A 143,479-nucleotide genomic window follows, 5' to 3' on the forward strand; every position below is an offset into this window, starting at 1 on the left:
TACCAGCCCATAATAATCCAACAGTTGATGCTAGAAGTGAAGTCCTTCATCTGTTCCTATTTCTTTGCATTCCTGCACAACCAACTTCCTGTTTTCCCCCAACAACGACCCTACAGTAGCTGGGTAGCCTCTCTATATACAGTATATATGTGAGACTTGTTTTATAACGTTTGCTAATGTTCTTTTTTTAGACTTTCATTTCCTTAAGGGGGGGGGGGGGGGGCTGCAAACACGTTCTAATAAAAGTGCAAATAAACTGCTGAACAGATTTCCTCAGTGGTCGTGCATGGCTTTTTGTATTGCTCTTTTTACTCAAGATCAACAACAGGACTGGACAGCAGATGGCAGCAGAATCACTTCTTATGGAAGGCAGTATGAATGTGAGAGAGATTTTAGGGACAGAAAAGGCTCTCTACATAAGAAGTTACATTCCAATAAAGTATCAAATAAAATATAATTAAAATACTTCAATATTTATAAGAGGTTAAAGTAATCCTGTGGATAAAACATAAAATAAAGCATTAATATAAAAGTTAAAAATGAAAATTGTCCAATTAAAGATAAAATCAAATATTTATAAAGACATAAAAAGTTCAAATTGATCTGTGAAATTATGAGATGAAATACAATTAAAGGAATAAGGAATAATATATCCAATAAAAGATAGAATAAATAAAATATAGTTTAAATAATAAGAGGTTAAAGTAAGACAGTGAAATAAATGGATAAAATATATTTTATTAAAACAAGTTAAAGTAAAATGTCCAATAAAAAAAGGCAATCAAATCTAATGAAATAATATAAATAATGTAATGTGTATAATAACAATAATAATATATCCAATAAAAGATAGAATTTAGTACAGTAAAATATTCATATAAACATAAGAAGTTTAAGTAAAATGTCCAATAAAACATTTAAGGACAAAGAATTTGAATAAAAGAAGTGGTGGAAGTAAGAGAGTGAAATCAACAGATAAATTAGAAAGAAATTGTATATAAAAATGTAATATATATCAAATATAATATAAATAACATAAGTGAGACTGTGAAATAAAAAAATGTATTTATACAAAAGTAAGATGTCAAATAAAATAGAATAAAAATATTGATATAGAAACTTAATATGAAGTGCAAGTACCTTTACATCGTCCTTAAGTTCTCTACTTCAGTAAATATACTTTCCACTAGAAGACATATAGCCTGAGAATAAGGAATACTAAAATAAAGATTACTCTGACTGTGGTTGGTATAAAATCTGATCATTTTCCACATGTCAATTATTAATCCTGCTTTTTACGAGGACCTGGATTTTACATTTCCCATGCACGCTCACCACTTTAATACCTAATATTAGTTTCCTGTATACAGTGCACCTGTGTGTTCATACACAAAGGGAAAGAGAGTGAGGAGGAAGAGGAAGAAGAAGAAGAGGAGGCATTTATAGTCTCAGTTCAGATATGAGCTCTTAAGTCCTGCTGCCACTAAAAATAACATCGCTGCGAGCCCATGCTCTCCTAAAGCTGCTTCCTTCTGTTCATATCAGCTCAGAAATAAAGAAATATCAGTGCAGTAATAACTCCACATTCAGCCGCACTCACACACAGCCAGGAGATTCAATCAGTGCATCTAAACTATTCAAGCGTGGGGAGGATAAATATAAAATACAGGGGATTGTTAAACAGGGTGGAACGCTGGTGTGCAGGAGGTGCTTTTGCAGGATAGTTTTCCACATGTGAGGGTCCCTGAAGTGTGCATGGTAGCAAACAAATCTGCAAGATGACACCATGACTGTCCCTTCAAAATAAAATGCCATCTGTGAGTACAATTGAGCTTAAATGCTTTATGTAATGAGCCACTTATACCCAAATAATTCAAGTGGGAATGGCCTTTGTTGCATCCCTTAGTTGGTGTGTAACCTGCAATAATGAGGATAGTCTTTACCAAGGGGGACATGGATGACATTATGTCTGAAAAAAAGCAGTAACATCAGTCCAAAATAAGACAAATGATGTCTGAAATCATGCATAACAGGGTCATCAATCCAAGCTATGACGAGGAAAGATAAGTTGGCATATTTGTAAAAGAAAAACAACAACAAAAAGCATCAAATTGATGATAGTTTAAATGTAATCCACTTATCCTTCTGCAATCACTTGAATCTGAATCAAACGTACAATATGTACATATGACAAATACTATATACTGTATTCAAAGTGGAGAGCTGTGCTGATTTTAACGAGGGAGTGTGGAGAAGGAATGTGTAACCTGTGCAGGATTTAAAAAATAACGAGATGATGTGATGCATGATGTTTTTCCGGGGTGGATAAAAGTCAGTGTCAGTGGGGGTCCCGGGCCTTGTTGATGAGGCTGGTAGCAGAGGGGAAGATAGAGATAGCTAACCCACGATAAATCATGAGGAAAAAAAAGTACAATATGTCAGAAAATACACGTTACATTTCCATGAATCCAACATATTATCAGCACGTCATACCATCACAGAAAAGAGGTGCAGCATCAAGCAAGAGCTAACCCATGCTAAATCATTGTGCAAAACCAGTTGCTTGATATTTAAAAAGCTTAGTATAGCAAGCATCATCAAGCTATATGCCACTTTATGCCGTCTGTCACTTCATTGTCGGCCCAGTTTAATATGCAACCCCATTTTATAAACATATGTAGCATGCTAAAGGGTGCATGGCCTGAAACATGATGAAGAGCGCTGCTTTAGAGAGTCATTTATGGAAATATGAAATACTGTGACTCATGCTGTCTGAAGGGCAAAACATAGAATAAAAAGGCCATCAGTGCATGCGGAGTTTCTACCACTGAAGTGCATCACATGTTCCTGCAGCAGTGACCTGTAATGCTGTTTCTACATTTTTAGACACACTCAAACCCTCATGTATAAATCCCTCTTTTGATATACTTCCATTGTGATAATAAATTGTGTTTAACAAGCACTTTGTCCGGCGCACACAGAGGCTTTACAGAGGCAAAAAAAAAATCAAGATACGATATGAAGTCTGATTGAAATCGAGAAATAAAACCACATGACAATCACATGGTAAAAGCTATAGCCTAAAAAGCTGAGTTCCGCTCAGTGTTTTCTGTACAGTCTCTTATTTGTGGGAGTGAGTTCCAGAGGGCGGGGGCAGTGATGGAGAAGGCCCTGTCACCCCAGGTTCGGTTTAATTATGTATATAAAAAGGAAAAGCTACAAGTAGAAGGAGAAGTAATTGTAATGTAAATGTGGTCCACGTTTGGACAGTTTAAGAGATGTTACACTTTAAAATACCTCATACTTTAATCCATTTTCTGTTTAAAAAGCTCCACCTCTCAAGTGATTCCTCAAATGTAGAAACTGCACGTTTGATAACTCAAAGGGATAAATAAAATAAAACACATGCCCGTCGAGCTAGCTTAGCTCAACCCCCGTGGCTTTGACTAACTGTGTGTGTTCTGCTCCTCTGGTTTCCTCCTCGGTGGTCCACGGTGAAATCGATATCGAAGGGCAACAAACGAACAAACGCAAGTTTTGAAGTTTTTGGTTGTTTTTGACCTGACATTTGAAACCCCCTCACACACACACTCATTCATACACACCCCAGTGTGGCTTACCTGGGGCAGGTGGTGTAGATCTAGGTTGGTGGCTTATCGTTCTCCGCCACTGGACCGTCTTGGACGCTCACAACTCAAAGAAAGAGAGAGACGAAGAAGATGAAACTGAAGAACTTTATATTTATCAACCTGTGGAGAAGTTTACTGTTGAACCTTTGAAACCTCAGAGGACTGTTTCTTTAAACAGCCTCTTAACAGATCCTAAAACACACTGTCACTGAGAATTATAGAAAGGTTTTATTAGTTGTGTGTAAAACTGGTCGTGGTTTGGTGGGTAGAGAAGCTGTGTTCAAGGAGAATTGGTTATGGGTTCAAATGTTTCCCTTCTTTTAAAACCTATTGGCTAAAATGAAGTCAATGGTGCATTTCACCTTCATCAACCTGCAGCGAAAGAAAGTTTACTGACAAAGATTAAACAGGAGCCAATTTATGACTGGCTCGTGGGTACAGAGGGAGTTTAATAACTTGAAGGTTGTGAGTTCAAGTCCCACCTGAACATCTTGTGTTTCTCTTCTTTAAAACCTCAGAGGAGTCTTTCTTTAAAGGGTCTCTTATTGTGAACAGTCAAGAATGAGCCTGGGAAACTTATGCATTCAAATGCTTGATCTTTACTTACTTGCAGAGAAGCAAAGAAACAACAACAACAACATACTAACAAACTGCAATGGTTAGTCTAGTGGCATGGTGGGTAGAGAAGCTGTTTAAACATATTGAGGGTTGTTGGTTCAAATCCCACTGGACCATCTTGTGTATTCCTTTAAATCCCCAGAGGTCTGTTTTTTTAAAGAGTGTCTTATTGTAAAAAGTCGAGATTAAGCCAAACAAATGTAGCTATTAAAATACTTTCTATAGGACAGGTCATATTGTCTCAAATTGAAATCCATGCTCCTGACATGTCGAGAAAAATAACCCAATCCAGTAAATATTTTTGTGTGTTTACCTTTTCTAAATGAAGGTATTTTTTCCTGATTACTTCCATTTCTTGTGTATGTTTTGCAGTAGCTTTTATGGATTACTTATCACTTTTAACTTAGCCCAGATATTAATTTACATTTACGTGAAAATCACCATTTGTTTGTGTTTACTGTTCTGTTTGTTTAACCTCTCAGACAATAGTTATTGTAAATATATATATTCATCCTTCCATTATTTTTTGTGTGCATCAGTCCCCCCCACCAACTGCATCAATCTCTTATTTTGAAATTCCTGTCTCAACCGGATGTTAGACATCACTGTGTGCATTTACAGTTTCATCAGCGTGCGTTCAAGAGGGAGAAAAGCCTCGCGCATCTCCGCAGTTCAGCCGCTCGAGCAGCGAAAAAACCTGCGCGTGTTTCACCGCAAAGACGACCCTCTGCTGCACAGCAACCGGATTACCGCACACCCGCAAACACCCCTCAGATAAGTAGGAAAAACTCTCCTTTCAAAGGCGCTTCTACATCTGGCTCTGCTTGTTAACACTTTGCGTTAATTAACCGGATAGTTGTTGATCATAAGGAGTTTTTTTTTGAGTGTAAAGTGCATTATTCTTGGATGAAAAAAGCGCACACTATTGGGAACTATAATAAGAAATTAAAGCGCTGTAGGATGTAGTTCTTTTTGGGTTTTTTTTGGAGGATCTGGACCTGCAGAATGAACTCAGAGAGCCTCTGCTTACTTTCTGTGCCGTAAGGACACACCGAGCCATGGGTTGAAAAAGCGACCATGATAGACTGCGGGGATGTTCACCGTGGGAGGGAGCAGGATTTTCTGTGTTATGTAATGATTGACAGTGCCTGATAATTAGAGGTAGATCAGAAAAATCACCCCCCCCCCACCCCCCCTATCCCCCCTTCCCTTGTATGTCAACGAGTGCGTTTGGCATGTAAGGTGTTTTTAATGAATACAACTTAAAGTTAATTAACAGGAGACCAGTCAGAGGATAAATTGGTGTTCTGCTTGATATTGACATTTTCTTTTGACTAGAGAGCCAGTTAAGCATTTTTGATTAACCTCATTTAGATCATACTTACCTTTGTCACCTCCTCCCCCATCCGATCTGTTTTTGTTTATTTTAATTATATTTTGAGTTAATCACCACCATGAAGCCCCTCACTCTTGATCTGCTCCATGCTGTTTTGGCATCGTCCTCTAAAATGACTTCAGGAAAGCGGTTTCTTTTTGATTCTCGGTGTTGCATAATTCCTAACTGCTTCTAAAATGCTGTGATGTTAATTCTCGCCCTCAGATTTGGGGATATGTAGTCATTCTTCTCAACCTCTGTGTGACTTCCTGTTTCTTAACACCTGTAGCGATTTAGTCAATCTTCACTCGAGCCTTCGTCGGTCCCTCCCTCCCCCCCACTCATTAGGGCTGGTGGGGGGGGTAGGATCTCGGGCCTCTCAGGGGGTTTCGAACCTGTGGTGGTCATAGGCAGGACTCCACAACCATGGAGACCAGCCCGGAGAGCCCCAACCGGGCCGTGGAGTATCTCCTGGAGCTCAACAACATCATCGAGAGCCAGGCCAAGCTCCTGGAGACGCAGCGGCGCCGCATCGAGGAGCTGGAGGGCCAACTGGACCGGGTCAGCCAGGAGAACCAGGGCCTGAGGCAGGACCGCACTCCGGAGCAGAACCACAACCACAGCCAGCCCCCGGCACTCCCCGGACATCATGGCGGCGGCGGCGGCGGCGGCGGCGGCGGCGGCGGCGGGAACGTTAGCACGGCGACGGCTCAGGTCTCAGCTGCTTCCTCTTCTTCCGCGACCCCCGCGCCCGGCAGGGAGAGGAGGAGCCACACCAGGCTGACCCGAGGCGTCTCATGCGGATCCTCCAGCGGGCTCGAACGCACAGACAGCACCGACACCAACACCAGCTCCACCATGCGCCGAAAGTAAGTCCTCACACACACACACACACACACACACACACACACACACACACACACACACACACACACACACACACACACACACACACACACACACACACACACACACACACACACACACACAGGAACATCTGGGGTATATAGTGGTGCGGAATGAGTCCTAAACCTGGATATGAGTTAGCATGTTTTGTTCTACGACATAAAATAAGTCAGTAACTAAACAGGGGAATTGAAAAACAGCGGTTGATAACAAGTGTCTGAATGAGACGACTAAACGTCATCACGCCCAACATTAGCCTTTAGCTTAGCAGTGGTGACGTGAAGTCATGTGACCGTGCTGTAGTTCCTTTATAGCCCAACATTAGCCACCTTTAGTTTAGCGGTGGTGACGTGAAGTCATGTGACCGTGCTGTAGTTCCTTTATAGCCCAACATTAGCCGCCTTTAGTTTAGCGGTGGTGACGTGAAGTCATGTGACCGTGCTGTAGTTCCTTTATAGCCCAACATTAGCCGCCTTTAGTTTAGCGGTGGTGACGTGAAGTCATGTGACCGTGCTGTAGTTCCTTTATAGCCCAACATTAGCCGCCTTTAGCTTAGCGGTGGTGACGTGAAGTCATGTGACCGTGCTGTAGTTCCTTTATAGCCCAACATTAGCCACCTTTAGTTTAGCGGTGGTGCCGTGAAGTCATGTGACCGTGCTGTAGTTCCTTTATAGCCCAACATTAGCCACCTTTAGCTTAGCGGTGGTGCCGTGAAGTCATGTGACCGTGCTGTAGTTCCTTTATAGCCCAACATTAGCCGCCTTTAGCTTAGCGGTGGTGCCGTGAAGTCATGTGACCGTGCTGTAGTTCCTTTATAGCCCAACATTAGCCACCTTTAGTTTAGCGGTGGTGACGTGAAGTCATGTGACCATGCTGTAGTTCCTTTATAGCCCAACATTAGCCACCTTTAGCTTAGCGATGGTGACGTGAAGTCATGTGACCGTGCTGTAGTTCCATTATAGCCCAACATTAGCCACCTTTAGCTTAGCGGTGGTGACATGAAGTCATGTGACCGTGCTGTAGTTCCTTTATAGCCAAACATTAGCCGCGTTTAGCTTAGCGGTGGAAACATCCCATTGGCTTCTTTGTTTGAGGGAACCAGCGACATGCTAACTTCCAGGTCGGCCTACAAACATCCCTGCACCACTTTATTGTCGATGCTTCGCTCATTCAGAGTGATTTGGGTTGCACGATTTTTATCAACCTTCCCACTCACATGCGGTATATGCTGATCGATAGATGGCAGTTTGTTCTGTTTCTCTGTGTTCAATGTTGTAAAACAGCTTTAAAGCTGCAAAGAGAGGCAAAGTCCCGCCATAGGACCTGATTTCGGAACGGAAATAATGGTCGAATTTTGCTTTGGTCAAGAAATGAGCAATTTGTTGTTGTAAGATTAAGTTTTGGATTTATAGCTTTTTTGAAACTTCGCGAACAAAGGTAACATTATCTTCGTTGATGCTTCTATTGTCTAGCTCTCCAACACAATGTACGTGATAGGCTAAGGGGCGGGAGTTCTCTAAGCAGATGACCAATCACAACAGAGCTGGACAGCTAACCAATCAGAGCAGACTGGGCTCTGGTTCCAGACAGAGGGTGAAAAGAGGTGCTGCAGCACAGGCAGTCTGAGGAATAAAGAGCTTTTTGAACATTAAAGCATGGAGACATGTCCCAGGAGAGACACTAAATACAAATTTGAACCTGAAAATTAGCATAATATTTTGTCTTTAATTGACAAACGTCATATTTTATTCTCTTGCCATTGACTACTGTGCATATTTCTCCCTAATAAAGCTGGACCTTGCCTCTCTTTGCACCTTTCTTAGTTGGTTTGCTTTCCATTACTAAACACAGAGAAGAAGAAAAGGCGCAGGCCATTGACTGGAGTGCAAAACATGACCCTTTTTTTCTTCTTGCTTCTCAGTAACATTTGGATAGTTCAGAGGTATGAATTATTAAACGCTTCATCTTCGCTCGCTACGTCTTCGTCTTTTTTTTTGCCCTCAGGGGTGCCTGAACTGCGGGTTACGCACTTTTTTCCCAAAAACTTTTTTAAATGATTGGGTTTTTGTTGCTTTTGGCAGAGAGAAATCCACATGGTGCATCCTCTAGTGCTTCCCCTACATATTTATATGCTTCCTCTGTAGTCATTATCCTCACAGCGATGGGGATGTATAAACACCAATATGAAGGAGTATGCAGAGCGCTGAAGGATTATGGGTAGACTTATAAGTGCTCAAGGTGTCATTTCCTCGTGCTGTGATGATGTGTCCCCGCGGAGGATTTGATTTGTGTTGTGATCAGTCTATTATGTGATGTGTGTGGGACCAGAACTGGCAGGAGGGGCTTGGTCTTTCTCCTGATGATCTGAACTCTCTGGACTTTCTCAAAAAAACCGTCCCACTGTTTTGCTAAAAGTGTGTTTTTAACTCCTTTTCTCCACTGCATGGTTTAGTAGATTTTCTCCTCCTCCTCCCCCCTCCTCCCTAACTAAACTCAAGGCCGACCTGAAGTTAGAGTGCTGCAAACACAGCTTTGGCAAACTGCAAGTGCATCTGTCCTCGCTTTCACTTTAACCACGCACGCACACGGCAGATAGCTTTTGTACGGGAAGCTTTGTGAGTAGGCAGCGGCTCATGTGGAAAAGCACACAGTGAAATATATTGTTGCTGTGATAACATTTCTCTACATGCAATTATCACCGGATCCAGTCTCCTCATCATCCCAATCCTCTCCGACCAAATCCCTTATCGATTATCCTCTCCTGCCATCATCCCCGGGGCTCACTTAGTCCTCACGCAGAAGCACATATTAGTTATTTATGTAGGTGTTAGAGCGGTGATGAATTGTAAATGCAGATCTGGCTGATCCTCCCTTGTTAATTGCCTGTAGCCGAGTGTGGACTCAGACTCAGACGAGCGTATTATATGAAGTGTCACATTTAATAAAGAGTCGCCCGCACGGCACAGCAGATTGTCCCCGTCTGGCTGTGACTCACCCTCGCCCAAAACTGGCCTATTATCTGAGGTCAGCCGCAAAATCTGCTCCTCTGATAACGGCTCAGATCCGAGCGTCGTGAGGCGGCTCTAAATATGGCCGGGATCAGAGGGAGAGGCAGAAGGGAGAGGAGGGAGAGGAGACACATGTCAGGGGGGAGGAAAGTTACAGAGTGACCGGGACTCAGTCTGCAAGAGGAAAGGTGGAACACTCACACTGATTCGCCATCTGTCAACTCTGTGTGTGTGTGTGTGTGTGTGTGTGTGTGTGTGTGTGTGTGTGTGTGTGTGTGTGTGTGTGTGTGTGTGTGTGTGTGTGTGTGTGTGTGTGTGTGTGTGTGTGTGTGTGTGTGTGTGTGTGTGTGTGTGTGTGTGTGTGTGTGTGTGTGTGTGTGTGTGTGTGTGTGTGTGTGTGTGTGTGTGTGTGTGTGTGTGTGTGTGTGTGTGTGTGTGTGTGTGTGTGTGTGTGTGTGTGAGAGGAGTGTAGTCCAGAGAAGGCATGGCTCTAAAGGCTGACTTTTGAGCTTTTGTCCTTTATCCGCTGTATGTCCCTCGACTCGAGAAACTCCTCATTTTTTTCGGACAAATACTTTTTCAAAATATTTTTCTAACACACAAATTTAAACCCCCTGTAAAAAATGATAACAAATAAAAAGAAATATACAAATATAGGTTGTAAATAACAATAATACCATTTTTGATTAAAGTTCCTTCTATAGTGAAGGTTCAATAACTGTCCCTTTATTTGTGTTGTCATATTTTTATCAAAGAAAGTTAGAATAAAAATATTAGTAGTTAGTAATTCTAATTTGTATTCAAATCTTTGCTGCTGTGTTTTATATTAACATCAAAACAAGAGATGATTTAATAAAGTTCATCATCCTATTTTTGTTATTTTTTAATAATGAATATTTTTGCACAAATGTATAGAATATAAAATCATGCAAAAACAAAAACGTGTTTGTAGTAAATAATCATTGAAAAACAAATCACAAATATGTAAATGGCCATGCAACATTTAAAAATGGATGAAACATTGAAATCTGGAAAACAACAAGCTATCCAATCATATCTTTTATGCTGATAAGACATTTAGTTTCTTTCCAAAAGATGCCGGAGTTGCTCCCATTTTCTGCAGAAGCCATCCTGCCTTTCCTGTACAGCTGACGTTCATTTACTGTCCCCATTTTTTGTTATTCTCTGAAGCCATGCGTGCAGCAAATGCATCCAAACAGAGTGGCTCCTCTCTCCTCTCTCCCCCAGCGGCACGCCATTAACAGCTGTCCCAAATTCCTCTCCTCCCGTTAATGGTGGTGTGAACAATGTGAGGCCTTCAGGTGCCGAAACCATTTCTGAGTTCTCTCCTCCAAGAAGAAGCAGCAGCAGCAGCAGCAGCAGCAGCAGCGGGGCGGAGGGCATCGCTGCAGATGTTTCCCTGTTGTTGTTGATGTTGTTATTTTGGGAGAGGTCATGCTGAGTGTGTGTGTCTTTATATAATGTGCAAAAAAGTGTGAAAGAGGGTAGGAGTGCATGAGAGATTAATTAGTGTGGCCGGAGTATAATTACGCCTGGCCCAAGGGTGATAATTACTGCGGTACCCATATGTATTTATATAGAATGAGTGCGTGTTTGTGCGGGGTGCGCTATGAGACGTGACCCTGCAGGGCAGGCCGTCATGAGGCAGGGACGTGACGGTCCTCGCTGTGAAGCAGAGGTCTACCCTTCATTATGAGCAGCTGTCCTCACTAGATGAGAGAGGGGGGGTCAGATAGAGATCTGTGATGGCCCCTCTGGTGAGGATACTCAGAGTGTATTATATAACGGTAAAAAAAGAAAGGAAAGTAAGACTCAAGCTTTCTTTTGCTCCTTCTTCTCACTGTTATACTCAGAGATCAGCAGAAGCAGGGCTGGGCAGTACATCAGCATTATACACCTGTAATCCTCAAATCACATAGGTTTAATACTGTAATATAGTCCATTTCAAACAGTAATCTGCGTAATCTTTATCACTACTAATACACCACTCTGTATATTGTAATATGCACATCTTAACGTGTTTCTATTGTTGTTTTGTGCCTATTTTAAACTTCTTTAGTTTACAAACACATTTTATTTGATCTTTTTAATTGCACTTTTTATTTGGATATTTTTAGTTGTATTTATGATTTTTCTCCACGTTGTATAAGATATTTTCACTTCAAATAAATTTATAAATATTTCTTTCTTTTTATTTCATGTTTTTAATGCATTTTTTACTCCTTTTGTTGACATACATATATGTATTATAGTCTGTATTTATTTATTGCACATCTTTGTTAATATACATATTTTTATATTATTTAATCTTTAATGGCACATTTTTTAAACATTTATTTGTGTTTAATTTAATTCATATTTTGATTGCCCCTTTTTATTTTACCTTATGTTAATATACATATTTTAATGCATTTTTTAATTTGATGTTTTTCTGTTTATATTGTCGTTTATTTTAGTTTATTTTAATTTATTTTCTCTTCTTTTTTTTGTTTTTTATTTTCTATATATTATACTGACAGCGATGAGACTCCAAATCGTCCTTGATCTTGGGTATTGAAATATGGCAAAATAGTTTGAAAGGCTGCACTTAGTCATTATATCCACATTTCTAATAATTATGAGTCAAAATCTCATTGTGTGAATATTTAAAGAAGCTTCAAAACCACGATATTGAGATATTTGCTCAAAAATATTGTAAAATTTGATATGTTGCAAAGCCCTACTTAACCAAGCTTAACCACGCCATCCCCTTTACATCCCCCACCCCAGACACACACACACACTCCCATCCACTTCTTCTCCTCTGTCTTTATAACTCTCTCTCTCACACACACACACACACACGCTCACTCTCTCCCCCTCGCTGTTTCTGTTTCCCACTGCTGCAGATATGACTCAGAGAGAAGCTGCAGAAAATTACTTTTGTGGCGTTCTCTTCGGCTCTCTCTGATTCCCGCCTCATCGGAAGCTCTTGATTTATCTGAATATTCTTTCCTCACGCTAACGTTACAGCTCATTACGCGTGTTGATTTCCACCAGTATTGCACGTCCTTGAGCCGCTCAGGTATAGTGCAAGGTGCAACTTCTCGAAATGATGCAGCCTCGGGCGAATGTGTGGGCACTGACCTGTGAGATGTGATGGGAGGAAATCAATCTAAACTCAGCTTCACTTTCCAGAAGATTCACAGCCATTTTCTCAAGAACCCAATCCCCTTCTCCTCCTCTATACATCGTCTATTTCTGGATGAAACAATGTTTAATTTGAGCCAGAATTAGAGTATCGCTAACACTGAGTGATAGCTGTGATGCGGGGAGGCTTGACGTATATTTAAATGATGGATGTGTGTGTGTGTGTGTGTGTGGGAGGCACGTGTGTGTGGGTGGTGTTTTTTTGCCTTCTCCTCGCCTCGGTGCAGTGAGTGTTTCGAACAGTGCGTGCACATGAAAATACATTTTCCCTTTATGTGGAGTCATATGTTTCTCAGGGTACAGAAGTGTCAGAGGTTCATTGAAGAGTAGAGGATCAAACAACTCTGCTTTTATTTACACGGCTTTACACGTGGATCTGATATGTCATGGTGGTGTCACATTATATATTCGCATACTTTAAATACACACTGTCACACCACCTACTGCACCTCATGCATATTAATACACCTGTTGCAGTCCTCACTTCACTTGTATTCAAGATAACTAACTCCACATACTGTGTATCATCATATATAATTCAATACAGATTATATGTGGCAAGGGAACTCACATTGACTTACCTTTTTACTAACGAGAGCTCATCTTGAATGCTGCGTTGTGGGACATCTGGGTCATTATTTATATGTACAGCTTCAGATGGGTTTTCTTTTGTTTGGCTCTGCAACAACACAGGGAAGCAAGGAGAAAGCAGGATAAATATTTAGAGAGAAAGAGATTTAAGGTGTTGCATTATTTAATATCTCTGACCGTTGTTTGGCCGACCGATATCATGTTGAACTATCATTTTGTCGTTCATTTATATCTTGTTTTTGTGCAAAGCAGTTAATGTTTTACACTTGTGTAGTTTGTTGTTTAGCTTAAAGAGGCCTTATTATCCTCATGGGGTTTTTTCCTTTCCTGTAGTGTGTTATACAGGTTTTAGTGCATGTAAATGGTCTGCAAAGTCTAAAATCACAAATTCCGGAACAGAATGACATCACTTTGTAACACCTAGTGCTTCTATTATCTAGCACTCCAACACATTGTACATGATAGGTTAAGGGGCGGGACATCCCTAAGCGTTTGACCAATCACAACAGAGCCGGCCAGCTAACCAATCAGAGCAGACTGGGCTCTGGTTTCAGACAGAGGGTGAAAAGAGGAGCTGCAGCACAGGCAGTATGAGAAACATAAAGAGCTTTTCGAACATTAAAGCATGGAGACATGTCCCAGGAGAGACAAACACTAACTTAGGGCCCCTTTAAGGTCCGCCCCTGTGTATGTACATTGAGAGCGATAGAAACCGGAGTTCGATGTCTTGCATGTGAACTCATAAGCTGATTATGATCTATTTTTAACCGTTTTCTTGGCAGCTTATTCTGCCTTCTTCAGTGTAATTGCACACAAAGTACTGGTGGTACATGATATCTTTTCTAGACACATTGCCCGGACTCTGTGATCCATTTTTCCACTCTTTTATTTCTCCTCACCCTCCATCTGTAACATCCATACCATCACTGTGTCTCTCTGGAAACATGAGGGACACTCATAAATAGCTGTGATGTAAAGTTGTTTCACAGGAAGTGAAATGTTCTCGGATCAGGCGGCGAGAGATATAGTTGCTGTGGAAACTGTAAAGCTGTCCTCAAGGCAGTTACAGTGTTTTATTTCCGTCCACCCTGCTTTTGAGTCATAGAAGAGACATAAAAAGGAATCAATCTGCAACACAATAAGGAAATGTATGTGGAAATATATAGAAGATGGACGGCGGGACTAGTTAAAATACAATAACTTGATTTAAACAGTCATAGTACATGCGTCATGTCCACGTTCTGTTTTCCGCCTTGAAACGCTCAAGCTAAATATACTTTAATACAATAAGTACTAATATAGGACAAGAAGGCTGAGCTGTCAATCAAAGCCAGTTGGTTGACAGCTTGGTCCTACAAGGAGTAAGTAAAATAATGAGAGAAATATGGATAAAATCAGGGATATAAATACTTAAATTGTATTATTTAGAAATGATAAAACCATACAAAACAATTTGAATGCAGAAAATGAATAAAACTATATACAGTGTATATATATATGTTCTTTTTAATACTTTCTTTGAAATATGTATTATATGTGGAAATAAATGAACATGTTGTTTTGTTTGTTTGTTTTTGTTCCTCATTATATTTCAAATTTATTTTCATCACTTATTTTTATTTATTCATATTTTAATTGTTTCACTTTCATTTCTTATAATATGTTTAAGGCACTCATATGACTATATACAAAGCCAGTTATAAAGGAATAAATGTGAGCATAATCAAAATGATTGAGTGTTGGTTTTTTTTTCCATATTTTCTTTATTTTTTCTCTTAATATTAATATTTTAAGTTTTAAATTATGTCCTTTTTTGACGTTATACAAAGCCAAATATAGAGAAATTAAACAACAAATAGATTTTTAAAAGCGTATTATTATTCTTTCATTCACGTTTAAATGTTTGCATTTATTTCTCTTTATCTGTTCCTCTTAATATTCAAATGTTCCATATTTCATTTATTTTCAATTTTTTAAAATAATTAAACGAATACATAAAAATGTGTCCATAAATATGATTTATTTCCTTATTCCTCTATATATTTATATCCCTGCACCTTTTAGCCACACATCTCTCTCTGTGTATAATGGCAGCTGTGCAGAGTCCACACAGCCGTGGGGAATTAGCGCTCTCGCTTTGTTATTAGCAGTGATTGCAGTTTGCCGAGCCTTTTGTCCAATCATCAGCGGGTTAAACACTATCTACAATCTACCATCAAACCTCACTGTGCTTCTGTTCTCTCCCCCCCACCCCGGTGTGTGTGTAGAGCATTATCATACCCCTCTCCATACGTCAGCATTTCCACATCACAGGTACATTTTTCCACTCTTGTCTTCCGGTTCAAAAGATAAGTGGCACTTTTTCTTTTTTAAAGGCGGGATGTTAGTCAAACACACGGTGCAGAGCAGGGAGACTGGTTACCGTGGGAACGCTGTGAGCTCTTGTGTGAAGAAGTCTGTGGGCGAAAGACGGAGAGAGAGAATGGAGAGGAGTGAGGATGAAGAGGATGAAGAGGAGGAGAGAGGAGTGGGAGCTGGGTGAAAGACAGAGGCAGGAGTGAATTGACGGCCGTGCACGGAGACGGATGAGTGCCGTGGCGTTTGATTTATTCATGCCATGCTGCAGGTTGTTTTATTGAACACTGAGGGATGTGACCATGCTTTATGATGGGGATCTGCTGCAGACTCTCCCCATGGTGATGTGCAGGGAAATATCAGCTCCTCTTTGAGTCTCCCACGCAGAGAGGGGTGAGGAGGGTTACTGGTTACTGTACTTACCATTACTACTGAAATGCAAATAAAAAACAAGAAGGCTTTTACTTGTTACTCAACACTTATGAATTATATAAGACAAGAGAAGTAACCAAAATATTTTGCTTAAAAAATGTCCCATCTGATCATTTCTTTGGGGGCTATTTTTCCCTTTCCTGTAGTGTGTTGTTTAGGTTTTAGTGCATGTAAATGGTCTGCAAAGGCTAAAATCCTTGTGTTGACTCCATAGGGAGTATCTCTCCTACACACCCCCCCCCCACCCTGCCTGAAACGCCTCCTTTGTTTACTTCTGAAACTTCTAGCGCTCCAACACATTGTAGTACGTGATAGGTCAAGGGGCGGGACATCTCTTAGCGGTTGACCAATCACAACAGAGCTGGCCAGCAAAACCAATCAGAGCAGACTGGGCTCTGTTTTCAGACAGAGGGTGAAACATAAAGAGCTTTTTGAACATTAAAGCATGGAGACTGGTCCCACTAGAGACACTACACACTAATGTAAACCTGAAGAAGAGCAGAAAAGGCCCTTTAAGATCACTTATTCCACTTCTTTAAAGAATGAGGTATTTTGAGACTTGTAGTTTTTGAGTGTAATCCCCTAAACTGTACTAGTAATCTGATTACATCTTTATAGTACAGTTGTCTTTTTTTTAACGTGATGCCTTTACGTGTAATCCCCAGGCCTGCTCTCACGTCACCAGTCTAATTGCATGAATCGTATCCAGCTGAAATCAAACACACCCCTAAACACACACTCGACTCAGCAGGTGTGTGTTACTGTAAGCGTGCTCCTCCTCCTCCTGCTCTTCGGCGGCACTCATCGCCAAACGCCCACACAGGCAGTCCGCTCTGTTGCCAAGCAGCAGGAGACTCAAGCTCACACTGGAAACAGGAGGGAGAAAGAAAGAGGGGATGGAGGGTGGGGGGGGTACATATAAAAAGTTAAGTGTGTATTTTTTTCCACTTGAGGCTACAACAGCGCAGCGTGTGGTTATCAAACGTCTCTGTTTGTCAGCAGGAGTCGGGCGGGTCAGTGATGGAGGTGTGATGACGCAGTGCGCTCCCACACTCCGCTTCATAGACAGAAAACACACACACACACACACACACACACACACACACACACACACACACACACACACACACACACACACACACACACACACACACACACACACACACACACATAAAAAGCACAATTTGAAGTGGGTCGTACCCAGATTGGATTCAAAGGGTTGATTTTCGAATGACACCCCCTCAGATAAAGTCCCATAGATGTGAATGGAAGTGCTTTGAATTTTTATTTTTATCCGACAAACCTTGAGAATATCAACCCTAAACATAAAGTATTTAAAATATATCTTAATATGTTTAGATTTGGAGAGAGTTGATGTATTATACAGAAACATTTATAGGCTTAAAACACCTTACACTAAAGAAATACCCTAAAAAATAAACTCATCCAACCGTTAAACACAATTTGAAGTGGGTCGTACCAACAATGGACCTGAGGGGTAAGTTTCCAAATGATAACCCTTCAAAGAATAGTTAGAATGTGCAATGGGACACCCTAAATAGCTTACCACAGCTTAAGAATAGAGGCACTATCATACATTACAATATGTACAGATGTGTAACCTAAAAAACGTTGACAGTAGAATTTGAAGTGGGTTGTACCATTACTGAATTTGATTTTCAAATTATACCTCTCTGTAACTGAATGGAAGTGCTTTACAAAACATGTGTTGTGTGTAATCAAACTCATCCAATCACATTTTGTTTGTATTCCACAAGATCACAAATTACACAAGTGTTCTCCGGGGGGTTTCACAGTCCGTACAGCGGACTGACCTCTGTCCTGAGGTCCTCTCAGCAATCAAGGAAAACTCAACAAAATCATTGAGAAAATGCAGGCTAGTGTGTACAAAATAAACAACGTATTGAATTACAATCAGTGTGCAGGAACAAAACTCACCAGTGTGGAGTTTCTGTTTTTCATAGATTCCAAAATGATGCAAAACGTTTCCTGTGTTGTGTGTGATGTGTTTGTCTATAGCCCAATATCAAACATGACACATTAATCTCAGTCCTTTTAGCATTTAATACTGCATATAATATAATGTACTGAACATATAAAGTATTTTTAAAAACATGTACAAATAAATAAATAATATTATAAACATGTAAATAAATGTACAAATATATAAATAAATAACTTTATTTAAAAATGAAAAATAATAATACGAAATCATAAAGATTACTCTGTATAAAATATAAAAAACAAATACAAATAAAAATCATATAAATATATAAATAAAATGTAAAAAATAATAACTAATACAATAAATAAATACTATTATTTAAAAATGAAACAAATATTATAATATTACCCAATAATATTTTAAAAACAACGGTTGCTTTTCTTCGCTGCTCAATGCCTTAAACATATCCTCATTTTCTATACAATGCATGATTGAATCCTAGAAGTGTTTAAAAGCCTCCTCTTTTCCTTAAGAATTGAAGTCTATTCCACCAAAGAAAGGCAGGAAGACATCTCAATAAAGCTAAAGCAAATATCAATTAAAACTAAGTGATATTTCCCACTTATCAAAAGGAGCCATGTTTGTAAGCAACTAAGATCTTGAATAGGATTATTCTTGTGCATGTATTGCCTCATCCTCTGAAGGCAGATCTGAAGTCAGCGACAGATGTGAGAGGATGAAATAAAACGAGGAGCTTTCTGGATGAATGTGTGAGGTGTATTTAAAGCGGAGAGTTTGCCAGCGGCAGGAGGAAGAGTGGGAGGAGAGCGAGATACTCGAGAGTGGGAGAGCTGGAATACGGAGGAGGGCAAGGGTGAAAATAATCAAGAGAGGAGGAAAGGAAAGGAAGGAAGGGATGGAGGGAGGGTGGTTGTTTCCTCAAAACCTGCGGGGGGGGCGTGGGGGAGTCGGAGCGTAGGTGAGGCTATGTTTAGATGTGCGAGGAGAGCAGGGCTGCGATCACAGGAAGTAATCACCTGCTCACTAACACACATTACAACTAATGTTCAGTAAATATGGAGGGAGCATCGGGGATGTGGGAGGAAGATGAAAAAACATTCGGCACAAAAAATAATTGAATTAAATGATTTTGCAAAATCTGAAAACGGATCTGCAGTTATACGAATTCAATAAATACATTATTTAAAATAATCTGAATCTACTGTTTTAAAAAGCATTTTTAGTATCTTCAATTAGACATTCGTGAATTCAGTTTTGATTTGCATTTTATTATTTAGCTTTATGATAAACTTTCCGGCGAAGATATGTCTGAAGTATTGAACAGCGAGACAGAAGTAGTCTTTATTTTTAAATATTATTATTATTATTATTATTATTATTATTATTTTTCATTTTAAAATAAATGTTATTTATTTTATATTTATTTTAGTTATTATTTTTCATATTTTATTACAGATTTATTTGTATATATATTTTAATATTTCGTATTAATTAATATTATTATCTGAATCGGACCATTCTGCACCATTAGTGTGTGTGTGTGTGTGTGTGTGTGTGTGTGTGTGTGTGTGTGTGTGTGTGTGTGTGTGTGTGTGTGTGTGTGTGTGTGTGTGTGTGTGTGTGTGTGTGTGTGTGTGTGTGTGTGTGTGTGTGTGTGTGTGTGTGTGTGTGTGTGTGTGTGTGTGTGTGTGTGTGTGTGTGTGTGTGTGTGTGTGTGTGTGTGTGTGTGTGTGTGTGTGTGTGTGTGTGTGTGTGTGTGTGGTATTTTCCATGCAGGAGTAGAAGGAGGAGGATTATTATGGGATATTGTGTCAGGTTTTTTTCTCGCTGTTTTGGGATTCAGGCATAACTGCTCCTGATGCAGAAATCAGATCCTGTCGACTGCAGGCTTTCGTTCCGGCTGGTGAAACACACACAGGTCTTTATCTCGACAGGAGACTCAGCAACACAGAAACTGTGCTCGTGCACGGAGTCTAACTCTCCTCCACCCGCTGACTTCACCTCGGTGTAATCCCTAGGGGTGAACAAAGAGCTCTTGACATCTTATTCTCATTTAATTGGAACTGTTTTTAACATTTGCACTGAGCAAACGAGCGCTCCTCCTACATGATTACCCTCTCATTTTTGCCACCATCGCTCCTCTCAGGCTAGAAATCCTTGTCTCCTGCTACCAGCGCTGTTTAGACTTCTTTAGCCCTGCAGACATTCAGAAGGCAAATCCTGTCCAACCTGAATTGTACGTGTGTTTATGTAATCATAAGGATTAAAGGATAAGGCTGATGATGCTCCCATGAAAAGGTCCAGACCAACATTGGGATTGTCTTCTTGTCTGGGACTCTGAGGCCCATTGTTACAGATTTAAACCTTAAAGCAATATCTTTTTGGCCACTTGGGGGCAGCAGAAACGCATGATTAACCCAACGTTAACATACCAACACATTTAAAGTTATAGAAATGAGTGTTTAATACTTAAAGAGGCCCCTATTGTGCCTTTGGGGGGTTTTCTCTTTCCTGGAGTGTGTTAGAGCTTTTTGAGCATGGAAACATTTCAGAGTAGAGACACTAAATGCTAATATGAACCTGAACATGACCTTTATATCTCCTCTTTAATATGATTATCATGGATATAGCCACTTTAAGAAGGGATTCATTTCGACTGCGGCTGTGAGGGAGTGTGGTCGTCCTTCCACCCGAAGTCAACATGTGGATGTTTCTTTGGGCGAGATACTGAACCCTGAGTTGCTCCAGGTGAGCAAAGGTGTGTGAGTGTTAGCTTCCCTACAGCAAGTGGTGCTGCTCTGTATGAATGAGGTGTGAATGACTTGTAATTTGCGAAGTGCTTTGAGGGCTCCAGAAGACCTGATAAAGAGCTGTGTGAATACAGAACATTACCATTTCAATTCCCCAGAAATCTTGGAAGGGAAGTTTTTTGCAGATATTTTCAGCTACAAATGTGGTGTGTTAGCAGTGTGTGTTCATAGTAATAACATGTGACTCAGTGTTGAAGTGTTGCTCATTGATGTGCTTTTAATAGTCTTTAGTTCTTGGAGCACGAAAGCTAAAACTAGACTTTGGCAACACTTGTTCCTCCTTCGTTTTTCTTTTTATAGACCATCTGAACATATTCTCCGACAGATTTACATTTCTCTGACGCAACTGCTGTATTTTTAAGTGGATAACAAATCCTGAAATTCAATTTACTCGCCTTGTCTTAAACAGCTGGCCATAAAAGGGGCTCAAGTGTCGCCGCGTCTCACTTCCTCTCTCGCTCTCGTCATCGTGTCTCTTCTCTGAGAGCTTCCATGTTAAAATGAGGGGGACTGCGTGTCCTTGACAGCAGCTGGCCCCAGTAAAAAAAAAAACAGCCATTTACATGCTAATCTGCACCGCTGCTGCCTCTTCAGCTGCGCAGGGAACATCTCTAACTCCTGCCAGAGGAGGAGAGAGGCTTTTGTGTGTCATATATGCACTTTTGCATGCATTACAGGAGGAGATGAGCCACACCGTAGAGCTTTACATAATCCATCACAGGGGTGGGAAGTTTCTCCCACAAACTATTGTTTTACTTCTCTTTCTTAAAGTTATAACATTTCCTCATTAAAATGCTCAGACCTCAGGGTTTTTCTCTACTAGTACCAGGCGTAGGTGCAGCACCGCAGGCGTTTCAGGCATCATGTAAGTCAAATCGATGTGAAGAGCACAACTGAATTAATGTGTTATTTTGCACTAGCTTTTTCTGCACTTTTACATGCATAACAGAAATAGGTTTCACATTTTCATACAGGAAGAACCACAGAAGAAGACCTTTATATAATCTGTCAGAGTGGTGGGAAGTGTCTTGCACAAAACCCTTGTTCAACTACTTTTTCTTAGAGGACATACTGTATCCTGCTCATTGTCAGGTTCATATTAGTCATGTCTCCCTGCTTTAATGTTCAAAAAGCTCTTTATTTCTCTCATACTGCCTGTGCTGCAGCTCCTCTTTTCACCCTCTGTCTGAAACCAGAGCCCAGTCTGATTGATTAGCCAGCTCTGTTGTGATTGGTCAACCGCTTAGAGATGTCCCGCCCCCTTAGCCTATCACGTGCAATGTGTTTGAGTGCTAGGCTTCAATAGTGATGGCACTATGTTCCAGAAGAGGGCAATGGAGTCGTTTCAGGGAGGTGTGTGTGGGAGAGAAACTCCCTCTGGAAGGAACACAGAGATTTTAGCCTTTGCAGACCATTTACATGCACTAAAACCTATAGAACACATTACAAGTGAGTCAATCATAGGGCCCTTTTTAGTCTTAAGTGATTGTAATGGTTTGTTCAATGTCTTCTCTTGTTCCTTGTCTTTATATCTGTCCTGGTTGATGTGGCAAACGGAGCTTCTGTGATGCATCTCGTACTCGATCAGAGAAAGTATAATCATGTAGCTCCTTGTTCTCGTATCGTATGATCCCACGCTGCTTTAAAACACCCTGAAGTTCTTCTTGTTTAAAATGAGAGTTCCCCAGTGGCATAAAAAAATCACTTTCTGTTTTTAAAACCTTGAACTCTCAGCTGTCTGTCTGGAGTATTTTCAACACACTCTGTGGTATTTGTGACGGTGTTGGTCCCCTCAGAGTCTGTCACACATCTACCTCTCTTTCTTCTAAATGTGTCATCCATTGTGCTACCATGGACACTTTCAATGTGCAGCTTTGAATCAATGCTTGCTACCTCTCTCTATCTCTGTCTTTCTGCTTCGCCGCTGACTGTATGTGTGTGTGTGTCTCTGCTTTCTCCACGTCTCTATGTGTGTGTCATCCGTCTCTGGTCCTTCCAAGTGTCCGGTCGCTGTCTATCTCAGGGCCGCCGTCTACAGCTCCCAGCTCTCCCACTGCAGCTCGGAGCTTTAAGTTCCCCAGCAGTGCGACCGTGCACAGCTTCGTCAGCCTGCATCAGTACTGCTGCCCCTCCACTGACCAAAGCTTACAGCAGGAGGACAGGTAAGGGCCAGCAGGGCCTGAGGACAGTGAGTACAGCACGATAAGGATAAAAAAATAACCCAAGCTCCCTGCAACAACCCCCCCCCCCCACCACCACCATCCTCTCCTGCTTTACCTTTCTACCACCACCCCTCCTAATCCCAAAATAAACTGGGCATACACTTTACGATTTGAGCCAGATCTGAGAGAATTGATGGAGCTGCGCGACTCATTTTAGAGTCAGATTTCATCTTCAGGAGTGTTCGTTAGCCGTGCAATTTACAGGAGGAGCAAGGACAGATTAAATGATCTCGACCCACAAATGTTCAGATGAATTTCAGAATTTTGGTCAGTTTTGACAAAATCCCAAATCCTTCTATGCCCTGTTTACAATTCAGCAATCTATTTAGTACAATTTAGCTAACTTAGCTTCAATACAGTGCTGCAGGGATGACGTAGCATAGAAGTTAGCATCTCCCTGGTTCCCTCCACAAAAAGCCAATGACATCCCTCCATTGGACTTTAGATTACTGCAGTAAATAATCTCTATTGAGGAGCTACAGCACGGTCACATGACTTCACGTCACCACCGCTAAGCTAAAGGCAGCTAATGTTCGGCCCTTATTTCAGGCTAACTCATTAAAAAAAACATTGACTTCCAACCGAGGGAACAGGTTTTAGGAGTCACTCCTGCAGAACTTGTACTTTTTCTTCATCATTTACAAGCCTTGTTGTCCAAGCCTTTATACAGCCGCCTTAGAGTCTGCGTTTTAGCCCAAAGGATGCATTTGGCACAGATGATTGTTAGCATTCTTAGCAGCTAAAAGCATATTGATCTTCGGCTTTAAATTTTGGACAATTCACACAAACAGTACGAGTTTGAATTAAACTCAATTTCTCAAATCTTACAGCGTATCCCCATCTCAAAGAGACCCCTAAATCAAAGACGCACATCGGCACTACAGGTGAGAGGAAACCTGTGTGTTTTGAGGTGAGCTGTCCCTTTAAGAGCCTGAACTTCTCTCTCCCACACCACTCCCAGGTGTGATACAGTAGAAGCTGCAGTTAAGCCTTCGGAAAAAAAATCACCTCTGAGAGGATCTTCATCTCCAATAAGCTGTGGCAGTGAGGAGGGCTGAGTCACAAGCGAACCTGCTGAATTCTCACCCTCTTTCCTTCTCCTTCCCCTCATCCATCCTCCACCTGATGCTGGTCCTCAGACACATCAGTGCATGCTGCTGCAACACTGCCCTCTAATGGTCTAATTCTAGTCACCCTCCTGTTGTGTCCCCCCTTACTTAACTCAGATTGTTTTGCTCAGGATGGTTAAAGGTGCACGCTTAGCTCCGAATGCATGCATGCTTTCTGCTTTTCTTTCCTATGTGTCTCATGCTCACTCTCTCTGTCTTGTCTGTGTGCTTTCTTTCTGTTTTCACTTTCCAAGAGAGGGGGGTGAGGAAGAGGGGTCCCATCAGTTCTGTTGCCCCGCCTCAGGCTGCAGCAGCCCCTCCTCTCGCTGACTTTACCGACTTTATGGTGCCAGAAAACGGAGACCTCACTGTGTACCAAATGTCTCGCTGCAGGACTAAAGAGAAAAGCGTGCATCTTGTGACTGTACCATTTATCTTTCCGTCTCGTGTGTATGCTGTGTGCTATAACGTCCATGCTGATGAATCTCGATGTTGTCTTCTTTGCGATTCCCTTGAAGCCGTAACGAGCTGTCGGGCCTCATCAGTGTCGCCTGCTTGTTACTGTCGCTCTCAGACTCGTGCACTAGTTGAGTCACGTCAGAGAAGATGTATTCACCGAAATATAAAGTCCCATCAACCCCCCCCCCCATTACACAATGTCACATGACCAGCTTCCTATGTGATGCAAAGACATTAAGTGTGTGCAGTTTGTGTGAAATGTTAATTCACGTCTCATAATTAGTGTTTATTCATGTGGAGATTAATCTTGGTAGTTTAGCTCTGAACTAAATAAAGATCCGTAGCTTCTTTCATTTCTCTCTTTTAAAATATCTGAAGGTGACGTGTGTGTTGCTGTAATTGCTCTGTGTTCTTTCAGTCATTCAGGAATGTTGTTCACACACACCCTCCAGCACAACGCACTGCTCCACAGGCAAAAAGCCCCATAATAAAATGCATTAATATTCAGATTTCTTTGTCCACAAAACCCTTGAATGTTATGCTTTGCCCATTCCTCCATTGTTGTTCGTATCCTGATTAGCATTCGACAAAAAGTAGTAGTATTTTCTGGAGTGTGTGTTCAGCCTTTCATTCTAAGGTGGTGATTGTTTCTCAGGACATTTATAATCTGTATATCAGTATACATTAAATTGAGAGATATGAAAACGGAAATATGCAAAAGCCCCGCTTGTTCATCGGGGATGTGCTCATACGTTTCTTAGTAATAAGTGATTCAGCATGACAACAGCGTAAACAATGAGTAATGTGTGTTGCGTTATACTGAAACAGCCTAATAAGCGACTGAAAGGGGGCAGCCGTAGTGTATTCTGCACTGCTGAACCAACAAGAGCTTTAATTAATGCATATAAAGTTCAAGATATGTATTTATTATATTTAATATTACAGAAAATGTAGATTTTGTTTAAAGAAAGACACATTTCCACCACTTCAAACATGTCTAAGTTTTGAAAGATTTAGAAAATACTGATTGGACTTTATTTAATGCTCTATATATTGCATTTATTTGTTAAAGAATACACATTTCCTCCTCTTACAATACGTCTAATTAAAAAAAAGAAAACTGAAAATACATATTTGATAATACTTGTTTTATATATTGCATTTTTACTGAAAAAAACAAGAATATGTTTTCTTAATTTGATATTTGCATGCGTTATATATTTCATTTTTATTTAAAAAAGGACAAATGAATCCTCTAACAACACGTTTAAGTTTTGGAAAATTCTTATTTTGAGATATTTTCATGTATTATTTATTGCATTTTGTAAAGAAAGACAAATGTTCTCCTCCTAGAATTTGTCTTCTTTTCAGAAAACACTTGTATGCATTATCTATTGCAACTTCTAAAGAAAAACCCATTTCCTCTTTTTAGAATATGTGTCATTTTCCAACTAAAGCCTGTTTTTCACTTCAGCTGTGTGTGTGTGTGTGTGTGTGTGTGTGTGTGTGTGTGTGTGTGTGTGTGTGTGTGTGTGTGTGTGTGTGTGTGTGTGTGTGTGTGTGTGTGTGTGTGTGTGTGTGTGTGTGTGTGTGTGTGTGTGTGTGTGTGTGTGTGTGTGTGTGTGTGTGTGTGTGCTCGATCTCCCACATCAGCACAGACTTTAAGGTTAACCCGTCAGGCACTTTATCTCTCAAGCTGGATATAAAAGCTCCTTCTTTTCAATAAATGAATGCACTTCCTGTGTGTCTCCTGGTGTTTTTGCAAGTGTTATGTCATAAAGTGACTGTGCATGTGGCGCAGGGAGGGAGGGTGGGAGGGAGGCAGGGATGAATCAGCCGGGCAGGGTGAGGGAACTTCATCGCTGTCAAAAGACTGTCAAGAATGTAGCCTGTACAGCTCAACAGGGCGAGAGCCAGTGTGTGTGTGAGAGAGAGAGCGAGGGAGGGTGTGTGTGTGTGTGAGAGAGCGAGGGAGGGTGTGTGTGTGTGTGTGTGTGTGTGTGTTGTTGCGTCTCCGGTTAATGTGGGACCTCTCAGTGACAGCAGCAGCCTGGTAAGAGCGCGGCTTCTTCTACACTTATATTTCACTTTAAAGCTGTCAGAAAAGAGCATTTAGTCTGGCAGCGGGACAGATGACTGTACTGGTTACACTGGTGTGTGTGTGTGTGTGTGTGTGTGTGTGTGAGTGACATGTGGGACCATGATGTGTGTTAGTGCTGTAGATCAGCAGTGTGTGTGTGTGTGTGTGCTGTGTTAGTGGTGAGTGACAGCTTATGGCACTAACAGTTAAACTTGTTTTTGGAGTATCCTGCAGGTTTCATATGAGAAGTGATTTTAAGTTCATGAATGAAACTTAAAACCATTTAGGGCCACAAAAGACTTTCATTCTCACTCTGTTGCTGCTGTAACTCCTGGATTTCCCTGGGGATCAATGAAGATCTATCTTATCTTAGCTTCTCTGATTGTCCTTTGAACATGTAAAATGTTCAGCATGTTGTTTATTAAGACCAGTGTAAAAAAACCTGCCAGATAAATAACTTCTACGCTCTTCAAATTGTCGAAATTCAGACGTTTCAAGACACGTTGTTACTGTGGTGTTCAGGTCTGTTCAAACAGTCTCAAATCTTTAAAGTAAATATTATTTTGTGGGGGATTTAACTTTGGTGTATTACAATTTGATGTCATTTGGCATTTTGCAGAAAGTAGTTTTTCATGTTGTTTACTTCCAGAACATGGTGACATCACAATGGAACACTCTCGCTCCTATTTGCTATAGCGCTCCAACAAATTGTACATGATAGGCCATAAGGGGTGGGACATCTTTAGGCAGTTGACCAATCACAACCGAGCCGGCCAGCTAACCAATCAGAGCAGACTGGGCTCTGGTTTCAGGTGAAAAGAGGAGCTGCAGCACAGGCAGTCTGAGAAACATAAAGAGCTTTCTGAACATTAAAGCAGGGAGACATGTCCCAGGAGAGAACTCCTTAAAGTAGAGACTCTAAATACTAATGTGAAACCTGAAGATGAACATAATATGGCCCCTTTAACTTCTTCCCGTGTCAAGTCGTAGCGTCCAGAGAGCTTCCCAGACTCCGGCTGAGTGAAATGAAACTGAAGTGACAGCTGGAGACAGGTGAACGGATTACAGACGATATATAGTTCCCTTTGAAGGCTGGTAATTAATAGAGGTTGTGTGTGTGTGTGTGTGTGTGTGTGTGTGTGTGTGTGTGTGTGTGTGTGTGTGTGTGTGTGTGTGTGTGTGTGTGTGTGTGTGTGTGTGTGTGTGTGTGTGTGTGTGTGTGTGTGTGTGTGTGTGTGTGTGTGTGTGTGTGTGTGTGTGTGTGTGTGTGTGTGTGTGTGTGACAGCACATACCTTTTTAAATGCTGGATTGTCTTCCCGACTGTCATGGGTTCGGCCTGTCATGATTGTCATGTCATAAAATGATCACAAGTTTTATGGCATGACCTCGATGCTTCATGTCGTTCATCACTTATCGTGCATATATCTGTCTATTACCTCTTCTTCTTCATCTTCTTCTTCTGTTTCTATAGGTATTTTAACACCTAAGAGTCCATTTTATTTATCACTTTGGTTTTGTGTTTTTTAGGTAAGATTTATTTGTTTAGGTTGCAGTTTTTTTCACATTCCAATTCCATTCTCTGTATCATCAAAGAGTCCATAGCTCCTTGATAGGCGGCACAAAGGTTGAGATTGCACATTTATTCATTCATTATTTGAGAAATACACTTTTTGCTTTCCCAAGATAGGACCACAATTATTTCTGGGACCATAAATCGTCCAACAAAAGTAGTTATCGGGCCCGAAGGTCCATTTTAATTATAATTTTGGTTTTATTGTTTAGGTTATTTAGTTGTTTTTAAAGGTACAAATCCTGGGACATTATTCCATTTATTTGAGAAGATAATATTAGTTTTTTTATTATTAAAAAATAATTACATTTAAAGCGTATTATCACAGGTTAACCGAGATTGTGTCCTTTAAGGGCTTCCGTAGCTGTAGGATATTTGCATTAGTATGCTTTATAAATGATCATTATGTCAGTGTCTTGAGAATGACAATAATAACGTCAATCTCAATTATTCTGAGACAAAGGTGGTCATTGTGATTGGCCTATTGGGGGTGTCACTTAAATTAATATACAGAAATAAATAAAAACCACAGAATAATAACTAAATCTGGAAGTGAATCGGTCAAAATGATCCACTAAGAAATGTCTAAAATACATCAAATTCAGACGGACTTACAGCGCGCTGATAAAGGAAAATCATTTTCTAATGAGAGTTTATATAACGCCGTGTCCTCCCCGCCTGTGTGTACAAGACAGGACTTATCTGAGCCCTCTGTCTCGCTTCATGCGCTCCGATTATCTGATGAATTAGTGCTTACAAAACACGGACATTTTCCAGCTCTGTCTCCCTGCAAACAATGCAGTCCTGCGGGGCTTCATATCTCAGATCCACTGCACAGATAGAGTGTGTGTGTGTGTGTGTGTGTGTGTGTGTGTGTGTGTGTGTGTGTGTGTGTGTGTGTGTGTGTGTGTGTGTGTGTGTGTGTGTGTGTGGCAGTAAAGTGTTGGCGGTGCAGGAATGCTTCGTTCTGACCAATGAATGTTTTGATTGTTTCTTTCTTCAGTTTGTATATTTGGAAGAATGGGATCACATCATGTGACGGAGAGAATACAGATTGTTGTCAGAAGTTAATTTATTTTATGGGAAACATTACGAAAAATGTGTCGATATTTATGCTTTAAAGAGTCCTCTCCTGCTGATGTTCAGGTGTATATCAGTATGTAGTGTCTCTACTTTAAAGAGTCCTCTCCTGCTGATGTTCAGGTGTATATCAGTATGTAGAGTCTCTACTTTAAAGAGTCCTCTCCTGCTGATGTTCAGGTGTATATCAGTATGTAGAGTCTCTACTTTAAAGAGTCCTCTCCTGCTGATGTTCAGGTGTATATCAGTATGTAGTGTCTCTACTTTAAAGAGTCCTCTCCTGCTGATGTTCAGGTGTATATCAGTATGTAGAGTCTCTACTTTAAAGAGTCCTCTCCTGCTGATGTTCAGGTGTATATCAGTATGTAGTCTCTACTTTAAAGAGTCCTCTCCTGCTGATGTTCAGGTGTATATCAGTATGTAGTGTCTCTACTTTAAAGAGTCCTCTCCTGCTGATGTTCAGGTGTATATCAGTATGTAGTGTCTCTACTTTAAAGAGTCCTCTCCTGCTGATGTTCAGGTGTATATCAGTATGTAGTGTCTCTACTTTAAAGAGTCCTCTCCTGCTGATGTTCAGGTGTATATCAGTATGTAGCGTCTCTCCTGGGACTGAAACTCTATTCACTGTTTTTCCAACATCATATCAGAGCAGAGGAGGAGGAGGATTTGGCTGTATATTAGCCCTGTAGAAACCTCCTAATCAATTGTGTTTGCAGATCAATATAAGACTGCAATATCTATTACTAGTGTTGTATTCCAGGGATTGTTTCTACTCAGGTGATCTAAGCATTTCTAAATAACTCCAGAGTGTCCAAAGCAAACAATAATCAAAGAAAGATCCGACAGTCTTTTCAGCACTTGAATTACTTCAACTCAAGTTGGGATGTACTTATTAAAGCTCTCCAGGTTTGCTGAAGTATAAGTAGTAAAGGTCCTCCTCTCCTGTGTGCATGCATTAAACAAGAAGGCTATCATTTAATGATAATCCATGGTGTGAGACGAGGTGAAGAGCGAGAAAGATGGCTGTATAAAACACGAGTGTGGTCATATCGCAGCTGGCGCCTCATTACTAATGTAGGGAAGCCTGTGTTCCCGAGAGGTTCTCCCCTGAGGATCCCTCATGGAGAACCTCCAGACGATTCATTGGAGCGCCAACAGATGGAGGACAGGGATAAACAGGACAGGGATAAACAGATCAAAACTGACTCCGGAGAGAGAAAGGGAAGTACACTCCTGTCCCTCACTCTTATATTATTGATGTGCTGACTGTGTGTGTGTGTGTGTGTGTGTGTGTGTGTGCGCAGCAGGACGAGGGATTAACCTCACGCCTCCTGCTATAGAGGAGCTAATAACTGCATGGAGCTGTGTGTTGACTCACATCCTGTCTGGTGTCTTCATGAAGAACTCTTGTGTCAGTTTCGCCGGATTTCTCCAAAGGTTATCGGAGAATATAAGTAACCCCGACCTCAGGAGATGTGGACAGTGAATGACTTAAGGAACAGAGAGGCTTACAGAAAGATCCCAGCTAACTGTTCTAGTACATTACATTCCCTGGAGCTGTGTTTTATCCTGAGCGACGTACAGCGTCAAGACACAGACAAGCCATATCATTGTAAGTGCTTCAGCTTCGAATGGAGTGAACTCGTTAAGTGCTAATCATTATTATTTTGGGTTTAATAGCAGAGTAGTTGAAACAGGTGGGTTTTCAGAAGATATGTACACTTCCTGCTGGCCTGATATCAGTGGGGAGCTTGCTCCACCATGTAGGAACCAGGATGTTTCAGTTAAGGGATACCTGGTCCAACTGGTGGAGTAGTGTGCCAGTTGGCTGATGCACCTGCTGGAGTGTATAGGAAGGGGCTGGATCCTTTCACAGCACAGTAGGCCAGTACCAGTGTCTTAAAGCGGATCATGGCAACAACTGGCAGTCAGTGAAGGAAGCAGAGGAGCGGTGCATTGTGGGAGAACTTTGTGAGGTTGAAAACCAGTCGAGCCGCTGCATTCTGAGTTAAATGCAGCGGTTGGATGGATAACCAAAGACAGCAGGTTATGGTGTCGTGAAATAAACGTGGGGTCATGGTAATGTGTCTCCTCCTCCTCCTCTCGGCAGATAAACCTGCCGATAAAAACCAGTGAAAACACTGAATAAAGCAGGCTGACATTAGAAATCAGTGTTTCCCCGTGCTGTTTGGCAGATATAGGATGAAGGCTGTAATGTTTGCTCAGCTTCCGATCCAGACATCCTAAGACTGAAATCAGTAATCCTGAAGAGTGAGCTCCGAGATATAAATGTGGATTAAGAAAGTAAATGTATGGGTTCATGAATATAATGTATGAGCTATAGTGATGCTGCCTGTTGGCACTGTAAAGAGACATGCTAGTCTTATTTCCATAACAACACTGTAGAAACTTGAAATCTTGCCAGGTATGTTCGTCTAATTTCTAGTCAGAATAAGCCGATACACTTCATATAAGACATAAGAACTTCAGAAGAAACAATACAGTGAGATATAGGGTGTAGTTTTGAGACGATGCATCAGAGACTCTCAAAAAGATCTTATTCTGAGCTTTATCTCCTCAGGCCACAACCAAAGAGAGGAAGACGTACAACAAGTTCAGCGAGAACAGCCTCACCTTTATTAAAATAACTCTCAAAAGTCCTGCAGTGGAGTTGGATCGACACCTGGTTAACTTCAAATGACCCAGGCCGGGTGAGGGGCAGGGAAGAGTGTCCGAGTGAGAGCCAGGGAGAGAGCCAGGGAGCGACTGTGACCCCGGGCAGCTGGGCTTCAGTAGGTCCTGGGATATGATCAGGTGTCCCCAGTTAGGCTGGCTCTGGCCCTGGCCCTGGCCGTGGTTCTTGCTCTGGCTCTGGCTCTGGCTCTGGCTCTGGCTCTGGCTCTGGCTCTGGCTCTGGCTCTGGCTCTGGCTCTGGCTCTGGCTCTGGCTCTGGTTTTTGCTCTGGCTCTGGCCCTGGCTCTGGCCCTGGTTCTTGCTCTGGCTCTGGCCCTGGCCCTGGCCCTGGCTCTGGCTCTGGCTCTGGCTCTGGCTCTGGCTTTGGCTCTGGCTCTGGCTCTGGCTCTGGCTCTTGCTCTGGTTCTGGTTCTGGCTCTGGCTCTGGCTCTGGCGCTGGCGCTGGCTCTGGCTCTTGCTCTGGCTCTGGTTCTGGTTTTTGCTCTGGCTCTTGCTCTGGTTCTGGCTCTGGCTCTGGCGCTGGTTCTGGCTCTGGCTCTGGCTCTGGCTCTGGCTCTGGCTCTGGCTCTGGCGCTGGCGCTGGCTCTGGCTCTGGCCCTGGTTCTTGCTCTGGCCCTGGCTCTGGCTCTGGCTCTGGCTCTGGCTCTGGCTCTGGCTCTGGCTCTGGTTCTGGCGCTGGCGCTGGCGCTGGCGCTGGCTCTGGCTCTGGCCCTGGCGCTGGCTCTGGTTTTTGCTCTGGCTCTGGCTCTGGGGCTACGGCACATGTCATGTTTGTAAAAGATGGATCGTCTTGCAACAACATCTTTACTTGATTTGAACAAACATCAGAACACTTTGGAGCATTTGTGGCTTATTTCGTAACACAACAGCTAGTTACAAGATGTTGTTCATCTAAATATTCCATATTATTTATAAGAGATCTTACCAGGCACATTTTCACTTGTTCTACTTCCCGATTCTTTAACTTATTACCCGCGGAAACACCTTCTCTATAGTCTTGTTTTACTTGATTTTGATTTTACTTGTTGCAGCTCCCTCTCCACTCTATAAACCGTTTGTGTTTTTACATCTCATTTACCATTCCTCCTCCTCCTCTGCTCCTTAAATAGAGAGGAGCCGAGGAGCGGAAGGAGGGAGGGAGGGGGTTGCTTAGTGACGGTTGCTTAGTGACCTCTGTGGGCGGTGAGGCAGTTGTTGGGACCAGAAGCGTAGTTGCCATGGCGACTGTTATCGACTGTTACGGAGGTGGGTGTTTCCGAAAAAAGACGCTCCACAGGTTGTGAATGACACTCTGCAGAATGTGAAACAACACGAGAGATCCGTCTCTCAAACACGTGTTGCTTATTTAATATGGAAGACCGGGTTGTTGTCTGCGCTCGGTTCCTGTTGACACTTTGTTTTCACTGTGAGAAAAGAAGACTCTGGGTCCAAAAGCTGCTTAATTCCCTGCAAATAGTACATGTTTTTGGAGATTTGCAATCCAAAAATAAGCAGTATGTAACAGAAGAAAGAAAACCACTTGTGGGGATGAGTTTTTATTTAGTTTTAAACGTCTAAAAACAAAGTAAATGTTAAAAAGTAGAATTTGTTGTTGTTTTGATCTTGTGTGTTTTATCATTTTTCATAAATGTTCTAATAAGTACAAAAACAAATCAGTGTTTAAAAAACCTGTACGTAAAACTCTAAATAAACAAGATAATTAGGTATTCAATGACCTTAAAAAAGGTGAACATCTTGTCCTACACCTTTTATAATACATATTTTAAATAATCTGTATTTTAAAAGCACGTATTATAACTACCTGCCACTGTTCACACCTCCACCAAATCAAATGAACACAAATCAATGTTAATTGGACCAAAACAAGCGAGCAGGACCAATTAAAGTAGAATACTAATCTGAACGCTAAGGTTACGCAATCAACAAAAATACCCATCAAATAAATCAATAGTAACAAATCAAACTAAATGAGTATGAGTGACAGCAGAGTTCTAACCAGATATATCAACATGTGAAGCTGCTGCAGAACACATCTCTGAGCTGTGGTGATGTGTGTGTTCCTGCAGAGGTCAGGAGTGTGTCATGTGTCTCTCTGTGTGTTTGTGGGACGCGCTGCAGCTTTCCTCTGTGCTGCCGTTAGACTCAACAAACACTCAGCCGGTCATGAGCTGCACAGGATGTCCGGCTGCATTGTGCTGAGTTTCCCCCCCCCCCCCCGACCCAGTCCAAAGACCCTGAGGCTTTGTTTGAATTTCAGCATCAACTTCTAACGAACCCTGACTGAGTGACATATTCACGGATGTTTTATAAGATAAGATTAAATGCGTAACAAAGAGAGACATTTTGATTATTTCTGGGCAGACTATTTCCTGTGAATTTTGCGTATTAGATCATTTTTAATGCAACTCTTTCATCATGTTTTTATTTATTTTTATTTTACACAACAATACATACGTTTTTTTGTGTGTTTTAAAGCTTTTTTTCAGACATTTTTCTGTATTTATTGTCATTGTCATCAGATGATACACTGTCTTTGCAGATGCATACTTCTATAGGTTTATTCATTAGGATGGCAAGCTTCTGTGAATAAAACTGGGGTCAGATGATGTGCCTTTATCGTGTAAAATAAAAACATTAAAAATAATAATCAAACTGTTAAAAATAATATTATAATTTAATTTAAATTCTTCACATTAAAGAATGAAATCCCCAAAAAAAGGATCTTTCTTTTCTTTTTTTACACTAATAATAAACAATAACCCAATAATTTAATCTGAATTAATTTAATATTATTTAATAAAAATGAGAAACTATATTTTGTTCTTTTTTTGAATAATAATCCAGACTTTTAAAATAGAATATAATAAAATAGAATATAAAAATACAAATTTGATTCAGGTTTCTTCAAAGGAATAAAAGAAAGTCCTGAGGAATAAGCAAACTCATATTGTCTTACACCCTTAAACCCAAGGCCTCTAACAGGCTGGGGTCAATCCTTCAATATCCAAACTAACAAATTAAAATACCATCAAGTTATTTCCTGCCTCCCTGAGGAGCTTTTTCCTACTTGTCCTGTTTTTAGAACAGGAAGTCTCTCAATCCAAAACAAAGAGGCAGGCAGGGAGGGGCCGGCACTCGAAAAAAGTTTGTCCCCATAAACAGAGCTCCACTTCTCTTCTTTTATTGCCATCTGCATACATGTTTGAGACTATGCAAACGCAAGAAACCACACCACCAACTCATCAAATTTGCATTTCTCCCATGTGCAGAATGCTTCGCTCCCACACATCTGACCCTGGATCTGCAGCAGCTCCGGTTTATTGCACAGCTGACAGAAAAGGGGGCGTGGCTAAATAAAAAAAGGGGGAGGAAACAGGCAGGGGAGGAAACAGGCAGGAGCATGACACTGATCTCCCAACAACACCCACTGACTCAGGGACTTGTGGTGGGATTTGTCTGGGAAACATGAGCAGCAGGAGGATCTCTGGACTTTAATCTGGCTGAGTTTTTATGGTTTTGCTGTTTGGATTCAAATCCAGCTAAAGTTTGTTGGGTGATTTTGCTGCAAACCTTAGCTGCTAGCTTTGAGTGGAAGTGAATCTGGAAGGAGATGTATTTTGTCTCACTATTTACACTTGCTTCTTACATTACTTAGTCTGTCCTGTCAGTGTAGTGTTGGAGTTGTGTGTTGTTTAGCTTGTAACAGTGTGTGTGTCATAGAAGTACACACTACTAAGTCTTTATTGTTTTGCATTTGATTTCAGCTAAAGTGTGTTGGTGATTTGGTTGCAAGTCTTCGCTGCTAGCTTTTAAAGAGAGTTATTCTAAGAGCCTCTCTATATTTTGCTTGCTTGTTTAAACTCGCTCCTAACAGAACCTGGGCTTTCCTGTTGGAAGTGTTAGTGTTTTAGTGGTGTTTTGCTCCTTTTAAAGTCAGCTGCAACAAGGGTATCATAGAGTACAGACTGCTAAGTCTTTATTGTTTTGCATTTGAATCCAGCTAAAGTGTTTTGTGGATGTGGTTGCAAATCTTAGCTGCTAGCTTTCACTTCTGAGTGAATCTGGGGTGTTTTTTTGTCACAAGATAAAGTTAGTTTTACATGCCGCAAACATAACCTGCACTGTGTGTGTGTGTGTGTGTGTGTGTGTGTGTGTGTGTGTGTGTGTGTGTGTGTGTGTGTGTGTGTGTGTGTGTGTGTGTGTGTTTAAACACTCCTTCAAATCAGCTTGTCAGATAAAGCCACACTGAGTGGGACTGAGGGACAGTGAATAACCTCTAGTAGTGTATTAACTCATATTCTGACTCTAAACGAAGGAGGTATAAGGAACACGGGGCATGTGTTTGGATCTTTAGCACTACTTTGAGTCAAAAGTTCACCATGAATCCCCGCAGGAGAAAGTTAACTACTCGCCGCACTAAACTTTACCAGTAAGTACTCTTTTCTGATTCCAGCTCTGAAGACGAGACTCTGCATGCACTAACATGTCTTCCATGCACTGGTCAATTTGGAGAATCTGTGGTATTTAACTTCTGGGGGAAAGACAACATCCAGGATGCACTTTGTTTTTCCGTGTCTATACAAGTTCCATTCAGGTCTCCTTTCCATTTTTAAACATCCTTTTTTTAGAGAACTTATAATACAGAAACTATTGTGTAAATGTGAGAAATGAAATGGGGAAGTTTCAGGGTGATATTAGTTGCATTTCTCTCCCTTTCATGTACAGTATTGTCAAGGTTCTTTAAAGGTACCTCTATTAGGAACCTTTTCCTCTAATGTATCAACAAAATGAAACAAGAATTTTGAACCTGGCTTTACTCAATAATCCCATTCCTGTTCTGGAAATGTTTACAAATGAGCACATAGTTCATATTCTAATGTCAGAAATCAACTGGGTAAGTTTCATTGTGATATCTATCAGTTGTTGTTTTTACCCTATTCACCACTAACAGCTTCTTTCCCCTGCAGTGTGGAAGGGGATCCTCCAGAGACGGGCCCCCGCAAAGAAACCTCCTTCATCCAGCAGACCCCTTACCTGCGAGGCTCTGAGCGTTACACTGACAGCAGCCCTGCGGCCCCCGGGTCTAGGGAACCTTCATGCGTGTCGGCCCCCAGCTCAGCGAGCCTGGCCTGGGCCCTGCGGAGCCGCCACCAGCCCGCCAGCCTGGCCCTCCGCAAGCAGGAGGAAGAGGAGAATAAGAGGTGCAAGGCGCTGTCCGACAGCTACGAACTCTCCACTGACCTGCAGGATAAGAAGGTAACAGTGGGGGGAGTAACTGAGTGCACTGACAGTATTCAGACTCTTTCAGAAAACCTCAAAATTCAGACTTTTTTTCAGAAAGTCTGATGATGTTGACTTTTTGCTCAAACTCTTCAAATGTTGACTTCTTTCTTGAAATCAAAAAATTCAGACTATTTTCAGAAATTCATTCAGAAAGTCAGACTGAATTCTCAAATTTCGGACATGTTTCTGAAAATCTCAAAATTCAGACTTTATTCAAAAAATCTTAGCATTTAAACTTTTTTTCAGAAAATCTCAAAGTTCTGACGACTTAAAATGTTGACTTTTTGCTCAAAATCTCCAAATGTTGATTTCTTTCTTGAAATAAAAAAATCTGACTATTTTCTGAAAATCTCAAAACTCAGACTTTATTCAAAAAATCTTAACATTCTGACATTTATCAGGAAAACCCAAAATGGTAACTTATATGGAAATCAGGTGAAAGAAAAGTGTTTTTACAAATCTTTTATCGTGTTTATTTTTCTCTTCTATTCTTTTTTTAATGAAAGTGAAAAGATGTACAGGTCACACAAACATGACACTAGAAAAGACAAAATAAATCAGTTTGCAGTATTTATTCTTTAGCTCCTCTACCAGCTGCAACGTTAAAGGGATGACCAAATGAATGCATCAATAATATAATATGATACAATTATATTTCATTCTTAAATCAGCCATTGTGCACGGTGAGTACTTCTCCTTTCTGTTCTTAAGTATAATATGATGGTTATACTATTGTACTTTAACTAAGCATCTGAGGAGGTGTTTTCTCCACTGAGGCACCCCAGCAAACATTATGCAGATGGATTCCCTCTCTTTTATCTTCTCTTCCTCCCCCTCTCCTCCAGGTGGAGATGCTGGAGAGGAAGTACGGAGGCTCCTTCGTCAGTCGCAGAGCAGCGAGGACCATCCAGACGGCGTTCAGACAGTACCGCATGAACAAGAACTTCGAGCGCCTGCGCAGCTCGGCGTCCGAGAGCCGCATGACGCGCCGCATCATCCTGTCCAACATGAGGCTGCAGTACTCCTTCGACGAGCGGCAGCCGCAGCAGCAGGCCCAGACTCAGACCAACTTCACCCACAACGTGGCCATCGGACCCCCCCACTCCCCAGACCCCGACCGGCCTGGAGACTACACACACCTGGAGGACTCCTTCTCCAAACAGGTGACCTCTATTCACACTCTTTATGATCCACAGGAACACACCTGCTGCTGTGGCTCCAAAGAAGCTCCTGTTTGGACGGAACCTCAGCCAGTAAAATAGAACATGTTTACTGCTTTATTATATTTAGGATTAATAAAAACAATAAGAATAAATAAATACTTGGTGTTAAATGAACTTCAGTCAGGATGCTGACCTCCCCCTCTCCCCCCCCCCAGGTGAAGTCTCTCGCCGACTCCATAGACGACGCCCTCACCTGCCGCGCGGGTCGCGATGATTCCCAGGAGGGCAGCAGGGAGGGGGGGGTTCTCAGCGAGGACTTTGGAGAGTGTGTGTGGAGCAGCAGCAGCAACCCATCCTCCCAGCGGGGGCTAGGGGAGCGCGCCCGGGGGGCGGGTGGGGGCCTCAGCATGCACGGAGACAGCACGGCCACCTCCTACAGCGACGTCACACTCTACATGGACGACGGCATGCCCTCCTCACCGCTGTCCCTGGACCGGGCCCCCAGCAGCACGGATACAGAGTACTGGGGCCCCGGCGGGGGAGTGGGAGGGCGTGAGGACAGCAGGGACACAGAGGGGGGGGGCAGCAGTAACAGTCGGCGCAGCACACCGTGCACCGAGTGCCGGGATTACCGTCTGAGAGGAGCTCACCTGCCGCTGCTCACCATCGAGCCCCCCAGCGACAGCTCCGTGGACATGAGCGACCGCTCCGACCGCGGCTCCCTCACCCGGCAGCTGGTGTATGAGCAGGAGCCAGTGGGGGGGGCCGGCTCACCTCAGGGGACCCTCAAACACTCCCCCAACACAGGAACCCGCCCCCCCTCCACGGCGGCCGCCCAGGGTCAGACCCGGCCGCCGGGCAGAGTCATCCCCACACACATCCCCCACCAGGTGGCTGCACACCACCACCATCACCACCACCCCATCCACCACCACCAGTACCCCGACACCCCCTCCTCCTCCTCCTCCCCCCAGCAACCCCCCACCACCCCCCTGTCCTCCTCCTCCTCCACGGCGCTGCCCCCTGGGGGTCTGGAGCAGCCCTGCTGCTCGGACGGAGACAACGACTCGCTCAACTCCACCACCAACTCCAACGAGACGGTGAACTGCAGCTCGGGCTCCTCGTCTCAGGACAGCCTGCGGGAGCCGCTGCCCCCCCTCGGGAAGCAGACCTACCAAAGGGAGTGCCGCCACAGCTGGGACTCCCCCCCCTTCAACAGCGACGTGGTGCAGAGGCGGCAGTACCGCATCGGACTCAACCTGTTCAACAAGTGAGGCGCTGTGGGCTTTGGATCTGTGTTGTCGTTGTTGTTGACCTACAGTAAACTGGTGACAGTGTTTTGATATATTTGATTTCCTCCGACTGCAGGAAGCCAGAGAAGGGGATCCAGTACCTGATAGAGAGAGGGTTCGTCTCGGACACTCCGGTTGGGATCGCTCGCTTCATCCTGGAGAGGAAGGGCCTCAGCCGGCAGATGATCGGAGAGTTCCTGGGGAACCGACAGAAACAATTCAACAAGGACGTGTTAGAGTGAGTCTGGGGAGGGAAAACACAGGGGAGAGCATTAACAAGTCATTAGAATGGAGAAAAAATGTAAGAATATAATGCTTTTATATTTAAACTACTCACCAAATGCCCTTACAGTAAAAGAAGGATGACAATAAACAAGGAAAGTCATTTTGAATTTTAAACACATGTGTTAAAACTGCAACTCTCACAGTACTCTCTCTGCAGTGTAATCCCGATCTCATTCATCCACAGACTATTTTCAATTAAACCTTCCATGTAAAAACTTGCAGGGATTAGAAACATGCCGGCACAAGCAGAATAGTTTATGTGGAAGTTTTATTGGGTTTGCTGTTTTTCACGTCCATTCAAGAAGACTTTCCTATTATTGGGGGACTATTTGTTCACCGTGGAGGCATACAAGAACAACAAGAATTCAAGGTTCAGAAATGGATGTGTTAATGATCATTTGTGGGTGAAGTATTCCTTTTCATATTTCCTTTATAAAGATACAGATATACACTCATTTATCTTTTTCTAATCTATTAAAACTCGCCTTTTAAAGGAAATGACTAAGCAAATAATCATTTTGTGGGTAAAGCATTACGTTTCCACACAGATCTTTGCAGCTCAGTAATTTCATGCCATGTCTAAACGAATTCAACCTTAAAGCAAGCCTCTCCCTACACACATATTTGTGGTATAGTTCATAGTCTCTTAGCTCTTTCTGTATTCGTTTGAGAGCTCCTGATGTGTCTGACTGTTACCAAACATTGTGTGCATCGATGTGAAGCTACCTGCTCTGGTCTGTCCTGCACTTTGATCCACTTTGGTGATTCTGAATCTGCTTGATCAAATAAATGTGACCTGACTCTGATGTGAGGTGTGGTCCTGCTCTGTTGCAGCTGTGTGGTGGATGAGATGGACTTCTCAGGGATGGACCTGGACGACGCTCTCAGGAAGTTCCAGGCTCAGATTAAAGTTCAGGGAGAGGCTCAGAAGGTGGAGCGGCTCATCGAGGCGTTCAGGTGTGTGTGTGTGTTTAATGCATCCAGTAGATTTGCAGCAGAGGCAGGGTGTTTAAACGTTGTGTCTCTCTCCTCTCAGTCAGAGGTACTGTGTGTGTAATCCCACGCTGGTCCGGCAGTTCCAGAACCCGGACACCATCTTCATCCTTGCCTTCGCCATCATCCTCCTCAACACGGACATGTACAGCCCCAACGTGAAGGCGGAGCGGAAGATGAAGCTCGAGGATTTCATCAAGAATCTGAGAGGTGCTTACAGGCAGAAAAGACACATTCACTTTAAATCAGAGGGAACACCAGGATTTTAGCCTTTGCAAACCATTTACATGCACTAAAACACATATAACGCACTACAGGAAATGGAAAACTCCCAAAAAGCACAAAATATGCTCTTTAATTTGACAAATTATCGTCCGAGCATGTTTCTACGTCGATGGAGACATTATTTCTTGAGTCACACCGCTACAGTCTCGTTCTGATTTGCCGTAAACACCTGAGCACTCGTCCCCTGCAGCTTGTTAAAGGAGCGACCAGACAAACTTCCCCTGTGATGAAGTGTGCTGTCAGTTTGAGACTGCTGAGCTAATTAACTCTCAGCTGCACATCACGGCGTGCTGCTCCTCTTCAGCATCTCTGACAACACCTTTTCAGTTTCCAACGTGGAGGCTGCACTTTGTTTACTTTCTCTCTTGTTCCCGACGGCGTGACAACAACACTAGCCTGCAAGCGGCTGTCAATCAAACAAGTTTCCCTAATAAACATTCCTTTGATGCAATCATTTTAAAAACCTTCAAGGATAAATAAATATATCTCTTGCTACCAGAAATGCAAGTTGGTTAAACTTGCTATTTAAAAGGATTATATTTACATAAACGTTTCTGTAAAACAAGGACATTTGGAGCTGATTTGTCTGTAAATATGGCTTTAAATGCTTTAGGAAAGGATAATGCAATTCTCTGTTGGCACTATGTTTTTTAAAACGATCAAACATATTTTGTAGGTTTCTTTTTTGACAAATTCAGTGTTTTCTTGTCTCTGATGCATGCCGATACTACTGATGCAGAACGAGAGGGTCATATAAAAGCTTCTGTTATTCACTCTGTCCTTAAATCGACAGATTTCTTAATAAGTTTATATGTTAAATAATAAGTTTTCTTTACTTAAATGAATAAAAACTTCACTATATATGAAATAAAAGTTGTCTTACACCGCCTTTTATCAATAAGGCCCACAGGGAATCTCCATATTGGGAACCAGTAGACGAGTGGACTATGTTGAGTTAAACACTCTGTTTGAATGTCAGGAAAATGCATTTTCATGAGGTATGTGTGTAAGAGAGGGAAGAGTAGATTTAAGCTGCAAATAAAGTCCCAGAACACTTTCAAACTTACATAAAATATTCATATTTATTTGCATTTATTTTAACTTCTAAACCTTCAGCTGGAATGGAGTTTATTTGCAACTCGTTAAAAAGCGTGGAAGACAGATCTCAGGCATGTTTCACCGTTTAATGTCCTTTATTTCTTTATACAATGTACTGCAATCGTCCAAATTCTGCAGAAGAACGTGCAGACAGTCTTCTTAAACTCGTGCAAACCTCTTGTTTGTGAGGACCTATTGCATCAGACACTCTGCATACTTTGTCATTTGTTGTTTTTACATCAGTTCCTAATCGCCTCTCTTTCCCTGCCTCCCCCTCAAGGAGTGGACAACGGTCAGGACATCCCGCGGGACCTGCTGGTGGGGATCTACCAGCGGATCCAGAAGTGGGAGCTGCGCACCAACGATGACCACGTGTCTCAAGTGCAGGCAGTGGAGAGAGTCATTGTGGGCAAGAAGCCTGTGAGCAACATACCATGCTGTGTGACGTGATGCCACGACTAGTTTAAATTTTATTCATTTATTTGTGCTGTATCTGTCTGTAGGTGCTGTCCCTCCCCCACCGCCGGCTGGTGTGCTGCTGCCAGCTGTACGAGGTGCCGGACCCCAACAGACCCCAGAGGACGGGGGTGCACCAGAGAGAGGTGTTCCTGTTCAACGACCTGCTGGTGGTGAGGAGTTTTATCAAATAATAGGGTAACACTTTGAACTAATAGATATCACCAGGAAACTTCCTGAGGTGATGAATTATTTTTAGTCTCAACTTTTCTGAAATGTTGTGTTAAATCATGAAAATGAGCCATTATCTCATTAATATGAGAAAATGATAATAAAGGATATTGAATAAATATATAATAATAATAAGGAGGAGGGGAGGGGGAGGGGGGGCTGAAGATCCCTCACCAGGGAGGGAAGTAAGGGTTCTGAATATACTTATATTGTGTGTATGTGTGTGCGTGCATGCGTACGTTCGTGCGTGTGTGCATATGTAAGTATGTGTGCGTATATGTTTATAAGTATATGGGATTAAGTTTTGTATACGTATGCGCAGGTGCACGTCTGTATCTGCTTGTGCATGTAATGCCAATCTAAGTTAATGTATATATGGATATTATTTGCAAATTACCGGGTGTATGTACATGCACAATATACCATGAATTTATTTAAGTTTAATTTAAAACGATATCTGTATATGTATACATGCTCCTTCCTGTTAACATGAATTCATCAAAAATAACAATAAAAAGTTCTGAACAAAAAATAAATAATAATAATAAATGATATTGAATAAATATATAATAATAATAATAATAATAATAATAATAATAATAAATGATATTGAATAAATATATTATAATAATAATAATAATAATAATAATAATAATAATAAATGATATTGAATAAATATATAATAATAATAATAATAATAATAAATGATATTGAATAAATATATTATAATAATAATAATAATAATAATAATAAATGATATTGAATAAGTATATAATAATAATAATAATAATAATAATAATAATAATAAATGATATTGAATAAATATATAATAATAATAATAATAATAATAATAAATGATATTGAATAAATATATTATAATAATAATAATAATAATAATGATAATAATAATAATAAATGATATTGAATAAATATATTATAATAATAATAATAATAATAATAATAATAAATGATATTGAATAAGTATATAATAATAATAATAATAATAATAATAATAATAATAATAATAATAATAATAAATGATATTGAATAAATATATAATAATAATAATAAATGATATTGAATAAATATATAATAATAATAATAAATGATATTGAATAAATATATAATAATAATAATAATAATAATAAATGATATTGAATAAATATATAATAATAATAATAAATGATATTGAATAAATATATAATAATAATAATAATAATAATAATAATAATAATAAATGATATTGAATAAATATATAATAATAATAATAAATGATATTGAATAAATATATAATAATAATAATAAATGATATTGAATAAATATATTATAATAATAATAATAATAATAATAATAATAAATGATATTGAATAAATATATAATAATAATAATAATAATAATAATAAATGATATTGAATAAATATATAATAATAATACAAATAATAATAAATTAAATTGAATAAATATATTATAATAATAATAATAATAAAATAGCAATAATAATAATAATCACACACATGGTGCAGAATATACAACACACAATATTAATTACACATTAAAAGCATAGCTTCCCAGAACAGAAATGTGAACACGGGATAAAACCAGTGTCAAAAATATCAGTCAAATGTCTTTTCTCGCTTAATCAGAAAATACAATACAGTACAAATATGTCAATGAGGCGTTACGTAAGTTTAGGTTAATTTAGGATAAATGTGCAGACTCAAATAGTCCAGGTTGATAATGTAAACACCTAAATGTGCATTTTGGATGTTTCTTTCACTTACACTTAGATTCCATGTTTGTGTCCCCACAGGTGACCAAAATCTTCCAGAAGAAGAAAACCTCAGTGACTTACAGTTTCAGACAATCGTTCCCTCTGGTGGAGATGCAGGTGCACATGTTCCAGAACTCATGTGAGAAACTTTACTTTTCAACCATTCCTAATTCCCTTCGAGGTGTTTTATTCCCCTGTTTTTGCATCCCTCAGACTACCCTCACGGTATCCGCCTTACCACCGCGGTGATCGAGGGGGATAGGAAGGTCCTGATCGTGTTTATGGCCCCCAGTCAGCAGGACCGAACCCGCTTTGTGAGCGACCTCAGGGAGAGCATCGCTGAAGTGCAGGAGATGGAGAAATACAGGGTGGAATGTAAGTCCGCCCCCTGCAGGCCACTACTGTCAACTACAACCACCTTTACACCAGTACTGTACTGTACTGTTCTGTTCTGTTCTGTTCTGTACTGTACTGTTCTGTACTGTACTGTACTGTTCTGTACTGTACTGTACTGTACTGTACTGTATGCAGTGTTTTTCAACTTTTATGAGCCGCGGTCCACTTTTTACATCAGAAAAGGGCCACATTATTGGCTAATACAGAATATCAAATGACTATTTAAAGACGAGTCTCTCAATTAGACCACGAGTGTTGATAAGAAGTAGCCAGCTTTGAGAGCTCTCTTACACACCATTGTGGGTTTTTTGGGACCACAGACTGTTGGATTTATTTGCAGACATCAAACAAGGTTTTTTGGGACCAATTAAGTAAACTTAGACAATATCCCGAGGCACACATGACGATCTCATGGCAAACTGTTTGAAAATCACTGCTATACTGTGCTACTACCTTTTTAGTGCACTACTTTTTAGAGGCAAATATTGTAGATTTGACTTCACTACAATAATTGGACGATTTTTCTGAACTCCTGTTTATTCCTCTGAAGACAATTTAAAAAAAGTGATTCTGCACAAAATATTTGTAGCCATAATGCTTGAAAACAGTTATCCTGCTTTGTAGGATTATTATAAATCAGTAGCAATACTTATTTTAATTTGTAGATTTTAAAAAACTCAAAATCTTAGAAAATAAGAGTTTTGATTTTGCAATTATGTTTTTTCCCCCACACACAACAATCCAATCATATCGATAAGTATATCTAAGTATTTAACATTGCCTCTGCATTTCAGAAATACAAAATTAGAATGTATTTATTCATTTCTGATACAATTGGAATAATATAACACTTTTAAAGAACCTTTTCTACAGATTTCTATTTTGTATTGTTTTACTTGAGTTAGTATCTCTTTTCAAACCTTTACTTAAGTAAACTTGATCTAAATACTTTACTTTTAATTAGGTATTTCTAGACTCTTGTGTTTCAACTTCATCTTGAGAAAGACTTATTCTTTGACCACTGACTATAACTTCAGTGGGAGTGATGTCCCTACAGATAGGGCAGTAAAGTATTCTCCATACCGTGTCTCGCACTGATATAAATTCTCCCCGTGCCCTTTGCGTTTCTTCGCAGCGGAGTTGGAGAAACAGAAAGGTGTGATGCGGCCCAGCCTGCTCACAGGAGGTGTGGTTGGAGGCGTCGGTGTGAAGAGTGATGTTGTGAACGGCACCCTGGGGAGGACGAGCTTCGATGACTCAGTGGGTGATGGTCTCAAACGCACTGCGCTCAGCTCATCTCTCAGGGACCTATCAGACGCAGGTGAGGAAACAGCACCCCAGAGACAGAGTGGGTTTGAAGGCCGACGAGAAGTTAGCATCTCTTTGGTTCCTTCCACAAAAAGCCAATGGGATTTTTCCAATTGGAATAAGATATGTGGCAAACAAACGTTTATCTATCAGACACATTTTGTTTAGCAGGATAATCTCCACATATTAACACCACTTTAGGAGTATTGTAGTAAAAAGTAAAAAGCTAACGTTAGGCTATTAAGGAACTACAGCACGGTCACATGACTTCACGTCACCACCGCTAAGCTAAAGGCGGCTAACGTTGGGCTATAAAGGAACTACAGCACGGTCACATGACTTCACGTCACCACCGCTAAGCTAAAGGTGGCTAATGTTGGGCTATAAAGGAACTACAGCACGGTCACATGACTTCACGTCTCCACCGCTAACCTAAAGGTGGCTAATGTTGGGCTATAAAGGAACTACAGCACGGTCACATGACTTCACGTCACCATCGCTAAGCTAAAGGCGGCTAATGTTGGGCTATAAAGGAACTACAGCACGGTCACATGACTTCACGTCACCACCGCTAAGCTAAAGGAGGCTAATGTTGGGCTATAAAGGAACTACAGCACGGTCACATGACTTCACGTCTCCACCGCTAAGCTAAAGGCGGCTAATGTTGGGCTATAAAGGAACTACAGCACGGTCACATGACTTCACGTCTCCACCGCTAAGCTAAAGGTGGCTAATGGTGGGCTATAAAGGAACTACAGCACGGTCACATGACTTCACGTCACCACCGCTAAGCTAAAGGAGGCTAATGTTGGGCTATAAAGGAACTACAGCACGGTCACATGACTTCACGTCACCACCGCTAAGCTAAAGGAGGCTAATGTTGGGCTATAAAGGAACTACAGCACGGTCACATGACTTCACGTCTCCACCGCTAAGCTAAAGGCGGCTAATGTTGGGCTATAAAGGAACTACAGCACGGTCACATGACTTCACGTCTCCACCGCTAAGCTAAAGGTGGCTAATGGTGGGCTATAAAGGAACTACAGCACGGTCACATGACTTCACGTCACCACCGCTAAGCTAAAGGAGGCTAATGTTGGGCTTGATGACGTTTAGTCGTCTCATTTAGACACTTGTTAGCAACCGCCGTTTTGTAAATCCAAAAACAAGTTCAAAATACCATTGATTCAAGACAGAAGTGCTAAAATGCTAACTCATTCCCTGTTCAGGACTCATTCCTGCATTGGGTAGTTTCTACAATGATTTGATTTCTCTATCTCTATGACTGCATCCTGTTTCTTTTTCTCACTGGTCTTGACACACAGCTTGTGCAGTTTCTATCTTTTTTCTGTGAACACATTTTCCAATCTTTCCCGCTCTTTGCTAACTTTCCTCTTCCTGGTGGGGGTGCAGGGAAACGTGGTCGCAGGAACAGTGTTGGTTCTCTGGACAGTACCATGGAAGTAAGTCTGACGGACTTGATGTTCACCTGTAACCCAGGCCTGTCACCATAATTACTTCATTGGTGTCTCGTACGATATACAAACATGACCTCGAGAATACTTATCGACTAATCGTACAATATACGGAAATTACCCAGATTATTTTCCGTTAATGTCTTATTGTACGATGAGCGATGTCTTGGATAGTTATACAGTTATCATCTTAAGATGTGACTTAAAATCCCAATCTGGAATTCAGTTAGGCGATATATCTTCAGACAAAATGAGTGATCGTGACAGGCCTACTCTAACCTTTTAAAGGGCTTCATTTCCGTCTGGTGCGTCATCTTCCCTCAATGTGTGTGTAGTGTGCAACGTGTGTGTGTGTGTGTGTGTGTGTGTGTGTGTGTGTGTGTGTGTGTGTGTGTGTGTGTGTGTGTGTGTGTGTGTGTGTGTGTGTGTGTGTGTGTGTGTGTGTGTGTGTGTGTGTGTGTGTGTGTGTGTGTGCTCTTGTTTCTGACCTGCACTCACACCCTTTTATGTCTGTGTGTTCATTCTAAGTTCAGTAACGTTTTCCTTGCATAGGTATCTGATGTGTTTTCACGTTAAACAAACAATGAACGCTTCACCAGTCATTTATAATCCCATTAAACGTTATTAAAATATAATAATGTTTGGCAGCAATGTGAGTCACCAGCAAAAACAATGTGTTGCTATTTTAGTTTTAAAGCTATATGAATATTTTTGAGGGATCACGAGTTTAATTAGCGCTATGAGCAAATAATGCTGCTTATAAGTGGGTTTATAATACCTTATAGGACCAGAAGCTTTACTGCAAATAATCTGGAATAATCTCAGTGATTTTTCTGAAAGTTGATTTTCCACCCCCCAGGGTTCCATCATTAGCAGCCCCGTGCCTCACCAGCGCTACCAGCTGCCCGGCTGCTACGCCACAGAAGACTTCCGGCCTCATCGCCCCATCCTGAGCCCCGGATCGGGGGTGGGGGGTGGGCCGGGGCAGCAACACACCACTGCTGGGACAGGAGTTGGGGGAGTCTCCAGCAGTGTAGAGAGAGCAGGAGCGGGGGTGAGCGGTCCTGGGGGGGGCATCAGCAGCAGCAGCAACAACAACAGCAGCAGCGGCTCCTTCCTGGGATCCCTCTTCGGCAGCAAACGCGCCAAACCACCTGGGCCCCTTATTCCACCGGGGCCACCTTACCCCGCACCTGTACCCCCACCGACTACGGGAGGGCCCCCTCCTCACTCCCCGTCATCGTTGTGCCAGATGGACGGGGGCCCTTCCAAGATCCAGGCGCTGCACGCTCAGTACTGTCACGTGGGCAGCGTGCAGCCCCCCCCACCGTACTACCATCACCATCGCTACCACGTTCAGACTGTGCCGCCGCCGCTGCAAGGCGTGGCCCCCCATGCTATGCAGAGAGGCCCGCTACAATGTCGTCCGCCGCTCGGCGTCCACCCGCCGCTGGCCCATCTCTCCCAGCTCTCCCAGCATGGGCTACCGGGTCGCTACGGCAACATGGTGGTGGGGTGTCCCCCCCCCCTTTCTCCTCTCTCCCAACACTCCCCGAACCCTCAGTTTACTCTGTATCACTCCATCAGAGGTGGGGGCCTGCCTGGTACCAAACTCCCCCTCACCTTGTCTCACTCCCACCCGCACCCCCACGCACACTCCCAAACCCACCCCGGACACGTGCACACGCCCCACCCGGGCTCCCACTCCACCCACCAAACCCACTTCATCTTCGGCACGCTGCCCCACAGCCTGCCGTCCGCCTCCGTCAACGCTGTGCATCACGCGGCGAGCGCCGGCCCGTATCTGCCCCAGTACCCTCCTCTTTCTTCAATCCCCCCTCCCCCACCGCACTCCCCTTTACCCCCCCCTTCGTCCCCCCTTACCCCTCTTACACCTCTCTCCCCTCTCCCCCCCCAGCACCCCGGGCAGCCTCAGCAGGGGCCGCTGGTGACAGGGGCCGGAGCGACAGGTACAGGGGGCAGCAGCTCCAAATCCAAGCCTATCAACCGGATAAGCACCGTGGTGTGAGCAGGACGTGGGGCCCCCGGGGTCCGAGGTCAGATTACAGGGTGGGGGACGAGGCGGGCAGATCCAGGTCCAGGACCAAGTCTGCCCGGACGGAGAGCAACAGCAGCAGCAGCGCCAGCGACAAGAGGAAACGCAGCTTGCTTCGTCTCTGTTACTTTCACCTCCGCTTCCCACACATGTAGGTGGAGACAGGGAGCACAGCCAGGGAGCGGAACAGCATGTGCACACGTCTTAGAAACCTGCTCACACACATATGAATACATATTTTAAAAAGTCTATAGCCATATAATTTAAGATGAATCTATAACTAGATATTTATCACCTCAGTTTTAATCGTCTAGTTGAGTCTGTTGGAGACATGTACAGTACGGGGAAAACAGAGATCATATATCCAGCTGCTTACACGGGGTGTACATAACAACGTTCAGGCGGAGTTTGGCATTTAAAAACAGCAGAAAGTTGCAAAAAAAATGTCCATTGACTTTGCAATAATTTACTCGGCTTCACGATGTCTTCGTCCACTTTTGCAAGTTCCGCTTTGCTGAGAGGCGTCTTTTTTGTCTTTCTAAAGAAGACCAGGGATGTGCTGCTTTGTCTTAAAGCCAGTGCACGGTTTCCTGACGGTCTTTTTGCTTAACGTACTTCAACAGGAGCCACCTGGCTTTATAACGGGGTGTGGAAAATACAATCAATCATATATTTTGAATGTTTCTGAAGCTTCTTGCCGTTTTATCGATATTATAATATACCTGCTACGATGAATATTGTACGATAATTGTTTTGATCGGTGATTAATTATATCAGCAGATGTTTGTACATGGTTATAGAAAGTATATGCACATATAAATTCCCTCCGTTTACCATGACTTCTCGAGGGCGTTGCAATATGTGACGTGTGATTTATTTCCATTGTACCACGCTTTCCATTCGCCTTTTTAATTATGAGTATTATTAGTTGTTGAAAATTAATGAGGTTTGGTGTTATTTAAAATGTTAACACCAACAATATTCCTCCTTTTCTGCTTGTGAGCAATTTGGTTGAAGAACAAAACGTGAATCTGAAGAGGCCCTATTATGCTTTCTGTCGTTTTCACATTGTATGTGATAGGCTAAGGGGCGGGACATCTCTAAGCGGTTGACCAATCACAACAGAGCCGGCCAGCTACCCAATCAGAGCAGACTGGGCTCTGGTTTCAGACAGAGGGTGAAAAGAGACAGGCAGTATGAGAAAAATAAAGAGCTTTATGAACATTAAAGCATGGAGACATGTCCCAGTAGAGGAAATAAATACTGATATGAACCTGAAAATGAGCATAAAAGGGCCCCTTTAAAAGATATATTTGAGTTATTGTTGCATTTTTATTTAAATATTTATGAGGAAAACAAGCTTTTGTGGAAATTGGAAAGACTCCCTCTATGCTAGCCTCCTCACAGTCATCAGATTTAGCCATTGTGAGTTTTTCTATGTTTTGAAGAAGCACGCTTTACATGAGGTTTTGTGGTTTTGCACACGTGATGTCTTAAGTCAGAAATGGCCTTCTTCTGATTCTCTCTCTTCTGCCACTTTTAGAAAAATCTCTTAATACATTTTTTGATGCTCTAGCATCCCACTGAGGGCTTCTTGTTTTAGAAAAACAACAACAACAACAAGAGTCAAGAATGTAAAATAGCCTGCAGGTACTTAACGTGTTCCCCTTTTTTTCCCCCTTGTGTAACTGTTTTTGCTACTGCGGGTTTTAGGGGTGTATATGAGCACTGATGTCGTTTACCTTCAGTGCCATTGATTGGGAAAACATAATATTCTGAATCAGGGGAGAATGAATGGTAAAGTAAAGAGTCAACTACTGAACGAGATGGCAAAGTGTAAGAAGATCTGAATCACAAAGGATTTAAGGAGGTTTGGGGAGGGTCACGGATGTCAGATGAAGATTTTATATGTGTTGGCTAGCCTTTTCTTTTTATTGTGTCCTTTTTCTTGCATGAATATATCTGCACTTATTGAATAGATTGTACTGTATAAATCTGAATGTACATATTATACTATACAGAGGCTTATGGGATGAACTATTCAGGTGCGTGCATGTGAGTGCCACTAAGTATGTACATACAGGAGAAGAGACGGGGATAGGAGACGTTGGCCATACGGAAATTTACCTATTTTTCTTTTCTTATTATTTCCAACTGAAGGTGAGAGAATGAGTTACCTTGATATAAATTAAAGCCTAAAAAAAGTTTCTATGTCAGTGCACTTATTGATATCATTTAAAAGGAATGATATCAATTTTTCCTTTGTGTATGTATTATGTGAACTGAAAGAATAGAGATTTGAGATGTGAATATTTATTGCTAAATTAAAGTGTCCTTGCAGTGAATTGGTCTGTGTGTGCTTTTTACAAAACTGCTTCCAACATTACACCACATAAACAAAGAACTGTTGCATAACATTATAACATCAGTGAACCACAGAAAGAGATTTATGGAGTATTAATAACAAGTAGGCTACTTTGCAAATCAACGAAATTGATATGAACATTACATTTGCAAATGTTGCATAAAACAAGACAACACAATTAAACCACCAGTGGGAAATAATGTGCTTTTCACTTGACTTTGACAGCCAGTTGCATCTGATTTCAAGCAGCCTATAAATGATGCAAATGTCATATAAATAAGGTACATTTGATTCCTCCTTTTTTATAAAAAATACAATCAAATAACACAAAAATAAAACAAACAGGCAAACTATTTATTTATTTATTTTTAATTAAATGTATATTTTAATTCGTTTTAAAATGTTAAATTGTGAAGCATAATTTGCAAAGATGGCAAAACATGTTATTACCGCCATACTTCTCAAAAATTATAAAATACAATACTTTTTGCAATAATAATGCAATACTCAGATTCTCTATAATATATATTTCTGATTCTGATCCTCATTGATTTAATATTGGGACTTCATTTATACTGCATATTTATTATTAATAATAACAATACTAATGATATTTTTCATTTATTTTGCACTTTTCATTTCAGCAATATCAAAGTGCTAATTCATTTATTTATCTAGACATTTTTTACATTTTTTATTCTCGCACACTAAGTCATTATCACATTTTTTCAGCATTTTATTATTTACTATTTGTTATACTTTGTGGCATACATTACGTAATACGTAGTTCTAATAAATGTTTTAAGATATTTATTGTTGTTATTTATTATTGATAAACTATGGTAAAATGTACACCTTTTTACATACTTATTTATATTTTTCTTATAATTAAATTTCTCTTAATAGTTATTTTTATTGCAGAAGATATTGTATCATAGCACATCAATAAAGTTGTAAAAATTATATGTTTTACACAGGTAATACAAAAAAAGGATAAATAAAAAGAAACAATAACCATTATGACAATTAGGTAACTAATGCATTAAAACATAATAATGTAATTAGAAAAAGATATTTGTAATGAGAGCGTCACTTTGCTTATTTCACTTAGGCCTCCACATAATATATGTATTGTTTTATATATTTTTCCTGTGTTGGTGTATTTATTTCCGTATTTATTAGTGTGTTTCTGTATTTTTTCTGTATTTATTTTCATTATTTATGTATTTATACTTATGTAATTTCCGTCCTCAATAATACATAGCCGATCCCGCTGCAGTTACATGACTTGAACTGGCGTACGTGGGGACTACTTTCTGGGAGTAAACGTGCGGTACGTGGTGTGAACACTTCCAGGGATGTGCTTCGGTCGTGAGAAAAAAACTAAGATGGCGTCTCGTCAAGTAAGATAGGATGGCTTGAAGATAGTGATGCTGTTGGTCGAGGAAATGATTGATAAAAGACATTAAGTGATAAAGTTTGAGACTGTGGCACACCAGCAAACAACACTCCTACATCCAGAGCGGAGTTATATGGAGAACTGAGACTGGAAAACGTTCAACTTTTTGCTAGCAGTGTTAGCTAGCCAACTGGACCCGTTTTATTTCCAGCATTCATCACAACAACAGAGGAAGGAGAGCGCCCAGCAGCCCTGTCATTACCCGGGACATCGAGGTGTCTACGGGTCAGTGCAACCGATACAGTGTAGTGCAAAGGGGGGCACACATACTGGGCTTGTCTTCGTATAAATAACAAACGGTCGCTGGTTGTTAGCCTACAGGCTAGGTTAGCTTGTTTGCTGTTACAGTGAGGAGTTTTGTTAGCCACCTAAATGCTAGTTACCTATAACCGTGGGAGGCCTCGATGGTAACGATAGCTGAGAGCGGCGTTATCGCGATAGAAACATAAACAGGTTTTTATGAGGCATAGATGAACAGTTAAAGAAGATACATTATAAGTAATGGACCTAGAGTTTTTGAGAAAACTATTATAACATTAAAATAATGCAATATTTAAATGAAATATAGCTATACCTGTTATAATAAAATCTATATATATAAATAATAATATAGGTGAACAATAGACAGAATGTTTGATGGAATAGAACTTATTGACACACAATAATTACATTTGAAACATGTTTTTCTCAATTATTTTGTCATGGTTGTTCCTGGTGTGTATTGTTAGCTTTAACACCAGTTTCCCCAAGTTTAGCCTACATTTGAAAGCTAGGTTAGCTCGGTTTTTTCTGTTACATTGATGAGTTTGATTATACATTTATTTTTAGGGTGATTCACAACATCTGTCCAGGGACTACAGGTGAAAAATATCCTCTTAGCTAACTCTTCCACATTTACATAAATGGTTCTTAGTGTGTGCTGTCCCTGTTAAATAAATAATACAAACCGTGGGAGGCGAGATGTGGAAGGCCTCGATGCTAACGTTATCGCGATAGCTGAACAATAGACACAATTCATGATGGAATATAATTGAATGATACCAAGCTAACACAATATAACAATTAGCTTTTAAAACATGTCGTAAATTATTTTTTTGTGGCTATTCCTGGTGTGTAATGTTAGTTTTAACGCCCCCTAGTTTAGTAGCTAGTAGTTGGCTAACACTTGCCATCTTATGTATAATTGAGTAATAATAACAAGACGTTAATCGACATATAATGTTAGCATTAGCTTTCTGCAATCGAGTGGTTGTGCATTTGTTGTCATTTGTCTCTTTTTAAAGCGTGTTAATGAATCTTGACCAGCCCACTTGCGAGTAGTGATGCCTTCATGGCCTTCTAGGGTTCATGGCCTCCACGCCATTGTTTGCCTGAAGGCCTTTAAAGAATCAGATACATTGGGACATTTTACTCCCAGAATCAGATTGTTATTTAAAAATATGATGTTTATGCAATCATGCCCCCTTAAAATAGACTTGTATTAAGACTTTTATGCAAACACATGACATGAAAAAAGCTTTTTGCTCAAGTGTAACACGAAATGTAAGCATCAGATCTGTATTGAAGTAATGTTGTTGTTGTTGTTGTTGTTGTTGTTGTTGTTGCGCTTTACTGTGACTCTTAAAGCATCACTTACAACTTTTGCCCCTTTACCACTCTGGGCCTTGATTCAACAGAGCATGGCGTTTGTTTTGTTGTGTCCGATGTTGGGGGAGGGGTCCTTAAGAAGGGCCACACCAAAAATCCACATCCTGGGATTATCCAGGCCTCTTGTTGTGGGATATTGGGTTCAGTTTTTTGGGGAAACGATCAACTATGAAACATGCATAGGAACTAAGAGCTAAATATATTTAAAGCTGTTACTGTGCAGTGCTAGACCAGGAAGTAGTGAGAGCAGCAGTAAACACATGCAGGGAACTTTTGTAGGAGCCGTTCAATAAGCTTTGTGTTGCTTTTACACACACTGGTTCATTTTACTCATCAATTACTTAAGATGGCATGTTAACCTTTTATTGTATTATTATTGGATATTTATTAAGGAATGTGTCAATTCTGAAGACGGTGAACATTTTTGTGGAAAGTTTCACATAACTTTGGTTGCACTCCGCTGCAGGCTATCACCCAAAAAATGTAGATCTATTCTGATACACAAGGGCTTTGATTTTTCATTTAAAACTGCGCACGCTTTTAAGCTTCTTAACAGTTCTCGACAACTTATAAACACGACTTGCATACTTAAAATGCTCTCTGTGATGCTGTGTCCATCAGTGAGTCTGCTAGAGTTCATTAACTTATTGTGTCTTGTTCATCTTCAGGGCAATGGAAGGGGAAGAGTTTGTTCCTCCTCCGGAGTGTCCAGTGTTCGAGCCGTCATGGGAGGAGTTTCAGGATCCTCTGGGCTACATTGCCAAGATACGTCCAATCGCAGAGAAGTCTGGAATCTGCAAAATTCGACCTCCCCCAGTAAATATTCCTCATGCTTGCAATATGTTTCTAAAAAGGCCATGCCATCTGCTGCTGTGTGTGTGACATCTGTAGCATGCAGTGTTTACAGTTTTTATCCAAAGATACTCAGTGGATAGTTTTTGACAAAGCTGACAATATGTTTAACATCAACAAAGTTAATCAGATCAAGTGACTGATTCCCAGGGTTGAGTTGACTTTAAACAAGATACTGCACCAGTCATACATAGTCATCGTACTTTTACTACAAAATGCTCGTCACATTACAGACGCTGTAGTTGCTTCCATGATCTTGTAGGAATGTTGATTTCTTAATGATTGTATGCCTTGCATTGTTGATAGTCTGACACTGCTCTTAAGTAGCAGATCTTGTTCCTGAGCCTGAAAGCCAAAGTTAAACCAGCCCAAACTAAGCTCACTATCTCGTTAATCTCCGCTGTCTGTGTTCCTTTATATAAACCCCTTGAATGACACTGACCCCAATTGAAGCAGCAAGTTGTTTTAGCATTTTGCATCACAAGTTTAATTGCCTGTCTTTGCTTTCTCATAGGACTGGCAGCCTCCGTTCTCAGTGGAGCTGGACACCTTCCGCTTCACACCCCGCATCCAGAGGCTTAATGAGCTGGAGGTAGGGTCCTCTCCTTTTCCCTCAGAGCTCTACATTGTTGACGGATAATTGAAGTTGTTGATGGAACTGGCCCTCGTAATCCTGATGATCCCTCATGCATTTTATTTTAGGCGGAGACCAGAGTGAAGCTGAATTACTTGGACCGCATCGCCCGGTTCTGGGAGGTCCAGGCGTCCTCGTTGAAAATCCCTCATATTGAAAGGCGCATCCTTGATCTTTTCGCGCTGTCAAGGGTAAAATTGAATTGTTTGTTCTAAACAAGTGCATTTTTGTTGTCATTTTGTTTCCCTATTAATGGTTTTTCTAACCTTGCTTTTGTGCTGCAGATCGTCACGGATGAAGGAGGCTTTGAGATGGTGTGTAAGGAGCGGCGCTGGGCTCGTGTGGCTCAGAGGCTCGGTTACCCCCCGGGGAAGAACATCGGCTCTCTGCTGCGCTCCCACTACGAGAGGATCGTCTACCCCTTCGAGATGTTCCAGTCTGGGTCCAGCTTGCCGGTATTTATCTACACATTATCATCCCACCTCTCAGTATATAGATAGCTTTCAAAAAGGTGTCCATCTCTGAAGAGAAACGTGGTTACTGCTATTGATATTCAAGCAGAGATACATTTTACAAAAAGTGTGTATTCCGTACTTTGACTGGTGCATCCGTAGACTTATTCCTGTACATCCCCTTCTCCAGGTTTTAATAAACACTCTCTTGTTCACCTCATTTCTAGCATTACAAGCCGAAGCACTATGACGGAGAGGAGGTGGATAAAGAGTACAAGCCTCACTCCATCCCGCTGCGACAGTCTGTGCAGCCGTCCAAGATGAGCAGCTACGGACGCAGAGCCAACCGCTGCCAGCCTGATGTGAGTGACAGCTCCTTACTTACTCCTTTCAATAGATTTGCAAATCTCTGTGAGCAGGAACCAGATACTGAACTGTAGTGATCAAACGGATAAGTTCCAACCTAATGTCTTTGTTTACTTCTGTGAAAACTGAAGTTTGGCTGTTTGTGTTGTCTATCTAAGCACTTGTGTGAAGAGTGCGCTGAGAAATCTATTTTCCCAAATGGAAAAAAGGTAACTTGTTAATTATCCTCAATTGTTTTGCTTTAAACTGTTCCCCTCCTGTGTCACAGTTAAAACACATCTTAGGAAGGTAGAAACAATTACCAGCTTTTTTAAAGTGACTTACACCAGAGAAAAAGCGCTTAAATTGAGAAAGTGTCATGTTTGTACCATCTAACCACCGAGCCAAAAGAATAACATTCATCATTTACAGGCAAATCAAAAGTGTAACCAACAACAGTCTGAAGGGTCTGTTGGATGATAGTCTTCCAGGGTGTACCATGCTGTCATGTAATCAACTTTCCCCCGTGCTTATCCATGTGCCTCAGTTACGTTTGCAGGAAGGTGTGACGGTGCACTCAGAACTCCTCAGATTTTCTCTCCATCCCGCCCCGCTGCTCTGCTTAACGCTTTCAGCTCTCTGCTCCGTGGCTGCCATTGCTTTCTGTTTATTTTCCACTTCCTTCCATCTCCACATGTTTATTTCATAAGCCACAACACCCATTTCCCCCTTATATGACCGATTCACAATGCATCTTCTGGACCATTCTCTCATGCTTATCACAAGCTTTATTTTCTTCCCTAACCCCCCACTGGTTAATAATATCCTCCTTATCATACTTTAAGTATGTAATGCTAACCGATACGTAGTTCTTTTTATTTATGCTGCTGAAATACAGTGGGGCAAAAAAGTATTTAGTCAGCCACCAATTGTGCAAGTTCTCCCATTTAAAAAGATGAGAGGCCTGTAATTGTTATCATAGGTACACTCAACTATGAGAGACAGAATGAGAAAAGGAAATCACATTGTAGGATTTTTAATGAATTAATTGTAAATTCCTCGGTAAAATAAGTATTTGGTCACCTACAAACAAGCAAGATTTCTGGCTCTCACAGACCTGTAACTTCTTCTTTAAGAAGCTCCTCTGTCCTCCACTCGTTACCTGTATTAATGACACCTTTTTGAACTCGTTATCAGTATAAAAGACACCTGTCCACAACCTCAAACAGTCATACTCCAAACTCCACTATGGCCAAGACCAAAGAGCTGTCAAAGGAGACCACAGACAAAATTGTAGACCTGCACCAGGCTGGGAAAACTGAATCTGCAATAGGTAAGCAGCTTGGTGTGAAGAAATCAACTGTGGGAGCAATTATTAGAAAATGGAAGACATACAAGACCACTGCTAATCTCCCTCGATCTGGGGCTCCACGCAAGATCTCACCCCGTGGGGTCAAAATGATCACAAGAACGGTGAGCAAAAATCCCAGAACCACACGGGGGGACCTAGTGAATGACCTGCAGAGAGCTGGGACCAAAGTAACAGAGGCTACCATCAGTAACACACTACGCCGCCAGGGACTTAAATCCTGCAGTTCCAGACGTGTCCCCCTGCTTAAGCCAGTACATGTCCAGGCCCATCTGAAGTTTGCTAGAGGGCATTTGGATGATCCAGAAGAGGATTGGGAGAATGTGATATGGTCAGATGAAACCAAAATAGAACTTTTTGGTAAAAACTCAACTCGTCGTGTTTGGAGGAGAAAGAATGCAGAGTTGCCTCCAAAGAACACCATACCTACTGTGAAGCATGGGGGGGGAAACATCATGCTTTGGGGCTGTTGTTCTGCAAAGGGACCAGGACGACTGATCCGTGTAAAGGAAAGAATGAATGGGGCCATGTATCGTGAGATTTTGAGTGAAAACCTCCTTCCATCAGCAAGGGCACTGAAGATGAAGCGTGGCTGGGTCTTTCAGCATGACCATGATCCCAAACACACCGCCAGGGCAACGAAGGAGTGGCTTCGTAAGAAGCATTTCAAGGTCCTGGAGTGGCAGAGCCAGTCTCCAGATCTCAACCCAATAGAAAATCTTTGGAGGGAGTTGAAAGTCCGTGTTGCCCAGCGACAGCCCCAAAACATCAGTGCTTTAGAGGAGATCTGCATGGAGGAATGGGCCAAAATACCAGCAACAGTGTGAAAACCTTGTGAAGACTTACAGAAAACGTTTGACCTCTGTCATTGCCAACAAAGGGTATATAACAAAGTATTGAGATGAACTTTTGTTATTGACCAAATACTTATTTTCCACAATCGTTTGAAAATAAATTCATTAAAAATCCTACAATGTGATTTCCTGGATTTGTTTTCTCATTCTGTCTCTCATAGTTGAAGTATACCTATGATGAAAATTACAGGCCCCTCTCATCTTTTGAAATGGGAGAACTTGCACAATTGGTGGCTGACTAAATCTTTTTTGCCCCACTGTACATCTTTTGGTTTGCATATTGTGTTGCATTGATAGGAGTAACAACTAAAGATGAATGCAGATTTGGTTTAAGACTAGTAGTCTTAGAATGTCTTTTGACAAATTGGGTTTTATCCACGTGGTATTGCTTTATTTTTTCTCATTGCTCAAATGGCTTATAAAGTACAGTATCTTAAGGCTGAATACGTTCCTTTATTAATAATTTAGCAATTTGTTGAGCATTCTTAGCCTTTAGCTTTACTTATGAACATATTAACTGGTAAGTATTGTGCATGATGATGCAAACTTGCACCGTAAACAAAACATTCCCAAACACCTTCCCAACCAAACCTGGAATAATAGAAATATAGTCTCAAAAGAATGCGTTAATAACTGCTGAGGCTTATATTTACAAAAAGAAACCAAACCCCACCTCCTTAAAATGATGCAACCTCGTCTAAATGGTGTGTAGATTCACAATATTTCTATGGACCGGCATCAGATGTCTCACTATGTGTCCAAGTGTCAGGTGGCTCTCTCTCTCTCTCTCTCCCTCTCATCTCCCTTTTCCCCTCTTGTCTTAGTTTATTGTTGCTGTTATTGTCTCCCCCTGCAGGGTCCAGAGGATCTGGCCCCCCATCCTCTCACCACTGGCTCTCAGCTCATCTCTGCGGTACTGCCTCTCCAGCAAATCAGCTCGCTCCTCCTCCTCCTCTTCCTCCCTCTTTTCCCTAAACCACCTCACCCCTTTTGATGTGTCTTGTAAAACATTGCCATTAACATGCATTCATTCTCCTCAAGCCATAGTAGGGTCACACCACTGTTGCTGAAAGAAAATACACTCTTTGGCATTAAGATAGTAGTTTAATTGTTACTGTCCGTTTCTAGAGTAGAACATGACCACAGAGTTGTACATTACCCTGGCTGTTTTGAATAGATTGTTGTTGTAAATGAGCTGTAGGCATCTGTTGGAAAAAGGCATTTGGAGCCTAGTTTCTAGCCGTTAAATTACAGGAAAATTAACTCAACAACTCAGTAATTGGTCTTGAATATATGAATGTAAGCAGACTTGGAACTAATTGCTCTTGAAGATTCTTTAACTACTTTTTCCCGAATTGCCAAACACACTTTTCTAGTCTGGGACTGAAGCTCTCTCTCTCTCTCTCCCCCCTTCTGTGGTTGCACTTTGTGGCTGGGCTGTCTGTGTGCTTCCTGCTGTGTCGCCTCGCTCTCGCCGCTCTGCAGCAGCTAACTGTGCGACTGCATGATTTCTCCTTCAAGTGCACTCACACAGAGGGAACCTCAGAGGTTTTATTTAACTTGCAGAGCTCCGGTTTGATGATGGGACGGTAATTACAAAAGACAGTTGTTCTTTTTTAATCGCATAATTATTTTTTGCTTCCAAGCTTCCCCAGGTTGGTTTGCCCTCTCATATCGAGCTTTGTTGATCTGGTTTATTGACCGTCACACTTGTTTTTAGTCTTTGAACAACAGTTTGTGTGCCAGGAAAAAGGGTTTATTCATTCAGGGTTGTTTAGGGTGTTTGAAGTCAAACACAAACATCAAGCATTTTCCATTCCTCTCTTGGAGGAATTGTGTTGTATCGTCTAGTTTTTGGCCCTGATAAAGTTATCATGACATTTCTATATTATTTTTGTTGTTGTGGGAGTAGGAAGCATCCTTGGACTGCATATTAAGGTTATTGCAGGTTAACAGGAAGAGCGGGGAGAAACATTCAGAAGATAAACTAAGAATTTCCAAGAAAATGCAATTTACACAAAAAAAGAGGAACAAAATACTTGTGATTTCAGCCCAGCATCAGCATATCATTATAGGCAAGGTTGCATTGAAAAATCCCAACACCCCCAGGGACTTTCTCACATTTATTATCTTAACTTTTCAATTTGTGATTTTCTTTCCTGATAAACAATCCGGCAAATGTTAGTTTCTCTATGTTTAGTAATTCTGCGTTTAATACAGGAATATTACCAACGAACCTGTCTCCATAATTGATTTGTTTACCTATATTCTGACTTCACAAACACTATGGATTTGTAGAAGTAGAAGCCCATCCTCCCAGATTAGCACTAAACCCCAGTGTGTTTAATTCGAGAACACCTTCTTAGTTTAAATGTTCGTTAAATCTGTCTTTTCAGATCTAGTGTGTTCGTAGAAAGAGACGTTAAGACCTTCTGTGTGTGTCTGTCTACTTGTGTGTAAAGTTTGCAATCATATGGCAGACGGGAACTAGAGGCCAGAAGTGTGAGGCAACAATGATGTAACGCACGGGAGGAAGTCTGAATTGACCAAGCATTCATTACAACGTGATGAGGTTTCCTTTCATTTGTCTTATATTTAAAGGACTCATGTCTACAAGTGTGGCTCATTTACATTTCCAAAAGCTTAGGGCATAAGGAAAACTTGTTTCAGTGCTATTTTCCTGTAAATGATGTCCTTTTGGGATGGAAAAGTCTTAGAGAATATGCATCCAGTAATAGGAAGTGAGAAGAGAAGATTATGGGGAAGAAATGCAATAGAAACAGGAAAAACTCTGACCAACAAAAGAAGTTAACCATTTAAATGCATCTTTTATATACATTTTCATAAAAGGAATACACTTGCTTGTGACATGGAAAATAATACCTCCCTTTTGGTAGTACACGTTTAAATGTCTAGACTACAGCTAATGCATCAAACTCAAGCAAATAAAAACAACAGTAGGTCATCATGAACCAAGGATCTGACAGGAAACAGACCGTTGGTTCATTAGCAGAGGTCTACATATCTGCCTCTATGGTTGCAACGGCTGGTGGTCATGTGTGTTGTGTTCTGGTGACGGGTCTTTAACGGTAAATCTTTCACTGTGATCTGAGCTAACCTTTCCTCTCTTTTAACTGAGTGTGATCCCCCGTCTTGTGATGCCATTGCTCCGCCCTCATGCCGAGACGCCCTCGCTTGGCTCTGTGTGCTTCGGAGAGTAGTTGATGCATCCGTGATGAAAGAAATATCCTCCTATCCACAGCCTGAACCCACAGAGGAGGACATTGAAAAGAACCCGGAGCTGAAGAAGCTGCAGATCTACGGCGCCGGGCCCAAGATGATGGGCCTCGGGCTGGTGGCGAGGGACAAAGGCCTCCGGAAGAAGGGTAAGGGTCACGACCATAACCTTATATCAAATGAAGTCATCCTAGTACTAGGATGGGTTAAATGCAGAGGACCAATTTCACTGTGTGTGCTCTGCTGTGTGCATGTATGTGACAAATAAACAGGGTTTCATCCTCCGATTCTATCCGATTCTATCCTCCACGCCAGCAAATAGCTGTTCCCAGACTCTTTTATGTCCCGGGTTGTCCATCCCCCCTTCAATGCATTCCTCCCATTCCTAGGAACGCCTTGAGGGAATTCCTGTACATTTGCCACAAACATCTTTTTGGACTCCGTAGTGAACTGAGGAGATTTTAGGTGGTCAGTCATTATAACGCCACCCTTTTCTCTGTAGAAATACGTTGACTAAATTTTGGTGGACAATGAACATTACTCAAGAAGTCAAATACTAGCTAAGACGATTCCTCATGTTGTTATTTATTTTTTGAAGTTATTTTTTGGGGCTTTTTGCCTTTAATCGGATAGGAGAGTGACAGGAAAGTGGGAGAGAGAGTCGGGGTGGGATACGGAAAGGACCACGGGTCGGGAATCGAACCCGGGTTGCCGGCATACGGTGCAGGTGCCCCAGCCAGTTACGCCACGGCCACATGTCTCATGTTTTTGAATGTTTTATGTCAATATAATCTGTAAACAAGATTGTAATTTGATTTCAGATGCGATTAGTTCAGTGAATCACTGGGCATTTTAGTCCTATCTTAGTCCAGGAAACCTGTGATAATTTGATTAAAGCTGACTCAATAAAAACTGTTTCAGTCGGAATATATTGAACATTTCAGTCAGTCTAGTCTAGCCAAAATATGAAGTAGTTTCCTTCTCCTTTCACATGTATTTCATATATTTTTCTAAGTCTTCCTGACTGAGTTATGCTCTAGATTTGATACTGCACACAGAACTGCTGTATTGGGCAAAACACAGTTACTCATCCTTTTGAAATAAAGACCGTTTTCATTTTATTTTCACGTTAACAATATTTCATGTTGTGACGAACTGACTGCCTAATCCAAACGCTCCCCGCTCCTCTTATTATAGACGAGCTGCCTCAAACGTCACTATCAAGGAAAGCGTGTCCCCTGCTCCCGGCGATACTTCGGTCAAAGCGGAGCCTCAGGAGCCTCAGGAGAAGAAGATTGACGGGAGCACGTCGAGCCCCCAACCCCCTCCTCAGACCATCACGGTAAAGGCAGAAGTGAAGAAAGAAGAACCAGAGGATGAGGAGGAAGAGGAGGGGAAAGGGAAGGGGAAATATGAGGAGGGAGACGAAGCAGAAGGACCTTTTACCAAAATGAAAATGAGGCTCAGGCGCAACCTCAACAACCCGCAGTGTGTAAGTAAAAAGATTATACCAACATTTCACATCGAACTACAAAGAGAGGAGACTTCCTGTAAAATATGCTGTGCTCTTTTCCTCGCTTGTTCAAAGGTGGATTCCTTTGTGTGTCGGATGTGCGGTCGGGGAGACGATGACGAGAAGCTGTTACCGTGTGACGGCTGCGACGACAACTACCACATCTTCTGTCTGCTGCCCCCCCTCACCGACCTTCCAAAAGGAAACTGGAAGTGCCCGAAATGTGTCGCAGAGGTGAGTCAAAAGGTCCCCTGCGTCTATAACGCGTCTATAATAATCGAGCAATCTTTATGTTTGGTTTCTTTTCACCACAGGAATATTTTTAGCTTTCATTTGACCACATTCTACTTTCTTTAGGAGTGCAAGAAACCTGCAGAAGCTTTTGGCTTTGAACAGGCGACACGAGAGTACACCCTGCAGAGTTTCGGGGAAATGGCGGACGCCTTCAAAGCAGATTACTTCAACATGCCTGTCCATGTAAGTGCGCACACACGAGATTTTCAGCTGAGGTAAAAAATATTGAGATTTTCAGAGAAAGGAAGAATTTTTACATTTTCTGAAAAAGTCAGAATTGGAAGATTTTCGGAAGGAAGTAAAAATTCCCAATTTTAGAAATAAGTTACAAATGTGAGATTTTCACATGTGTTCATTATCAAGCACGCAGAGAACAATCTCTATCCTCCTGTGTGTGGTTGTCGGTGCAGATGGTTCCCACGGAGCTGGTGGAGAGGGAGTTCTGGAGGCTGGTGAGCAGCATCGAGGAGGACGTGGTGGTGGAGTACGGAGCGGACATTCACTCCAAAGAGTTCGGCAGCGGCTTCCCCATGAACAACGGCAAGAAGACGCTCACAAAGGAGGAGGAGGTACGCACCTTTTTCTTGGAAGTCGTGAGAAAATCTGATGGACCACTACTAAAGTCCAGAGCTGATTTCCACTGCTCTCTTTTTCCCGTGGTTGTTCAGGAGTATGCACGCAGCGGCTGGAACCTGAACGTGATGCCGGTGCTGGAGCAGTCCCTGCTGTGCCACATCAACGGAGACATCTCTGGGATGAAGGTGCCCTGGCTGTACTGCGGGATGGTGTTCTCTGCCTTCTGCTGGCACATCGAGGATCACTGGAGCTACTCCATCAACTACCTGCATTGGTACAGAAAGCTTTGTGTGGTGGGGTTAGGGTTAGCACAGCAGCTCGTAAAGTCTATAACATGATAATGTTGCAGACTATGACTCTCCCTGTCTGATCTTTCCTCCCCCGTCTAGGGGGGAACCAAAGACCTGGTACGGGGTTCCCTCTGTGGCAGCGGAGCGTCTGGAGGCCGTGATGAAGAAGCTGACCCCGGAGCTGTTTGAGTATCAGCCCGACCTCCTGCACCAGCTGGTCACCATCATGAACCCCAACATCCTCATGTCTCACGGCGTACCGGTCAGTCTCTCACACACTAACTGAAGAAGTATGGTTAGTTCAGAAAGTTCTCTTTGATTGACCCGTGTGTTTCTGACCTGCAGGTTGTTCGTACCAACCAGTGTGCCGGAGAGTTCGTCATCACGTTCCCCAGAGCGTACCACAGCGGCTTCAATCAGGGATACAACTTTGCTGAGGCTGTTAACTTCTGCACAGCAGACTGGGTAAGGCTGTCTCAAGAAGTACATTTCACCGGTGAATTTCTCCCATTACTACATCCTCATCACTGTCTTCCCTCTTTGTCTCTCATCAGCTGCCTGCCGGGCGTTCCTGCATCGATCACTACCGGCGCCTCCGGAGGTATTGTGTGTTCTCCCACGAGGAGCTCACCTGTAAGATGGCGGCCACCCCGGAGAAGCTGGACCTGAACCTGGCTGCAGCGACGCACCGCGAGATGTTCAGCATCGTCCAGGAGGAGAGGAAGCTGCGCAAGGGGCTCATGGAACGGGTGGGACACAGAAATAGATCTTAGAGACAGTTTGTTTGTTTCTTGATATGCCACTAAATTGAAAAATAAATCTTACACAGCCACGACTGGATAAGTAAGACTTATAGTGTAAGACTTATGTTCAGTGTTCTCCCTTTTTTTCAGAAAAATTCTCAGACTTCAAACTTTTTCGTGAAAATCTTACATGTCTAACTTATTTCCAAGAATTTCAGAATGCTTACCTTTTCCAAAACTCTCTAAATTCTTACTTTTCAAAGTCAATAACCTTTTTTTCTTTACGAAACATTTCAGAATTCTGACCTTAGTTGAAATATCTCAAAATTCTAAATATTTTTCCAAAAATCGCAGAACGTTTTCAGTAAATCTCTAAATTCTTATTTTTTTTCTTAGAATTTAGACTTTTTATCTGGAAATCTCAAAATTCAGACTTTTTCCAAAAAAATCAAAAAATTCTGACATTTTCTGAAAACCTCAAAAGTGTAACACGGATGAAAACACATGCAAAAAAAAGTCAATTTAAAAGTCAATGTTTATGAAAGGAACTTGATACTATTCCCTACAGCCTATCCCATTCTTATTGTAATGTTCTAATGAGACTGTGAAATCTGACTGCTATACTCTGTATCTGCAGGGCATCACTGAAGCCGAGCGCGAGGCGTTCGAGCTTCTGCCCGACGATGAGCGCCAGTGTGATAAATGTAAGACCACCTGCTTCCTCTCCGCTCTCGCCTGCTCCAACTGTCCCGAGCGCCTCGTGTGTCTCTACCACACTCAGGACCTGTGCAACTGCCCCACTGAAAAACTCTACCTCAGGTACGTCTCCCCTGAACAGCTGTGTGCAAAAGCTTTCTTTGTAGTTTGATCTCCAGTGTCGGTGTTAACCCTTCCTGTGATCCTGTCACCCTGCAGATACAGATACACCCTGGACGAGCTGTTAGCCATGTTACACCGACTAAAGGTCCGCTCCGAGTCCTTTGACTCCTGGGCCAACAGAGTGAAGGAGGCACTGGAGCAGGAGGAAGGAAACAAGATAGGTACTGTACATCCCTTCATGCATTTTATAGGAATTGTATTGTCTTTAAAGAGAGTGCTTGGACCAATTTGATTGCTTTGATTGCAGGAATTGCCGATCTGGAGTTACTGAAGACAGAAGCAGCAGAGAGGAAGTTTCCCGACAACGAACTCCTGCGTAAACTCAACACTGTTCTGAAAGACATCGAGCGCTGCCAGAAGACCAGCACGGAGCTCCTCAGTCACTCAAACAGCAGGTCGGTACATCAGTGCTTCACATTCACACTAACCGTTTAACTACGGGCTCTAACATGACCCTCTCTTCTTCAGTGAAGGAAGGATGACGTTTGCAGAGCTGAAATCTTTAGTAGAGACGATGCAGAACCTGCCCTGCGTGATCAGCCAGCTGGAGCAAGCGCAGGTGAGAAGAAGAACTATTCTGCCTTAAAATGTTTTTAACAAATATATCCTACTGCGATAAAAAAAAGAATGCTGCAGACGCTTTGAATTGCTTTTTGTACAACCCTAAGGCTAGTTCATATTTTTGTCAGATTGCGTCTCTCTGAATTGATCAAATGTGCTTCATAAAAAGTTTAGTACACCTTTGTTCAATTTGTTTGAGGATCTCAAGATTTTTCCTAAAAAATAAGAAATAATTCCAAACTCAAGATACATTTATCAAAATAATTCAAATATTGAAGGTCAAATGCTAAATAAATGCACCAAAGATTATAATGTGCAGATAAATAAATTAAAAACAGCTTTTAGGCCCCGGCCGTGGCGCAACTGGCTGGGGCACCTGCACCGTACGCCGGCGACCCGGGTTCGATACCCGACCCGTGGTCCTTCACGAATCCCACCCCGACTCTCTCTCCCACTTTCCTGTCACTGTCCACTGTCCACTGTCCACTGTCCTATCCGATTAAAGGCAAACAGTCCCCAAAAAATATCATAAAAAGAAGAAAAAACAGCTTTTAGATTTTAGACTTTTGTTTATATATATTTTATTTATTGAATTAAAAATTTGTTTTTGTATTTTTAATTTTAAGAAGTCAATAAAAGAAAGTTTGAAAAAAAGCCTTAAAAGTTTCACCTGTATTTTGTGCAATAATGCTTATCCTTTGATCTCTGTTCTTAAGGCTGTTCTGCGGACAGTGGAGGACTTCCAGAGCCAGGCTCAGACTCTGGCCAGCGACAGGGACTGGAGGCGGGACTCTCCTCCTGAGGAGCTGCACTCTCTGCTGGAGCGAGGAGCCCAGCTGCCTGTCCTGGTACCCGAGTGTGAGACCCTCCAGGGCCTGAAGGAGCAGGGCCTGTGGCTGGCAGAAGTGAGGCGCACCCTGGGCACAGAGGGGGGGGAGCGCCAAGAGGTGATGCTGGACGTGTTGAGGAACCTGATGGAGGCGGGCTGCAACGTGCCGCAGAGCGTGTCTGTGGAGACAGCCATGGCGGAGCTGCAGGAGCTGCTCACCATCGCAGAGCGCTGGGAAGAGAAAGCTCAGATCTGCCTGGAGCATCGGTGAGAGGAGCCGTTCCCTGCTTCAGCTACATAACTCTGAACTAGTTCATCCTGTTGTAAAGACGGCAAAATGTCATCGTCATGGTTTTGTTCTCACAGGCAAAAGCACCCTCTCTCCACCCTGGAGGCGATTGTGAACGAGGCTCAGCTCATTCCTGTGAAGCTGCCAAACATCCTGGCTCTGCAGGGCTGCCTCACTCGAGCCCAGGCCTGGGTGACAGACCTGGAGGAGATCCAGGTAGAGAGACGAACCGTTTCATTGGCTTTAGATTGGCACCATTTTTATTCTACCTCCTGTGATTCTGTGAACTTGATATTATATTACAGTGAATGATTTCCTTTGTCGCAGAACGGGGAGCATTACCCGTGCCTGGATGACCTGGAGGGGCTGGTGGCCATAGGGAGGGACCTGCCCGTCTACATGGAGGAGTTGCGGCAGCTGGAACTGCAGGTGGCCAGCGCTCACTCCTGGAGGGAGAAGGCCACCAAGACCTTCCTGAAGAAGAGCAGCCAGCACAGCCTGCTGGAGGTCAGCAAGATCACATATCTGTCATAAAGTATGCAACAAGTGATCAGAATGAGAGCCGGTATTAAACCCCGGTGTGTCCCTGCAGGTGTTATGTCCGTGTGCAAAGAGGCGAGAGAGGCGGGATGAGATGGAGGCGCTGGACGACCCTTTAGAGGATTCTGACACCAACACACTGGGCCTCTCCGCTCATGACCTGAGGGACCCTGCAGCTATTGTGAGCCCAACTTCCACCTGAACCCTATTTTAAGTTTTTGTCTTGTTTTGACAACACGTTTTGAATCGGCCCATTAAGCAAAGGTCCTGCAGCTACTTAACTCTTCAGGCAATTAAGCGTTGTTCATGGCGGTCGACTAAAGGTTTTATACTTACCACTGATTAATATTCTAAGTATCTGACAACATCATAGAGAGGATCCAAAGTCTAGATCAAGAAGGAATCTTCCAAAAACACACAAGAGGTGACCTTATGCAGTAAGGCAATGTTGGAAGAGGGAGTGAGGGTTGGAGAGAGGAATGCCAGTGTTGTCATGGCTGAATATTTAGCTGATTTGAAAAATATTTCAGGACGAGACTTCTCTATGAGCAAGACTTTGTTAGACTCAAGAACAAACAGTGGATCGAGCCTAAGCTGTATATGTTTTGGGGGGTTTCGTGGCTGCCTGCTGCAGCGTTCTCACTCAACGGATATTAAAAGTAGTTGTGCCTTTTTTAGTCATGGAGAGGCAACAGGGAGAAATATGTTCCAGAAACATGCTCAGAATTTAAAGTTTTCTTTTGTGAAAATCTCACATTTCTGATTTATTTCCAAGAATTTCAGAATGCTTACTTTTCCCCAAAAATCTCAAAATTCTGACTTTTATCGAAACATTTTCACAAGTCTGAGTTTTTAATTTTTTATTTCTGAAAATCTAAAAGGTTCTGACTCTTTCTCACTTTCTAACACAAAGAATTTCATAAGATGCATTTCTGTGCTGTTAGATATTATTCCTGTGTGAAAATGTGTGTGGCTCGTCTCCAGGTGATGGCGTTCAAAGAGGGGGAGCAGCAGGAGAAGGAGGCGCTGCTGCGGCTACAGACAGTGAACATGTGTAAATCTGGACAAAACTCTGCGGGGGGGAGCAGTTTGGAGGAGAAGGAGAACGGGAGGTGGGACGACGCCATGGAGACGGACACATCCAGCCACTCTGAGAACTCTGTAACGGAGAATGGAAACCACACCCCCGCTCCCCAGGTGTGCGTGTGCTCCGCTCAGCCGCGGGCGCCTCAGCTCCGATGCCACCTCTGTAAGGACTGGTTCCACGGGGGCTGCGTCGCCTTCCCCTCCCTGCTCCCCTCCTCCGGGTCCCCGGAGAACCCCCTCTGCTGGTGGGACTGGGACTCGCGCTTCTTGTGTCCAAGGTGCCAGCGGTCGCGGCGGCCCCGTCTGGAGACCATCCTGGCGCTGCTGGTGGCGCTGCAGAGGCTGCCGGTGCGCCTGCCGGAGGGGGAGGCGCTGCAGTGCCTCACCGAGAGGGCCATCACCTGGCAGGGCCGAGCTAAAGAGGCCCTGGAGACCCCCGAGCTGCAGGGGGTCCTTCAGAGGCTGCAGGAACTCAAAGAGACTCTGCGTCAGGAGGCGGAGAGGGAGAACGGAGAGGAGAAGAAGGTGAGGAGCTCTGTGATCGTTTTATCAGACTCCGAGGGAGGCGAGGGGGAGGAGGGAGTCATCGATCTGACCGACCAGAAATCCCCCAAGAAGAAGAGCAAGGAGAGCAATGGCACTCAGGTAAACAATCCTGTTTACTCTTCCCTTTATTGTGGTAAACAAACCGGAAACTGTGAAACTGAATCAACAGCTCGTTTTTATTTTGCCTTTGAGTTTATTCTCATATATTATATATTAAGACTCTTCCTTTAATTTAATACAATGCTTGTGTCCCCCCCCGCCACACACACAGGCTGGATGTGAAAATGGCATCAACAAGAAGTCAAATGTTACAGGTAAGACGTCGTGTTGATTTGATTCTAAATATATTATTTGGTTTGAAAATGTTATGTTTTATTCTGAAACACTAAGATCTTTACTATATTATGACCCCCCCCTCCCCCAGGTGTGGCCTCTCTGCTGGCCCTGCTGCCCCTGCTGAAGGGCGAGGTGGTGGAGCTGCTTCCGGCCTCCAGAGAGCAGCTGGAGGAGCTGCAGCTGGAGGGAGACCTGCTGGAGGTTTCTCTGGATCAGTCCCTCACCATCCACAGAGTCCTGCAGGCCGCCTCCCCCCCCCCCACAGACACACTGCGTACGCTCATACAGGTAGGGAATAAACTCGTTAATAAACAACAACATGTAGGAGAAATAGTTAGAGACTTCTGGTGTTTGGGAGAAACGGCTCTACACCTTGATCAGAACGTGTCAGTGCCGACCGTACATAAGGTGCTCTTTGAGTCTGTTTGTCAACACATTGTTTATTTACTTTAGACTTATAAAACTCACAGAACTCACATTTAGTCTCTGAGGCGAAACAAACACGTTGAATAAAACATTTAGAAATGTTTCTGTGAAGTTTGAAACCTGCTTGTTTGTTTGCTATCAGTCTTCTTCTACTTGTTGTTGTTTTCCTTCCCCTTCTTCTACTTGTTGTTGTTTTCCTCCCCCTTCTTCTACTTGTTGTTGTTTTCCTCCCCCTTCTACTTGTTGTTGTTTTCCTCCTCTTTCTTCTACTTGTTGTTGTTTTCCTCCTCTTTCTTCTACTTGTTGTTGTTTTCCTCCTCTTTCTTCTACTTGTTGGTGTTTTCCTCCCCCTTCTTCTACTTGTTGTTTTCCTCCCCCTTCTTCTACTTGTTGTTGTTTTCCTCCCCCTTCTTCTACTTGTTGTTTTCCTCCCCCTTCTTCTACTTGTTGTTTTCCTCCCCCTTCTTCTACTTGTTGTTTTCCTCCCCCTTCTTCTACTTGTTGTTGTTTTCCTCCCCCTTCTTCTACTTGTTGTTTTCCTCCCCCTTCTTCTACTTGTTGTTTTCCTCCCCCTTCTTCTACTTGTTGTTTTCCTCCCCCTTCTTCTACTTGGTGTTTTCCTCCCCCTTCTTCTACTTGTTGTTTTCCTCCCCCTTCTTCTACTTGTTGTTTTCCTCCCCCTTCTTCTACTTGTTGTTGTTTTCCTCCCCCTTCTTCTACTTGTTGTTTTCCTCCCCCTTCTTCTACTTGTTGTTTTCCTCCCCCTTCTTCTACTTGTTGTTTTCCTCCCCCTTCTTCTACTTGTTGTTGTTTTCCTCCCCCTTCTTCTACTTGTTGTTTTCCTCCCCCTTCTTCTACTTGTTGTTTTCCTCCCCTTCTTCTACTTGTTGTTTTCCTCCCCCTTCTTCTACTTGGTGTTTTCCTCCCCCTTCTTCTACTTGTTGTTTTCCTCCCCCTTCTTCTACTTGGTGTTTTCCTCCCCCTTCTTCTACTTGTTGTTTTCCTCCCCCTTCTTCTACTTGTTGTTTTTCTTCTGCTTCTTCTCCTACTTGTTATTGTATTTCTCTTTCTCTTAGTACCTCTACTACTTGTTGTTTTTTCTCCTTCTACTAGTTTTTGTTGTTGTTTTTCTTCTGCTTCTAGTCCTTCTACACTTAGTACTTTTTTTCTGTTGTTTTTCTTCTGCTTCTTCTTCTACAAATTCTACTTGCTGTTGTTCTTCTTCTTCTTCTACTTCCTCTTGCCAGTGTCCTCTAGTTCCGTTGTGATGGACTTAATTAGTATTACATACATAATTCTCCCATATTCTTTTGAAAAGGCCATCATTTTAATTTGTTTGTTGATCTCGTTATGTACAAACATGCAAACAACTTGTTTTCTAACTAGTTTTTTTCAAGCCAATGGTAAACTGTATCAACCGCTCCTCTGTTTTCAGGGAACCTGCTGATATGAAGTTTTTAGTGATGTCTTGCCACAGCTTCCTCTCTGATAATCTCCCCCCCCCCCCCTTCCTCTCTCAGATCGAGCTGATTGAGCAGAGGCGATCGAGCCGAGGCCGAGCGAAGGACTCGAAGAGGAAGAGGAAGAGCCACAGAGGAGGCAGTGGAGAAGGAGCCGGGGGCCGGTCACTGGATTCTTCAGAGTCAAAGAAAACCTGCACCCTCAAACACAGCACCCCCCCTCAGTTACCTGTCCACACCAACCCAGAGGTAACCCCCCCTTACCTCACTTAACCCTTACCTCTTGTGCCATACGGACATTTGGCTTTTAGATTTTATAATGCACATTGTAAAAAGTGTTTCGACATTTTGGTCTTTTATTTATTATTCTGAAAATAATTACCCCCCCCCCCCCACTATATTAATTAAAAGGATAACAATTCTGAAAATGAATGAATATTTGGTAGTTGTGATTAGGACGGAGAAAGGTTAAAATATTGAACATGGTTAAAGTGGAAAGTAGTATTCATTTATGTTTTCTTGTATTTTTTATCGTTTTATGGATTAAATTTGGTGCAAATTATAATAATATTTTGTATTTTCATTTTGACAGGATAGACCAGGGTTGCCGCGGGGTAGTGAAAGGTAGTAAAAGGTAGTAAATGAAATTAGGCCGAATTAAGGCCGGTAAAAAGTAGTGAAAAGTAGTAAACGTCATCTGACGAGGTAGTAAATTTTCGAACACCAATCCAGCTGGGCGTATGATTTTTTCTATTTGTGTAATTTACGTGCAGGCCTATCTCCTTAAATTACTAAACTTGCGTGGATTTATTTTCATGTTGCAAGTAGCAGGGCCGCGGGAAGTAATTTTGAGCAGGGGGTGCTGAAGTTCGCCAAGCCACGCCCCCCTTAGTTATTGTTGCTAAGTCCAACAAAATTTTCGCAGCTATTCAATGATGTCACATGTACCTCGCGCACTCCCTCAATCATTTTAGGTACGATACAGGGATATATTGAGGCGCATGAAGGACCCGACTTGGCCACCGGGCGAACCGATGAAGAGCGTACGGACATTGAAGACATGCTGGCCGTGGTTAGAGGATATCCTGTAGTGACTGCAGCCCGCCCTGGTCCGGTGGCTGATGACTGAGAAATCTGGAGGGACTCTAAGACACTAAATGCCTCAAGCAATGGGTCTTTCCTTATATAACCTACAGTATTATTCCGATCTTGTTCGAGTTTCTTATTCTTGTTATCTGTTCTACAACAAACTTAGTTAAGACTAACTTCCAATTACGCTACTTCATTTACTACCAATATTAACGGAGATAATCCAATATAAACATATTGATTTAAAAAAAAAAAAAAAAACATTTTAGGTACCCGGCTAGCTTGCTGTCAAACCTCTTCGCGAGTTCGCCAGTTAAGACATGGGCAAATGCAAATTTTCGGACCTCTGGCTGGAGGAATCGTTGTTTAAAGAATGGCTTAGGCCAGTAGTTGGCAACAGCCAAGAGGCTTATTGCAACGTCTGCAAGAAGACGATAAGCATTACCTGGATGGGGGTGAAGGCGGTGAAATCGCACATGCTATCAAGTAGCCACCAAGCTAGGATGCGTGGACGTAACGCTCAGCTACCGCTGTCACTGTTTTACACTGGCACAACGGCTACATCGACGCCCTCAACCTCAACTGCTCCTTCAACCTCCACTGCTCCCTCAACCTCGCTTGCTCTCCCCCTGCAATACCCTGCCAGTAGTCCTACCACCAGCAACAGGTGCACGACAGACGGTCAGAAGCAGACGCTAGGCACTACCACCTCTACCTTGCAGGCTGAGGTACTGTGGTGTTTAGATGTAGCAATGAAACACCACTCGTTCAACTCGAACGAAGGCATAGGAGAGCTGTTCAGCCACAAGCCACAGTGGAGAGAGGCTTCTCAGTAAATAAGGAGGTAGAAACGTGCAACCTCCGTGATGAATCTCTCGAAGCCCTCAGATTAATCTGCGATAAGGTAATTGTCTGTGGCGGCGTTCTGAAAGTTCCTCTGACCAAGGAGCTCCTGGCCTCTGCTGCTTCATCGAGGTCACAATACAGGCTATACCTTGATAGTGAGCGGAAAAAAAAGGAGAATGCCACACAGGAGCTGAAGAGGAAAGCAGCAGAGAAAGAGCTGGAGGACCTCCGGAACCGGCGGCAGGTACTCCACAGTGTGTGCCATTCACTCCAAAATGACGCCGACAAATATGCAGAGATGGCCGAGGGAAAGGCAGGAACAAAGATGGCTGAGCTCATCACAAAATCAAACACTTTTCGGAGAAGACACAGGGAAAAAAAAGCAGAACTTCTCCAAGTGGATAAAATGATTGAAGAAAAGGCCACACAGTTGAGGCACTTGTGACCCTGCTGGCTAACTGTTGTTTAAGTTCTCTCTCTCTCTCTCTCGGACAGTTTTTGCGTCCAGTTGAAGTTATTTCTTTGTTAATAAGATATTGTAATTACAGTGAAAGTTGCACTTTATTATTATCTAGTTTATTCTTTTTTTTCAAGGCCCTAATTTAACCACTTGAAATTAGTTTTTGTTATGCAATTGTTACTTTTTGACATTTTGAGTAAAAACTATGGACCAAGGCCTGTTGTGTCATCTTGATTAATCCAACTCCTATGGTAGAGTTCCTTCTTACTTAAATGTAGCTCACTAGCTTGCTCAAACAAACAGACACTCACATTCACCTACAGAGTCTCTCGCTCTCTCTCTATGTGTGTGTGTGTGTGTGTGTGTGTGTGTGTGTGTGTGTGTGTGTGTGTGTGTGTGTGTGTGTGTGTGTGTGTGTGTGTGTGTGTGTGTGTGTGTGTGTGTGTGTGTGTGTGTGTGTGTGTGTGTGTGTGTGTGTGTGTGTGTGTGTGTGTGTGTGTGTGTGTGTGTGTGTGTGTGTGTGTGTGTGTGTGTGTGTGTGTGTGTGTGTGTGTGTGTGTGTGTGTTGGCCAGTTTTTGTGTCCAGTGGTGGAAGTTATAATTACCCTGTTAAATTGTGATGAAATATGTTATTAATTCGTTTTGGAAAGATATTTCATTACTTTACGCGTCACTTTACTTCACACTTTACGCTGCTACAGTTGCAGCTTGAAGTCGTGCTGGTAGTAAAAAAAAAATTGAAGGTAGTAAAAGGTAGTAAATTCAACTTAAGAATCTCTGTATATACCCTGTAGACATTATTAAGAATAATCTGACAGGAATGAATGAATATTTGGTAGTTGTGATGAGGACGGATAAAGGTTAAATATTTATTATTATTGAAGCGAAAAATAATCTGAATGAATGGGATTTATTTTGTATTTCTTTGTCGTTTTTAATCAGACATAGCCGACGCAGTCAAATCAAAAGCACTGAATATTAAAAACAATAAGGCACTTTTTTAGATTCAAGCACAGGTTAATTAAAACAATTATCATTATTTGTGTTTAAATGTTGTCATAGGATTAGGGATGCACCGGATCCTGATTTTTAAGATCCTGCCGGATACCGGATCCACTGCTTAAGATACTGCCGGAACCGGAACCGGAACCGGATCCTACTCGGATCATCAGCTAGTACATTATAATGCAGTGAAAACCACTTTACAGTTCATTACTTCATTTCCTTTCCTTAACAGATGAAACATACGCAATAACTTCTAACATTATCTATTTTATTTCAATAGTTACTTGGAACACACCGCTGAAATGTGCAGCTTAACGTCATTTGTGTACAGGCTTATTGTTCAACTTCTGTTCAATCCAAAGAACAAAGAAAGAGAGCAACAAATTAGATTATTTATTACTAAAGAGAATGAGGCCTGTCATAAACAGCAAGCCATAAAGTGCTCTTTGAAAAGTAAAAGAAAAGAGTAAAAAGAATCCAACATAGGCCTACTGCTTTTACAAACTAAAATATAGCAAATGTAGCACATGTATAACTCTTGGATACAAAATGTTAATAGGCCTGGTAAATGTAATGAAAAAAGATGTAGGCTAATAGTAGCCTATTAACTGCAGACTGATTTTTTTTTCTCAGAAAAAAAAACACTGGGAATCTTGATAATCATGAATGCTCATGGAACAGGCTATTTCACTTTTCAAGCACATAATTGTAGGCTTAATTAGAACATTAAACAAAGTGTGGCACAAAAAACTCGAACCTACTCTATATTATGAACAACTTCTATAGCTAGCTTTCACAGAAAATGAGCGTTTCCTTTCAGAAAAACAAGACGCTCTGCATTTATCGGCGACAGCCGGTTGCGCGTGTGAGAACGGATGTCTCCAGCGGTGCTGAAAAGTCGTTCACTGGGTACAGAGGTTGGAGGTGGGCAGAGATAAACTTTGGCCGTTTTTGACAGCAGTGGAAAGCGCTGCTGATTGCCTCTCCACCACTGAAGCGGGTCTTCGGTTAGAGGAATCAGTGGCTCGCTGTAAAAAACGCTGACCTCTGTTTCGGCGCTCAGTGTGGCTGTCTCACACTCGGTGTTGCTGCGGAACAGATCGTCCCAGTTGCTCCAGATACCTGAACAGTGTCGTTTCGCTCGGCCTGTCGCCCCCTCTGTCTCAGCCTGGTCAGATGGCGCTAGCCTCGCACGCGAGTCTTGATCTGATTCGGATATGCGGGAGACAGCCTCCTGCACAAGTAACTTTGATCGGCACTGGAGTGTGTCATTCATCCAAAATTTGGTTTTATATCTCGGATCAAGACTTGTTGCCACAATGAACGCAGCGTTGCCCTCAAGTCCCTCAAATCTGTCTCGCAGGGACGTCAGCATGCGCTCTTTCATCTGTTTAATTCCACTGCTGTCGGTTTCATTGTGAATGAAGCGCTTCAGCATCATCACAGCTGGCAGGACTGTTGATATGCATGCATTTTCTGCACTTATTTCCCTTGTCAACTCCTCGAAAGGCCTGAGCACACTGAGCACATCTTCCATCAGAGTCCACCTCTGAGCATGAATATGTTGCATGCTCTCCGTCTCTGACACATAGAGGTTTATGGCACGCTTCTGTTCCACCAAGCGATTGCACATCAGATAGGTAGAATTCCACCGTGTCACTACGTCCTGGATTAATAGGTGATGTGGTAGCCCCAACTCCTGCTGAAGAGCTGACAGCCTTGATTTCGCGCTTGAAGAGTGTTTAAAGTGGCCTACTGTTTTCCTGCCCAGTGCGAGCATGTCAGAGATACTTTTTTGGGATAGAAGGCTTTCGTGTATGCACAGCTGGAGCGTGTGTGCGAAGCAGCCAGCACTGGGAATGCCAGCTTCGGACATGGCTTTGCGCATATTCGCAGCGTTGTCCCTCAGGACCAGGTGACATTTGTTGACAGGTATGTCCCACGCTTTCATAATGCCTTGCAGTGCGTTTGCGATGTTAATAGCTGTGTGTCTTCCATCGAATGCCTCGCATTGTAGGATAGCAGTCACGCGGTTGAAATGATCATCAATCCAATGTGATGTTACGCTCAAATATGACTGAGTGGTGTATTCGCAAGTCCATGTGTCACATGTAAATGAAAAGGCCTGCGCTTCCTTGACATGCGCTCGTATACGGGAAGCTACCGTTTCATACATTTCAGGAATTATTTTATCAGCAAAGAAACGCCGTGAGGGGAGTTTGTAACGAGGCTCAAGCAATTGCACTAGCTCGGTGAACCCAGTGTCTTCCACAATGCTGTATGGTTGCAAATCAACAGCTATCATTTTACCGATTGCGGCATGTATGGCATTGGCTTTTGGGTTGTCTGAAGCCCACGGTTTGTTTGGTACAGGGCTAGTGAAGTTGGTAATAGTGGTCTGAGTACCACTCTGTGACTGTGCTGCTGTGGTACCTGTAGCCTCACTGACGTTAGACTCGGCCTTGCACAACTCATACTCCGTTGGATGCTTTGCACGGAGATGTTTAAACAGCGGAGATGTTGAGTAGTGTCTAGTGTCTTTACCTCCACGAGCCAAATTTGTACTGCAAAGCTTGCATATCGCGCGACTTGAATCTCCCTCTTTCAGTTCAAAGTACTGCCATACAGCACTTTTTCGGCTCAATGCATCCATTTCCGCCGACGACTGCTAGCACAATGGAGGTTATCTTCTTTAAACATTTAACGACGTAATCACGTTGTGCGTACGTGCTGTAGGATCCGGTCCGGTTGGGGCACCGGGTCCGGCAGTAACCGGACCTCGTCAAAAACGCCACTATCCGGCAAAACCGGACCCCGGATCCTGGATCCGGTGCATCCCTACATAGGATGATACAATATTAAGAATTATCCTACAGGAAGATTCATTTTCCAGAAATGTGGGTTGTTGTTTTGTATCTGTATTAAGAGTAATGCTGCAGGAAGTAGAAACGGACACTGAAGTGTTATGGCGGACGTGTTTCTCTTTAATCTTAATTACATTTTAACCTGTTTTTTTTTCCCTTGGTCAGATTTTGTGATACAGTCACGGCTGGAGCTCTGCTTAAAGGATCGTCGGAGGAATTGAAGGGACGGAGCATTCTGTGCCAGAAGAAGTGTCAGAAAGATGCCGGACATCCCCCTCCCCCCCATCCTCACCCTCTACATCCCCCTCTCATCCCAGACACTAACAGAGCCACGACTTCTTCTTCTACACTCCACCGCCATATCTCCCCGTTACTCTCCACCACCACCCCCCCGGACCCGTGTCAGACTGTGCGGGGGTCTCTGAGGTCAGTCGCTACACGTTATCCCAGCCGTATTAAACGTAAGTTCATCCTGAAGCCGGATAAGCTATTTGGTGGATCCCGACGCCGAGGAGTTTTCCTGCTGATCCCAGTCCACATCTCCGTGGTTACACTTGTATTTTTTTAGTTGTATTGACTCATGTGTTTGATGCTGTTTTTGAAGGGGACTCGCATTTTGAATAAACTGAGAACATTTTGGGAAGTGTTAAAAACAGGCATTAATGTTTTTGGTGCTACTTTCCCAAAATGAATATCTGTACCTCTCCTCCTTCCCCCACTCCTCACCCACCTTTTTTATTTTTAAGGGCCCATCCTTTTGACTCCATATTCCTTTTTCAATTTAACCCCCCTCCCTCGTTCTCTTATCTCTTTAAAGTTTAAGGTAACTTCACTGTATCTCACTTTGTCACAATTCGTTTTGTTTCCTGGTTTCAAATATTATTATTATTATTGTTATTATTGTTGATATTGCAGACACGCCGTTGTCATGAGTTTATGTATAAAACTTTTCATTTAAATGTTGCCTTTGTTTCTTTTCACTCTTGTTAGAAAAATAAAGGTTTAGAATTGTTTAGGATATCTTGACTCTTTATTCCTCATCTAAAAATAGATCATTAAGAAGCGGACAGGAATCCATTTCATGATCACAGCGTTTATTTAGAAAAGCTTCCACTGGAAAATGGCAGACACACAACACACGTCACAATACTGAACAAGTACACCATGTTTGCTTTGAGTTTTTAAGCAAGTTCATAGAAAGACACCTCCACAAATACAGAAAGGCTTTAAATACATGGAAACATTTCTGCATCAATATCAAACATGCAAATAAGCCAAATAAAAACCAGCTTTTGTTCACAGGGTTTTATAAACACCCCGTTATTGGCTGTTGTTCGTTATAGGTACATTAGCTTGATGATGAACCAGAGGATTCCGAGCGCACTTTTTAAAAAGCAAAACCCTCTGTTTTAAGTTGGAAAACTACAGGAATGAACTGGGATTTTAATTTGCAATGAAATAGGGATGTTCAGTCAACAGTGAAATCAGAACATGTTGCATACTGACCAAAACGTCTCGGTCTGGAAGAAGCATTTTGAACGTTTGAGAAAAGATGCTTTTCATTTAAATGGTAATTGTACGGTGGCCCACAGGTTCAAAGGCACAACGGCACAGAACACTTCCATTAGGAGAAACGCCCGGCCACAGAAACCGTGAAAAAAAACCCAGAAATGTGCGGTTCGAAAACGTTCATCAACAGGCAGAGGTGGGAGAAGTACTCAGATCTAGTACTTGAGTAAAGTAGAAGTACTCAGATATTGTACTCGAGTAAAGTAGAAGTACTCAGATCTAGTACTCGAGTAAAAGTAGAAGTACTCAGATATTGTACTTGAGTAAAGTAGAAGTACTCAGATCTTGTACTTGAGTAAAGTAGAAGTACTCAGGTCTTGTACTTGAGTAAAGTAGAAGTACTCAGATCTTGTACTTGAGTAAAGTAGAAGTACTCAGGTCTTGTACTTGAGTAAAGTAGAAGTACTCAGGTCTTGTACTTGACTAAAAGTAGAAGTACTCACGTCTTGTACTTGAGTAAAGTAGAAGTACTCAGATCTTGTACTTGAGTAAAGTAGAAGTACTCAGGTCTTGTACTTGAGTAAAAGTAGAAGTACTCAGATCTTGTACTTGAGTAAAGTAGAAGTACTCAGATCTTGTACTTGAGTAAAGTAGAAGTACTCAGATCTTGTACTTGAGTAAAGTAGAAGTACTCAGATCTTGTACTTGAGTAAAGTAGTACTCAGATCTTGTTCTTGAGTAAAGTAGAAGTACTCAGATCTTGTACTTGAGTAAAGTAGAAGTACTCAGGTCTTGTACTTGAGTAAAGTAGAAGTACTCAGGGCTTGTACTTGAGTAAAGTAGAAGTACTCAGATCTTGTACTTGAGTAAAGTAGAAGTACTCAGATCTTGTACTTGAGTAAAGTAGAAGTACTCAGATCTTGTACTTGAGTAAAGTAGAAGTACTCAGATCTTGTACTTGAGTAAAGTAGAAGTACCAGAGTGTAGGAATACTCTGTCACAGTACAAGTATTCTAAATGTTCCTCCAGTGAAAGTAGAAAGTACTCTCCTCTAAATGTACTTAAAGTAGCGACAGTAAAAGTAGTCATTGTCTGATTGGTCCATTTCAGAATAATATCTCTGATATGTTTTATAATGATTGATCATTAAAGTGTTCTCAGAGCTGGTAAAGGTGCAGCTAGTTTGAATGGCTTTGTATACTGCAGGGTAGCTGCTGGATTTACTGCAGGGGAACTAAAGTCTGATTTAAGGGAGATTATATTTACCATCATTCATCCTAATCTGCCTAGCAACTAAAGGGATTAAATAAATGTAGTGGAGTAAAAGTACACAGGAAGCATAAAATGGAAATACTGAAGTACAATTTTGAGATATTTCTACTTTACTTCAGTACAGTACTTGAGTAAATATACTTGTTTTCGAAATGCTGCACATGTGATGTCAAGTTGGTGAAGATGTTTCTTTATTTCATGTTTTATGGCAATTTTGTGGTTTTTGCATCTCTTTCCAAAGTGCAGTGCGGTTTTCCTAATGGGAATTGTTTTGGGCCGTTAGTGCGTATACTCAGTCGTGCACCGTACAGATCAGCCTTTTAGAATGGAAAGTCAAATGTATTCTGTGCTTGTTGTTTGTTTGACACACTGTGCCTGTCCTCCAAAACAAAACGTCCGTCATTTTGTCCATGCTTCAGCCTTTTCTCAACCGTTTGAAAGTTGTGCTCTACAGGGAAGTCTGCCTGAAGGAAAGGCACCGCTCAGCTTATCCAAAAAAAAAGCATAGTGGTCAGACAATGGCGTCCTGTATCAAAACAAAGGAGCATTTGTAGCTACAAGAATGAAACGATTTAACGACATCAACCGGCACACACAATGATCTTTTGAAAAATGTCCTTCAGCAAATGGACTCTAAATGTACAGTTTTATGGCACAGAAGTGGCTTTTTACTCATCATGTGTTCACATTGTTCTCAGACCCACTTTAGATTTCCCTTCATACAAATGTGGAGGCCTGCAAAGACTACCTTTATGCACCACTCCTCTAATGGCTGAACAGCAGGGGGTGCCAGCTCTCCTTTAGATAGGAAGACAGAACTCGAGTGAGGATTTCTAAGCCCTCTGAATATGTTGTTTCAAATGCTAATCTTTCCCTCTGTCGTTCCTCCTCTGTTTAGGTTTGTGCATCGACTGCGTCACATTCAAATCTGAAAAGCTGGTACAAGGTTCTGTGAAGGTTAAAGGATCACAGTCCTTAGATGTGAGAGGTAAAGCATTGTGAGTCCATTCATACGGTTGAAATGGATTCAGGGCATTTTGTGGCTTTTGTAAATCTGCATTTACGTAATGCATCTGGAGTTTTGATTCAGCAAGACTGTAAATGTGTGCTTTGACTCTCTGGCAGTTTCCCTCATTAGCTTTCCTTCAATTGCCACATGTTTAGCTTGGTGCCTAATGTGTGCTTCTTTTATATTTCCATCATTGACTTTGTTTTAAGTCTTTCTGCCTCCCTGCAGAAACATTATTGTGCCAAGTTTTACTGAAGCAGCTCGTGTTCTCGCCAATCTCGAAACCCATCCGGTATCGGTCTGAATAGAAAAAGTGTCTTGGGCTAACTGGGGAGTTATCTTTTGGGGGTTTGAGTATCAACAGCTGATTTCCAGGCAAAAAACTACAAGCAAATAGGGGATCGGATAGGGGTTGCGAGATTGCCTTTTAGACCGACACATTTAGCATCTTCTCCTTTCATGGACTGTTAGCCTGTATTCAACCAAGGCTTGCTCTAACGTAACTGGTCAATACTTCTTAAGACACTTCCGACAACAAAATTGTGTCAAGTTGCCGTGAATTAACTCATTGAGATGAATCCCACCCTTGCTCTCAGCCTCCCGTCGTATCTCAGACGGTGGTGACGGACAGCAGGGGGTTGTAGACCTTCTTCCCGTCCGCAGACCTGGTGCCGTGGGCCAGCAGCTCCTGTATGGTGATCCAGTTGTCCATGATCCTGCGACTCCTCTTCTTCATGCTCCTGCGGTGGCACAGCTCCAGGATGGAGGTGGGCTCCTGCTGCTCGATCGCCCCCTGCTGTCCTCCCCCACCTCCACCTCCCCCACCCTGATCTCTATCTCGCTCCCTCAAACAGTCCAGGCGGCTCTGCATCATGAACTCTCGCCGCCGCCGCTGCTCCCGGGCTTTCTGCAGCTGCTGCTTGCGCTCCTCTTTGCTCCAGTAGCGCCCCATCTTCATCTCGCTCACGGCGTCGTCATCCGTCGTCATGCCGCTGCGCTCCTCCCGGATCTTCATGGCCCGGGCCTTCAGGAGGCGATCCCTCACCGGGCGCTTGGCCACGTAACGAGATCCATCGCTGCGGATCTTCACCTTCCACTCCATGCGAGGCGAGGCCGGCAGCAGCGGAGGAGACAAGGGTACCTGGGCGACGTCTTTACAGGTGCTACCCAAACTCATCGGGCTGTCATCGCCCCAAGACTCCATGAGATGCTCGGAGGCGGAGGGCGACCTCAGCTGCATGCAGCTCAGGTAATGCTGCTGCGGCTTTGTGTCGCGGCGGGACAGGTAGGGACTGTTCTCTGCACTATATCCTCCAGACCTCTCACCTGTGGCTTTCAGGTTACGTCTAACTTCTCCATCTGAGCCTCGCCTGGTTCCTCTATCCCGGGATAGAGACCTGACCTTAACCCCAGGGCTGGGTGTCTTAGCGTCGGCTCGCTTCCTGTGGGAGTGCGGGGAGTATGTTTGGTTGAGGTTTGCTTGCGTCCTGTCCCCCCTCTCGCCCCTCGTCCCCCTCTCTTTGTGCCGTGCAGAGGCTGGAAGATGCACACCTGATTCAGCGAGAAGAGGCTGTCCTCCATCCAGACTCTGGGTGGAGGGTGACGGGTGCTGATCGTTGACCAGAGGGGTGCTCCTGCAGCTTTCCCCTCCCGTGTTGTAGGCACTCGTGCTGTCTTTATCCGAGCGTTCCCTCTCTGGGAGCTCGTTAATGTCAGACAGCGCATGGTGACAGGACTCCTCATTGACCAAACTAACGTCCAATCGTGCAGCTCCCAGTCCACTCAGGTTCTTGTCCTCTTGCGGCCACGCCTTCATGCAGCGCTCCCTCAGTTGCTGCATCTTCTGCGCCCTCAGGATGTTGCGACACTTGAACTCCAGATGGCGCAGCTCCTCTTCCAAGAGGGCCATCTCGTGCTGCGTCAGACTCTCATTCCTGTTCACATCCAGCGAGACCCCACCACCACCACCTTCCCCTTCCTCTTGTTCAACTCCCTGACCCTCCAGAAGCATCAGAGCATTGCTGTTCTTCTCGTAGTAACATTTGATCTCCAGGAGCTCCTTGTACCGCTCACACTCCTCCTCGGTGAGCCCGGGCATCATCATCCTCACGGGATCGGCCACGTAAGGTCGCTCCACATGCTCAAATCCTCCACAATCCAGTCCTAAGAGGGAGTCCGTGCTGAACTGGAGGTCTTGGGAGTGTAGCAATGGCGGGGTATCCCCTCTTCCAGAGAGAAACTTGCGCATGCTGCCCGGGGTGTTTGTGGCGTTGGTGTTGGAGGCGCTGGTGTGGTCGTCTCCCAGGAGGTCGTGCTCTGAGGACTCCTCGTAGCGGGTGCTCTCGTCCGTTCGACCGACCCCGCTGTCCAGCTCCTGGCTGTTGCTCAGCACCGTCTGCAGGAGATCAGGTGAGTCCCGATTCAGAGAGCGTTGGAGTAAACCTCCGCCTGCGACACCGCCTGGTGCTGAACCCAGAAGGGAGGTCCTCGTTCTGCTGGGTAGGTGATCAGCGTTGTCCAACGGCTCCAGGTCCAAATCGTCTGGATCCAGCTGGTTGTCATTCTGACCGGGTCGGGAATTTGGTCGATTGGAGAAGGTGGAAAGACAAAGGAAGAATATTTTGTTAGACCAGCTGTTGCAATGCTTGGGTGCAATGTAAAATCCAATGTAAAATCCAATGCATTTAGACTGGAGAAAGCGCTTTTACAGTCAGACCCAGGTGGCTGAATTTGGTCGGATGGCACTAGGTGTGAAGATGACAAGACAAAGGAAAAATATTTTGTCTGACAACTTTTTACACAACTTGTAATACTTTATTTATCCTGGAGGAAATTGGTTTCCTAACAGTTGCTTTAGTTAAGAATGAAATACATTCAAGTGGAAATAATAGAATACAAATATGGATAAAAAGATTGGGACCTTCATACTGCACTTCATACAACCCAGCTTCCAAAACACCTGAACTATCCCTCTGAAGTGGAGTGCAGCATTTCTTACACCTGATGTGCAGCACTTCTCTTTCCTGTCACTAGGTAGAGCCAGTGCTGTGTGAGAGTTTACTGTTGGTTAAACAAGGCTGCTTTATTTCCATTGATTTCCACTGAAACTCGGTGAAAAATCATCCTAACATGAGCTACCCGATAGGAAGGAAACTGATGTTGCATATGCCTGTACTTACATTTGTAAGGAGTGTTGTTCAGAGTTACTGTTGCTGGTTTAAAGGCAAAATCTGAACAAATATAATGCAAATACCAGAAACAAGTACGAAAAAATACAAGTTAAAGTATGAGCATCCAAATATACCATAAGTACTCAAAGTAAAAGTACTAATTATGCAAAATTACCCATCTCAAAAACATTTCAAACTAATCTTAATTGAATAAAAAAAGCCCAATAACTTAATTCCATAACCAGCTTGACATAGACCCCTCATATCTCCCCTTATTATCAGCAATCGGAGGCTCCTGATTTAAGGAATGGTCTGCAACAGAATAGATGAACCCCTAATTTACCTACATTGGATGGATTTTGCTAACTTATAGCTTAACTTATGAGGCGATATACCCCACCTTTAGTGAGGGGCCCGGACCTACGTATGTTTTCCTGCATGTGACTCCCCTCTAGTTGAGTACAAAGTACAATATTGGCTTTCAGAATGTAGTGGAGTCTTACAATGTAGCATGAAAACTCAGGTCAAGTAGAAGCTCCTCCACCTTTCCACTACATCACTTGGCCTAATGTACTTAATTACATCCTCCATAGAAACATTACTAGTTAGTTGGAAGATGTTGAATTGGAAGTATAGACAATCAATATCCAGCATGTCTCTAAAGGTGTTGCTTCTGAGTGGTTTGTGATGCTGTTTTGAAGCTGAAATACAGCGAACCCTCCTCAGACGCTCTCCGCTAATTGGTCTGATTTGAACGTGCGGACTTCAGACAAACTATTGATTATCTTCATTCTTATTCCTTGAAAACCTCTCTCTGTTCCTCCCCAAAGACAACAGATCAGGCTTTAATCTGCACGTGCATTTCTCCCTCTGATGAATCCTCCTCGCTCCCCTGAATCCTAATGCAGCGCCGGGCCTGAGCGATATCAATCCTGCCAGCCTTTCACAGGCTATAGCTGGGCTCATCTCTCAATGCAAGGACATGTTTAAAGAGGAGAGGGTGTGTGTGTGTGTGTGTGTGTGTGTGTGTGTTTGACTTCCAACCATTTTAATGAGCCTTTTAAATCTGCCCTTTAGCTTCTTCTGCACAAATGCAGGCAGCATACAGAGTGCTGTGATCCCGTCTGGCTCCTTTAACAATTGGGGAATGTAATGAAGTACATTTGAAGTACTTTACTGAAGTATTTCCCCATTATGAGACTTTCTACATTCACCCAGCTACTTTTTGGAGGCAAATGTTGTACTTTTTACTCATTACATTCATTTTAAAGCATTGAGACTAGCTATTTTTCATATGAAATACAATTTAACTACTAAATTATGATATATAATTACAGGTTAAGCTACCCTGCAGTATATAAAGTCATTTCAAATAAAGCCCGCCTTTTATCAAGTTGATCAACGAAGCGATACAGATGATGATGCCTTAATAATTATAATACTGTGTACTTTTTCATGTACATTCATTAGTATTGTGTGCCTCTATTGTGATATGTTTCCAAGCTCTTTATTTTTCACTTCACTATGCTCAGGAAGTAAACAAAGGACTCCAATTGAGGTGCTTTTTAGGCATGGGACATTTTAGCGTTTGAAGACCGTTTACATGCACACAAACCTACAGAGCACACTACGGGAAGGGAAAAACCCCCCGGCAGAATAGGGCCTTTCTAGGTGAAACATCATATATCTTTTTCCACCTCTGGATTTTACAAATGGTATGCAGTAAACATCTGTTGTTGTATGTTTACAGATCATTGTGCAGATGTGTGTTATTGAGGGTTGTCCGGTGTGTGTGTATCTGCATCACCGTGACCTTGAGGAAACAACGTTTGTTCTGTGAGGACAGACACTATTTGTCTCCCCCCCCCCCCCCCCCCCCCCCCCCCCCGCTGCACACTATCTGTGTACTCATCATGTTTTCCCACCTCACGCTCTCTCTGCCTCTGTGCAGGATACTAAGCAGAGCACCGTGCTGTTTGTGCTACCCTTATATACCCAGGCTCAGCGGCGGAGTAATGCCGTCTTTTACCTGAGTGGAATTACTCCTGCAATCACAGTGTTATGTATAAGCATGCAAGTATCTAAAGTACAGATTATTGGAGCATAATTAGGGATGCATTAATGGGATTCTCATTTAAATGCTGCTTCTGGTTCAAGAGGATCTCATTTATTTCATCATTTCACCAATAAACTCAACCAAATGTTACTTTAACCTTCAAATACATTATAAATGATTTGTGGTTTTAGTATATTTTATATTTTATATATATTATTTTATAATAAATACTGTAGTAAAAGTTAGCCAGAAGTAAAAATATATGAACAACATAGAGCAGTGGCTCTCAAATGTTAATAAAAAAACAACCGTTCATAACTCCTAAAATAATCCTACTATAATAATTAGAAAATATTATAATATATAAATATAATAAACTTTTAATAATTCAGAATTTTTAGGAAAAATTGATCATTAAAAAAAAATAATCTGAAATTTGAAAAAAATCTTTTAGGAAACAAATTATAATTTTGAAGAAAAAAAGTGGAAATTATGAATAAAAATCTGAAGTTTGAAAAGAAAATCGAAAGGAAAAAAAAGGGTGAATTCTTAAAAGAAGACGATTAGGTCCACATGAAGAAGGAGTTGGAATAATGAGGGAAAAAAGTCGAAAATTCAGAATTGAGAAAAACAGTTTCAGAAAAAGATCTGAAAAAGTGATAATTTGTAGAAAAAATAATCGGACATTTTAATTTGAAAAGACAATCAAATGGAAAAAACTTTGGGAGACAAAAAGTGAGAATTTTTAACAGAAGATGATTAGGGCCACATGAAGAGTTAGAACAATGAGGAAATAGTGGGACATTCTTAAAATGAAATGAAGTTTGAAATTCAAATCCAAAGAAACAAAAGTTGGGAGGCAGAGAAACAGATCCTCAGCACCAGTCCATGTTCCTCACTAAATTGTACTAAGTACTGAAAATGCAACTGATGCCGTCTCCGTGTTACTGCATGATGTCAAAATTGGTTTGCCGTGAATTTAGTGATGGATTGTAAACATTTGACTTGTAGTATTGAAGTGTTTCTCCGTGAGATGGTTGTTGTTTTAATAAATCAGACACTGATGGTGCACCGCTGTACTGTACCTCTTCCTATAGGCTTTGACATAGAGGATGCAAAACAATGAAATCTTAATATGAAATACAATGTTTGCCTGTGAAATGTGGTGGAGTAGAAGCGGAAGTAGCAGGAAATGTAAATATACTAAGATCAAAATTACACTTAGTAAGGTAAGTGTCCTTAGTGTCTGTCAGCCTCGGCCCAGGCCTGCACACTAATGTCTTGCTATAAATAGGGTGATGAAGGTCGTTGTTTCGGTCATTATTCAGCCCTTCTCCCCGAGGACTGCATATTATTATTTCCTCACCTCCACCTCGGGCCGGGCGAGCAGCAGGGACACGTTGGTGCTGTCCTCTCGGGTCAGGATGGCCACCGCCTCCTCCCTGTCCTGGACGTCCACGCCGTTTATCTGAGAGGAGAAATCAAAAAGGAGCAGACGAGGAAAGAGTCTTTGCACCCAGGCTGGATTCAATAAATTCCCTTAATAGCATGATAATGATGTTCAGCCTCCTGTGGTGAGAGGATTCAGAAGAAATGCTATCAGCGTCTTCAACAAGGCTGGGGCTCCAGATGTGTTGTGCACCAGGGGTTGATGATGGCATGACATTTAAGCACCCTACGATCCAGTATAATACCTAGAAACCAGTACCTGTAGGATTCTGTCTCCCTTGCGGATGCGTCCATCTATCGCAGCGATGCTGTTCGGGTTCACCTGGAGGGAAAGGTAGGATTTGTTGAGTGAAAGAAATTGGAAATAGATTTGAATTCTTTTTATCTCACTTACGTCTCCCACATATATCCCCAGATCCTCCTCATCATCGGTCCTGTAGCACACCGTCAGGCCCAGTTTGTCCTGCTGACGACATTTATACAGCTCCACCTCCTGATGGAGCACAGAGAGAGAGTCAGACACAGGACACAGGAACAGATGCTTCAATCTAAAGACCCTCACCTCGTACTCCAGCTCGTCCTGTCGGTCCACTTCATGCTGAGAGATGTCGAAGTAGTCAGTGGGGTCGTAGTACACCGGCTCGATGAAGCTGAGGAAGGACAGAGTGTGTCTAAACTTGTAGTGTTAGGACTGAGGAAACAGAGCCAGGGAGAGACCGAGCACACGTGACATGGGATAACAAACATGAACAATAAAAACTGACTTATGTTTAATCGAGTGTTAAAACCAGGAAGGAATAAATAATAATAACGATAATCAAAATAATAATGATAATTAAAACATTAATTGCGGTTCTTATCGGAATAATCATCATTTCAATCAATATAATATTTTTATTAAATGTCTCTTTTTTATTCTTGATTTAGTTTTCTTAATTTTGCAATCAGAGGGAGTTTACTTCCTTTCATTTTTAAGTGTAAAAACACAGAAGTAAACTCCCTCTGATTTTTAAATAAATACATGTAATATTATTAATAATAATGTCAATCTTTTGTCGAGAATCCAAACAATAAATAAATAATAAATAATAAAAGTGTAAATCTTTTGAGAGAATAAAACTGTGCAGTAATGTGGAGGAAATATAAATAAATAATAAACAAATAATTATATAATTAAATAAGAAGAAATAAACATAACATAAATATTTAGATAATAAACATAAAATATTTAGATAATAAACATAAACAAATAAACATAAATATTTAGATAATAAACATAAATATTTAGATAATAAACATAAATAAATAAATAAATATTTAGATAATAAACATAAATAAATAAACATAAATATTTAGATAATAAACATAAATAAATAAACATAAATATTTAGATAATAAACATAAATAAATACAAATTCTTCAGACTTGAGACGTCCGATGAGCTGCAGTCTGACACCTTTTCTGAGTCTGAATATTTCCTCCCACTCACAGTTCATCGAAGAGATACGGCTCCAGCAGCGGCGGCAGTGGGGGGGACGGCGGGGAGTCCGGGGGTGGGGGGGCTCCACAGGGATGCTGGCTGCTCTTTCCCAGAGTCAGCATATGCTGGAAGCTGATGTCCGTCTGGGTGCAGCTGTCCACACAGTCGGCCATGCCCATGGTGACCGGCAGCAGCCCGCCGGGGGCCCCCATCAGTCCCGCACGCCTCCGGGCCCCCCGCCGCAGGATGCTAGACAACACGGGGTCCCGCATGTCCAGGGTGGGGTCCCCGGAGAGCCGGGTTAGATCCTTTCCGTTCACCTGGAAAACACCGGGAGAGGGGGAGAAAAGAGAGGAGGGGGAGTAAAGGAGGGTCAGTGCAGCGAGATGAAGAGAGCAGGAGAATTAAAAAGGGGTTCTCTAATATCTCAGACACAGATTAGGACTCTGAGGTGACGTGTGACTGGTGGAAAGTGACTTAAGTGACCCACGTAAAATACTTAGGATTATTTCATCCCATTTTCACTTGGTTGTTGAGTTTGTGTCTCTTTGGGAGTCATTGCAAGAAACCTATTTGTCGTTTGCAGATAGCAGACAAACTGCATCTCCCTCTGCTCCCCCTCCCTTGCAAAGCTTGTAGAAAACCAGTGTCGGCCTGCAGGTGACCCGTTAAAGGTCAAACCAGAGCTGGGTTTGTCCCTTCTTGGCTTCTGTAGAAACATGGCGATGCAACTCAACCTTGTTTGTTTGACGTGATTGTACACAGAGTGTTATATTTCAGATTAATACCCATAACAGTGACGTGCAGATCCACTAGCATCGATTGCTTTGAGTTCATGCACGTAGAGGTATCATACCTTTTGAGTTCTGGTACTCTTATGGCTTCATTTTTCCTGAACGCTCTGTATAGTGCATGCAAATGTTTTCCAAATGCATTACCAGTCATCATAGTTAAGAACATTCAAGGTAGTGCTTTGATTGAGCATCCCAAGATCTGTGCAAAAAATTGACTTTTTAAATCACTCCCCCAATCCTACTTGTAAAACATATTTTCCCAGCAGTGCAGGACCGGAGGAAGCACAGGCAGGGTTAGAGTACAGGAGCAAAGCCTCCTCACAGAGAACAGCAGCTACAGCTACACACACCTAAAGAAAGAAAGAGTGTGTGTTGGTTAATAGAAAGACACACTCCAGCAGACGCGTAGGAGTGTTTAAACTGTAACACGGCTGATGGTGTTTCTGCAGACGCACTGAAGGAATGGAAAAGAGCTTTATACTGAGACCTGGAATTGACCGGCGGCGTCAAAAGAGCAAAACATGTTGTTAGCGTGACCGAGAGAGAGAGAGAGAGAGGGAGGGAACAGGTCGGAGTTAAAGAGTAATCACAGCTGGGAACGTTGGGAAAGGAAAACACGCAGAGATGAATAACGGGTTCCTCTAGCTGATTGGTTTTGTGTCTCTGCTCCTCCTGATTGGAAACACTGCTATCTTTGCTCTGTGAGAATCAGAAGTGGTTTCTCCTTCCAAATATATTCAGATAATGAAACCCATTTAAATGCTGGAGATTTTCCTGCTTTTTTTGAGCAAGAGGAGCTTTACTGAATTATTATCTGTAATGTAATTTAGGCTGAAACTCATTCAGACTTTTTAATGTGGGAATACAGTTTGATCGTTAATTACATTTTCAGATCTCTGCCACTCATCAATTCAAAGAGGCCCTATTTTGCTTTTCGGGGATTTTCCCTTTCTTGCAGTGTGTTCTCTAGGTTTTAGTGCATGTAAATGGTCTGCAGAGGCTCAAATCCCTTTGTTCCCTCAAGAGAGAGTGTCTCTCCTGCCAGAAACGCCTCCATTGGACTCCTTTGTTTGCCTCCGGAACATAGTGACATCACTAGTTCTACTGGCTCACGCTCCAACGCATGGTACTTGATAGGCTAAGGGGCGGGACAGCTCTAAGGGGTTGACCAATCACAACAGAGCCGGCCAGCTAACCAATCAATAATAGTAATAGATAGTAAAAAGGCTTTATTTGTACAGCACAGGATGCAGTGCTTCTACAACACAAGATAAACACAAAACATATGAATAAAATGTAAATAACAACAGATAAATAGTTCAGCTAATAAATAAATAACAGTAAGACGGTAAGAATTGTGAGCTCAAAGCACTGCTGGTTCAATCAAATCAAATCATTTAAATAAACACATTCCCTATGTCTTCAAATGAGGACAAACTGAATCCTCTTGACTGCATGAGAGGAGACAGACAGCAACATGATGATGTTTGCAGCCAGACGTCCTTTGTGGAGTTTCATTCACTCTCTGACCTTGGCTGTCTGACTCTCCACATCTTTAAGCCTCCCTCACTCCCCCTCTCTACTCTCTCCTCTCTCCTCTCGTCCCCCTTCCAGTAATTGCATGTCAAATCAATGTTCGCCTGTGCAGCCGAGCACATTCTTGCTCCATTCAGCCCTTTGCTCCCTGTGGTCTCCATCACACCAGCACCATCGCACCAGCACCATCACACCAGCACCATCACACCAGCACCATCAGCCCTCTTGTTTATACCCTCTCTGCTCGCCAATTTTGTTTCCCTGTTCACATTTATCCCCCCCTCTCTAATCTCTTTCTGCATCCTTAACCATTTCTATGGAGGACCACAAAAGCCTGACATAATGGTAAAAAGGAAGATTAATTTTTTTTAATTCCGGGTTTTTTTGTCGATTTTTGCATGTTGTGAAATTGTGGATAAAAAAAAAACACACTTTCAGTTTAAAGAAAAATGGAAAAACTGAAATTCAGAGAACAGGTTTTCCTTGGTTCGTTGATATTATAATAAAATTGAAGCTTTGTAAAGAGCAAACACTCAAAGAATGTTGAGATTTAAACCAAAATTTGGAGCATCGAGCCACATCTGGGGTGTCAGGGGCAGGCATAAAGTGGAACAAATGAAAGGAGTGATTTATGCAACCTTGAGAATATGTATAAAAACTACACGGCGTTGACATGTTTCACAGTTTGTTGTGGAGAACGAGGTCAAACATTCAGTAGCTGAGAATAAAAGCACACATGGAGAGGAGGAGCAGTTGTAATGTTGGGATGAATTTGAAAAATGATGACTTTTTGGGAAACAAATCAAACTAGTATCATTCGCCCGAAAGTCTGACTTATTCTCAACGTTTTTCCTCCCATTTCCTCCCTTCTGTCTCCCCCTTCTGTCTCCCTCTCGTACAGTACATATCAGTTTCCTCTCTCTGCTGTTTTCCTACATCGTGCTGCATCAGCAGTTCTGTCTCCGTCTCTTCCCCTGGAGAAGTGGACTCACCCTCACCCTCCTCCTCCCTCTCCTCCTCACCCTCCTCTATTCCCACTTATTTCAGCCGGTCCGTCTCCTCCTGTGTGTTTGTCCTTCCTCACACTAATGTCCCTTCATAAATCTTGCTGCCTCTCTTAATGAGCTTCTTATCGAGGAGACAAATAAGATGCTTCCTCGCTGAACGGCCGGCTGGTGATGGAGGGATTAGCTCTGTGTAGTGTGCATGTTTCATTAGGGGAGAAACACATCCTGCATTTATATTTCACCCTGTCTTTAGGGTGGACAAATTGCTCTTAAAAATAAGGATCATTTTCTACAATAATGTACCCTTTTTGTAATTAGAGTAATTCAATGTTTTGGGAGATTACAATAGGTACATAAAGTACGACGGTAGTCAAACATCTGACAGAAATATAGTGTAAAGCTTATATTTGTTACGGTACAGTACTGGGTACCACTTTACAACAAGACTACCCCTATAAAGGATTCATCAAGGTATTATAAATAGGTTATTAATTAGGTTTTAAACACTTTATTAATCATTAAGCACCATTTATAAACCACTTCTTACATAGTTTCCATACATCAACACAGGGTCACTATTTGGCAGGATGACTAAGCCTTATATTGGCTACCTAGCTTCCTTCCTCTTCTTCATCAGCCAGCATCCTCAGTATCTGTTGTTCTCCCCCCCCCCCCCCCCCCCCCCCCCATCCATCCATCTTGATGTTTCCTGGCTTCTGTAAGCTAAGTAGCCAATATAAGGCTTAGCAGTACAGATAAATGTGGGCTCACTATTTGGCAAGCAACCGGTCACAGTCCCCCTGTTTCTCTCTCGACTTATAAAAGCTTATTAGTGATTTATAAAGTGTTCACAACCTAATTAATAAGTGAATTACAAACTATTCCTAAACCCTTTATAAGGGTAGTCTTGTTGTAAAGTGGTACCCAGTACTGTAATATTGTGTACATTAATGAACTGGTGCTGTAGATTACTGTGGGTGTAGAGTAACGGATTAATACGGGCAAATCATTTACTGTAATTCAACTTCAAATTCTGTTACAGTGTGCTTGTGACCACAGCTTCAGAGTGGCTTTCAGGAAACCCGGGTCATGAGTGACAGGTATGAATACTGAGAGAGGGGCGTGGGGGGGGGGATCTCATTCATTATCAATGAGAGGTGCACAGATTGCTTTGAAGATGACTTCATGCAGGATAATGCCTGTCGTGTGTTAGATGTGATTGAGAAGCCATTACGCTCTCTCCATGCCCTGCTCTCTATTATCCCTGTGTTAGTAGGTCATTACATATACATCTGCTGCTTATAAGCAACAATGCAAATAAATGAAGCCTCGGATGGGTGGGGGTGGGGCAGCTTCATTCATATATATGAGAAGGAAAAATAAAATTGAAATTCAGAAAAATTGGTAAAGCCTTCAAATTCACAGCAGGGGGTGGGGCGGTGGTGGTTCCAGTGGAGCTGAGGGTGGGGATTTAGGGGGTAGAGATGAAAGAGATGCAAGGAGTTCAAAGTGTATAGAGACACTGGAGGAGCGCATGCAGGGAGGGAAGGGAGTTGAGGGTAATGATGTAGGAGCAATGTAGAAAACAACAAGCTTTCCAGGAATGGGTGTAAATATCGAGCCAGGCTGACTCGGGGTTCAGTGCTTGTATGTAAACACACGCACAATGGTGGCTCATGGGAAATTACTAAGTGGTTGATGCATAATTAGTTTTTATCTGAAAGGCCTTTAAAGAGCAAATTAAGCGTGAGCTGTACAACAGGCGAGGAAGAGAACACAGTGGGAGGAAATAATAAACAAACTATTACATTTATATTCTGTATTGTGTGCTAATAGTGACTTCTGTCCTGCAGCGTTATGGAGTTTTTACCTAAATGTAGATCTTTATAAGAAGGGAACGAATATACCATGACTTCCCCTTTGCTTAGGAAGAAAACGTTCAAACTGGACAACGCCGTGGTAGTGAAGTGTCGAATACAAGGTGGCCACGCCCTAAAGCAGACACCGCTTTATCAACTTTTTTACCCTAAACTGGACTATTGTTTACAAAATCAACATAATGCTGTATTGATACAACTTACAACTACAGATTGACACCATAAACGCATCAGGACAATGTTTACAGAGCTAACAAATCAAGGCAGAAGAAGCAACATTTTTTCATAGACTTCTAAACAATCTACATCATCATTTATTTTACCCTAAATGGGACCATCATTTACGAAATAAATATTGCGATAGTTGAGATTTAGCTCATAAACTCATCAGGATAATATTAGCTGAGGTAAAAAATCAATAGAGAAGTAGGGTCATTTTCTCATAAACTTCTATACAATCGATGCATACGTTGCTTTATCATCGATTTTACCCAAACTGGACCACATTATACAAAATAAACACCATCCTATGTTGAATAAGACTTGAAACTACAGATTGAGACCATAAAATAATTTAGAAAAAGTATACAGAGGAAGAAATCAAGTGAAATGAAGGGTCATTTTCTCATAGACTTCTATAAAATTGTGAGCATTCACAGCTTTATTGCCCATTTTACCCTAAACTGGACTACATTATACAAAATGAACATCATCCTGTGTTGGAAAAAACTTGAAACTAAGGATTGACACCATAAACCCATCAGGATAATGATTATTGAGGTAATAAATAAAGTAGTCGGGATCATTTTCTCATAGACTTCTATACAATCGGAAGCATATCTTGCTTTATCGTCTACTTTACCTTAAACAGGACCATCATTTATAAAAAGAACATCATGCTCTCATGAATACAACTTGAAACTAGGCATTGAAAACATAATCTCCTCAGCAAAAGGTCAATAATAAAGTGAGGAAAAGGGTCATTTTCTCATAAACTTCTACACAATCAGAAGCATATGCTGCTTTATCATCTATTTCACCCGAAACTGGACCACCATATACAAAATAAACACCATCCTCTGGTACAGACTAGATTGACACCATAATATCATCAGGATCATTTTGACTGAGGTAAAAAATCAAGTGAGTAGTAGTGGTCATTTTCTCATAGTCTTCTATACAATCGAAGCATATGTTATTGTCTACTTTACCTTAAACTGGACCATAATTTACAAAATGACCATCATGCTGTATTGAAAAAGACTTGAAAGTAGAGATAAGGTACATAAAACATACAGGATCATTTTCTCATAGACTTCTATACAATCTTCTACAGAATGCAGGTTTGAGGAATTTCTGCACTGGCTCAACTTTTTGGTTTTTCCCAGAGCTGGATTAATGTACCTTTTATGGAAATGCGTCTCCATGGCTGACACGTCCACCAACCCCTCATATAATATTGAATTCCACTTGTTCGGTAATTGATTTTTTTCTCCATCTCGTATAAGCTTTGAAGGCTGGAGCATCAGTCACCCTCTCAGAGAAATCTATTAATCTGCAGACGCAGGTTGACCCACCCCGGCTATAACCCCGGTTTGATATCACTGAGCTAATTTAAATGAACAAGCAGGGAGTGGCGGGCCTATTACGAACCGATCACAGCGAGAAGATATCGATTTCAAACATTCTTTGAAATGATGGCGATGGAGCTAACAAGCCTCGGTGGGAGAACAGACTATATGGATATAAATGATGTATCAATGTATTCATCAGTAAGAACAAAAGGTGGATCATGGGGCTTGGTTTTTGGATGGCGGTTGAAGAACAGCGAGTAGGTCTCTGAAACATGTCAGAGGCACTCTCTCAAACACTCCTGTCCTATTAACAGAGACATTCCTCCCTGTCTATTTCTTCTCGTGAACATGTCTATCACACCCCTGGAGGTCTGCAAGAAAGAGCAGAACCAGACATCATGAAACACCTGCCTGAGCTTCACCTGAGGAAAAAAACTAATGACTATACAGAAGCTAACGAGCCGAAAGGTAAACGTAGCAGTCTGTCACGTAATAATTAACCGGGGTTACAGGATTAAGAGGAATGTAAACAGAGCACATTATGGGATCTGATGTCAGGTTTTAGTACAGTAACAAAGCTATTCTGCCTTTTGGAGGGGTTCCCTTTCCTGTGGGGTGTTATATAGGTTTTAGTGCATGTAAATGGTCTGCAAAGGTTAAAATCCCTGTGTTTTCCCCCCACACACCATTGGACTCCTCTGTGTACTTCTGGAACACAGTGACATCACTTTGCAACACTCACGCTTCTATTGGCTAGCACTCCAACACATTGTACCTGATAGGCTAAAGGGCGGGACATCTCTGAGCGGTTGACCAATCACAACAGAGCCGGCCAGCTGACCAATTAGAGCAGACTGGGCTCTGGTTTCAGACAGAGGGTGAAAAGAGGTGCTGCAGCACAGGCAGTATGAGAAACATAAAGAGACTCTACATACTGATATACACCTGAACATCAGCAGGAGAGGACTATTTAAAGTAGAGACTCTACATACTGATATACACCTGAACATCAGCAGGAGAGGACTCTTTAAAGTAGAGACTCTACATACTGATATACACCTGAACATCAGCAGGAGAGGACTCTTTGAAGTAGAGACTCTACATACTGATATACACCTGAACATCAGCAGGAGAGGACTCTTTAAAGTAGAGACTCTACATACTGATATACACCTGAACATCAGCAGGAGAGGACTCTTTAAAGTAGAGACACTACATACTGATATACACCTGAACATCAGCAGGAGAGGACTCTTTAAAGTAGAGACACTACATACTGATATACACCTGAACATCAGCAGGAGAGGACTCTTTAAAGTAGAGACTCTACATACTGATATACACCTGAACATCAGCAGGAGAGGACTCTTTAAAGTAGAGACACTACATACTGATATACACCTGAACATCAGCAGGAGAGGACTCTTTAAAGTAGAGACTCTACATACTGATATACACCTGAACATCAGCAGGAGAGGACTCTTTAAAGTAGAGTTTAACCCTTCATCAGTTATAATAAATCAATGGAACGAAACACAGAAAGCATGGAGTACTATTTATAGAAGCCATATTTCTTACAGTCATGAAAATAACTTCCTAATTAATATTACAACCAATTATCTTGGGGCCCCCTCCACACCACCATATGTCCTCTCTACCCCCCTGCATCGTGACTCACACAAATGCTCATGCACGTGGAATGCAGTCGTGCACTTCCCCAGCTGCCGGTCATCGGTGTGCATTGATTCTCGTGCGCTCCTCTCGTCGGCATGTTTCTCTCCGGGTCACATTGTGAATGAAAAGCACATTGGGCTTGTTTAATGACGGCTGTTGCCATGGAAACAGCCTCCCGTTTCAACAGTCAGTGATGGAGGAGAGGAAGAGAAGGGAGTGGCTGAAGGGGTGTGTGTGTGTGTGTGTGTGTGTGTGTGTGTGTGTGTGTGTGTGTGTGTGTGTGTGTGTGTGTGTGTGTGTGTGTGTGTGTGTGTGTGTGTGTGTGTGTGTGTGTGTGTGTGTGTGTGTGCGTGTGTGTGTGTGTGTGTGTGTGTGTGGGTCATGTAAATGTATGTAAAAGTTGCTCTAAATGGTTTACGTGCACACAGGTCTATAACTGAGCTCATCAGCCCTACAGCAAAACTGCCTTTCTCTCGGGGCTTTTAGAGGATAAATTGATAACGTGTGTGTGTGTGTGTGTGTGTGTGTGTGTGTGTGTGTGTGTGTGTGTGTGTGTGTGTGTGTGTGTGTGTGTGTGTGTGTGTGTGTGTGTGTGTGTGTGTGTGTGTGTGTGTGCACAAACCACCAGCATGCAGCGTATGTGTAGCGGAGGCCCGATGTATAATGCATGAGTGTCATTCCGTTGGCGAGAGAAGCCGAGTGTGTTGATAGTGAAATGTAACAGTCTGCTCTCGGCCTGCTGCGGCTGTAAGCTGTTTAATGCCGTGTTTTAATGTATAAAGACTCAGCAGGCTGTGTCTAATTTGAGAGGTAATTATTCATGTTGGTTAAGGGAAACCGCTCCAAACCAAAAGATGTGAACGTAAAGGTTGTGTTCCTGATTGGACGCCGCCCACAGCAGTCCACACTTAGCTTGGTTTGATTTTGGGATTAATCCGCACAGCCATAACTTCTGTGTTTGTCATAATTACACGTGATTGAATGTTATGGAGCATGTACTCTGTGATTACTCTAGCACATTTGTACTCTCCCTGCGCTGAACAGAGCTCCAGGTTGCAGGGGATGAATTCTCTTTGCAGTGTGCTCTGAAAGCCAAGGGGCTGTGGCTCTGGTTCAGATCTCCACCTGCGTCTCATGCTCCTCTGCTCCCCGCCAGCACAGTCGTTTCAAGCTCAGCAGACCACAGTATATGCTCTACAACCACCTTTCACATGCACCATGAAAACTGCCGTGCATGCTCTGAATCATGCAACAGTATCTCATCGCCACGCCCGTGCAGACCACGTGCAGAGGCTCCGTCTCACTGAAGCTGCAAGAGTTTCTGGGATTAAAGACAAGCAGTGGAATACAATTTTGAGGATCTTTTACCTGAGTGTATTCATTTTATACTACTTTATACTAATGCTGCTACTTTAAAATAGGTTGAGTTTGATGATTGGTGTGCTCCGAGCAAGTGGGCGTGTCGGTTTTTGGGATTGTTTGTATGATTTTGTGACACAGATGCAGTCGGGAAACTCTACAGGTGTGTAGATGGGCTTGAAATGAAGGTCTACTCCCAAGATCGGTGTGAGCAAAAGTGCCGGATGTTTTTAAACTAAAGCGATTGTATTATTCAGGGATGCTTCCTGTGTGTGTGTGTGTGCAAGTATAGGAGCCATAAGGGAGTGTTTTTGAAGTCTATTCATTATACGGATCCATTTCCCTCTCTGACTCATTTCCTGCCTGTCCTGTGACTCAGCACCTCCTCCCTGCTTTCTCTCTTAGCATTGAAACCGTGCATGATATAGTCACCGACCTCTACAGGTGAGTACTTTGGGTTCAAATGAAAGTCCAGGAGGAAGGCTGCAGGAAGAGGAGTGTTTTTTTTAAGTCGTCCCTATCTGGATCTATTTCCCTCTCTGACTCATCATCCTGCCTCTGTTTGGACTCAGCCTCTCTTGGCATCCCCTCTAGCAGCAGATGTGTCTTAAACCCCCGGCTCCCTCTCCTCACTGCAGGGGCCCCGCTGCGCCCGCTGAGCCACAGATCCCCTGCATGTGGCCCTGCAGACCACCGAGCATGTTTCCTGCTCACTGAGCACAGGGCTTTTTTTTTTTGGTCAGTGTGTGTGTGTCACAGATTCACCGAGCATCCTGAGGCCATGCACGGCCTGATGAGCTTACACACACACACACACACACACACACACACACACACACACACACACACACACACACACACACACACACACACACACACACAGTCTGTGATCGCAGTTGGCGGGTGTTGCTGAGGCTGTAACCGTGGCAACCCCCTTTTTTCTCTCTCCCATACAACACTTTACCCCCGGCTTTAGGATCCCACCCATCCTGCAGCCTCCGTCTCCCTGGGTCTGACTCTCTTTATCTCTGCTCTCTCTGACTCTGCTCGCTCAGATCACTGTGAACCTGTAATTATCATCAGTATCTGCATTAGCCTCCCAGAATGCAATGCAGCCAAAGCCTCGCTCAACAGGTACAGAGTGATTTTATCAGATCTTATCGGGATCAGTAATAAAATCTACTCTAAAGGGATATTAGTTCAGCAAGAGGGGTTACATGATCTCCAGCTTTTATTGCAATGAAATCCAGCAGCCATCATTAATGCAATCACGGTTTTAATTCACCTAATTGATTTTGTTAATTGCTATGTTATGCCATTATCTTGTGTGTGTGATGACTCAGGTGTTCCAGTACACCAGTATCTACGCTAACTTCATCATGTTTATAATACATATGTGTTAATCCAGTCGCCTTTTCACCAATAAATTGTGTTTGTTTTGCACTTTTTAGAGTTTTTTGAGGAACTTTTGGGGATCTTAGCTTTTGCAGACCATTGACATGCACTAACACCTACTGTACTGTCTGCTACAGGAAAGGGAAGACCCCAAAAAAGCATAAAAGGCCCCCTTTCTTTTAAATCATTTTGACTGATAACATTATGGTTGCTGTTATGTTTCTATTCCATAAATATTGTAATAATATTTGTAATAATTTGGGCCAGAGGACCAGCCGTGAAGATCTGATATTGCAACTTAATTAATGATCAAGCCGTAATGTTTTGTCCTGATTTATTTATAACTAACCTTTAGTTGCTGTAATTGTTTCCTATAGCAGTTTGGTTAGGGTTAGGGTTATGGGGTTATGGTTATAGATGCTAAATTCATCTTTGATTCAAAATGGGTATTCAGTGAGCTAAAAGGTGAGTTGTTCTGGGTTAAATGAGTGTTTCAACAATAGGATTGTGTTGTTGTTTGTTTCTGCAGATGAAAGAAGAGGACATTTCCATCGCAGCTGCTTTGATTGTCACTTATAAAGGGAGAGGGCCAAGGTGAGACAGAAAAACAACTTTACACACATGAAAATAAAGCAGAAAGAGAGGAGAGCTCACCTGGAACATGACTCTGTACTGCTCCTCAGGCTTCTGAACCACGCACATGTTGCACCCCATTGTGACTGTGTGTGTGTGTGTGTGTGTGCAGGTCCAAAATGATCACTTCTCTCACAGCAGGACTCTTTGTCTGTGGCGGCGTGAGAGCCCCACCCTCATCCGCAGGCTCGCAGTTCACTATCTACTGCTCCTCTGCACGGAAACACATCCCGGACGGCAGATACGGTCTTTGTCTCCTCTTCCTCTTCTTCCTCTCCTGCACAATTCAAGTGTTATAATCCAGAGGAACCTCACATGTGGAGCTGCAGGACCTGGTGTTTGTTTCTGTCTCCATCGCAGGGAAAAATGATACTTATTAAAGCTCATGTGCTTCGAGTTTCTGCTGGTTTTGTGCTCATGACATTGAAGAGATTCTGCTTGTGTTGGCAGACAATTCAATGCTTGTCAAAAGTGAGCATACAGTTCACTTGCCTGTGTTTTTTAGCAGTATTTCTAGGGTTGAAATCTGCAGAAAAGAGCAGATTTTTGCAGCAGAGTTTTTTCTAAACTTGCAAACAGCACCTGCTCTTTAAATGCAAGCAATCCAGCTGTAAAGGAACTTTCCTCAGACCTCTTCTCTCCGACCTGCTCTGATTTTTTCCCCAGGCTCCCTGCAGGAGTGTGTCTGCAGCGATAACTTCTCCTCCTGACAGCCCTGCGCCCGTCCTCCACTCCCCGGTCAATGCATTGTTAGAAGTCTTTCCTAATTTAACTTTTTATGTAGGGCAGGTTGAGTGGTGCACATTAGTCAGGATCTCTAAGCCGTCGCTGTGCAGCTCAGATAAGCTGCATGCACAAAAAAATCAGGCACTCCTGCACACGTCGACTACAAGCTCGCGAGCTGCCAAATCTCCTGTAACTGTCAGCATCTCTTCAAATAGTGGGAATAGCACACGTCGAGGCTGTGATGCTGTTCCAGCAGACTGCAGCTCCGTGTCTATCTGATCTGTTGTCAGATATCATGACGACTACAGAGCATTGATCCTCTTCACTCCAGCACACTCAGCACTCTGCGACTGCTTTAGGGTGACACCCCAATGACGGATTATAATTAAATTAGTGACTTTTTAAGCAGGGATCAGACAAGACACTATCCAGGAATCAATATAAAACACATTCAAGGTTCAAGTGGATTTTGTGAATGCTGGGTTATTTGGGAAACTCACTCACTGTCAATGTTTGCCTTTCATTTATTCAGGCTGTTTCTTTGCAAACACATTTAACCAGTGCTTGTCTATAGCCTCTCCTCAGAACTGACTGAATATAACTTCCTCATGTTTCTCCCTGTCCCCTTCCTCGTCCTCTGCGTCTCATCACGTTGGCTAAACCCTCGTCTTTAATCCTCACAGGAAACTTAAGCGTTTTGTCTGAAAGGTCCATCGCCCCGAGGTGTTACAGCTGCTAATCCTCATTCAAAGCTCCACTACACCTGTATCCAGAGGCAGTGTAATCCCAAACTCTGGCTCCAGACACACTCTTAAACCCTCAGGTATATGCACACAGGAAGATATCTCCGCTCAGTGAGAAGCTGGGTAACTTCAGACGACCATGGAGGTGTCAGACGTGCTCAGCAGGCAGGTGTGTCTCCATCCCCTTTACACCTTTATCAGTCCTACATGGTTATAGCACAGGAGTCTCTACAATCATCCGCTTTCCTGCCATGCTTTCAGGGGGAGATGATGCCTCTCTTGTGGCGCACATACATTCACAAAAGTTAGTCCGTCTTCAGTCTGCAGCAGGAAGAGAAATGCAACGATGGCGAGTCCATTTCTTTTAATCCTCCTTTTGTCCTCTGGTCAGTCTACTTGAAATATCCACAGGAGAGTGTCTGTGCTGGAGAAAAGAAATGAAACCCATGGTGGAGTATTCCTTCCAGGTGGGGATAGGAGTGCAGCGCTGCTTGTCTCAGGTCAGAGATAAATCACCATCAGCAGCCCCACAGGATGAGAGGAGCCACTGAGGGCTGATTGGAGGACACTTCTTGGCTTCTCCCCTTGGGCGCGATGGTAAATGCACTCCCCTTCTGCAGCAGGGGGTGGAGGGGGGAGGTGGGGGACACACAAAAGGCGGTTGTTCCCCAGCGGTGGAGGATCCTGCTGATCTGGACGCTGCACTAAAGCTGCATGGGTTTCACACTATCATCTCCCTCTCTCTTTCTGTGTCTCCCTCTCTCTGTTTCCAGGGTTGGGCTCCTCGTCCCCCCCCCCCATCATTTTTACCCACACCTCATTTGCTACCCTCCTTCTCCTCCTCCTCCCCTTCCTCCTCACTCCCTCCTCTCCCTCTCTGCTTGTCTGCACTGTGAATGCTGTGTGAGCAGGACAGCACCCAGAAAAAGCCACGTTAAAGTGCATGAAATATCAAAGTAATGCATTGCAGGGAATTCGTCTTATCAGCAATTATGTGGCACCTTGAGGTTGTTATGAGAGGGTTTTAGAAAGAGAGAAAAGCATCATTGCACCTTTGCATAGCAGCAAAAAAAAGAAAACGCCCCCAAAGCAGTTAGCTGGTGAGTGGCTGTGCATCCAGATGAGGCTCTGCAGCGCCACGAGCGAGAGGAAGAAACACTGTGGGGAGAAACAAGGGAGAAACAGGTGTGACGGGATAAACTGAAAGATAGGGAAGAGAGCCAGGAGAGGAAATGCAAATGAGTGAGTGGGAGAGTGGCGGCGAGGCTGGGACGAGGAGGGGAGGGAGGGAGGGGAGGACAATAGTTTTCTGCAGTAATCAGAATGACCTGCTGAGGAGGGCATATGGAGGCATTTCATTTTAAGTAGCTGTGAGATATTTGTGAGTGAGGTGAATCTAAATTCAATTTAAAAAAAGGCTTTTCAGGATTTACTGCAGCAAAGAACCTGTTGACCTTTAAATGGGGAGTCATTCCCTACCTGTCAGTTTCCCATTTCCTTCTTTGTGTGCTTACAATCTCTGAGTCATTTATCAGCTGAAAGGAAATAAGGGACAACTTCAAGTCCCTTTCACACATGCCGTCTGTCCGTGAAGAACATTTCAATCAATCAATCAAAGATACTTTTCTAATCCCCGGTGGAAATGGGGTTTTGTTGCATCATATAAGAATACAAATGTAAAGTAAAAATGTGCAATAAAAATAATCTGTGCAGTCTTTCTCTGCCCAAACAGTCCGGAAGATATCAGGAAACGTTGTCAGTTGAATCCTGCTGCAGCCATGTTTCCGTGAAGCACGTTAGACTACACTCCAGCCTGACTATTAGCTCGTCCATTTCATTAGCTACTGATCTTACGTTTCCCATGATGAGAGGGAGGAGACTCAGCTTCTTCACTCCATGAATCTGGACCCAGCTCTCCTCTTTCGTCTCTTCGATTTCATCCTATATGGCCTTCTCCAGATTTCAGTTGGGATAGCCGTTGATGAAACCACAATGCTTGCCGTGATTAACTTCTTCCTGCTGTAGGATGCAGAACAGCATCAATGCAGTCAGTGAATAAAACCCAGCTGAGTTACTTTTTAGTTATTAACAGTAAAGTAGGATTAAATAAGTAAGCATCATCTATCACCACAGGCATTAGTCCATTTTAGCTAGCAGGTGATGCAGTGTGTTACATGACACTCAGGTAAAAGTACGTATAATGATTCTTATATCTGCATTACCTGATGAAATGTTAAAGAAGAGGGACAGAAATGTGAATACATTTAGTGCAAATCACTACCGGTACCTGATATTTACAGTGTTTAGTGAAGGAGGCTTCAGTGTGTGTGTGTATGCAGCTCACTTTCCCTCACACACACATTTTTAACCTCGTGTCTTTTGATATTTGCTGTTTGAAATTCATGTGTGCTCTTCCTTTAGCAGGCTTACACATATTTACCTTATCGCGGGATGCTGCAGAGCTGCTCATACTGCATGCACCGCACATACTTACAGTCACACACACACACACACACACACACACGCACACGCACACGCACACGCACACGCACACACACACACACACACACACAGAGGCTCTTTTCTTGTTATCTGATGCACTCCACTCTTGCATCACGCAGCCACTAATCTGTCTGCTTTAGATCTCCATCGCAGACACAAAAGGTCACCGTGTCATGAGGAGGAAAACACTCTGAAACATCAACCGCCCGGCTTCACAAGACAGAAGAAAGTAAGAGTTCCTCACATTCAAAAAGACACATCTGCCAGTGTCATGATCTGTTTCCTGCTGAAATACCAGCGCCTGTCATTTCACGTTGCTCCCCGCTCCTTCCTGCAGGTAGTCTGGAGCATGCCGCCCTTTTAGTCCTGCACTGAACTCTACCTTTGGTCTGGCATTACCTCCACAAACCATGCATGAGTGATGAGCACAAATGCAGAAGCGGAAAAACCTTCACGTCTACATGAAATATTCCTGCAAGTTGCCAATTTACACGGGGGAAGCTTTTGTGTCGCGATAATGTAAATGGAGAATATTACGTATACATGAGGGGTAAGAGGAAGGAGAAAGAGTTGGGAGTAGAAAAGGGAAAGGAGTGGAGCTGGAGAGAGCGTAAAGCAAAAAAGGAGTAAAAATCTGTAAGAAAATCACCTCAGTCTTCCTCCTCTTCAGAGACACACTGAGCAGGGAGGCAGAGAAGTACTGGCAGAATTTTAACAGCGTCCTCATTATTTATTTACCGCTCCGAGGGAAAGACTGCAACTCCATAATACACTGCTGCTACAGCCCCAAATATGTGTGTGTGCAGTTGACGTGATTGCCATATCATAGTGAGGGATATGAGTGACAGGTAGCAGAAGAACAGCCCTTGAGCAGCAGCTTCATTCACATTCTGCAGAAGTCCGCATGAAAGTGATTTCATGGGGGAAGACGATGAGGGCCGGCGGCCTTTAAGCGGCACTGAGTCAGAGACTTAGACTGTGGAGAGACGGACAAATGAAAGAGTGGGGAGAAAAAGGAAAGGCCAGAGAGAGGCGGGGAGGCTTTGTGTAAGGTACCTGAGTCTAATCGTATAGTGGAGGAAGGTTTGGAGAGCAGGGGCATGGACTTGTTAATCAACTACACGGGGAGATAGACTGAAGACAGGAACCAACCCTGATGTCCATTAAGAGGATACGCTGTGCTGCTTACAGATTAGCTCTGACAGAATCATCCTAAACCTGAACATCAGCAGGAGAGGACTCTTTAAAGTAGAGACTCTACATACTGATATACACCTGAACATCAGCAGGAGAGGACTCTTTAAAGTAGAGACTCTACATACTGATATACACCTGAACATCAGCAGGAGAGGACTCTTTAAAGTAGAGACTCTACATACTGATATACACCTGAACATCAGCAGGAGAGGACTCTTTAAAGTAGAGACACTACATACTGATATACACCTGAACATCAGCAGGAGAGGACTCTTTAAAGTAGAGACTCTACATACTGATATACACCTGAACATCAGCAGGAGAGGACTCTTTAAAAGTCACCAAATGGTTGAATAAGGCGTCCCACAAGAGTCCTCTTTAGGCCCTCTGCTATTGATTATATAATGTAGCTTATGATTTCCGTTTTCCACATCTACAGTATGCACCCAAATACCTGAATTAACTACACATCAAAATACATGTGCACACTCCACTGATAGACCTACAAGTTGATTTATTAATATTTGAAATAATACTAGTCTGGTTGGTTGTGATTTTCTTTGTGTCTGACTCATCTCCAGATCTTTTGTTCTCAGGGCTTTCTTGCTAAAAAAATAAAAGAATCTTGATCCCTGAAATACTTTCCTTTATAAAGCAGACTTACAAATGCCAGAAAGTGGAACCCATGCGGGGAGGATTTAGACTTCAAACATCATGTTTCAAAAAGAGCTCCAGCCCCTCCAAAAAATGGCGATGTTGTAACACCATGTAAATAACACGGCTTATACTTCATGAAAGGCGAGAGGAGAGACGCAGAAACCAGGCGGCACACTTGAGATTTGTCGAGCACTATAAAGAATTAAAATTAACTGTCTATCATAAGAGGCGGACTGGCATGTGGGACATGTAAGTCCTACTGCACAAATTAATGGCTTTTCACAGCGCTGGGAGATTGTGCAGGGACAGACGGGGGGGGTCATTCCCGTGTGACAGCCCATCACTGTTCTCAAATCTTCACTCATCACAACTCTGTACGCTTTATTCCCAATCCTCCTCTCGCTCTGCTGGAGAGCCACAGCAGGCTTAACACAGACCAGGGCGGGGGGCGCAGAGGGGAGGTAAAGGGGATGAAAGGAGTGAAGTAAAGGAGGGGGGGTTTGCCTTTGACAAACAGGACTCACGTATGGTGGAACGATTTGGAAAAAATATCAAATGCAGATGTTTTTGGCTGATTTTAAGAGGACATAGTCTGCTCAATTTCAGGTGTATATCAGTATGTAGAGTCTCTACTTTAAAGAGTCCTCTCCTGCTGATGTTCAGGTGTATATCAGTATGTAGAGTCTCTACTTTAAAGAGTCCTCTCCTGCTGATGTTCAGGTGTATATCAGTATGTAGTGTCTCTACTTTAAAGAGTCCTCTCCTGCTGATGTTCAGGTGTATATCAGTATGTAGAGTCTCTACTTTAAAGAGTCCTCTCCTGTTGATGTTCAGGTGTATATTAGTATGTAGAGTCTCTACTTTAAAGAGTCCTCTCCTGCTGATGTTCAGGTGTATATCAGTATGTAGTGTCTCTACTTTAAAGAGTCCTCTCCTGCTGATGTTCAGGTGTATATCAGTATGTAGTGTCTCTACTTTAAAGAGTCCTCTCCTGCTGATGTTCAGGTGTATATCAGTATGTAGCGTCTCTACTTTAAAGAGTCCTCTCCTGCTGATGTTCAGGTGTATATCAGTATGTAGTGTCTCTACTTTAAAGAGTCCTCTCCTGCTGATGTTCAGGTGTATATCAGTATGTAGAGTCTCTACTTTAAAGAGTCCTCTCCTGCTGATGTTCAGGTGTATATCAGTATGTAGTGTCTCTACTTTAAAGAGTCCTCTCCTGCTGATGTTCGGGTGTATATCAGTATGTAGAGTCTCTACTTTAAAGAGTCCTCTCCTGCTGATGTTCAGGTGTATATCAGTATGTAGTGTCTCTCCTGGGACATGTCTCCATGCTTTAACGTTCAGAAAGCTCTTTATGTTTCTCATACTGCCTGTGCTGCAGCAGCTCTTTTCACCCTCTGTCTGAAACCAGAGCCCAGTCTGTTGTGATTGGTCAGCTGGCCGGCTCTGTTGTGATTGGACAACCTGCTTAGAGATGTCCAGCCCCTTAGCTTATCACGTCCAAGAGGCAAACACTCCTGGTCACATGTTCCCATCAGTGCTGAGCTGCAGCCAATTAATCTGTGTGACTACTACAGAGTCATTTGTCACAAAGCAAATGCCAATTATAACCTTTCCAATTAAAGACGAAGCCAGATGTTAGTCTGTGCTTCCTTGGTAAGGACCCAGGTCCATAGAAAATTGTGAAATGAAAAAGAAATGGGCAACAGGAGAAAATGGAGACAGTAACAGGAGGCAGTGAAGGTGAAGAGAAGAGCATGAGAGAAATCTGGGTGGAGGAGGAGAAGGGAAGCAGCAGGTCGAGAAACAAAGGAAACACCGAACATAGTGCAGTGGGCGTTTTTGTTTACCTTCCAAAGGGAAAAGTGATTACTGCCATACCGTAGGGGAAGAGGAAGGCTTAGAAAGGGATTGAATTTGAGTGCTAATGTAGAGACCACTTTATGGAGTCTTCATCCTCTACACTTTACTCCACCCCCCACCTTTGCATGCATTCAAGAGCAAACACAAGGTGTGGTCCTCTGGACGTCACCCTTTACTTGTTGACTACCTTCAAGGCCTAAAGTTTGACATTTTGGCAACCACCATCTTGTTTGTTTTGGGTGAGAATTGACATCAGAGGCTGGAACAAACTTCAGTTAAACACTATCTTTTAGCTACTTAAGGTAACGTTCATGAAGCCACAGAACAAAATGTCTTTCAAAATGTGAACAATATATGTTGTTTATTGTCCATTTGACCAATATTTACAAAACAAATTCAAGCTTTTGACAATGAAATCCTGAAGTCCCAGGCTCCTCCAATAATGAACTATACAAAATACTTAGTAAAATAGTACACACTGGTGCAGGTAGATTACAGTTTTACCTGTAAAATAGACTGCAATAGAATATAACGTTAAATATTGAACACTGGAGTAAAAAATACCTGCTTTTGTAATTATAAATATTTGGACTGTAAACAGACGTAGATATTACGAATATATGCAAGTGAAGACACAAAAAGGATCTAGAGTTTAGTGTTGACTTTAAACTAAAGATTAAAACAGTGTTTACTGAGGTAAAACATCAAATGAGAAGCAGGGACATTTTCTCCTAGACTTCTACACAATCGGGCTTCTTGAACCGGTCGAATCGCCCCCTGCTGGTCATTAGAGAGGTTGCAGGCTCAAGGCACGAATGAATTGTATTACCTGTTCCGATCCAGATGTTGCCTTCTAGTTGTTGCACATTTCACAGCTGCATCACAGAAACAGTATCTGACAGTATGTTCAAAAAGAAATACTGCCATTGTTTATATTCTGTATTTATGTTTCTTGCCTTTGCACCAAACCACCAGAGCACATTTCTAATTTCATTTCATTTCATGTTAATCAGATATTAATGAAACTGAATCAGCCACAAAGGTTCAGTGAGAGCTGATTGAATGAATTCAATCAATGCACTAAATCAGATCTGAGTTATAAATCGTGTGTCTGTGGGACGTCTCCGGCTGGGATTTTATTCCCACACAGTTTTTCCTCCGGATCAATAAAGAGGATTTCATTCACCCAGCAATGTACTTCACACACACACACACACACACACACACACACACACACACACACACACACACACACACACACACACACACACACACACACACCCACACCACACACCCACCTTGATGCATTATGAAGGGAAAAACGTACAAAATCCCATTAAACCCCCCCCCCCCCCCCCCCCCCCCCCCCCCCCCCCCCCCACCCCCCCCCCCCCCCCCCCCCCCCCCCCCCCCCCCCCCCCCCCCCCCCCCCCCCCCCCCCCCCCCCCCCCCCCCAGTGATTCCACGTAATTACTCAGAGCTCTGAGCTCAAAGACAAGAATCCTAAGTCAAAGTAGAAGTACTCTGATCTTGTACTTGAGTAAAAGTAGAAGTACTCAGATCTTGTACTTGAGTAAAGTAGAAGTACTCAGATCTTGTACTTGAGTAAAGTAGAAGTACTCAGATCTTGTACTTGAGTAAAGTAGAAGTACTCAGATCTTGTATTTGAGTAAAGTAGAAGTACTCAGATCTTGTACTTGAGTAAAGTAGAAGTACTCAGGTCTTGTACTTGAGTAAAGTAGAAGTACTCAGATCTTGTACTTGAGTAAAGTAGAAGTACCAGAGTGTAGGAATACTCTGTCACAGTGAAAGTATTCTAAATGTTCCTCCAGTGAAAGTAGAAAGTACTCTCCTCTAAATGAGATAGAGGTAAAATGTGTGACATTAGGCTTTAGAATTAAACTTTGATTGATTGAAGTTTAATTAGAATTACAACAAAGATAACAAAGATAAATCCACAGGTTGAACCACATTTGATCCTGTGTGTTTAATTATGTTTTTTTGGGGATAAATATCACGGTTATCGACAAAAGGATTCCTACCACCTCCTAAAAAGAATTGTGCATTATTAACTTGATGTATGTTTTATTCTGAATGACATCCCGCTTATAAACAAACACAACTCATATTGGGACGCCACTTTTTGAACTGGTTTTAAAATGTGTGGTTTTTTGTGCATAAGCCCTGCTCAGAGACCTTCCTCTCCGTCAGTGTGAGAAGGAAATAAACTGAAGGTATCCGCCAGGTGTTTCAAGAAGTCTGTGTCCTCTCTCCTCCTCCCACACACTCCCACACATCTCCCACCGGCTCATCCAAATCAATATACCATTATCCACTTTCTCTCCACTCACCCCCCCTATCAGAGAAACCTCACCTCTATCTCCCTCTATTTCACGCTGTTTTCCACCCTTTACCTCCCCACTCTCCCCGTCCTTTGGGTATTCCTGTAGTTCTGATGTGGGAGAAAAGGAGTGTGAAAGAGGGGTGAAATGGGAGAGAGAGCCCGGGGTTAAAGGGAGGAATCAGAGGTAGAGATGGAGGGGGGAGGGGAGCCTCTCTCTCTCCCCCGCTCTGAGGGTGGAATGAATGTGTAATTGTGTTGTAGTGGCTCAACCCTTCACCAGACAGCTGAGTGATGGCAGGAGCCTCAGCCATAACACTCACTCACCCCCCCTCCCACCTCCCCCCCTGTGTGTGTTGCAGTGCATGCTGGGTAAACAGAGAGCTTGTCAGTGTCAGTGTGCAGATGCCATGTCCACCATGAAGCAACACACTCATCGTGACAGGCTGCAAAGTGTCCAACATGGCAGAGTGACGAGGTCAGAGGGAGAGGATAGAACGGTGCAGCTGAGGCAGAGAAACTCCATCTGGATTTGAGCCTTTGCAGACCATTTACATGCACTAAAACCTGTAACACGCTACAGGAGAGGGACATCTTTTCACGTTTTTGTCCCATCAATGATATGATCGATCGATGTGTCTGAATTAGGAAGATGAACGTGAGAATTACAAATAAAAGACGTTTAAAACCTTTCTGGCGAGTCTGTTTCACTTTCAAAATAAAGGTGGATGTTTGAAGAATGTGTGTGCTGTCATGTACTTCAATTTCAAAATAAAAGCACATATTTGAATCATTTTAATTGAATATACTCGGTGAATGTCAGCTGTTGAATCTGTGTTATTGTCCCACTTGTCGACAGGTTGGCTCGTTTCTCCCCCTCACTTTGTCCTCCCTCCTCCTCCTTCACCCAAAAACAGGCCACAACCACCCCCACCCCACCCTTCTTATATTTTCTCGAGTATATTCTCTCCTCAGTGTCCTCTTTATTTCCCTCCCCCCGCCTCTATCTCTCCACTTAAATCGACACGAGGAGGGGTGAAGAAGAGGGTAATTAAAATGTGGAAGCTGTGCAGCCGAAGACACGCCTCGTCTCCACAGGACGAAAACATGAATGGGATAAAAACCACTACAGGAATAGATAAATAACATACATTCAGACGGTATTTCCCTTTAAAATAAGAGTAGAAATAGCCTCTTTCATGAGTCACACACACACACACACACACACACACACACACACACACACACACACACACACACACACACACACACACACACACACACACACACACACACACACACACACACACACACACACACACACAGGAAAAAGCTCAGAGGTGTGTTTGATGTGAATAGCTGCAGGAAGACTGAGGAGACATGGAGGTGAGATGGTGACAGAAGCAGGGAGAACAGAGGGATCACAGCCCAGGATCAGTGCTGCAGGGGGGGGGGGGGCGCTGGCACGAGTAGGGGGGGCAGATGGAGGAGTCACCTTGAGAGGAGGGGAGGGGAGGGAGGAGGGAGGGAGGGAGGGAGGGGACACAGTGGCAATGCCAATTTATTTATTTTCAGGTCATACGCTTGTAGATATGAAGAAACACACTGCCTCCAGAGACAGGTGTGTGTTATCAGTGCTCATACACTGTTTATATTGTTGAATTTATTTTAGATATTTTTGTACACTTCGCATATTTTCGATTTTTTTTTATTCAGTTTGAGTTTTTATTTTATTTCTTTAATTTTCTTGAAATTCTTATTTTAACTTCTTATGTATTTTTTACTTTTTTATACTTCATATTTTATTTAACATCTTTTGTTTGCAAATGTGTTTTTACTTTATTCATTTCTTGCTGCTCATCCTTACTTTGATTACTTGTATTTATTTTTGTTTTATTTGATCTTTTATTGGACATTCTTGCTTTAACTAAAATGTTTATAGAAATGTATAAAAATATTGAAATGATTTTTATTTGTGTATTAATTATTCATTTCTAAAAGATCTAAAATGCAACTGTCACGAAACCCCATCTTCCTTCAGGATAAATAATATTCTGATTTATAAATAAGTCCTTTTAACAACAAGGAAATTCAAGTGCTTTACGAAAACAAAAAAAGGAACAGAAACACAAAATTACAATCAGCAGAAAAGAAAAGGGCGAAAGACTACAAATAAAAACAAGCTCAAATAGAATACTGTATAACTTTTATAAAATAGTATTGCAATACAATGTAAGATATAACTAGTTATTTTATTTATAAAAGGAAGCAGCAAACAGCCTTTCATTTTGAAAAACTTCCCCTCATTACACAACAGGGACATCTGCTGGTGGAGTACTGAAACACAAAACAGTGTATAACTACTTTCTTTCCCTTTTCCCAAAAAACCTACCAAACATTCACCTGTGAAGCAAAAACACTGATCTGTTTTCTATCTTATTTATACATTTGTGTGATTTTACAAGACTTTCATTCAGGAAATAGTGTGAGACGTTTTTAAAGGTGTTGTTTTAAAGGAAGCCAAAAATACACCGCCTGTAAAAATCACATGTCAACATATCAAAGCAACACAGAGCAAGACAATAAAACAAGGACAGAGGGAGCCTTACTGAGGTCCATATTATACGCTATGACAAGCATCTGTAAATATCTTTTCTGTCCATTACAGATATGTCCTTTAGTTTTCCAGTGTGGCAACGCTATCCTTCAGCCAGTCAGAAGAGCACCAGGGATCTGGTATTCAGACCACTTTCCTTTGGCACCACACCTGATACACAAAGCGGCGGTCCCTGTACCAGAGAAGAAGCCATTACTGTATAAATCAAGATGATGATCTTTGACTGTAAAAGGATTTGTGAACTATAGAAGGATATAATATTCTGAGCCTTGTTCTTCAACTTAAAGGGATATTTTATTGTAGGAGATGCCAGACACTTCACTCGCCATGCTGGTGAAAGCAGATGCATGACTAATAACATTAGCTGTTTGAATATGCATCATTCATTTTATCACTTACACTTTTACTCTTTCTACCGCTGTGACGATTCAACATCTTCTGTGTAAAATTGCTGGTGCATTAAATGGCAAAGCCTGCAGTGTATCCATCACTGTCACACAAAGCAGAGCTGGAAATGGATTTACTGAAGAAATATTGTCAATGTAAAAAGAGGGTGACAATAAACTGGAGGACAATTTAATTGTGTATTAGGATTATATGAATATAAAGACAGAGAGGTAGGTGATTCATGGCAGAGATAAAGCACAAGCTAGCATTTTTGTTGCTTCAGGAATCAAAATAAAGGAGATATTAACACCACCTCTGTGTTTGTCTTTGCACCTCAGGGAGGATTCAGTATGTGTTTGAGGTGCGGCTCTGCAGAGGGAATATTTAAATAAATGCTTTATGTTTTAAAGTGCAACCCCAGACTTTATTTGTGAGCATGCACCAGATTTAGTGCTTTGATTATAGTCATTTAAAGTCTGAACAAGACCAAGGACACCTCACTTCTTGTGAGTGCACACAAATGAATAATGCATGTACATAAATTAGATGGTAAAACGCCCACATACACACACACACACACACACACACACACACACACACACACACACACACACACACACACACACACACACACACACACACACACACACACACACACACACACACACACACACACACACACACACACACACACTGTTGTTTTTCTATTTGAACTGAACATATAAAGCACCTCTGGTTAAATCTACATTGTAGTTAAAAGGAATTTGTGTGTTTAGATGATCTATAAAATGATTTTAGTGCAGAAATGTTCCCATAAAAACCAGTTTGGTTTGCATCACTGCCCTTTTTATTGCATTGTATTATTATTGTTATTGTAATGCAAAAAAACAATCAAATACATTTAATAACCTTTAAATTTTATTCCTGGTTATGAGAATCTTTATATGCTAAAACATGTATAGGTTTCTTTTTATTGTTCTGTATTTATTCTTTGCTACAGGTAGTTGTTAGAAAAATCTAAAGCACAAGTACCATAAAATAGTGCATAAATACAGACTACTCTATTCTGAAATGGGCCAATCTGCACAATGACCTCTTTTCCTTTTGGATACATTCAATACTTTTCTACTTTTACTTGGGTAACATTTTGAATGCAGGACTTTTACTTGTAACAGAGTATTCCTACACTCTGGTACTTCTACTTTGACTCAAGTACAACATTACTTTTCCCACCTCTGATTACTCCAGTAATCCCCCTATCCCGCCACCAGGGGGCCTCAACGCTCCGTGTGGTGACCCAACAAAACTCTTCCTCGCTGTTTTTTGTATTTGTTTTTGCTTTAATTAACACAAAACAGTCCACAAATACCAGCATGTTCCATTTTAAGCTTGCATTAAATAAATAAACTGTTAAATAATTATTAAACATTAAAAGATCAAATGTTTTTTCTCGCCAGGCTGCGCGCGCATCTTGGCAACGGAAGTGGTAACTCCTGTTGTTGTTGAAAACTTCCGCTTTTCGAAGCTACCGAAACCAAACAGTTGTTTAGGTGAAAAATGTCGGTCTGCTGCGTGTCTGGGTGTGAAAACAAACATTCTTCCAGCAAAACACTCAAGTTCTTCAGAATCCCGACCGGGTCCAAACCGTTTCAGGCGAACCGGAGGCGGTTATGGCTCCGAAAGCTCCGAGAAGTGAACGGAGAGGATATCAAAGCAAACGCGAGAGTGTGTAGCGCTCATTTCCTCTCGAGTAAGAAACACACACAATGGCTCAGTACTGAACTAACGGGTCTCACACTGGGGACAGAATTTATCCGATTTAAAAGCCCACTGTTGCGTTCATGATGTCGGTAGATCTGTTGGAACGTGTTGACTAAAAACGGTCTATGTTTTCCTGTTTCTGCAGATGAAGCCTCCTTGGAGCACAACAGCCCCGACTTTGTGCCTTGTGTGTTCACCAAGGAGAGCAGAAAGAGAAGAGTTACGAGGTAAGAGATGCACATTAGTGTTAGCTAAATAACAAAAGTGAAGTTGGAATTCATCACACAGTGAACTTTATTATTTAGATACTCTAGTGATATATATTTAGTTTCTTTTCCCACAATATGTGTATTTTAATTTGTTGTGACACAAAGAAAGAGACATAAAGACAAACATGCATCTATACTACACAAGCAATCATATGAAAACATTTTGCATGAAAAGAAAAGACACAATTACACAGGAACTGCACCTATGCATCCTCTTGACCATTAGATAATCTCAGGTCCTTTACTCATGCAGTCTGGACCTTAATATAAAGGGTATCTCCTCCAATCTGTGGCCTGATAACATCCAACCAATGAGTGAAGCTCGGGCTGTGATTTAGGGCAGAGCAAGCTGAGGTCTATAAATGTTCCCTCATGTTTATATTTATGCACGTCTGGATATAATGCCCCGACAGACAAACTTTGGATCCAGTAAAGTCTTCTTCTCTTCCCAGAACACCGTAGTATTTCTGCAATGCCAAATACAGCGAGACAATGCTGCCCTAGATTCTGTGCCTCTGGTTTGAATCCACCGGGGTCACAAATGTCCGCTTCAACCATTTATACCGTATGAGTTGAAGGCGTGTAGTGATATATGTCCTTTCTGTTGTGAATTTCCCAAATAACAGACTTTCGTTTGTGCAAAATAACAAAAACATTGTCCAGTTTAAGCTTCTCAAATGAGAGGATTAGCTTATTTTCTATATCATGACTATACAATGATATTTTAGAGTATTAAAACACTAGTCAAGCAGATAAAGCTCTTTTAAGAAGTTGCAACACACAGTTATAACGCTGATATGTGGTGTTTTGCATCTAGCTAGCTTGTCTTAAAGTAGTAGAGTCTCAGTTATTTATGTATATATGCTGGTGAATACACTGCACTGTGAGGTAAATAAACAGAGCGTAAACATAAATGTGCTTATGTCTTATCACAGATTGTGTCAACAGTTGCTCAATAAGCTGTTTATGGATAATTATGCAGTGCAGAAACACACTCATGGCTTTAAAAAGTGTGAAGTTCTCCTATACTCCACGATAGATATGAAGTGAGACATTCATCGCGTGTTCAGATGAAACAGTTTTCTCATTTTTTGAAAGGGCTTACACAAGTAGAAAGAGGCTGCACCCTGTGGCAGAAAAGACAACAGAAGAAGAAACAACTTCCCCTCGATCTGACTCTCCTGAGGACCTGCAGTCTTCAGATCTGTTTGAGGAAATGCGAAAGTCACCAGCTCTGCAAGAGGTACTGCCATCCTTCTGCGTTCATTTTATGGGTTCAGAATAAACTATGTCTTATTTTGAGTTGTTTTTATGCAGCGTTTTCCACCAGTGTCCTATCTGATACAAAGTCCTTCTATTTTCCTGGTTCCTAGAGTTAAAATGACAATCATAAAGATCAATTTCATAATGTTTATAATGTCAGATCCTCATTAATCATGTAGGGGACATTTACTGAAACGACATGCCTCTCAACTCTATCATGTATACATGTTTTGGCAGTACGGTAGTTAAAGAATGTCTTACTTGCATTTATATTGTTCTTGTCTTAGTCTTAAAGTAACTTTGCAAATCTGAAATCTGCAGAACTCTGTTGTTTAAGAAGCCATACAAGCATCGTCTTCTGTGTTTTTTAGGAATCATTGACTGAAGAGGCTGAAACTGAAACCACATCAAGCCCAAACAAAACAGCAGCACCATTCAAAGCTCCAAGGGGCGTCCTAAAACCAAAAATAATTCCCATCGTGCTCCTGAAGCGCGTGTTCCTGCCAGCCGGGGTGTTTAAGTGTGAGCAGTGCGATCAGAACTTCACTAATGAACCACAGCTGATGAGGCACAAGAAGCTGCATGAAGAACAAGTAGCAGAAGAAGAAGAAGAAGAGGAAAATGAAGAAGAAGAAGAAAAAGAAGAAGAAGAAAATCAAGAAGAGGAAAGGGAAGAGAGCGCCTCCTTTGTCTGCGAGTCGTGTGGAAAGATCTTCCCGGGTCGAGCTCTTTTCTCCGAGCACCGGTGTGAGCCGTCGTTCCCGTGCAACATGTGCGACCGAGCGTTCGCCACGAGCCAAAACCTGAAGCGCCACAAACTGCAGCACGTCAGAGACGATCGGAAGTGCCAAGAGTGCGGCGCAATGTACTGCGGACGCCACGCCCAGCCCGTCACCCTGTTGGTGGCCGAGTCTGCTCCCGTGTGTGAAGAGGACTCCCCCGCCGCTGAGCCGGAAACAGATTTGATGTCTGTGAAAGAGGAGGCCGTCCCTCCGGTTAGCCTACCAAAACTCCCTCTGAGGCTCATCCCTCAACCGTTGCCGTTAACCCCCCCGCCTGTCACCAGGTTGGAGCCACACCTGTGCGGCTATCCTCAGACTTTTATCAAGCCTCCTCCCCCGCCTCCTGTGCTCCCTCCCTCCATGCAGCTCTTCTCCCCACGCTTCCTCACCTCGGCGCTCCTGCAGGTGGACAGAAATTACGACTACATGTTGAGCAAGCCGATGCCGGTAAAGAAGAAAATAGTGAAGGAGGAACCGCGGGAGCTGCCTCTGGTTCTTCCCGCAGTGATCAGCGTTGAGAACATTAAGAAAGAACGAACCGCCTACGACATGGAGTTTGCGATCTGATGTAAATCTGTGCAGGAACTTTAAAAACAAACACCGACTGACGACTGTTCTTTGCTTAATTGCAAAGAGTCAAACATTTGTATGCATTTGTAATGTTGGAAATCTCCCCTCAACTCCTGCTGCTTTCCAGACAAATCAGAGGTAGAACACTTCAAGTAAAATCGATTGAAATCACAAAATAGCATCCACAAATCATTTCTACATTGAAGCAGAGACGTCCTGGCTCCACATATCATTCATAAATAATCAAATTAATGTGAAGGGAAAGAGGTCGATTATGTCGAGGTAATCAACCGCTCTATCGCAGATCATATCAGAAATATCAGTCAGAATAATCACACTTACATTAGCACTTCTTGGAGGTCAGGATTCTCCCAGTTGTGAACCTCCAAAGGGTTCAGGTACACTCCTTTGGTGTAGAGAGGGTAATGTAAGGAGATTTGTCACATGCAAAACAGTCCTTTAAACACCGGCGTATTGACTTTATGCTGCCTTTCATTTCATAGTTTACCATTTACGACACCCTTGTTTAGTGACGTAGGACAGCTGCTTTTTCGTGGAGTTACATTGAGTTAATTGGCCCGAGTTTACGAGCAGGAACTTCTACGTTGAGCGGCGTTTCATCCGTCTTTTTTTAGAAGAAGCTTTCAAATGTTCAAGCCCTGAGTTGCCTGGAAAGCAGCATTCAATCATGACATGTTCTCTGTATCATTAAGCTAAAGCACATTCTGTTAATTGCATTGAGTGTGGTTGATACTGCAGCTCAAAGACTTCCTTTATTCCACTACTGTTACTGTCTTTATGGCATCTTGTTTCTGATTTTTGTGAACCTTGAATGTATCTGCACACTTCTCTTTAGTGTCTTCTGTTTATCCAAATCTCATGGATATTGTTTTACATTTCTGATCTCATACTGCTGCTATTTTTATTTAGTAAGAGTTCTGTATGTTTGGTTCTGTCCCTTCTGTATCAGTGATAAAGTGTAGCCTCCCAGTCAATTCCAGGCCAGCGTGGAGGTATAAAGCCTCCACCTGGTCCTGGGTCTGCCCCTCAGTCTCCTCCCACCTCTGCCCGTCTTTAATGAACCTGGATCCTCAGGTTTGATCCTGTAAAAGCCAGATTAATCTGTGAGCAAATTCACCGTGCTATGAATGATAGCCTGAATATCATTCTGTAGCATCATCTACCTCTGAGACCAGAAACCCCTTCGATACGGTTTGTTGTTTTTATTCCAGAAATGTGTTTCACATACAGTGGGGCAAAAAAGTATTTAGTCAGCCACCAATTGTGCAAGTTCTCCCATTTCAAAAGATGAGAGAGGCCTGTAATTGTTATCATAGGTATACCTCAACTATGAGAGACAGAATGAGAAAAGAAAATCCAGGAAATCACATTGACTGATTTTTAATGAATTAATTGTAAATTCCTCGGTAAAATAAGTATTTGGTCACCTACAAACAAGCAAGATTTCTGGCTCTCACAGACCTGTAACTTCTTCTTTAAGAGGCTCCTCTGTCCTCCACTCGTTACCTGTATTAATGGCACCTTTTTGAACTCGTTATCAGTATAAAAGACACCCGTCCACGACCTCAAACAGTCCTACTCCAAACACCACTATGGCCAAGACCAAAGAGCTGTCAAAGGAGACCAGAGACAAAATTGTAGTGAAAACCTCCTTCCATCAGCAAGGGCACTGAAGATGAAGCGTGGCTGGGTCTTTCAGCATGACAATGATCCCAAACACACCGCCAGGGCAACGAAGGAGTGGCTTCGTAAGAAGCATTTCAAGGTCCTGGAGTGGCCTAGCCAGTCTCCAGTTCTCAACCCCATAGAAAATCTTTGGAGGGAGTTGAAAGTCCGTGTTGCCCAGCGACAGCCCCAAAACATCACTGCTTTAGAGGAGATCTGCATGGAGGAATGGGCCAAAATACCAGCAACAGTGTGTGAAACCTTGTGAAGACTTACAGAAAACGTTTGACCTCTGTCATTGCCAACAAAGGGTATATAACAAAGTATTGAGATGAACTTTTGTTATTGACCAAATACTTATTTTCCACAATCATCTGAAATAAAAATCCTACAATGTGATTTCCTGGATTTCTTTTCTCATTCTGTCTCTCATAGTTGAGGTATACCTATGATAAAAATTACAGGCCTCTCTCATCTTTTTAAATGGGAGAACTTGCACAATTGGTGACTGACTAAATACTTTTTGCCCCACTGTATTTCCTCTGTGTGTTTACTGAGGCATTAAGGGATGCTTCATATGGATTTATTCCAATCAATAACGGATGATTACCTGCTTTCACATTTGTTTAAAGTCAGATCCTCATCTGTAGTGTTTTGCAAATCACATGTTCTCTATCTCTTGTGAGGAAAAAAATTCTGGCCTGAGTTGGAATTTCGAGGCCAAGGTGAAACATTTGGAGAAAACATTAAAAAAACCTAATTTTTATAAGAATTCTGGAGAAAAGTTCTGAATGTTTTTTCTAAGAATTTTAAGAAAAAGTCTATTAAATTGTTTTTTCTTGGAAAGGAAAAAAAGTTAAAAAAAATTAAGGGAAAAAGTGACTTTTTTTCTAAGAATAAAAAAAAACATTTTAGAAACAAGTCCAAAATAAAATGGGAGAAAAAGTTCCTAAATGTTTTTTTTGTAAACATTTTGATAGAAAAAAACTGACAAGTTTTGCCAAGAATTCTGGAAAAAGGGTCAAAGTTCTGACTTTAATGTAAGAACAAAAACAAATAGCTTTTGGTCAGATCTAAAAAGAGTGATACAAACTAAATCTATGCATCCCAGTTTGTATCAAGTTGTATTCACTCCACACAAGAAGCACATGCTTGTGTGGAGTGAAATCTGAAAGTGGCACAAAGCAGGGTGGTGTTTGAGGGAGAGCATCTTCAGCTGTGTTCATGTCACTGGACATGCACCACTCATCGACTGAACGGTAGAGCCTTCAAATCAGATGCTGACACCAACTTTTCACCTCTGATTATCTGGTCTTTGTTTATGTTTCAATTTCTCTTTGCCGCATGCTGTGACCCCCGTCATAGCATTGCTTGCCTTGTAACACTGACATTAAAACCAAACAACAACATCCAAACAACACCGTGTCCGTCCGACTGCTCTCCTCGCTGAAAAAGCATTTCAGGGCTGGATGTTCCTGTGGTTCAGAGTCTCTTCAGATTCCTCCAGATGCAGGCGCCGGAGAGATTGTTAAGTCGACCCAAAACTGTCTTTCTCCTCGTCTTGGTCTGACCTCTTTATCCATGTGTCATAAAGCATTACAGCGGTCAGCTCCCTGCCAGCTGCCGCACACTCCCACTGCAGAAGAACAGTACAATAACAATAAGGTGCCTTCATTTGGCGGAGGTTCTGCCTGCTTGCAGTTCCCACAGAGTGCTTTTACTTCTACCACAGCACGGTGCATAAGTAAAACTCTGCTGAAAAACAAATGCTTATGTTTGTGCATTCTAAAATGACTATTTCTGGTCTTTCATTTCAAAAGCATGGTGTCTGAGCTCTAGTGTCAAGCTTTATGTAGCTTATGTGAGTGTCCTATTGCACATACTGTATCTCCATCTGTGCTGTTATTTGTGTTGTATTTTCTAACAGGTTTTGAATAAAAAGGAGGCCACTTTATCCGTTGTTTATGCATGTTGAGTAAGCTTTGTTAATGGTCTCTCAATGGATCAGTTGCAAGGCTTTTAAAATATTTGTGATGCCAGATTGTGATAAATCTACCCCTGGAGCACCTTGATCTGAATGATGTATCAACATTTAAACTGCAGACTTTGCATGATACAAAAACAAACTAGACTACAATTAGCATTTAACTGACTGAACACAGAAATGCAAATATTTGAATACAATTACATTCCTATCTTATGCATGATACACAGTCACATTGCTACAGAACACGTTTTGCTCATCCTGGGTACATATTGTTCAATATACACAATTGTTTTCAGTTCTTCTGCAATAGTTCCCAAAAGAAAAGCAGGTTAAGTGCATGTTTTTTATTAGTCATACCCACAGTTCACCTCCAGAAACCTCTTGTAGCAGATCTCTGAGCCAGATGCTGGTCCTCTGACTCCATCTGCACGCTGTACACATCCCATTGGTCAAAAAGCACCGAACATAGCAAACGAGGCTTCTGATTGGCCGCTCTGCTGTCACTCAAACCCAACCCGAGCGGTGATTGGCTGACGAGTTCGCACCGAAGCAGCTGATTGGTTGACGCGTCTCCGCCCGGGTTTCCTCCAGCGGACAGTCCAGTGGTGCTGATGCTGTGACAATGGGAGTCCTCCAGAAGAGAAGCAGCATCCGGACCGAGTGATTTAAACACGGCGAGCTGAACCGGGACGAGAGAGGGTAGAACCACGGGGAGGAAGCTGCAGCTGCTGCCGAAAAAGGTGAGTTTAAACCGGGTGAAAGAACTGACATACCCGGGAGGCGGGGGGCACGATTATCTGCTGTGGGGGGCAGGGGAGACCCGCTTTATAGCTGATAGCTGGACTGTAAACCCTCCTGCAGGCGAGGGGAAGCAAGGTTAAGAACACAAGATGCTTTTCTGTCTGCTGATGGCTGGATATAATAAGCATGTTGCAGCGGTTGTGTTGCAGCTGTGAGGCATCTCTTCACCTTGGCCGACTGCATTGCGGAGAGAGCATGCCTACTACTCCTCAATGCACTGTAAATAAGTCCTCAATACAATAAAACACTGCTCAATAATTCAGCATGGTTCTGGGCTACAGTGTGCATATCTAAGATATTTTAAAACCCTTCCAGTTTGATGCATTTGCTGCAGAATCAATGTATGCATTCTGATATGTTGAGCAATATCAGAGAGCAGAGATATTTCACGCATTCAAGCAAAAACTTTGACAGACATTGCATGGATTTGCACAGATTTGTAGTGAGGTGCAGTGCATGCTGGGATTTGAAGTTCTGTGTCTGTTGACAGTGAGTGACTGTCATAGCTTATGTGTGCTAAAAGGAAGAGCTGCAACGATTTGTGGAGGAATTGATGGTTAAAAATTCATTTTTTATGCAGAGATTGCAGAAAATCTGGTTTCAGACTCTGTAATATTGAGATTTGCTGCTTTGCTATGTTTTATTTTATAATAAAGTGGATATGTTTGGCTTTTTGACTGACAAAACAAGACTCTTGGACCTTTTACTATTTTTCTTGATATTTAATAACCACAATTTAATGGTAAGTTAGCTTTATTGATTAGTTGACTTATCAATTATGGTAACTTTAATTGGAAAAATGATTGGCAACTATTTGGATGATGAATTGGTCGTATTAAAGTACATTTTCCATGCAATACTTGTAGACAAATTTGGATATTTCCGGCTTGTTTTGTAAATACTAAAGTGGTCACCTTGGACCTTCTACTATTTTCCTGACAGTTTATTAAGCAAACAATTGGGTGACAATGAAAACAATGCTTGGTTGCAGCCTTACTCTAGAGCAGCATACATACAGTATGTTGTGCTGATGCATTAAATATATGCTGACCCTGGTGATACATCTCTGTGTTGCACTGAAACATGGCTTCCTTCTCCCCTCTGCTCCGTAGGTCCAGCGATGGGAGCGTTCAGCCGGCAGAAGTTTTTCCAGGAGCTGTTCCAGGGCTGCCTGCTGCCCACGGCTCAGCAGGGCCTGGAGCAGGTGTGGCAGCTGCTGCTCATCTGTCTGCTCTGCCGCCTGCTCTGGATGCTGGGTGAGACTCAGTCTGTGCTTCAGTCTCACAGTATAGCTAATAATAACTTGAATCAGGCCTGGGATCGCACATTGAGTGTTGAATACTCTTTACAACCATGGGCAAATTCAGGAGATGAAGCCTTTGTCACCTCCGTTACAGGGAAGGTACTGATTTAAGGACACTTTTCTAATTCAGGCCCCCTTTGAGGTCTATCTGTGCACGTGCCTGCAAAGAATAGATGCAAGTGCTTTATATTCCAGTTAATGCAAAAACATGTTTAAAAGAAGAGATTTTTAAAAGGAATCTACGAGGTTGCAGGACATCTTCTCCAGGGATGTGTTTCCCTAGCAGCTTAAAGAGACAGTTTCCTTTAGTTATTTTCTTTTGTTTTTTTGTATGATTTATTTGTGGAAATTTCAATACAGTGTACAGTAGTCCTCACAAGCAAGGATATTAAGAGGGTAACAATGTTCACAGTCAAACCAGGTGAGGATACAAAGGACCACCCCCTCACTCCCAATCCCAACAGAAAAAGCAAAGCAAAGTTAATGGCTACACTAACTACGAAATACAATTCAAGCAAAGCTGCTGCAAGCTACTAATGCGGGCTACAGATTAGGTGGTGCGGGTAGGTCGGCGTGTAGGTGTGCATCACTGGCGCACTGGCATGGTTAGTCAATGGTGGCAGTATCCAGTCGGAGAGACCTGACATGATTTAAGAAAGGCTCCCAGACTTTAGAGAATGTATTAAGAGACCCACGCAGTGTATTGAACTTTTTCCAGTGACATAAAATGGAGAGCATCCCTTATCCACTGAGTGTGGGATGGTGGGTTGGAATTCTTTCTATGTAACAATATGACCCGTCTTGCTAGGAGTGTGAGAAAGGCCACAAGAACACAAAAGTAGGAAGGTAGTAAAAGGTCAACAGGTAAGACACCAAATATGGCAACTAATGGGGAGGGACAAATGTTGGCAGATGTGAGGTCCGAAAGAGAGTCAAAGACATCCTTCCAGAATGACTCAAGGGCGGGACAGGCTCAGAACATGTGACCAAGGCTGGCTGGTCCAAGGTGGCACCTTTAGTTTTTTTGAAGTAAGGAAAGAGTTTGTTGTACGAACTGAGATTGCGAGCCTACGTGTAAACATAAAATGTTACATGCACACAAACACCCCGTAATCAAAGTGACTTCTGACGGACTGAATAAAAACCCGGACATTTGTTTATTGAGTGAAGCTGCGCTTTCTTTCCCTCTGAACCTCAGGCCTCCCGTCCTTCCTGAAGCACCTGGGCACCGTAGCCGGAGGTTTCTACACCCTCTACCTGTTCTTCGAGCTGCACATGATCTGGGTGGTGCTGCTCAGCCTGCTCTGCTACCTCTTCCTCTTCCTCTGCAGACACTCCACCATGAGAGGCACCTTCCTCTCCATCACCGTGCTCATCTACCTGCTGCTGGGGTGAGAGCTGCGTCACATCACGTCTAAGATTTAAGACCAGTGTTGCAGGGAAGATGAATCTGTGGAGAGAAACACTTTAAAACTGAAGCTGTTTTTCTGTGTTTTCATCAGAGAGCTGCACATGATGGACACCACCAACTGGCACAAGATGAGAGGTAGGACAGGGATGTCTCCGGCTTAATGCAACTGTTATACCTTTTACTCAGCCCTTGTTACCTTGAATTCTTGAGGAAATGCACCTTTCTTTTCTTGCATGCATTCATAGTGAACAAAGACTCTAAACATGGAGAACATCTATGTTGAATTGAAGAAAATTGAGAACAGAAAATCTATTCATTTTGACAGTTGGATGCTCACCTGCTCCCAAACATGCCTTTTGAAAAGATAAATACTATTCATATCACTTCCTTTGAAACAGTGTTACGCCTGTGCTACTCTGCAGGTTGATTATTTATTATTTAGTAATGCTTTTAAAGTCCTGTTTGAGTGAAGTAGTAAACATCAGACTGGATAAATGAGACCTTGTTTGTAGTTGTGTGCGGCCTTCAGTTTCTTTGATTCATCAACACTTCTCCGTCTTTTTATTCTTTAAGATCTCAAGGTTACTCGGGGGGGAGAAATGACTGCACCGCTCATCATTTGTCATCAACGCTGTAGTTATTGTGCATGATGAACGAACCCTTGACTCCTCCTCTTGCTGCTCCCAGGCTCTCAGATGGTGGTGGCGATGAAGGCGATCTCTCTGGCCTTCGATCTGGACAGAGGAGTCGTCGCCAGCGTCCCGTCGCCCCTCGAGTTCATGGGGTACATTTACTTTGTGGGAACGGTCATCTTCGGCCCCTGGATCAGCTTCAACAGCTACAGAGAGGCTCTGGAGGGGCGGAGGCTGGTGAGTGGGTTACAGACATTATTGTTATTATTATCATTGTTTTATTTTTTCAAAATTATTATTATTATAATTTTATTATTATAATTTTATTATTATAATTTTATTATTATAATTGTTTTTCCTAAATCATTATTATTTGTATTATTATTATATATTATTTTTAAATCATTATTTTTCTAAATTATTTTTATTATTATTATTACTTTATTATTATTTTTATTTATTTATTATTATTATTATTATTATTATTATTATTATTATTATTATTATTATTACTTTCACATTATTATTTTTTATATTTAAATGTTTTTTCCTTTTCTAAATTAGCATTATTATTATTTATTTTTTTGTTTAAGTATCTGTATTATTAGTATCGGATGTTCCAAGTAGATTGAATAACTTTGAAATGATCATCAACATTTCTGTCTATCTTTTGTGTTTAAAGCCAATATTTCTGCTGTTTTATAATATTTATTCAGCTACACTGATATTACAAGTATTAAACTATTATCAGTATTATTTTCCAGTGTTGATTTCTTAAATAATGAATAATTCCTAGTTATAAAGTAAAAAGCTCAACATGTAGTGAATAAAAAAGACAGCATGCATGTTTTAATCTTACCAAATATTCTTCTTCAATCCATATTTGTTGCCGTTTAGTCTTGAAAAAAAAACCCATTTTCATTGCCATACATTCTTTTTTGGAACTCACACTTGCTGCACAGTAACAGAGGCACACACCTCTCTTACAAAAGCACCATGAACTGCATTTAAAAAAATACCTGAACAAAAACCCCACATTTAAACACCTGTAGAGAAACTTCGGCCCTAATGAAGACTGTAAAAGTGAGGGTGATGATTATTTAAAACATCGACTCTCTGATCTCTCTCTCTCTCTCTCTCTCTCTCTCTCTCTCTCTCTTCCTTCTCCTCAGAGCTTCTCCTGGCTGTCTAAGGTGTGTGTGAGCTGGGTGAAGAGTCAGGTCTGCCTGGTCATCTCTAACTGCGTGGCTCCATACCTCTTCCCGTACTTCATCCCGCTCTATGGAGACAAGCTGCTGCGAGGGTGAGAGGAACTCAGAGATACACTCGTGGAAATACCTGATACCTCTCTGGGATCTGATTAAAACTTTAATAGACAGAAACACACATCGTGTCTCTTACCTGTAATGCATTCAGTGTTTGGTTGAAGAGCGTTGCAGAGTGAGAGGTAATTGCCTTCACGAGAAAAATACCGGCAACGTTTTTACAGAAACCTCGACACAGATACTCAAGATGATCCACAGAGCTCCTTATGAGCAGATTCAGGTAGGAGCTATTTCCTTTCTACCCAACAACACCTACAAAGGAGTGAATCTCTAGAGTTAATGCGCGCTTTATTTTGTGTATCGATGCGCGATAGAGGAAATAGTTCCCTCGTGAAACTGTCCACAAGCTCTGTGGATCATCTCCAGGTCAGGAACCACGATCTAACTCCGTTATATTGGAGAGCAGGCAGACATGTCTCCAACACTCTGCTGCTCACACCAACACGATGTGGATTATATGTTTGATTTTGAGGTGTGCTGTCCCTATAATAAATGTCTTGTATGACCTGCTTTGTTTACAGCAGAAAGAGGAGGAAGATCAGGTAAAAAGGAGAGTCCAGACTCGGCTTTGCTGGCATGCATGTTCCCTATTCTGTAATGCATGCTTTTAACTTCCGTCAAACACCTTTACCTGCATGTATCCGCATCACGACCCCCCCTCTGTGCAGCCACATCTGCACCAGGCGACCCACCAACCTTCGGCATGTTTAAAAAAGTGGTGATACTTAAAGCTGCCAGAAAACATCTGAGTACATTCTTGAATGTCATTTACATCAATAGATATTAAAGGACGTTTTGCTACAGAGACAGGAGTATTTGTTGGATTAAAAAGAAACACACACACACTTATATCCAGCCTTTTTGATTGAACACATCGAACCTTTAACTGAGCAGGAAATGCAACAACAAAAACAAGCATGATTACATTTGGAAGTGCATTCATATACTGATGATCTCTTTCAACTAACTCTGACCTGAGAGCAGTTTCTGGTGCAAGTTGAATATGATATGAATTGAATGCATCACTAACATTAACTTCTACTCTTTGTTCTGTTGCTTCTCAGAGGAACACCGGCAAAGTATGTTGAATTATAATACATTTCAAATTCAATTTAACCTGAAATTGTCCTCTAACATCTCTCTGTTTCTTCCTCAGGTGGCTGCTGGCGTACGAGAACACCATGTCGTTCCACTTCAGTAATTACTTCGTCGGTTATCTGAGCGAGACGACCGCCACTCTGGCCGGAGCGGGCTTCACCGAGGAGAAGGAAAACCTCAAATGGTCAGAAATGCACGTGCAGAATAAAGACAAAGTGTGTTTCCCTTCATTGACGTGATAAATAAGCACCTTTACCTTTGTGCGTTGCAGGGACTTGAGTGTCTCCAAGCCACTCAGCATCGAGTTCCCGCGCTCCATGGTGGAGGTGGTGACGTCCTGGAACCGGCCCATGTCTCGCTTCCTGCACACCTGTGAGTCTCAGCTCTGGTTGCTTTATGGCAGCAGCTGTTCAGTGTTTGTCTAACGGCTCATTTAAAAACCGACTCTCTGCCGACGCTCTCGTCTCACAGATGTTTTTAAGAGCGCTCTGAAATTCGGGACGTTCTCCGCCATCATGGTGACGTACACAGCCAGCGCCCTGCTGCATGTGAGTACTGTGTGTGGACGACTGACAGTGAGATTCAGTGAAGTTTAGAGATGTAATATTGGATTAAATATACCTCATTGGGAAATTGTTTTCTTACAGGAGCATGTTTACAAGGTATTACACATGAAAAGAAGAAAGTAATACAGTAAAAATACATTAATAATACGAAACATGCAGAATAAGTAACACTACTCTATAGTAGACTAACCTACCACTAGAAAATATTAAATGGGCTAAAGAAATTAAGATTAAGATTCAACTTTATTGTCATTGCACAGAGTACAAGTACTAGGACAACGAAATGCGGTCCCTGCATTTGACCCATCCTAGTGTTAGGAGCAGTGGGCTGCCATTATGTACGGCGCCCGGGGAGCAGTGTAGGTAACCAGTGTCTTGCTCAGGGACACCACGGTGGCACTTGGTCTTTCGGGGACTTGAACTGGTGACCTTCCAGTTCCCAGGCCAAGCCCCTATGGACTTTGCCACCACCGCCCTATCGTAAATTCTAACGTGTCTCGATTGTCTTTGTATTTTAAATAATAATAATTTTAAAATGCAGTGAGGCTACTTATACATATATGGATAAAAAATGATAAATAAACAATAATAATTGTTAACGTTTGAAATAGTAACAAACCAGAGTCCTTTATACTGACCAAAAGTGCTGGAGGCATCTTATGTTTTACTTATTACAATCATTTAGCATTTTTAAAGCCGGCTCTGTTGTGATTGTTTAGCCCCTTAGAGATGTCCCGCCCCTTAGCCTATCACGTACAATGTGTTGGAGGAGCGCTAGGCAACAGAAGCGTGAGAGTTCCATAGTGATGTCACTAAGTTCCGGAAGTAAACAAAGGAGTCCAATGGAGGAACACAGGGGTTTGAGCCTTTGCAGACCATTTACATACGTACATATAAACCCCCAGAAACATAATAGGGCCTCTTTAAACCACATTACTGGTTTCCAAACATAATCAATAGTAACTGGTACGGTTTAATGTGTGTCTGTTTCTGTGCATTGTTTAGATTTCACCTCTCATATCTTGCAGGGTCTGAGTTTCCATCTGGGCGCCGTGCTCCTCTCTCTAGGGTTCATCACGTACATCGAGCACGGTAACGCTTCTATCTTTCCCACATCACCACCGTTTTAAAGTGGGTGCTTGGCTCTGCAGTAACGCTTAATGAACTGTTTCTGTTTCTTTATTTCCCTCTCATGGACGAAGCTCTTCCTGCGGCTCCTCTTTAATGCTCCGCTCTTGTTTTGTGTTTCAGTGTTGCGGAAAAGGCTCGCAGCCATCTTTAATGCTTGTGTTCTGTCAAAGAAATGTCCGCCAAACTGCACTCACCGGAACAAAAAGGTAGTGTGCATCTTCCTTTCATCCCTTCAGAGCAGGGGGTTTTATTATCAGGCTTTAGGACTGGCAGAGGGCTCTTCAGAGGGCTATATTAAAGAAATAGCATTCATTTATTTAAGTTATAGTATTTAATAGATTTATATATCAGAAAACTTACATATAAAAAAATAGGAAAATTACAATATATCTTTTTTTATTACTAAAGAAATGCAAATTATAATATGATTTAAAATGTAAGCTATCAAAAAGTAATTAGAAAAATACATATAAATAAAAACTATTTTACCGTAGAAAAGTGGAAATAAAAAAATAAAATAAATGCAATTATAAAAATCAGGAAATAATAATGATTTAAAAAATCCACAATATATCTGAACTAATACACAGGCTGTATATATTATAAAGTAATAAATATATATTATAAAATACAATAACAATATGTACATTTCCTGGTTTTCTTCTTACTATTTTACCGTAGGAAAGTGGGAATTTAAATAAGATAAAAGCAAGTATATTCATTTGAAAACTTAAATATAAAGTATAGGAAAATTACAATATATATGTTTTAAATTACAAAAAATGCGTGTTAAATACCACAAAACAAAAGCAAAAATATTAGAAAATACAATTCAAATGTTCATTTCCTGTTTTTCTTCCAACTATTTTATCTGTTCAAAGCGTTGCTGCTCTGGCAGCTCCTCTCAGAGCAGGAGGAGCTCAAAGGGGGTTTGCCTAGAGTATCTGCCGGCCCAGTTTCCATTTGAAAAGTCTATTTTTACTCTGCATATATCCAAAAATATGACCCCTATAACCTTACCTTTGATCTATCCTATAATAAGATGTGTAATTCAACATCCCCAGGGAGCAGTGTATATCAGAAAACATGAAAAACAGGCTATTTTTTAAGACTTTTATCCAAACTGTTTCAAAACTACTGTGTAAATTAAGTTTTTGTGAGGGAAAAAACAACTGCAGCAGTTCATGTGCTCTGCTTCACTTTCAGTTGATATATTTCAGGAGTTTACTGGCAGAGAGCCCAGCAAAAACCCCTCCTGTTATATTGGTTTCACACATCAGGAGCAGCGGGGAGGGGGGGTAATTATGATTCATGCCAGGAACAGGTCGCCTGCAGTGACGGAAACATATTACAGATGGTGCTTTAAAAACCCCTGGAAATGATGGTGGTTTCAAATGACAGGTATTGTTCCAAAATCAATCAAAGTAATTTATTTATCTCGCTGGAAATTGGGTTTTGTGACAGTTGCTCCACTTTAGAAATAAAATAAAGGGTACAAATTGAGCAAAGATATTTCTATGACATCAGAAGTTCAAGTAAGAATGTGCAATTATAAAAAAAAAGTGAAATGTCCAACAAAGTCTGAAATAAAATAGAATGAAATATTCCTTTTTCCTAACATGGCGTCCCTCCCTCTGCAGGGTCTCTGGGTGTTTCTCATCAACATCGTGTTCAGTGCTCTGGCGATACTCCACCTCACGTACCTGGGCTCCGTGTTCAACTCCAGCGTCGACTACATGGACGAGGAGGAGGTGTGTATGTGTGTGTGTGTGTGTGTGTGTGTGTGTGGTGTGTGTGTGTGTGAGACTGTACACTGTACTCACTGTACAGCACACTATGTGACATATGGATATCTGAAGTGCTATATGTGGATGTGAACTCAGCTGCAGTATTTATAGTGTGCTCTGATTTATTGCTTTGACATAAATACAGTTAGAGGATTTAAAGTTGAAACCAGGGTTTTTGGGGATCTTAAAGGGTGTTTATTTCAGAAGAAAGGCCTGAATCCATCTTTTAATAGTCCTGACATTGCTAACACTTTATGTGGCAATAAACAGAACCATGAGTAACTGAGTCGTTCATATTCATTCATAGATTTTGTTCAGAGTGGCACAACAAAAAAAATCTTAATTAAATTTAAAAACTGCCTTAAACTACAGGAACCCAGAAAAGCAAGAATTGCAAATATCAAATATTTGTTAAAAAATAGAAAAAATGTTGAACAAATAAAAAGGAAAATAAAGCAACAAATATTTAAAAATATAGTTTCAAAAAATATACAATAAATATAGAATATAAAAGTAATGCAATAAAAAAGTGTCATAAAAAACTATGAAAATATGTCAAATTAAAGATAGAAGCTCTGCACATTTTTCGTTGATATGTATTGTATAGAGATGTATTCCCAAATATGGGCGTTAATGTAAATAAGAGGAAATGAATAACAAATCTTTTTTTCTCCAAAAATGTTAAATGAAAAATATAAGTTAGTCAATGTTTTTGACTGTTGTGATGTCCCATTGAGCTCACATAGCATGTGCTGCCCCCTACAGGACGATATCACCCATCATACCATCCAGAAGTGGTCGGAGCTGAGCTGGACGAGCCACTGGGCCACGTTCGGATCCTGGATATTATACCGCCTCATCCTCTGATGACGGGGGACGGAGCGACTGAAGCAATAAGGACAGACGTAAGACTCCACGTCTGCACTGTGACTTTATCCTGCAGCAGGCCCAACAGAACAGAACAGTGAACCAGCATGCAGTGTTCAGGTAGCATGCTGGGTAGTCTGTTTTTCTAACCTGCTGGGGACTGGATCTATATTAGTGTTCTTTTGACTCCCTGCGCTCCACGTTATACCCTGAAATCCTCAACCTGACCCTTACAAGCTGTCCCTAAAGAGTGGGCCCTGAAGGCAGCATCTCTCTGGTTCCCTCCTCAAAAAGTCAATGGCATTTTTCCATTGGATTATTTTAGAAAATAATCACTGTGGCAAACAAACATGTATGATCTTTACACGATTTGTTCAGCAGGATATCTCCACATATTAACACCACTCTATGATTTCTGAAGTAAAAAGCTAATGTTAGGCTATAAAGGAACTACAGCACGGTCACATGACTTCACGTCACCACCGCTAAGCTAAAGGTGGCTAATGTTGGGCTATAAAGGAACTACAGCACGGCCACATGACTTCACGTCTCCACCGCTAAGCTAAGGTGGCTAACGTTGGGCTATAAAGGAACTACAGCACGGTCACATGAATTCATGTCACCACCGCTAAGCTAAAGGTGGCTAACGTTGGACTATAAAGGAACTACAGCACGGTCACATGACTTCACGTCACCACTGCTAAGCTAAAGGCGGCTAACGTTGGGCTATAAAGGAACTACAGCACGGTCACATGAATTCACGTCACCACCGTTAAGCTAAAGGTGGCTAACGTTGGGCTATAAAGGAACTACAGCACGGTCACATGAATTCACGTCACCACCGTTAAGCTAAAGGTGGCTAACGTTGGGCTATAAAGGAACTACAGCACGGTCACATGACTTCACGTCACCACCGCTAAGCTAAAGATGGCTAACGTTGGGCGGGATGACGTTTAATCGTCTACATTTTTATTCACCACTGGGTTATTTACTGACATTAAAATCTCTTCAGCTTGCGTTAACCACAGACCTTATTTAGACTTCTAACCACAAACACTTTCATAAAATTGTTAATGTAGAGACGAGGGAACAGGAAGTGATTTCAAGCAGACTCATTGCCAGGTTTTAGGACTCATTCCTGCACCATTTAGTCACGCCCGGGGACTGGAAGTATTTGTTTTTTCAGATATCTTTTACTTTTTGTTCCGTTTTATCCCCTCTGCACTTTCCTTTTTCTTAGTGTTTGCAAGCATGCACACTATTCCATCATTTTAATTATATTTTTCGTTGTTAATTTTGGCGTTTTTATTGCATTTTTTTTTACCTGTAATTACAATATGCATTTTTATTTTAATAATTGGTTTTATTTTATGCTTATTCAAGAAAACACAAAATGTTATTTCCCCCAATTTCTTTTTTTTAAAGATTCCAAAATGCAGCTTCAAATGTTGAGTTGCTTTTGTTTTCTTCACGCTGCACAAATACAAATCTCTATTCCAACACCGGCGTATAATCTAACATACTAGAGACTTGATATGACATCCATGAAATGATTCCCCCCCCTACTCTTTCTCTCTGTGTTGCATCCCTTTTATCTTTGCTTGTGGAGCCTCATGTAGGGACAGCAGGTACCGATGTCTCACTGTGAGTCTCGATCAATACCCGACAGCGGGGGGGGGGGAGATCAGCTGCTCTTCCTGTGGACTCCTCCTGTACAGCTCATTATCTGCAGCTGCACATGTTGTCCAGATGTGTGTGCCCCCCCCGCGCGCCCTCCTCTCACCTCAAGGTTTTCTTTTAGAAATTGTACATTTTAAGGTCTTCGGGATAAAGCTGGAGACATTCTGTGGCTTTCTTGATTCCAACAAATCCTCTGAACATGCAAACACTCCTTCCAACCTTCATTCAATACTTACTCTCAAAACCCAACGCCAAATCCTGCCTTTAAATTAATAATCTCATTTTTATGGATTTGAATTGTAAAAACAAAAATAAGAAACAATTAACCAAATTGCTCTTGCACTGCCCTTTCCTGCAGTGTGTTATACAGGTTTTGGTGTATGTAAATGGTCTGCAAAGGCTAAAATCCATATGAAATGTATCTCCCCCTGCCTGAAACGCCTCCATTGGACTCTTTTGTTTACTTCCTGAACGTGGTGACATCACTAGGTAACCCTCACGCTCCTATTGGCTAGTGCTCCAACACATTGTACGTGATAGGCTAAGGGGCGGGACATCTCTAAGCAGGTTGACCAATCACAACAGAGCCGGCCACAGCTAACCAATCAGAGCAGACTGGGCTCTGGTTTCAGACAGAGGGTGAAAAGAGGAGCTGCAGCACAGGCAGTCTGAGAAACATAAAGAGCTTTCTGAACATTAAGCACGGAGAAATGTCCCAGGAGAGACAAAATGAACCTGCTCTTTAAATGTATAGATCAGCAGGACAGTGGAGGTGGGATTGACGGGGGACTTGACGGGGGCGCTCAGATGAAAACAACACCTGTTAATTGAATCAGAAAGGTGTGTCTTCATGGGATTTGTTGGCTTAAGAAAAGAAACAGAACATCACCAGATTTATCCTTTGACAGATTTCTCTCTCTCGAGCATGTGTGAGCCACAGCAGCGTTCACCTTTTAATAATTAAACGAGCACAGGTTACGGGGCAGCAACAACCCTTTTTAGTGAATTTTAGATGAAGACAATGAATCAGTAATCTATGAACTCATTTCGTGGTGGAGTTTCCTAATTGTGTTTCTGTGTTATTTTGATAATTTCCTTTTTAAATGTAATGATTTGTTTAGAGCAGATCTTATTCGTGTAGTCGGTTTAGATTCAGGGTATTCCTCTGGTGTTTTCTGTACGGGCTCTTCCACGTACACAAACACCACATTACATATTTATCCTTCAACACAGATTTTATTAACACTGCTGCTTTCAATGTGACTGACGATGAAAGAGTTTGAAATGAGCGTCTGTATCAGAGTGTGTTCTGTATATCTATCTTTCTTAAATCCGAGATCTGGTGTTTTAGATTAGAGATCATGCAGACGTAATACCACTCTAGTATTTTGAAATGACATAAGTATTACTCTGATCCACTCCCTGTAAATGTGAAAGGCATCTGTGATATTTTTATAAAAGTTTTACATCAAACCTGTGATCCATTCTGTTTGATTCACGGTGGGGAAACGGTGTGAGATTCAGAACAGGCGCTCGAGTAAAGTGTGTGTGAGATTTTAAGATGTATGGTTTTTAAAATGATCTATTAACCTGAGACAAGAGGTAACATTTAATCAAGCTCAACGTGCACAAATAAACACGTTTAACTGCAAAGGGTTTTTAGCTTTTCTCCATTTATACAAAATAAATGCTGCCGTTACAGAAATGGGAGTTGGTAGAATAAGGCTGTCTTTTGACTTCTCAGAAACGTGCGTTTTTTTCCGAGCAATATCTGGGAAATGTATTGGAAAATTGATTCAGAATCTCAAATATATATACATATTTTGTTTTTTCAACAAACAGCACTTGTTACTGAAACATCAGTATCAATATTTGGGTCATTTAAAGAAATTTGGAGGTTTTAAATCAATTCAGAAACTTTGAACTTTTGAATGATTATTAATTATTTCATCAGAAGCAAAATCTACATAATTTTGTAGAAAGAAAGTTTAAAGAAACACATTTTGGAAAGTTGTAAATTGATTTAGGATGTTATGTTTTGCAGGGGGGGGGGCTTCCTCCAAAAAACCCTTTGAACTGCTCTCTGATTTCAAAACTTAGATTTCTTTTCAACAACATTTGGGATTTGAACAATTGATGTTTGGGGGTTTAAATTGATTTTCAGAATCTTGGAATTTTTTTAAGATTATTTTCAACCAAAAAAACATTTCAATTGGTTTTCATTAAAGGCAGCGTCTTTTTCATTTTGAAGAAAAACGTTTTTTTGACAGTTTTGAATTTTTTTCATTAGCAAAACATTTAACGATGACATTTAAAAAGTTGTAAATTGATTCAGAATCTAATATTTCTTTAAAAAAACAAACTATTTTGGATTGGTTTCCATCCGTAGCAATATCTAAGTCATTTTGAAGAAAAAAGTTATAAAAAAAGTTTTGAAAATTGTTTCTTTTTTTAGTTTTTTTCTACAAAAAAAATTCATTTCAATTCATTTAGAATCTCGTATTTTTTGAGAGACTTGTTTCTATAAATAAAAAACAGTTTGTAATTGCTGTCCATCTAAATCATTTGGTAGAAAACAAATTTAAGCATGTTTCTATTTATTTATTTAGCAATGTTCTATATCTTTAAACGTCTCCCCCCACCCTTAGTGATAACATCAGGTCACACAGACAGCAGGTAAACATGGAGTGTTGTAAGAAATAGTTTTATTTGAGTTATTATTTACAACACAATGTATGGACTGTTAGACAGTCGATGGTGGGGGAGGGGGGGGAGTCAGGGGAGGATTGTTTGGGGGTGACAAAATAATTTTTATGCTCAGATCAGAAGTCCGGTTTCACCTGAAGTCTGATCCTGAGCATCCCATAAACCAGAGAGGATAAGGAGGGGGGAGAACAGATGGTGATGGATGGAGATCAGGTTCCCTTTCTGCATCGGTGGGAGCCCGGTCTGCAGGCTGAGGGGTGAGGAAGAAGTGCTAAAGGGGTGAGGAAGTGGGGGGGTATCAGCCCTGTTTGCCCCGGGCACCACCGTGTTTACGGCGGCAGGAACCCAGCAGAGTCTCCAGCGCCATCTTCACAAACGCCTGGAAGTTATTGCTTCTCTCCCTTCGGCTGTCCTGCGAGGGGACGAAACACACACAGATACCTTCACTGGGGACGACCAAAGCAGCTCACACACACTGATACCTTCACTGGGGACGACCGCAGCAGCTCACACACACACACACACACACACACACACACACACACACACACACACACTGATACCTTCACTGGGGACGACCGCAGCAGCTCACACACACACACACACACACACACACACACACACACACACACACACACACACACACAGATACCTTCACTGGGGATGACCACAGCAGCTCACACACACACACACACACACAGATTCCTTCACTGGGGATGACCACAGCAGCTCACACACACACACACACACACACACACACACACACACACACACACACACACACACACAACACACACACACACACACACACACACACACATATGTCAATCTTTGTTTTAATCCTAGTAAATCCAGACTCGATGGTTTCAAAAGACCAGAGGTGGAGGCAGTACTTTTACACAGTTAAAAGATGAGTTTCTCTTTACTAGTGTGACATTTTAACTGTATTTGGGTGAAGGCTTCAGTGGGTTTTAAGCCTCTTCCTGCACTTCATATCAATTGTGAACTCCTTGTATTTAATAAAGGAAACAACTCTAAACTTAACCCGTAATCTTTAGCCAATTTTGACAATTTCTAACATACTTTAAAGTTACATGCATCTCATTTTGCAGCCGGTGAAGCTGGAGCTAACTTTTTATGTTTCTTTTTTGTCCAGGTATCTGAATCCATGCAATAATTGCTTAATTGATTTATATTTTGAATTAACAAAAGTCACAATATGCAGATGTTGTCGTGTTTCTGTATAAATGCTTACCTCCTTGCTTCTTGTTGTCGTCTCCTTTCTGATCAGCTTTCTTCGGCTGCTCTTTAGGACTCTGAGGTTGCTGTGAAGTGAAAGCAAATATGAATACAGTGAAGCCACAAACAAATAGAAAAAGAAAGAGTATTTTAGACGTGTAAAGTCATGATTTCCCTACCTTGGTAGCTGACTTCTTGTCCTGCTTATTACCTAAAAATAACAGAAGAAATTGGTTGTCAAACATTTGGAAATTAGGTCATTTAACCTTTTCTTTTAATGACTCAACTTATTTTACAACTCCTTCGGTATCCAGATAAATAAAACAAACCAGATCCTGTATTTTTTTCCCACTTTACCTTTTGTTCCTGGCATTTTGGCTTATCTCTAGTCAATGATTACTGAGAAACGTGTTTGAAGTGCCGCTCGACCCGCGCATTTATGGCCCCGGCTCGTGAATGGCTCCGTCACTGGGGCCCCTTCGAGAAAGGAAAGCATGAACAAGCAAAGAGCCCTGTCAGCTGAGTAACCCCTCCCATGCAACCCCTCCCACCCCCACAGCCCTGCAGGTCTTTGCTGATCCAGGCGGAAAAAAGACTCCCAGCTGACCTTGTCATAAAGCCATTGTGAACCCACTGGAACTGTGTGTGCACCTTTTGTCCCGACAAGAAAGCCTCCGTTAACATGTGTGTTTTATTTAAAATAAGGACTACTAAGTCAGGGATCACTATTTTTACAATGTTTATCAGTCACTTAAACAGGATTCTATCCTCTCAAAACCAAATGGTTCAGGTAAATTTGATTAATTTCATTAGAGTCAATTAGTCTTCAGTGTTGTCAGCAGTAAGTGGAGGATAATGGCAGGGGTCGTTAAGTGAGGCTAAATGTGCTATCCTTGCGTTCTCATTTGGTGGACTTTCAAGGGTTGGAAGTATATTTTAATTGATATACTTTAATTAAGTTTAGTTTTGAGGTATATGAAATTCATGCTATGTTTTATACTTCTACTCAACAACATGTTGAAGGCAAATATATCTTTTTTTTTTATATATTACATTTATTTGACAAGATCAGCATCTAGTTATTTTGCAGATAAAGTTAGGATGAGATAAGATCTATAAAAATGTATTAATCAATAAATTATAACAAAAACTAAACAAGATCAAATAAATTGAAGACTATAACGACGTAAAAATAACCATAGCATAGCTTTATTTATACATATATACTTCAACATGATCCATGAGAGATAGGGGGTCATTGTTCCCAAAGTTGTATTTCAGACAGTAGCATGATACTAGAGAAATAAATGATTATTATTAATACTTTTTTTTAATTGTATTTAATTTATCTTTTGTGTTGTTTGTTTGTTATTTTATTTAGTGTTTTCTGTTTGTTATAAAAGTAGAAACTGAATAATAACAGATTTTTTTCAATCTATTGTATGTATATTTTGTTTGAATTATTTGGAAATTAAATAATTCTGTTTTTAAAAGTACAATATTTTATTTCAATTTTATTTTTACCACTACTTATGTCTTAATGTCAGGTTACTATGAATAAGTAGGTAGGTAGGTAGGTAGGTAGGTAGGTAGGTAGGTAGGTAGGTAGGTAGGTAGGTAGGTAGGTAGGCAGGTAGGCAGGTAGGCAGGCAGGCAGGCAGGTAGGTAGGTAGGTAGGTAGGTAGGTAGGTAGGTAGGTAGGTAGGTAGGC

General features: G+C 42.0%; 5 protein-coding genes and 1 long non-coding RNA gene across 8 annotated transcripts; 4 read left to right on the plus strand and 2 right to left on the minus strand.

The window, feature by feature from the left end:
* Positions 1-4,881: 4,881 nt before the first annotated feature.
* Positions 4,882-52,573, plus strand: iqsec2b (IQ motif and Sec7 domain ArfGEF 2b). 2 transcript variants are annotated; one of them, XM_063892387.1, is made up of 14 exons: positions 4,882-6,491; positions 37,104-37,392; positions 38,265-38,582; positions 38,798-39,852; positions 39,951-40,112; positions 40,994-41,116; positions 41,196-41,362; positions 42,816-42,955; positions 43,039-43,164; positions 45,033-45,132; positions 45,207-45,368; positions 46,525-46,710; positions 48,111-48,160; positions 49,032-52,573. In XM_063892387.1, the coding sequence occupies exons 1-14, from the start codon at positions 6,049-6,051 to the stop codon at positions 50,199-50,201; spliced, it is 4,491 nt and encodes a 1,496-aa protein (XP_063748457.1). In that variant the 5' UTR covers positions 4,882-6,048; the 3' UTR covers positions 50,202-52,573. The 2 variants fall into 2 exon arrangements, with proteins under 2 accessions (XP_063748457.1, XP_063748467.1); XM_063892397.1 differs by lacking the exon at positions 4,882-6,491 and adding an exon at positions 35,077-36,565.
* A 1,389-nt stretch (positions 52,574-53,962) lies between these two features.
* kdm5c (lysine demethylase 5C) lies at positions 53,963-81,087 on the plus strand. Its single transcript, XM_063892413.1, has 29 exons — positions 53,963-54,277; positions 56,368-56,515; positions 57,066-57,143; positions 57,254-57,376; positions 57,470-57,640; positions 57,865-57,999; positions 61,062-61,118; positions 63,468-63,597; positions 64,645-64,934; positions 65,031-65,189; positions 65,313-65,432; positions 65,660-65,818; positions 65,918-66,099; positions 66,215-66,377; positions 66,461-66,580; positions 66,670-66,864; positions 67,496-67,677; positions 67,774-67,898; positions 67,985-68,132; positions 68,206-68,296; positions 69,015-69,394; positions 69,494-69,632; positions 69,744-69,923; positions 70,009-70,137; positions 70,941-71,687; positions 71,860-71,902; positions 72,013-72,212; positions 73,871-74,059; positions 80,240-81,087. The coding sequence occupies exons 2-29, from the start codon at positions 56,372-56,374 to the stop codon at positions 80,246-80,248; spliced, it is 4,788 nt and encodes a 1,595-aa protein (XP_063748483.1). The 5' UTR covers positions 53,963-54,277; positions 56,368-56,371; the 3' UTR covers positions 80,249-81,087.
* A 1,427-nt stretch (positions 81,088-82,514) lies between these two features.
* On the minus strand, positions 82,515-103,949 carry LOC134867182 (PDZ domain-containing protein 4-like). Its single transcript, XM_063887557.1, has 8 exons — positions 103,890-103,949; positions 93,301-93,354; positions 92,029-92,339; positions 91,102-91,189; positions 90,934-91,032; positions 90,799-90,861; positions 90,457-90,558; positions 82,515-86,427 (listed from the first exon to the last, which is right to left on the minus strand). The coding sequence occupies exons 1-8, from the start codon at positions 103,947-103,949 to the stop codon at positions 84,475-84,477; spliced, it is 2,730 nt and encodes a 909-aa protein (XP_063743627.1). The 3' UTR covers positions 82,515-84,474.
* Positions 103,950-118,423: 14,474 nt separating this feature from the next.
* On the plus strand, positions 118,424-122,749 carry LOC134870849 (zinc finger protein 91-like). The gene is made up of 4 exons (XM_063893310.1): positions 118,424-118,654; positions 118,811-118,892; positions 120,033-120,177; positions 120,569-122,749. The coding sequence occupies exons 1-4, from the start codon at positions 118,462-118,464 to the stop codon at positions 121,544-121,546; spliced, it is 1,398 nt and encodes a 465-aa protein (XP_063749380.1). The 5' UTR covers positions 118,424-118,461; the 3' UTR covers positions 121,547-122,749.
* Positions 122,750-125,766: 3,017 nt separating this feature from the next.
* Positions 125,767-136,677, plus strand: LOC134867296 (protein-serine O-palmitoleoyltransferase porcupine-like). 2 transcript variants are annotated; one of them, XM_063887755.1, is made up of 15 exons: positions 125,767-125,962; positions 127,136-127,279; positions 128,525-128,717; positions 128,829-128,872; positions 129,425-129,606; positions 130,542-130,672; positions 131,216-131,236; positions 131,759-131,773; positions 131,851-131,976; positions 132,064-132,164; positions 132,264-132,340; positions 133,387-133,450; positions 133,610-133,695; positions 135,130-135,240; positions 136,042-136,677. In XM_063887755.1, the coding sequence occupies exons 2-15, from the start codon at positions 127,144-127,146 to the stop codon at positions 136,141-136,143; spliced, it is 1,389 nt and encodes a 462-aa protein (XP_063743825.1). In that variant the 5' UTR covers positions 125,767-125,962; positions 127,136-127,143; the 3' UTR covers positions 136,144-136,677. The 2 variants fall into 2 exon arrangements, with proteins under 2 accessions (XP_063743825.1, XP_063743833.1); XM_063887763.1 differs by lacking the exon at positions 131,216-131,236.
* A 3,834-nt stretch (positions 136,678-140,511) lies between these two features.
* On the minus strand, positions 140,512-142,281 carry LOC134870451 (uncharacterized). Its single transcript, XR_010166563.1, has 4 exons — positions 142,126-142,281; positions 141,948-141,979; positions 141,785-141,854; positions 140,512-140,941 (listed from the first exon to the last, which is right to left on the minus strand). It is a non-coding gene; the product is annotated as an uncharacterized LOC134870451 (long non-coding RNA).
* Positions 142,282-143,479: the final 1,198 nt, after the last annotated feature.

The sequence above is a fragment of the Eleginops maclovinus genome, chromosome 1 (assembly GCF_036324505.1).
Source record: "Eleginops maclovinus isolate JMC-PN-2008 ecotype Puerto Natales chromosome 1, JC_Emac_rtc_rv5, whole genome shotgun sequence".
In the NCBI taxonomy this organism is placed as follows: domain Eukaryota; kingdom Metazoa; phylum Chordata; class Actinopteri; order Perciformes; family Eleginopidae; genus Eleginops; species Eleginops maclovinus.

What these genes read in the sequence shown, in the direction of transcription:
- iqsec2b (XM_063892387.1), top strand. Translation starts at nt 6,049, where the DNA reads ATGGAGACCAGCCCGGAGAGCCCCAACCGGGCCGTGGAGTATCTCCTG. An exon ending in AGCTCCACCATGCGCCGAAA is followed by an intron (nt 6,492 to 37,103) that starts GTAAGTCCTCAC and finishes TTTCCCCTGCAG; the next exon opens with TGTGGAAGGGGATCCTCCAG. An exon ending in GGAGAAATACAGGGTGGAAT is followed by an intron (nt 45,369 to 46,524) that starts GTAAGTCCGCCC and finishes GTTTCTTCGCAG; the next exon opens with CGGAGTTGGAGAAACAGAAA.
- kdm5c (XM_063892413.1), top strand. Translation starts at nt 56,372, where the DNA reads ATGGAAGGGGAAGAGTTTGTTCCTCCTCCGGAGTGTCCAGTGTTCGAG. An exon ending in CCAACCGCTGCCAGCCTGAT is followed by an intron (nt 58,000 to 61,061) that starts GTGAGTGACAGC and finishes CTCCCCCTGCAG; the next exon opens with GGTCCAGAGGATCTGGCCCC. An exon ending in TGAGGGACCCTGCAGCTATT is followed by an intron (nt 70,138 to 70,940) that starts GTGAGCCCAACT and finishes GCTCGTCTCCAG; the next exon opens with GTGATGGCGTTCAAAGAGGG.
- LOC134867182 (XM_063887557.1), bottom strand. Translation starts at nt 103,949, where the DNA reads ATGGGGTGCAACATGTGCGTGGTTCAGAAGCCTGAGGAGCAGTACAGA. An exon ending in AGGGAGACAGAATCCTACAG is followed by an intron (nt 90,559 to 90,798) that starts GTACTGGTTTCT and finishes TTCTCCTCTCAG; the next exon opens with ATAAACGGCGTGGACGTCCA. An exon ending in TCGCCCGGCCCGAGGTGGAG is followed by an intron (nt 86,428 to 90,456) that starts GTGAGGAAATAA and finishes CGACCCGGTCAG; the next exon opens with AATGACAACCAGCTGGATCC.
- LOC134870849 (XM_063893310.1), top strand. Translation starts at nt 118,462, where the DNA reads ATGTCGGTCTGCTGCGTGTCTGGGTGTGAAAACAAACATTCTTCCAGC. An exon ending in AGAAAGAGAAGAGTTACGAG is followed by an intron (nt 118,893 to 120,032) that starts GTAAGAGATGCA and finishes ATTTTTTGAAAG; the next exon opens with GGCTTACACAAGTAGAAAGA. An exon ending in AGTCACCAGCTCTGCAAGAG is followed by an intron (nt 120,178 to 120,568) that starts GTACTGCCATCC and finishes TGTGTTTTTTAG; the next exon opens with GAATCATTGACTGAAGAGGC.
- LOC134867296 (XM_063887755.1), top strand. Translation starts at nt 127,144, where the DNA reads ATGGGAGCGTTCAGCCGGCAGAAGTTTTTCCAGGAGCTGTTCCAGGGC. An exon ending in CAGCCAGCGCCCTGCTGCAT is followed by an intron (nt 132,341 to 133,386) that starts GTGAGTACTGTG and finishes CATATCTTGCAG; the next exon opens with GGTCTGAGTTTCCATCTGGG. An exon ending in GCACTCACCGGAACAAAAAG is followed by an intron (nt 133,696 to 135,129) that starts GTAGTGTGCATC and finishes CTCCCTCTGCAG; the next exon opens with GGTCTCTGGGTGTTTCTCAT.